General features: G+C 45.6%; 1 protein-coding gene across 1 annotated transcript; it reads right to left on the minus strand.

Moving 5' to 3' along the window:
• Positions 1–27,487: 27,487 nt before the first annotated feature.
• Positions 27,488–99,058, minus strand: LOC144493130 (glycine receptor subunit alpha-4-like). Its single transcript, XM_078212033.1, has 9 exons — positions 98,985–99,058; positions 61,767–61,900; positions 50,698–50,765; positions 42,304–42,527; positions 39,043–39,125; positions 36,828–36,965; positions 35,216–35,430; positions 30,005–30,154; positions 27,488–27,772 (listed from the first exon to the last, which is right to left on the minus strand). Exons 1-9 carry the CDS (start codon positions 99,056–99,058, stop codon positions 27,488–27,490), a joined length of 1,371 nt encoding a protein of 456 aa, XP_078068159.1.
• Between the last annotated feature and the right edge of the window lie 25,929 nt (positions 99,059–124,987).

Below are 124,987 nucleotides of genomic sequence, written 5' to 3' on the forward strand. Positions count from 1 at the left end.
TGCATTAGTGGATGGACCGGTCTTTCCAGCTGCCCTGTTAGCACCAAGTGCTTTACTTTCACCAATACAGGGTCTTTCTGCGTCCACTGGCATATATTGTGTGCATCAACCAGGAGGGTATCCAAAATGTTGGGACGATGTGGTGCTAAAAAGATGCATTTCTCCCTTTTCAAACGCACTCCCGCTGCAGCAAATCTCCTGAGAACTTCCTCCAGACTCTACAGGTGTTCCGCCCTCATTTTACCCATAATGAGGACATCATCTAGGTAAATTGCAACCTGTGGTAACTCCTGTAGGATGCTCTCCATGGTCCTTTGGAATATGGCACAAGCTGATGAAACCCCGAAAGGCATTATTGCTGGCGACATATCAGTATCGATTGGAGCACCGACCAGGGACTAGAGTGGCAAATACCAATGCCTTAAGCCGGCTACCATTACCGGACACCCCACAATTGGTACCCAGAATGTAGGAGATCATGATGACAGTAAACATTTTGGATACCCTCCTGGTTGATGCACACAATATATGCCAGTGGACGCAGAAAGACCCTGTATTGGTGAAAGTAAAGCACTTGGTGCTAACAGGGCAGCTGGAAAGACCGGTCCATCCACTAATGCAGTTCCACCCATACTGGAGCAGACGATCACGGTGGAAGACGGGATCCTGTTGTGGGTCATCGTCCCAAGGCCGAGTTACACCATGGGCACCCTGGAGTCTCAAAAATGAAGATGCTGGTCAGGAGCTATGTCTGGTAGCCAGGTCTGGATGCAGACATAGTGAAACTAGTAGGACAATGCCAGAAGTGCCAACAGGGGCAGAAGGCACCACCGACAGCCCCGCTGCACCCGTGGGAATGGCAGGTAGACCATGGTCGTGACTCCATGTCAATTTTGCAGGCCCGTTTATGGGGTCCATGTTTCTGGTGATAATAGATGCCCATTCCAAGGGGTTAGACGTCTATAAACTAAACTCGGCAACACAACAGCAACCGTTGAGAAACTGCACACCTCAGTCGCAACACACGGGATCCCAGAGGTATTAGTTTTCGATAATGGTTCAGTGTTCACCAGCCTAGAGTTCACTAAATTTATGAAATCAAATGGGATCTGGCACATTAAGGTGGCACCTAATCAACTGGTGTCAAACGGACTAGCGGAGAGAGCAGTCCAAACATTAAAGGCCGGGTTGAAAAAACAGCCAGCGGCCTCATTAGAGACAAAACTCTCAAAGTGCTTATTTGACTATAGGAGCACTCCACATGCCACCACGGGAATGGCGCCAGCAGAGTTACTGATGGGCAGACGGCCCCGCACCAGACTGAACCAGTTCTTGCCAAACCTGGGAGGAAAGATGGGAAGACATCAGGAAGCTCAATGCAGGGGCCATAACAACACTCGCCTAGAGAGGCATTTTGAAGCGGGGGAGAGAGTTTGGGTCAGAAATTATGCAAATGGACCTGCCTGTGTAACCGGAACAGTCGAGTCCAGGACAGGACCAGTATCCTACCGAGTATGCGTAGGCGAGGCAGTGGTAAGGAAACACCTGACCAGGTCTGGGCCTCAAGCTCTCCACCCATTTCGGAGCCGTGTTCGCCCTGCAGCCCTAGGGACGATCAGAGTCCCCCTCGACAAGCCAGTACCGACTCTCCTGTACCCTTGATGGGGACCTCAGGGTCCGAAATGGACACAGGGGATGAAGCTGCAGCGATTTCCCCTACCACCTGAAGTGGACGAGGGACCAAACCTCCGGCAGTCGCTGCGGAAGAGACGGGCGCCCAACCGTTACACACCGCTGACATCAGAGGCCAAGTTGGAGGATCCTGACCCGGCGCTCAAGCAGAGGGAAAGACCCCTGAGGGAAGCAAACTGAGGGAATTCCTCGGACTTTTGGGGGGAAGAGTGTGATGACTTCAGTCAGGCTAATGATGTTGGCTTGCTCGAGTATGAACTACTTGATGAGTCCTAATTGATGGTTAAATCAGGGAGCCTTATGCTCCGTATTTAAAGCAGGTTTGTTAGTCCTTCAGTATGCATTCAGCAGGGAGCAACTGGAGAGCTGGCTGCGTACAGATGTATAGTGTAAATAAAGTAACTTGGTGATGGGACTTTCACCTCTGTGGAGTTTTTACAGCAGGAAAGTGGGTTAAGGTGACAATGAGGTCAACCATGACCTTATCAAATGGCAGATCAGGGTTAAAGGGCCGAATGGCCTCCTCCTGCTCCTGGCACCCATGTAGCAACAAACCGTGTACTGCTCACAATATCAGTTACATGGAATCTTCTGTAACAACAGCATCACTGCTCCCTCCTGTGCAGTTTGATTACAGGGTTGGCTTATCTTGGGGGTTGGTTTGTTATGAGTGCATGGAATAGGTGGGAGAGGTTCTATTGAATTTGAATAGTTATAATTTGGGATGGAATTTGTATTCTTATTGCGCGCAGGGATTTGGGATGACATGATGGTTCTGGATGAGATCTGTGAGGGTTTGGATAATATTGGAAATTTGCTTGATATGGGCTGGCAGTTTGATAAGCAGGTGTGAGATTGTGGGATTGAAACCTTGGCTCAGAGTGCAGGGTCTAATCCAGCACAGGTTTGCCTCTGAGCTACAGGTTGCTATTCTAATTGGCAAGAAAAAGCATTAGACCTGAGGATTGGGAGCAGTTTAAAATTCAGCAAAGGAGACCAGGACAGGACCGGATTGATTAAGAAGGGAAAATAAAGTTTTTTTTGAAGTGTATTTATCAATCTCAAGTTGGCTTACATTAACACTGCAATGAAGTTTCTGTGAAAATCCCCTAGTCGCCACAGTCCAGCGCCTGTTTGGGTAACCTGAGGGAGAATTTAGCACGACCAATGCACCTAGCCAGCACGTCTTTTGGAACGTGGGAGAAAACCGGAGCATCTGGAGGAAATCCACCTACACACGGGAAGAACATGCAGGCTCCACACAGACAGTGACCCAAGCCGGGAATCAAACCTGGATCTTAGGTGCTGTGAGGCAGCAGTGATAACCACTGTGCCACCATGCCGCTCCATAGAGTATGAAAGTAAGCTAGAGGGGAACATAAAAACTGACTGTAAAAGTTCCTATCGGCATGTAAATAGGAAAAGATTGACAAAAATGAATGTAGGCCCTGTACAGTCAGAAATGGGAGAATTCATAACGGAGAACAAAGAAATGACTGTGGAACTATATTCATACTTTGCTTCAGTCTTCACTCAGGAAGACATGAAAAATGCACCAGAAGTTCTGAGGGAAACAAGTTTTAGTGAGGAATTGAGGAAAATCATAGAAATCATAGAAACCCTACAGTGCAGAAGGAGGCCATTCGGCCCATCGAGTCTGCACCGACCACAATCCCACCCAGGCCCTACCCCCACACAGGCCCTACCCCCACATATTTTACCCACTAATCCCTCTAACCTACACATCCCAGGACTCTAAGGGGCAATTTTTTAACCTGGCCAATCAACCTAACCCGCACATCTTTGGACTGTGGGAGGAAACCGGAGCACCCGGAGGAAACCCACGCAGACACGAGGAGAATGTGCAAACTCCACACAGACAGTGACCCGAGCTGGGAATCGAACCCGGGACCCTGGAGCTGTGAAGCAGCAGTGCTAACCACTGTGCTACCGTGCTGCCCTTAGTATTAGTATCAGTAGAGAAGAGGTTTTGGGGAAATGATGGGATTGAAGGTGGATAAATATCCAGGTCCTGATAATCTTCATCCCAGAGTACTTAAGGAAGTGGCCCTGGAAATAGTAGATCAATTGGTGGCCATTTTCCTAAATTCTTTGGACTCTGGGCTGGTTCATATACATTGGCGGGTAGCTAATGTAAGCCAGCTGCTTAAAAAGCGATGTAGAGAGAAAACAAGTAACGATAGCCCAACGTCAATACTGGGGAAGTTGCTTGAGTCCATCATCAAGGATTTGGAAAGCAGTGGTATAATCAAAGTGAGCACGGATGTACAAAGATGAAATCATGCTTGATGAATCTATTGGAATTATTTGAGGATGTAACTTGTAGAGTTGATCAAAAAGAACTGGTGGGTTGTGGTCTATTTAGATTTTCAGAAGACTTTTGACAAGCAGACTAGTATGTAAAGTTAAAGCACATGACATTGCAGGTAACGTCTTGAGATGGATAGAAAGCTGGTTAGCAGACAGGAAGCAAAGATTTGGCATAATTGGATCTTTTTCCGATTGGAGGCAGTGACTAGTGGTGTACTGCAGGATCTGTGCTAGGATCCCAACTGTTCACATTATACATGAATTATTTGGGAGAGGGAACTAAATGTATTACCTCCAAATTTGCAGATGATACAAAGTTGGGTGGGAGGGTGAGCTGTGAGAAGGATGCAGAGATGCTTCAGAGTGATTTGGACAGACTGAGTGAATGGCCATATGTATGGCAGATGCGGTATAATGTGGATAAATGTGAGGTCATCCACTTCAGTAGCAATAATAGGATGATAGAATATTACTTGAATGGTTGTAAATTGAGAAAGATGGATACTCAGCGAAAGCTTGGTGTCCTTGCGCATCAGTCACTGAAAGTAAGCGCGCAGGTACAGCAGGCAGCAAAGAAAGCAAATAGTATGTTGGCATTCATAGTGAGAGGATTTGAATATAGGAATAGGAATGTTATATATAGGACATTGGTAAGGCCACACCTGAAGTAGTGTGTGCAGTTTTGGTGTCCTTATCTGAGGAAGAATGTCTTTGCCAAAGAGGGAGTGGAGCAAAGGTTTACCAGGCTGATTCCAGGGATGATAGGTCTGTCATATGAGGAGAGTGTGGGCGGCATGGTGGCACCATGGTTAGCGCTGTTGACTCAGCGCCAGAGACCCGTGTTCGATTCCTGGCTTGGGTCACTGCGGAACCTGCATGTTCTCCTTGTGTCTGCGTGGGTTTCCTCCAGGTGCTCCGGGTTCCTCCCACAGACAAAAGACGTGCTGGTTATGTCCATTGTCCATGCTAAATTCTCCCTCAGTGTGCCTGAACAGGTGCCGGAGTGTGTCGACTAGGGGTTTTCCACAGTAGCTTCACTGCAGTGTAGGCCTACTTGTGACACGAATAAATAAACTTTAAAGATTAAGTCAGTTAGGATTATATTCATTGGAGTTTAGAAGAGTGAGAGGGGACCTCGTAGAAAATTCTAACAATTACGGTGGATTCAGAAAGTATGTTCTCGATGGTGTGGGAGTCCAGAACTAGAGGTTATAATTTGAGGATGAGGATTAAACCTTTTAAAATTGAGGTAAGGAGAATTTTTTTCTCCCAGTGAGTACTGAATGTGTGGAATTCACTACCACGGAAAGTAGTTGAGGCCAAAACATTGTGTGATTTCAAGAAGAAATTAGATATAGCTCTTGGGGCTAAAGGGATCAAGGATATGGGGGTAGGCAGTATTGGGATATTGAATTTGATGATCAGCCATGATCAAATTGAATGGTAGAGCAGGCTCGAAGGGCCGAATGGCCTGTGCCTGTTTGTAGTTCGAGGTGGGAGGTGAATACTGGGCCAGTTGAAGATGCACACACTTGTTGAATGGGTGCTAAATGCAGGCATTGAACTCCTACCAGTGTTATGCTCTGCCCTGTGGCAGTGAATAGATGGCCCTGTTTACAATATTTACGGCTTGTAATTGTTCAAAGGGCTGGTGTACTGTGTAAGAAGGTTTATTGCTTGTACATGCCAGGTAGACAGCTCATGTCAGGAGGGATTGCAGTCACATCTGGCAGTATGACTGACAGATAATAAAAGGCTGGAAGAGAGAAACTTCAGTAATTCAAATCGCCTAGGCATTAAACTATGGCCCAACACTGGAGAAATTTAACAAGCAGTAAGAGTCTGCAGAAATACAATTTGAAGAACATCAGATGGTATAAATACTGCAATCCATCAGAGACTAGCTCCTCCTGACCCCATTCATTAAGATTTTTGCACATTTCATTCCAATGTTTGACATTTCCCCAACATTATATCCATATCAATTAGACATCGCTCAATGAACTGACTGGAGAATGCAAGGAAGCTTGTTTGCTTGCTTTCTGTTAGCCATCAAGTTAATCTATTCACTGCTCTCTTTTAATCAGGCAGAGGAAGATTAATAATCTCATAATTACAAATGCTTTAATTTGGCTTTCTTTTAAAGATGAGACATGCTCCCTGTAGACTCTGTGTAACAGTTGGAATATTAACTTGGTTAAATAATAGACATTGATCGCAGTGTAATTGGAGAGCAGCTGGTGAAATTTAGTGAATACAGATGATTCTTGTTGTCCTCAGCAACCTGACCCTCAGGGAGAAAGTGAAAGCTGCTATACTCTTCCCAGAACTCAATGTTCCACCCACTTTGTGAAGATCAGAAATCATCCAGTGTTATGTTCCAATCCCAGGCCTTGTCTCTCTCAGAATCACAACCCCCTGCCTCGCCACCTTCTTGTTCATCTTCAAACAAAAGCTAAATACTACCAATGCTGGAAATCTGAAATAGAAACAGAAAATGCTGGAAATATTCAGCAAGTGTGGCAGCACCTATAATATTTCAGGTTAATGATATTTCTGTCTCCATGGATGCTGCTTGCCTCCTATTTTCAGCATTTTCTGTTTTTATTTCAGATTTCCAGCATTGGCTATCTCTCTCTCTCAGACTATTTTTTCTATGTCACACATACACCCTCTGTCTTTGTGTTTCTTTCGCTCACTCTCTCTCTCCCAATCTCTATGTATTTCTCACATGCTCTTTGTCCATCAGTTCGTTTTTCCCTATTTCTGTCTCACCCTGTCTCACTCTGTCTCTCTCTTTCTGTCTCTCTCTCTCTCTCTCTCAAATTCTCTCTTTCACACTCCTTCTGTCTCTCTCTCTCTCTCTCTCTCTCACTCACTCTCTCTCTGAGTCTGTAAATGGCATGGGACCAAAATATTTGTGACATTAAATAGCGACATTACAGCGTTTAATCATATTATTAGTATAAATTAGTATTAAAAACTAACTAAGCCAAATTGATAGAATGCATAAATGTTAATATCATATTTAATACATTTTAATTTTGTGATAAGTTATACAATGTACAATGTTTATACAATCATGTTTAATTACTCAAATGTATGTGGGTAAAATTAAAATTACATAAAGATTGATATTAACACTAAAATGTTTGCATTTTTTCAATAAATTAGAATTCAGGATATATAGAAAATAGGAGGGTCTTGTGGCACAGTGGGAGCCACAGATGTAGAGAGACCCTATCTGTGAGCCAGAAGCTCCAGGTTCGAGTCCCACCCCAGGACATGATGGTTAGTGGCACGGTGGTGCAGTGGTTAACATTGCTGCATCACAGCTCCAGGGATCCGCATTCGATTCCTGGTTTGGGTCTCTGTCTGTGTGGAGTCTGCACGTTCTCCCCGTGTCTATATGGATTTCCTCCAGGTGCTCCGGTTTCCTCCCACAGTCCGAAAGATGTGCTGGTTAGGTGCATTGGCCATGCTAAATTCTCCCCCAGTGTACCTGAACAGACACCGGAGACTATGGGATTTTCACAGTAACTTCATTGCAATGTTAATGTAAGCCTACTTATGACACTAATAAATAAACTTCAAAAAAGGAAGGTGCATTTATAACTCAGCCAAACAAGTTGAGTAAATCCTTCCAACACATACCATAGGCAGGTGGTACCAGTGGGAGAGATTTCTGGTCAGTCATGTGTTGGAAGAAATGTTTGAAGCCTTAACCATCACTATGCATAGCTCCGGACTGCAACATGCATGTAGAAGTGTGTGTTCAGAAAGCAACTCCACCTCCTTGGGGTCCGGTTGGATGGCAGGTATAAATCAGGTTGGTGGCAACAATATGGATCATCCCTGTCCTGGCTGAGTTGGATTTGGGTCCTCCTTCACAACCCACCTGTGATAGAGATTGCAACACTGTGGATCAGATCTGTCTTTGGGCAGAGAACTGAAGTCAGATATTAAGGGTAAAGTAAAACATTTAAAGTTAAACTAATAAATAAAGTGGCATCGGCAAAAAGGAATCAGCTGTTGACTAAGTAGCTGTCTTAAATAATAACTTAAGTCTTAAATTTATTTCTCTTAATTTAGTTAATAGTATATTAATTGGAGGTATGGTAGGGCACTTCAGGTTCATGGGGTGAACATCCTGTTCCATGTGGGAACTTCAGGACTAATCAGAATAACAAAATGTGCAGGTCTATCTTCAGCTGGAGCAGATTCAGCTCCAGAAATAGGAATTTGAGCAGCAGGTGTCACAGTGGTGTGCCTTCACAGGCTGAGAGCTACATGGTTATCGCGCAGTTTAAGAGTGCGCAGGCAGAGAGGAAATAAGTGACCATTGGACAGACAAGCAGGACCAGGCAAGTAATGCAGAGTTCCCAGAGTGCATCTCACCCTCCAACCATTTTTCAGTTCTGAAAAGTGGTGAGTGATGTTTCTTCTGGGAAGTGGAGATAGAACTAAGCCCCAGCATCACAGCTGTCTCAAGGAGGCTTGGATGTGTGTGTGTGTGTGAGTGTGCGTGTGTAAGAGTGGGGGTTGGTGGGGAAAGGAGGTTTTAGAGGAAGAATGGGAAAGTAATAATGATAGGTGTTTCAACAGTTAGGAGAAGACCAGGCATTTCTGATCCATAGCCATAATTCCAAGATTGTTTATTTTCCAGGATCAAACTTGTCACCAACAGGCTGCAGCCCATCCCAGCATACAAGGAGTTTAGCTAAAAATGGGAAGGAAAGGAGGATGAGTAGCAGTATAGATGAAAGGGAATATTACAATCCTGGAGAGAGGGAAGATCCTGGATGGGTAAAGGACAAAATATATTTGGTTGGAGTCAAGAAACACGAGGGGAAAGGAGTTCCCCTAAATCAGAAGATTTAGATGTGATCTCATTGAAATATGCAAGATTATGAAGGAGCTTGACAATGTAATACTGAAAGGACTTTTCCACTGGCTGGGGAATCTAAAACATAAGGACACAGTCTCAGGATAAGGGGCTTGATCATTTAGAACTAAGGGTGTCCTAGGAATTTGGATCTAAGATGAATATACATTGAATATATTTAAGGCTGACTTTGACAAATTTTTACTCTCTAAAGGAATGAAGAGATATGGGAAGTGGTTGTATGGCCTTCTCTGTTTCTATTTCGTTTTTCTTATGTACCTTTTTTTCATTCATGGAATGTGGGCATTGTTGGCTGGGTCAGAATTTATTGCCCATCCCTGATTGCACTTGAACTGAGTGACTTGCTGGATCATTTTAGAGGGTAGTTAAGGGACAACCACGTTGCTGTGGGTCTGGAGTCACATGTAGGACTCCAACCCTTTTCCATCACAGTTTCATCAAACATTTGCTGTTTCCCTTCCCATTGTTTTTATAAAACTGTACAGCACAGACACGAAGGAGGCATGAATGGCCTCCTTCGTTGCTGTCTAACCATTTTATAACCCTATCTTCTTCCCATTTCTTCCTGGCTGAACATACTTCACATACACACCCATATGAATGTATACATATATCAACCCTAGTCTTAATGCTGTGGAGATTGTTTCTGCAGCGAGGAAGAAACATCTATTCATTTTTTTTCAAATCCAATGAAAATCAGCCAGACGGACACAACACTGAAGCACCATTTTAAGGTATATAACATCAGTTTGGACAAGTTTACTGGGAGCCATTACTTCCCAGTTTTACTGCTTTTTCCTTTAGTGCTGGATCTATCTCACCCACTTGTTCCATATCAAGTTTGACAGACTCTAGTTTAATCTATGCAAACAGAACATGGGAGTTAAAAATAGTCCCTGGCTTTGAAGTCCTTGGCCCCACTTACAATCGGGCTTTGGTGGTACAGGGTCACACATCTCTGTTTGTCACTGGTGTGATGCTGAACCTGATTTAAATTCCTTGTGTCCACCCTTCTCAATTCAAGAAGGGTATGGATGGCGCTCTGAGAAGAATGTGGCCCCTTGATCCTGAGCGAGATCCAGCTTCATGGACCAAGGTAATTATGAGCCAAAAACTTAACAAATATACTATCAAAATAAATGAACCAAATGTCTTTCTGCAGGACATTGTGGAAGTGATCCGTTGTGACTGGATCATGTTCATCAGAGGCACAAATATATTCATGGCAGAGATATGTTTATCTGAAAATTTATTATACAAGAAATTTTAGCACAGAAAAGTTGGACATATGTTCATGTACAGAAAGGCTTGAAGCCAGTGTGAGTTTTGGGGACACAGGCAGTTGGTGCTGGGAGGGGCACAGGTTCTGTTTTTGAGTGAGCTTCTACAACTGTGTGGTAAACAGTACAAATATCAAAAATAGAATTTGGCTGGGCGGCTATGGCACAGGCCTCCAGCGATGCTGGGGGTTTAGCTTCTCGTCCATGGACTGGGATGGTGTTCTCTGCATTAATAGTCCACACAAACATGCACATGTACACATACACACACCTGTGTAAATGCAGACACACATACACACACACATACATAGGTTCATATACACTGATGTATACATATGCACACATACACATGCATGCACCTACACATGTGCAATTGCTTGCAGATGAATGCATGTGCACACAGTTGCATGCATATGTACCCATGCACACATACACATGCACACACAAACACACACATACATGCAGTGTCCTCTCCCCAAAAACAGGATTTCATGATGAATTTTCCATTCAGCTGGTATAGCTCCAGCTTGAGATTTACTTTGCGTCTAACCCCTATTCTCACTCAAAATGCAGTGTTTCTCTGTTTTGTAAAATGGCAATATTCCGAATCAGTTTCTTATGTGGTTGGGAGGTTTTGCGAGACAAGAATCTCGATTTGTGATTAAGTTGTCAATTCTAAACATTGTGTTCTTGCTTTATCATTCCAGACTCTCAAAAAAAGCGACAGTGTAATCTCTTCCAATCACCAATGAATTGGAAGAGAACATTGAAGATATGACAAAGGGATGGTTTTTCAGGTGGTTGACACAGAGATAGTAAGGTGCAGAAGTATAGGTAAAATCATTAGATATAGAAACCAGCCAGATTACTGTGCCGCTCCTACAGTATTGAAAACCATGTGTAAGACTAAATTTGGGACATGCCGAGCTGTCCAAGTCTTCCATTGTATTCATAGCACATTTCACAATCTTAAAATTACATTGAGGGAGGAGATCAGAAAGTAGTTTCTCTTCAAGAAGTAGAAATCTGGAACTCTATCCCCAAAGGGCTGTGGATACCGGGAGGGTCAATTGGAACTTGCAAGACCAAGATTGATAGATTTTTATTGGGCGTTGGTATCAAGGGATATGATGCGAAAGAAGATCCATGCAGTTGAGGTCCAGATCAGCCATGATGTGACAGAATGCAGCAACAGGTCTGAAGGGTTGGACGGCCTCCTCCAGTTCCTCCAAAATGTGCTCTATTTCTGCCATTGGTACTTCATGCAGGTCCCATTTCATTAAAGTAGCAGATGCAGGGTCAAAGGGCAAATTTTTGCATTAAATAAGAGATATATTCTATCTCTTTCTATCCACGTCTACAGATTTAATTTCAAGAACCTTACACCAGGGCACACTTACCAGCTACCTTTTCAATTAAGAGATTTTCTGTCTACATTTAAAATGGAAAGTTCCCTTGTAAACATATCGCAGTGTAATTACATCTACCTGCCAGTGCAGCCACTGACAGCGAGGGTGTTTCTGGAGTTAGAAGTGGTCCCACTGGGGATGCCAGTATTTATTGCCCATTCCTTGTTGCCCTTGGTGATGAGTTGCCAACTTGAATGGCTGAAGTCCATGAAGTGTAGATACATACCCACAGTGCTGTTAGATAGGGAGTTCCAAGATTTGACCCAGTGACAATGAAGGAATGGTGATATTTTCCAAGTAAGAAGTTTAACAACACCAGGTTAAAGTCCAACAGGTTTATTTGGTAGCAAAAGCCACACAAGCTTTCGAAGCTCTAAGCCCCTTCTTCAGGTGAGTGGGAATTCTGTTCACAAACAGAGCTTATAAAGACACAGACTCAATTTACATGAATAATGGTTGGAATGCGAATACTTACAACTAATCAAGTCTTTAAGAAACAAAACAATGGGAGTGGAGAGAGCATCAAGACAGGCTAAAATGATGTGTATTGTCTCCAGACAAGACAGCCAGTGAAACTCTGCAGGTCCACGCAACTGTGGGAGTTACAAATAGTGTGACATGAACCCAATATCCCGGTTGAGGCCGTCCTCGTGTGTGCGGAACTTGGCTATCAGTTTCTGCTCAGCGACTCTGCGCTGTCGTGTGTCGCGAAGGCCGCCTTGGAGAACGCTTACCCGAATATCAGAGGCCGAATGCCCGTGACCGCTGAAGTGCACACGACAGCGCAGAGTCGCTGAGCAGAAACTGATAGCCAAGTTCCGCACACACGAGGACGGCCTCAACCGGGATATTGGATTCATGTCACACTATTTGTAACTCCCACAGTTGCGTGGACCTGCAGAGTTTCACTGGCTGTCTTGTCTGGAGACAATACACATCTTTTTAGCCTGTCTTGATGCTCTCTCCATTCCCATTGTTTTGTTTCTTAAAGACTTGATTAGTTGTAAGTATTCGCATTCCAACCATTATTCATGTAAATTGAGTCTGTGTCTTTATAAGCTCTGTTTGTGAACAGAATTCCCACTCACCTGAAGAAGGGGCTTAGAGCTTCGAAAGCTTGTGTGGCTTTTGCTACCAAATAAACCTGTTGGACTTTAACCTGGTGTTGTTAAACTTCTTACTGTGTTTACCCCAGTCCAACGCCGGCATCTCCACATCATGACTACCATCGATATTTTCCAAGTCAGGATGGTGAGTGACTTAGACAGGTACCTCCAGCGGTGGCCTTCCCAGGTATCTGCTGCCCTTGTCCTTCTAGATGGTAGAGGTTGCAGGTTTGGAAGGTGCTGTCTAAGGAGCCTTGGTGAGTTTCTGTAGTGCATCTTGTAGATGATATACACGGCTGCCACTGTTTGTTGGTGATAGAGAGAGTGAATGTTTGTGGAAGGTATAGCAATCAAGCCAGCTGCTTTGTCCTGAAGTGTGTTGAGCTTCTCGAATGGTGGAGCAGGCACAAGACATCGAATGGCCTACCCCTATTCCTGCTCCTAACTTATCTATTCATATATTTGTATGCTTCTGGTTAATTGTGACACCCAGGATGCTGATGGTGGGGGATTCAGTGACTGTAATACCATTGACTATCAAGGAAAAGTGGTTAGATTCTTTCATTTGAAGATGGTCATTGCCTGACACTTGTGTGGCCCGAATGTTACTTGTCACTTATCAGCCCAAGTCTGGATGTTGTCTAGGTCTTGCTGCATATGGACACAGACTGCTTCAGCATCTGAACACAACAAACATTCCTTTCTCCTGACCTTATGATGGAGGGAAGGTCAGTGATGAAGCAGCTGAAGATGGTTGGCCCTAGGACACTATCCTGTAAAACTCCTGCTGTGCTGTCCTGGAGCTGAGATGATTGACCTATAACCATTTTCCTTTGTGCCAGATATGATTCCAACCAGTTGTGAAATTTCCCCATGATTCCCACTGCCTTAAATTTTGTAGGGGTTCCTTATTGCACTCGGTCAAATACTGCCTTGATGTGAGGAGCAGTCACTCTCACCTCACTGCTTATCATTATATTGTCACAAGTTTACAAAAAAATTCTTATTATGAATTTGGATATGGGAAATATAAAAGGAGTGAAACATGACTGAATAGTTGGACTGAATTCTATCTCTTAATTTAGTCTTGATTTCCTGTGTGAACAACCAATATCTGGAAACGGCTGGTGATCGATCAGTTCCATATTAGCTGTCACATTTTAAGTAGTTATTTGTGAAAAGAAACACAGTCAGGCCTTGCTAGTTTCTGGAAACATCCACAATGATAGAAATTAAACTCTGGGTTGGATTTTCCAATACAGGTAGGCAGCATGGCGGGCAGGATGGGAAAATTTGGAGAGCTATTGCACTTTTAACAGCTCTCCAAGATTTCCCATTTCATCCGTGACAGTTCCAGGGTGCTGCCCAGCCATGTCCCTCTTCCCATGGGGGCTATAGTTATCTATGTGCTCCTGGTGAGTTCCTTTCATCTGGTTCCCGGTTTTCAAAACCAGTTGTAAACCTTTCTGTCATGACGTCACTAGGATCCTGAACTTGAGGAAAGCTAACTTTGATTGTATGAGACACACATTGGCTAGGATAAGTTGGCAAAGGATACTTAAGGGATTGACAGTGGATAGGCAATGGCAGATACTTAAAGAACACATGGATGAACTTCAACAACTGTACATCCCTGTCTGGCATAAGAATAAAATGGGGAATGTTGCTCATTCATGGCTAACAAGGGAAATCAGGGATAGTGTTAAAGCCAAAGAGGAGGCTTATAAATTGGCCCAAAAAAGCAGCAACCTGAGGACTGGGAGAAAATTGAAATCGAGCAGAGGAGGACAAAGGGTTTAATTCAGAAGGGAAAATAGAATGTGGGAGTAGGCTTGCAGAAAACATAAAAACTGAGGTTGATTGGCCAGGTTAAAAATTGCCCCTTAGAGTCCTGAGATGCGTAGGTTAGAGGGATTAGCGGGTAAATATGTGGGGGTAGGGCCTGGGTGGGATTGTGGTCGGTGCAGACTCGATGAGCCGAATGGCCTCCTTCTGCACTGTAGGGATTCTATGACTGCAAAAGCTTCTATTGAGATGTGAAGAGAAAAAGACTGATGAAGACAAATGTAGATCCCTTACAGTTAGAATCAGGTGAATTCATTATGGACAAAAAAAAAGATGGCAGACCAGTTGAATAAATATTTTGGATCTGTCTTCACGAAGGAGGACACAAATAACCTTCCAGAAATACTAGGGGATAAGAGGTCTAGCATGAAGGAGGAACTGAAGGAAATCCTTTTTAGTCAGGAAATTGTATTGGGGAAATTGCTGGGATTAAAACCCGATAAGTCCCCAGGGTCTGATGCTCTGCATCCCAGAGTACTCGAGGAAGTGGCCCTCGAAGTAGTGGATGCATTGGTGATCATTTTCCAGCATTCTATGGACTCTGGAAGAGTTTCAGTGGATAGGAGGGCAGCTAATGTAACCCATCTTTTAAAAAAACAGGGACAGAGAAAATGGGGAATTATAGACTGGTTAGCCTGACATCGGTGATGGGGGAAATACTTGAGTCAATTATTAAGGATGTCATAACTGGGCATTTGGAAAGTGGTGATAGGGCCGGTCCAAGTTCACTAAAGGGAAATCATGCTTGACAAATCTTCTGGAATTTTTTGAGGATGTGACCAGTAGAGTGGACAAGGGTGAACCAGTAGATGTTGTGTATCTGTCCTTTTAAAAAGCTTTTGACAAGATCCCACACAAGAGATTAGTGAGCAAAATTAAAGCTCATGGTATTGGGGGTAATGTATTGACGGAGATAAAGAACTGGTTGGCAGACAGGGAGCAGAGAGTGGGAATAATCGGGTCCTTTTCAGATTGGCAGGCAGTGATTAGTGGGGGACCACAGGGTTCAGTGCTAAAACCCCAGCAATTCACAATATACATTAATGATTTGGACAAAGGAATTGAGTGCAATATCTCCAAATTTGCAGACAACACTAAGCTAGGTGGCAGTGTGTGCTGTGAGGAGGATGCTAAGAGGCTTCAGGGTGACTTGGACAGATTGGCTGAGTGGGCAAATACTTGGCAAATGCATTATAGCGTGGATAAATGTGAGGTTATCCACTTTGGTGGAAAAACAGGAAGAAAGATTATTATCTGAATGGTGGCAGTTTAGGAAAAGGGGAAGTGCAACGTGACCTGGGTGTCATGGTTGAACAGTCGCTGAAGGTTGGCATGCAGGTACAGTAGGTGGTGAGGAAAGCTAATGGCATGCTGGTCTTCATAGCAAGAGGATTTGAGTATAGGGGTAAGGATGTTTTGCTGCAGTTATACAGGGCCTTGGTGAGGCCACATCTTGAGTACTGTGTACAGTTATGGTCTCCTAGTCTGAGGAAGGACATTCTTACGATTGACGGAGTCCAGCGAAGGTTCACCAGACTGATTCCTGGAATTGCAGGACTGACATGTGAAGACAGATTGGGTCGACTGTGCTTATACTCACTGGAATTTAGAAGAATGAGAGGGGATCTCACAGAAACATATAAAATCCTGAGGAGACTGGGCAGGCTAGATGTGGGAAGAATGTTTCTGATGTTGGGGAAGTGCAGAACTAGTGGTCGAAGTCTAAGAATAAGGGATAAGCCATTCAGGACAGAGATGAGGAAGAACTTCTTCACTTAAAAAGTTGTGAACCTGTGGAATTCTCTAGCACACAAAGCTGTTGGGGTCAGTTCGTTAAATATGTTCAAGAGGGAGATGGACGTGGCCCTTGTGGCTAAAGGGATCAAGGGGTATGGAGAGAAAGCGGGAGTGGGATACTGAAAGTGTATGATCAACCATGATCATATTGAATGGTGGTGTAGGCTCGAAGGGCTGAATGGCCTACTCCTGTACCTATTTTCGATATTTCTATGTTTCTAATGTATTGAAATGAGGTTCCTGACCTTCCAGGGTGAGAACCTCATTCTGTCACGGGTGGGGAAAATCAGAAATTGAGATCGCGTCAGCAAGATTCTCGTTTTCCAGTTCTCGCGGGATTTGCATCTACATCGCTATTAGTGCTTGCAGCAAACATGAGTGCAAAATCCACCCCCTCCCCCCCATAGCTAGTTTTTCTTGGAATAGGTCACCAGCAGCTATTGCTTGAGGGGCACCACTCCACATCAAACATGGCTGACCAGGAGATTCTCCTACTCTTACTGTCCGCCCTAGGCTTGATAGGAGGATTTGATAATCAACCTGTTTGGGAATATTATGAACACCCAAGTGGATCAACTGTGAGTCAGGGATGTTTCGGTAACAGTGTTTATATATAATGAGGGATAGATCATAGAATCCCTACTGTGCAGAAGGAGGCCATTCAGTCCATCAAGCCGGCACCAACAACAATCCCACCCAGGGCCTATCCCCGTAACCCCACTTATTTACCGTGCTATTTCCCCCTGACACTAAGGGGCAATTTAGCATGGCCAGTCAACATAACTCACACCTCTTGGGACTGTGGGAGGAAACTGGAGCACCTGGAGGAAACCCACACAGATACAGAGAGAATGTGCAAACTCCAAACAGACAGTCACCCAAGGCCAGAATTGAACCCAGGTCCCTGGTTCTGTGAGGCAGCAGTGCTAACCACTATGTCACCGTGCTGCCCAATTAGATTAAATATGGAAAGGGACAAGAAGAATTCTAGAGTGAAGATACTTCACAGAATGTGGAGCAATATAAGCATTTTGGAAATGGACCTGTCCCAGGAAAATTGGAATTAAAGATTGGCGGGCAAGTGTGTAACAGAACAATGGGTTTCCTTTAAAGAGGAGATAGTTTAGGTATAGCGAATATACATTCCCAAGGTGGGGAACCAACTCCAGAGCCCCCTGCATGGTGAAAGAGATAGGAAATAAGACCAAGCAGATAAGAAAGTGTACATGGCAGCTTCTAGGTTGATAATACAAATGGAAATATGGCTGAATATAGAATATGTAGAGGGTAAGTAGAAAAGTAAATAAGAAAGGTAAAGAAATATTAAAGGGAATCTCAAGTCATCGCTAGGCATATAAATGGTAATAGGGTAGCAATAGGTTGGGTGGGCCAATCAGAGACTAAAAAGGGGATCATAGCTTGGAGACTGAGGGCATGGTTGAGGTATCTGCCTTTACTAAGGAAGAAGACGCTGTAAAAGGAGGAGGTAATTTAGATTCATGATGGGCATTAGAAAGTTACTAAGTCATCAGGACCTAGAGGAAATGTTGAGAGAAGTAAAGGTGGAAATTGTGGAGTGCTGGTCATAATTCTCCTAAGATACGGGGGTGGTGCCAGAGAACTGGAGCATTGTACATTTAACACCATTGTTCAGAAAAAGTGCAAGGATAAACCCAACAACTGCAGGCCAGGCAGTTTAAACTCAGTGCTAGGAAACTTATAGAAACAAGAATCCAGGATTAAATTAATAGTCACTTCGATAAGGGTGGATTGAGTAAGGAAAGCCAGCATGGATTTGTTAAGCGCAAACTACGTTTAACAAAATAAAAACTGGACGAACTAAACGGCTCTTGGACAGCATCTGTGGAGAGAGAAACATAGTTGACATTTCAAGAGTTAATTCTTCTGAACCTTCTCAACAAAACTAGCAGAGTGACAAGAAGCAGAGTCATTGTGGATTTTTGGACTGAGGGAAGATATACAATGGGGTTCTCCAGGGATCACTTTTTTTATGTCTACCATGGAAAATGGGTGGAGTAAAGGTTTCACTGATTTGTTCATCTGTTTGTCTGTAAACATAATGGGTTGTAACTTCCAAGCTCCAGGACATTGTATTGGTGGAGGTGGGTGGAGATCGGTACCTTAAGGATGCACTGGGGAACAGTCATTCCCCCCCCCCCCCCCCCACCCCTCCAGAGGTACCAGGTAAGGTTAGCATGTCTGTTACCCTCTGGTCAATTGCCCTGCACTGGGAACGATTCAAAAATATTATTTAAATTGCAAACTTCAGAGTTCTGACTGGATAACATCTATGGGGCGGCACGGTAGCACAGTGGTTAGCACTGCTGCTTCACAGCTCCAGGGTCCCGGGTTCGATTCCCGGCTCGGGTCACTGTCTGTGTGGAGTTTGCACATTCTCCTCGTGTCTGCGTGGGTTTCCTCCGGGTGCTCCGGTTTCCTCCCACAGTCCAAAGATGTGCGGGTTAGGTTGATTGGCCAGGTTAAAAAAATTGCCCCTTAGAGTCCTGGGATGCGTAGGTTAGAGGGATTAGTGGGTAAAATATGTGGGGTAGGGCCTGGGTGGGATTGTGGTCGGTGCAGACTCGATGGGCCGAATGGCCTCCTTCTGCACTGTAGGGTTTCTATGATTTCTATGATTTCTATAGTTACTCAGGTAAAGTTAGAAGAATGAAAACCAATTCAAGCCTCCAGGAAATTACTACACAGACCCACACTGACCAGCCGAATGGGATGCCTGCTAATCCCTCTACCCCACAGGAGACTCCCCACAGCCCCTATGACCAACCGGCCCAACCACAGGACTTCCTTCACATCCCAAACTGCCAGGAAACTCCCCCTCCACCCGCCCTCACTCCCCCGCCCCCGTTCCCGCCAGTCCACCCGACTAACCCCTCCACACCATGGGACTCTCCCACCTAACAAGTACCCAAGGGGTCTTCCCTCATTCCCACACATCTGACTACCCCACAACCCCCAAGGTGGGACTACATATCCCTTGATGGGATTCTCCCCACCCCCACAGACACTTTTCCTCCTCCCCCACATCAACCCAACTCACCAACAACCCATGCACATCCAACCCAATCCGATCTGATCAGCTCCCAGCTCAATCCTGCCTCCATACCCCCACTCCTCCATCTCCCACCCCCTCCCAGGACCCAACTGCCCAAATAGATCCGACACATTCCACCACCCCCCCCCCACGTTCCCCCCCAAGACCCAACCTGAAGTCTGACACAACATCCCTGCCCCGAGAACTGACCTGATACCCCCAGGCTCAACTTGACAACACCATCACCTGCTTTCCCCCCTTCTCCCATCCCATTATCGGTTCCTGAGACACAATCTGACACATTCCCAAGGCCCAATCTGACTCATACTGCCCCCCTGTCACTGAGGCCCAACTCAACTCACCCATCCTTAGACTTGACCTGGCACCACCCATCCCCCAACACCCCCCCTCCCCCCCCCAACACCCCCCTCCCCCCACCGAGGGATGCTCCCCTCCCCTTATCCCAGGCACAACTGAGCCTCCCCACCCCTACAATCATTCACCTGCCACCAAATCCTTCCCACTTACCAGCCCCCTGATTTGTCAAAGACCTCTAAACTTACCAGCTTTATTGCAGCAGGTGTGGCCTCCTTGTATATCAGCTGTACTGGAGGCTTGTCCCTGTGGTCACCCTGCACAGTGTCGAACTCACCAGGCCTGAGTCAGAGGTCAGGCAAGATAGGATTAAAAAAACTGTGAGGAGGATGGTGATTCTGATTGTGGACGGTGAAGGGAGTGGTGAACAGTGAGGGGGATGGTGAACAGTGAGGGGGATGGTGAACAGTGAGGGGGAGTGGTGAACAGTGAGGGGGAGTGGTGAACAGTGAGGGGATGGTGAACAGTGAGGGGGAGTGGTGAACAGTGAGGGGGAGTGGTGAACAGTGAGGGGGAGTGGTGAACAGTGAGGGGGAGTGGTGAACAGTGAGGGGGAGTGGTGAACAGTGAGGGGGAGTGGTGAACAGTGAGGGGGAGTGGTGAACAGTGAGGGGGAGTGGTGAACAGTGAGGGGGAGTGGTGAACAGTGAGGGGTGAATGGTGAACAGTGAGGGGGGAATGGTGAACAGTGAGGGGGGAATGGTGAACAGTGAGGGGGGAATGGTGAACAGTGAGGGGGGAATGGTGAACAGTGAGGGGGAGTGGTGAACAGTGAGGGGGGAGCGGTGAACAGTGAGGGGGGAGCGGTGAACAGTGAGGGGGGAGCGGTGAACAGTGAGGGGGGAGTGGTGAACAGTGAGGGGGGAGTGGTGAACAGTGAGGGGGGAGTGGTGAACAGTGAGGGGGAAATGGTGAACAGTGAGGGGGGCGGTGAACAGTGAGGGGGCGGTGAACAGTGAGGGGGCGGTGAACAGTGAGAACGGTGGTGAACAGTGAGGGGGAGTGGTGAACAGTGAGGGGGAGTGGTGAACAGTGAGGGGGAGTGGTGAACAGTGAGGGGGGAGTGGTGAACAGTGAGGGGGGAGTGGTGAACAGTGAGGGGGGAGTGGTGAACAGTGAGGGGGGAGTGGTGAACAGTGAGGGGGGAGTGGTGAACAGTGAGGGGGGAGTGGTGAACAGTGAGGGGGGAGTGGTGAACAGTGAGGGGGAAATGGTGAACAGTGAGGGGGGCGGTGAACAGTGAGGGGGCGGTGAACAGTGAGAACGGTGGTGAACAGTGAGGGGGAGTGGTGAACAGTGAGGGGGAGTGGTGAACAGTGAGGGGGAGTGGTGAACAGTGAGGGGGAGTGGTGAACAGTGAGGGGGAGTGGTGAACAGTGAGGGGGAGTGGTGAACAGTGAGGGGGAGTGGTGAACAGTGAGGGGGAGTGGTGAACAGTGAGGGGGAGTGGTGAACAGTGAGGGGGAGTGGTGAACAGTGAGGGGGAGTGGTGAACAGTGAGGGGGAGTGGTGAACAGTGAGGGGGAGTCGTGAACAGTGAGGGGGAGTGGTGAACAGTGAGGGGGAGTGGTGAACAGTGAGGGGGGAATGGTGAACAGTGAGGGGGAGTGGGAAACAGTGAGGGGGGAGTGGTGAACAGTGAGGAGTTTGGTGATGGTGAACAGTGAGGAGTTTGGTGATGGTGAACAGTGAGGAGTTTGGTGATGGTGAACAGTGAGGAGTTTGGTGATGGTGAACAGTGAGGAGTTTGGTGATGGTGAACAGTGAGGAGTTTGGGGAATGGTGAACAGTGAGGAGTTTGGCGATGGTGAACAGTGAGGAGTTTGGCGATGGTGAACAGTGAGGAGTTCGAGGAATGGTGAACAGTAAGGGGGCTGGGGAATGGTGAACAGTGAGGGGGCTGGTGATGGTGAACAGTGAGGGGGCAGGTGATGGTGAACAGTGAGGGGGCTGGGGAATGGTGAACAGTGAGGGGGCTGGTGATGGTGAACGGTGAGAGGGCGCGGTGAACGGTGAGGGGGCACGGTGAACAGTGAGGGGGCACGGTGAACAGTGAGGGGGCGCGGTGAACAGTGAGGGGGCGCGGTGAACAGTGAGGGGGGGCGGTGAACAGTGAGGGGGGGCGGTGAACAGTGAGGGGGGAATGGTGAACAGTGAGGGGGGAATGGTGAACAGTGAGGGGGGAATGGTGAACAGTGAGGGGGGAATGGTGAACAGTGAGGGGGGAATGGTGAACAGTGAGGGGGGAATGGTGAACAGTGAGGGGGGAATGGTGAACAGTGAGGGGGGAATGGTGAACAGTGAGGGGGGAATGGCGAACAGTGAGGGGGGAATGGCGAACAGTGAGGGGGGAATGGTGAACAGTGAGGGGGGAATGGTGAACAGTGAGGGGGGAATGGTGAACAGTGAGGGGGTAATGGTGAACAGTGAGGGGGGCGGTGAACAGTGAGGGGGGGCGGTGAACAGTGAGGGGGGCGGTGAACAGTGAGGGGGAGTGGTGAACAGTGAGGGGGAGTTGTGAACAGTGAGGGGGGAATGGTGAACAGGGAGGGGGAGTGGTGAACAGTGAGGGGGGAGTGGTGAACAGTGAGGGGGGAGTGGTGAACAGTGAGGGGGAGTGGTGAACAGTGAGGAGTTTGGTGATGGTGAACAGTGAGGAGTTTGGTGATGGTGAACAGTGAGGAGTTTGGGGAGTGGTGAACAGTGAGGAGTTTGGTGATGGTGAACAGTGAGGAGTTTGGTGATGGTGAACAGTGAGGAGTTTGGTGATGGTGAACAGTGAGGAGTTTGGGGAATGGTGAACAGTGAGGAGTTTGGGGAATGGTGAACAGTGAGGGGGCTGGGGAATGGTGAACAGTGAGGGGGCTGGTGATGGTGAACAGTGAGGGGGCTGGTGAACAGTGAGGGGGCTGGTGATGGTGAACAGTGAGGGGGCTGGTGATGGTGAACAGTGAGGGGCTGGGGAATGGTGAACAGTGAGGGGGCTGGTGATGGTGAACAGTGAGGGGGCTGGTGATGGTGAACAGTGAGGGGGGGCGGTGAACAGTGAGGGGGGTTGGTGAACAGTGAGGGGGCGGTGAACAGTGAGGGGGGGGCGAACAGTGAGGGGGGGCGGTGAACAGTGACGGGGGGGGTGAACAGTGAGGGGGGCGGTGAACAGTGAGGGGACGGTGAACAGTGAGGGGGGGTGGTGAACAGTGAGGGGGGGCGGTGAACAGTGAGGGGGGGTGGTGAACAGTGAGGGGGCGGTGAACAACGAAGGGGCGGTGAACAGTGAGGGGGGCGGTGAACAGTGATGGGGCTGGTGAACAGTGAGGGGGGGTGGTGAACAGTGAGGGGGAGTGGGGAACAGTGAGGGGGGAGTGGTGAACAGTGAGGAGTTTGGTGATGGTGAACAGTGAGGAGTTTGGTGATGGTGAACAGTGAGGAGTTTGGTGATGGTGAACAGTGAGGAGTTTGGGGAATGGTGAACAGTGAGGAGTTTGGTGATGGTGAACTGTGAGGAGTTTGGGGAATGGTGAACAGTGAGGGGGCTGGGGAATGGTGAACAGTGAGGGGGCTGGTGATGGTGAACAGTGAGGGGGCTGGTGATGGTGAACAGTGAGGGGGCTGGGGAATGGTGAACAGTGAGGGGGCTGGTGATGGTGAACAGTGAGGGGGCGCGGTGAATGGTGAGGGGGCACGGTGAACAGTGAGGGGGCGCGGTGAACAGTGAGGGGGGCGGTGAACAGTGAGGGGGGGCGGTGAACAGTGAGGGGGGGGCGGTGAACAGTGAGGGGGAGTGGTGAACAGTGAGGGGGAGTGGTGAACGGTGAGGGGGGAATGGTGAACAGTGAGGGGGGCGGTGAACAGTGAGGGGGAGTGGTGAACAGTGAGGGGGAGTGGTGAACAGTGAGGGGGAGTGGTGAACAGTGAGGGGGGAATGGTGAACAGGGAGGGGGAGTGGTGAACAGTGAGGAGTTTGGTGATGGTGAACAGTGAGGAGTTTGGTGATGGTGAACTGTGAGGAGTTTGGTGATGGTGAACAGTGAGGAGTTTGGTGATGGTGAACAGTGAGGAGTTTGGGGAATGGTGAACAGTGAGGGGGCTGGGGAATGGTGAACAGTGAGGGGGCTGGTGATGGTGAACAGTGAGGGGGCTGGTGATGGTGAACAGTGAGGGGGCTGGTGATGGTGAACAGTGAGGGGGCTGGTGATGGTGAACAGTGGGGGGGGGGCGGTGAACAGTGAGGGAGCGGTGAACAGTGAGGGGGGTTGGTGAACAGTGAGGGGGCGGTGAACAGTGAGGGGGCGGTGAACAGTGATGGGGGGCGGTGAACAGTGAGGGGGGGTGAACAGTGAGGGGGGGGCGGTGAACAGTGAGGGGGCGGTGAACAGTGAGGGGGGGTGGTGAACAGTGAGGGGGGGCGGTGAACAGTGAGGGGGGTGGTGAACAGTGAGGGGGCGGTGAACAGTGATGGGGAGGTGAACAGTGATGGGGGGCGGTGAACAGTGAGGGGGGGGTGAACAGTGAGGGGGGCGGTGAACAGTGAGGGGGCGGTGAACAGTGAGGGGGGGTGGTGAACAGTGAGGGGGCGGTGAACAGTGAGGGGGGGGTGGTGAACAGTGATGGGGGGCGGTGAACAGTGAGGGGGGGGTGAACAGTGAGGGGGGCGGTGAACAGTGAGGGGGCGGTGAACAGTGAGGGGGGGCGGTGAACAGTGAGGGGGCTGGTGAACAGTGAGGGGGCGGTGAACAGTGAGGGGGGGTGGTGAACAGTGAGGGGGGTGGTGAACAGTGAGGGGGGGTGGTGAACAGTGAGGGGGGGCGGTGAACAGTGAGGGGGCGGTGAACAGTGAGGGGGGGTGGTGAACAGTGAGGGGGGTGGTGAACAGTGAGGGGGGGTGGTGAACAGTGAGGGGGGGCGGTGAACAGTGAGGGGGCGGTGAACAGTGAGGGGGCTGGTGAACAGTGAGGGGGCGGTGAACAGTGAGGGGGGGGCGGTGAACAGTGAGGGGGCTGGTGAACAGTGAGGGGGCGGTGAACAGTGAGGGGGGGCGGTGAACAGTGAGGGGGCTGGTGAACAGTGAGGGGGCGGTGAACAGTGAGGGGGGGTGGTGAACAGTGAGGGGGGCGGTGAACAGTGAGGGGGGGGCGGTGAACAGTGAGGGGGGCGGTGAACAGTGAGGGGGCGGTGAACAGTGAGGGGGGGGCGGTGAACAGTGAGGGGGCGGTGAACAGTGAGGGGGAGTGGTGAACAGTGAGGGGGGGCGGTGAACAGTGAGGGGGGGGCGGTGAACAGTGAGGGGGGGGCGGTGAACAGTGAGGGGGGGGCGGTGAACAGTGAGGGGGGGGCGGTGAACAGTGAGGGGGGGGCGGTGAACAGTGAGGGGGGGGCGGTGAACAGTGAGGGGGGGGCGGTGAACAGTGAGGGGGCGGTGAACAGTGAGGGGGAGTGGTGAACAGTGAGGGGGGGCGGTGAACAGTGAGGGGGGGGCGGTGAACAGTGAGGGGGGGGCGGTGAACAGTGAGGGGGGGGCGGTGAACAGTGAGGGGGCGGTGAACAGTGAGGGGGGGGCGGTGAACAGTGAGGGGGGGGCGATGAACAGTGAGGGGGGGCGGTGAACAGTGAGGGGGGGCGGTGAACAGTGAGGGGGGGCGGTGAACAGTGAGGGGGACGGTGAACAGTGAGGGGGACGGTGAACAGTGACGGGGGTGGTGAACAGTGAGGGGGGGCGGTGAACAGTGACGGGGGGGGTGAACAGTGAGGGGGGGCGGTGAACAGTGAGGGGGGGCGGTGAACAGTGAGGGGGGGGCGGTGAACAGTGAGGGGGGGCGGTGAACAGTGAGGGGGGGGCGGTGAACAGTGAGGGGGGGGGGTGGTGAAAAATTCCAAGGGTCTAAGATGTCAGGTGAAATGGTTGGATAAGAGATGGATGAAATTTAATGTAGAGAAATGTGAAGTGATACATTTTGGTAGAAAGAATGAAAAACAAAATATTTTAATAAGGTTATAATTAGAAATGTTAGGGTCCAATAACAGAAGGTCTAGGGTGTATATGAAGGTGGTGAAGCAAACTGAGAAAGCGGCTGAAAAAGCATATATGATCCTGAACTTTATAAATAGAGGCATAGAGTACAAAAGTGAGCAAATTATCTAATGGTACAATACACTGGTTTGATCTCAACTCGATATTTTGTCCAATTTTGGGCAGTTCATTTTAAGGAGGGCTTGAAGGCTTTAGAGGAGATGCAGAGAAGATTCAAGGGAATGGTTGGAGGCATGAGGAACATTAGTTATATGTTGGATTGGAGAGGCTGGGTTTGCTCTCCTGAGAGAAGCCAGGGTTTAGAAGAGGGTTTATAAAAGTATTGAGGGGTCTGGACAGAATTGATTGGGAGGTCAGCCATGGTTGTATTGAATGGTGGAGCAGGCTTGAGGGACTGAATTGTCTACTCCTGTACCCAGTTCTTATGATTCCTATGATTCTTGTGAATAGAGGACTGCGATTAAAGGGCGATTGTCAAGTGAGCCAAAGGTAAAATATGAAGAACTGTTTTATGCACTGGGTAATTAGACGCTGCCTGAGAGTGTGATGGAGGCAGATTCAATCATGGCTTTCAGGGAATTGGATAAGCTCCCAAAGAGAAAACAATGGCAGGGCTATGTGAAAGGGCAGGGAGTGGAACTAGCTAAACTTGCTCTTGCTGAAAGCCAGAACAGACTAGACCAGCTGAATGACCTCCTTCTGTGCTATAATCATTCTATGATTCGGAGAACAATGTACTGATATAAGATGACAGACTATAATGATAATAATGGGTACATATACACTGTCGATCAGAAACCACACCTTGCCCAATATATCTGAGTTCCATTTTAGACACGATTCAGGTGAACTGAATAATCATTGGATGGATTCAGTATAATGGACCAATGGGACACATCGCAATCATTTGATCCAATACCTTGCATGGTCTGAGTTTGTGTATCTCTGTACCTGTGTGTTTGCATATTTGTGTGTAAGTGTGTGTTTGCGTATCTGTGTGCCTGGGTGTATGTGTGTGTTTGCGTATTTCTGTACCTATGTGTGTGTGCATTTGTTTGCATATCTCTGTACTTGTGTGTGTTTTTGCATATCATTGTGTCTGTGTGTATGTGTGTGTGCATCTGTGTATGTGTGTTTGCATATCTCTGTACCAGTCTGTGTATTTATGTATCTCTGTGCCTGTGTATGTATGTATGTGTTTGCGTGTCTCTGTGCCTGTATATGTGTGCGTGTATATCTCTGTGCCTGTGTGTGTGTGCATCTCTGACCTGTGTGTTTGTGTGTGCATCTCTGTCCTGTGTGTGTTTGCATACTTGTGTGTATGTGTGTATTTGCGTATCTCTGTGCCTGTGTGCATGTGTGTTTGTGTATCTCTGTATCTGTTGTGTATGTGCGTGTTTGCTTATTTCTATACCTGTGTGTGTGTATCTGTGTGTGTGTTTGCGTATCACTGTGTCTTTGTGTATGCATGTATGTCTGTATGTGTTTGCGTACCTCTGTGCCTGTGTGTGTATGTGTGTGTGTGCGCATTTGTGTATCTCTGTGCATCTGTGTATGTCTGTGTGGCTGTTTGTCCCTATGGGCCTCTATACCCGTGTAACAGTGTAAAACACATTATTTCAGTAGTAAATGCAATGGCGCTGATTTAAACGTCGTGAATACCCCGATGCCGGATAATTTTATATGTGAGCCAATAAAAAATATTAAATATAAGAAATGTGAACGGAAAGACTGCACGGGATATTCTGTCAATCTGTTTCGCTCTGTCCAAAAATCTCTGCCGGATGGACCCTGTGTCTGTGGCTGGGGGAGGTGGAGAGTGAAACGGACTGGGTCCCTCCAGCTCAGTGCTGTCCTTCACTTGAACACAATGCCCCAGGCCATAGCCACGGAAATAGAAGCGACTGTCCCTCTGGTGCACCTCTTCTTGCTGTTTACAAACACAGAAAGAATATTCCATTAGGAGACTGACCCCTATTCACTCATCATTATCCTGTACCAAGGGCTTGTATAGGATGGACACTAAATACAGATCATATCCTCCCCTACAAAGTGTACTAGACCTGAACTCACTCTCTAAGATGGTCAGTCAGCTTTGGCCCTGTCCATTCTCCCTCTAAGACAGTCACTAGCTCTGGCCTTGTCCACTCTCTAAGGTAGTCACCGCACTCTGGCTTTGTCCATTCTCTCTCTCTCAGATGGTCACTAGCGTTGGCCTTGTTCTCTCTCTAAGATGGTCAGTCAGCTCTGGCCTTGTCCATTCTCTCAGATGGTCATTAGCTCTGGCCTTGACCTCTCCCTCAGATGGTCACTCAGCTCTGGCCTTGTCCTTTCTCTCTCTCAGATGGTCACTCAGCCCATGCCTTATCCACTCTGACATATCCCCTTTTCAAAGCTTTCCCAACCCTGGTAATTACAGTGAGTTGTTTTATTTGAGAAGTGTGCTATGGTTCTAGGGCATTGCCAATCCCGTAACATGCACATCATGCAAAGATGATCCAGCAAGTTCTGTCTACTGTCATGATACATCCACCTTCCTTTTCATATGGACATGGAATGGAGAATATCGGTTTCACAGTGACAGGCACACATCACAGACAACGTCACAAGTTTACCCTGAAGCCTAGGTTGCAGAACTGAGTTAGTGTCCCAAATGTTGGCTCCCTGTTCCTCAGGCCATACTCGGGCCCCAGCGAGTCGCCACTTTCGGTTCGGTTGACCAGTCCCTGTCATAGACATGGCCCAGTGGAAACAAAAGCAGAGAAAGTGGGAATTAAAGGAACCAAATCAAACAGCCCAGATTATAAAAAACACAGCTCCTCCCAAACCATAATTAGAGCTGAAGGAAACACTTATCCTACCAAACTGCCTCTTAATCAAAGGCATTGACAGAGAGACATTAGCATTGATGCATCTCATTTGACCCTTTCATATGTTTAACCTGCTACTTTGTGGCAATATGGGAGCAGACAGTTTGTGTCTTCACTTCTTTGTGAACTGCAATTGGGGCTGAGTCCATTGAGGAACCTTGTGACCTGACATTATGAAGAACTGGATTTTGCTGAATAAAATAATGGCGTTTGAATGACACAATCCGTTAATAATGCACAGCTTGTACAACAAATTGTAGCAAGGTTGACATTTGTCAGAAGTTGAAGCTGCTTGGCTCTGTTTTGCAATTAGCTCCATAAAAAACCCCTCAATGTTTCACCTCCCTGTGATATTCATGAAGTTACTGCATTTGTACGTTACTTGCCCAGTGCATTCACCACAGAAAGGTATATCTGCTCATTAACAGTCTTAACTGCATGAAAATTATTAATGACTGACAATCACCCTCTCTGGCCCAGGAAGTGAACAAATTTAACTGTGGAATTTAAGTTCGCCAGTTTTAAGTTTCTTTATGAAACTGAAAATCTTAGAAACATAGAAACATAAAAACTAGGAGCAGGAGTAGATTATATGGCTCATGGATCCTGCTCTGCCATTCAACATAATCATGGCTGATCTTCTATCTTAACACCAAACTCCTGCTCTCCCCATACTCCTTGACATGTTTAGAGTCCAGAAGTCTACCTATTTCCGTCTTCAATATCTTCAGTAACTTGACCTCCACGGGTTTCTGTGGTAGAAAATTCCGTAGATTCATTACCCTCTGAGTGAAGAAATTTCCCCTTATCTCATTCTTAAATGGTCTACCCCGTATCCTGAGACTGTGACTCCTTGTTCTAGAAGAAACCCCAGCCCGAAGAAACAATGTTTCTGCATCCAGTCTGTTCAGCCCTGTCAGACTTTTATATGTTTCAATCAGATCACCTCTCATTCTCCCAAATTCTTGTGGATACAGGCCTTATCGAACCAATCTCTCCTCATACTCCAATCTTGCCATCCCTAAAATCAGTCTGGTGAACCGTTGCTGCACTCCCTCTGTGGTAAGTATATCCTTTCTTAGTTATAGAGACCAAAAAACTGCAGTATTCAGTATTCTTTGTACCAAAGGCACTGCTTCACCTAATTGCCAATGATGCACTAATTTTACAAGTTTATTAATATTTTAAACAAATTACAGAGGATTAAACAGGGCTGTAAAGGCCAAACAGTTAAATTGAGAACCAACAGGACATATTCTAGCAATGTCTCAGACCGTCCATTTCCGACTTACAATCTTTTGCTGTTTCTGTTTCTTTCGAAGCCGCATGAATTCTTTGTGCTGCCGAGACACAAAGTTGACTGCTGCATATTCAAGTAGAGCAGCAAAGACATACAGAAGGCAGACAGCCATCCAAATATCGATAGCTTTAACATAGGAGACCTGTCAGAACAAAGGCTACCATTACATGAAGCTCACAATGGTTTACACAGTACATGCCCAGCACAGGCATGTAGATATTACATATAATCAACGCTATTTATAAAAACCACATCTTTAAAAATTGCAAAAAATGGCTTCAAGGGATCACTAGCCTTCTCTTACGGATTGAAACTACTCCTTAGAGGGAATTTTCCGGCTGCGCTCGCCCCAAGGCCGGAAGTTCCTGCCCGAGATCAATGGACATTTGCATGGTCCGCCGAATTTTCTGTCCTGCCCGCTACGATTCCCGTGGTGGGCGAGACAGAAAAATTCCGCCCCTTGTTTCTCAAGAGAACTAAAGAGAACGTTATTGACTGATGTGACCCCCTGGTAGGTCAGAAAGTAAATGATACCCATCGACACCTCACTGTAATATGATGGTCTGTCCTCTAAACACAGAGACTGTCTGAAAACATAGGTGTGAAAAGCCAGTCCAGAATGCTTATCGAAATGTCACACCACCTTTTTTGGACAATGATTCAGCACGTGATAGGAAGTCACATGGCTAAGGTAGCCACCTTCTCTCTCTGCTTTTAAAACATAACAGCTGACTTCTCGCAGAATTTCTCGCAGAATTTCATCAGATAGTCCACAAAACACCAAAAGCTGTCGCACCGCTGTCGGCAACTAAGCAGCTAAGGAACTCAAAAGCAATACCCTGAAAGGGAAAGAAGGATTCTCCTATATTCTGTTGCAACTTCAAGTTCATACATTTCAAAAGTGGCAAAACACACACATAATTCGTGAAATATATAAGGAAATTAAATTCGCTTCAATTAACTTTCTCCTAACCAGACTAAACACAATTCCAAATTGGAGCAGAGCATGTAGTCTCATGTCGCAGAGAGAGATATGGGGAGCATGAAACACCCAATCCCCTTTTGATTCACATGATCCTGAGACTTTTCAAGTATTCCTGAAATGAGGCATCAAAATGTAATTACCTGTCCTGAAACAATAACTGCAGTAGGGATAAACTATTGGATTTCTCTGGAGTACACAACCAGCGAGGTGCGTTAAGGACACCTTACCAAGCAAGAGAGAAGGCAAAGGACAATTCTGTACTGAACAAAGACTGTGTGCCTGAAGTGGGAAATTTCGAATCAGTTAATAAGGTTTTTAGAGAGATTACATACAACACTGACAGGACTAACAGTAAAGAGTTAAATGATTCTTGAAACAAGTTAATAAGCCAATGAGAGAATAGTTTACACATTTGTGAATGCAGTAAGAGAATTAAACAAGTAATTATGATTTTAAAACATATATATTGATATTTTAAAGTATTTTAAGTATTGTAGGAATCATTGTTTGCTTCAGCTGAAAGCAGGTTACTGCAAGGGTTGATGGTAAAGGCAAATAGTTCAGAACGAAAGGTCTGGGGATCCTGTAATTAGCAAAATTCATATCAGAAAGTTTCTTATGCAGGAACAAATACTGCATCATTAATTAATAGGTTTATTCATTGTTTAGACTTAGGATAGGAATGTGCCCGGATGTGGGATCACGTGTCTATCCCATAGCGGCTAGGGTAACCAGGCAACAAGGATGTGACTTTAAGCCAAGATGGGAGTTGGGGTTCAGATTTAATGGACGAATGAGAAATCATTATGCTGGATGGTAGAATACAATTGGCTGAAGTGAATGTCAGGGATTATTATTGGCATGTGTATACTAAATGTAATTGATTTTAAGCCAATGTGAGGCGGGAATGATTGATAAGAAAAACTATAATTGATTTATTTTTGATTGTATACAGCAGATTTATTGGAGAGGTTCTGTCGCTCTATCTCAGAGCTACTTAACCCTTTTGGTGATCTCCTTGCAGCTGCTTGTTTTTCTTTTAAATAATTATTACGTCTTTATGACAGAGATATAGTTAAGACAGTGCTGGTCATCTCGATTTACCCTACAACAGTGCCTCTCCGTGTTTCCCTCTCAGAAGTGCTGTGCCAGTTTGCAAAGTAAACCTGAGAAGAGAAAGCAGCAAAGAGTGGCACAGCGGTCAGCACTGCTACCTCACAGCACCAGGAACCTGGTTCAGTTCCAGCCTCGGGTCACAGTCTGTGTGGATTTTGCACATTCTCCCCATGTCTGCGTGGGTTTCCTCCGGGTGCTCTGGTTTCCTCCTACAGTCTGAAGATGTGCAGGTTAGATTGATTGAACATGCTATATTCACCCTTACTGTCAGGGGGATTAGCAGGATAAATATGTGGGGTGACGGGGATAGGGCCTGGGTGGGATTGTTGTTGGTGCAGGCTCGATGGGCTGAATGACCTCCTTCTGCCTTGTAGGATTTCAATGATGATTTCTATGAACTGTGAACCATGATCTTTTCAGAACAAAACATGGAAATCTGCTCTATATATCCCACCATCAAAATCATAGAATCCCTACAGTGCAGAAGGAGGCCATTCAGCCCATCGCATTGGTGCCGGCTCTCTGATAGAGAATCTTACCCAGGCCCTATCCCCGCAATCCTACATATTTACCCCAATAATTCCCCTAAACCACACATCTTGGAAAAATAAGGGGCAATTTAGCATGGCTAATCCACCTAACATCTTTGGACGGTGAGTGGAAATCAGAGCACCCAGAGGAAACTCACGCAGATACAGGGAGAACATGCAAACTCCACACAGACCCAAGGCTGGAATTTAAATCGCGTCCCTGGTGCTGTGAGGCAGCAATGCTAACCACTGTGCTACCATCCTGCGGATAACCACTGTGCTACCATCCTGCGGATAACCACTGTGCTACCATCCTGCGGATAACCACTGTGCTACCATCCTGCGGATAACCACTGTGCTACCATCCTGGGGGTCACCACTGTGCAGAAACTGATCTCGTCCAGACACATAACTAATATAGCTACAAAGAAAGACTGGTATTTCCATGGTGATTAGCCCACCTCCTGACTACCCAAAGCTTGTGCAACATCTACAAGTTGCAAGTCAGGAGCGTGATGGAACACTCACTCTTCACTTGCCTAGATCCAACAACACTCCAGAAACTTAACACCATCAAGGACAAAGTAGCCCACTTGATTGGCACTCCGTCCTTGCTACAGACAAGAAACAAACAGGCTAATTTTACTTATTTCCTCTCATCAATTGTCCAAAGAAGATGTCTTGAATTATTTTTAAACTATGCAGTGGCATGTTTTCCCAACTCGGCTTGTGTGATTGAAATTACTAATAACCTGCAGCAAATTTATATCATGATTAACTCAGAAAGTTAGGTTATGACACACACACACACATACACCAAGTTACTTTATTTACCCGGGTTCAATTCCCGGGGGCGCGGTGGCACAGTGGTTAGTGCTGCTGCCTCACAGCGCCAGGGACCCAGGTTCGATTCCCGGCATGGGTCGCTGTCTGTGTGGAGTTTGCGCGTTCTCTCCATGTCTGCGTGGGTTTCCTCCGGGTGCTCCGGTTTCCTCCCACACTCCAAAGTGTGTGGATTGGGTTGATTGGCCATGCTAAATTGCCCTTTAGTGTCAGGGGAACTAGCAGGGTAAATACATGGAGTTACAGCGGCTGGGTAGGATTGTGGTCGGTGCACTCTCGATGGGCCGAATGGCCTCCTTCTACACTGTAGGATTCTATGATTCTATGCTCCCTGCTGAATGCAGGCTGAGAGTCTGGCATGCCTGCTTTAAATAGGGAGCATGAGGCCCCCTGATTTAACCATCAATTAAGACTCATCGGTAGATCATACTCTAGCAAGCCAATCTCATTAGCATGGCTGAAGTCATCACAACTATATACGAGATACACTGAAACAACGCACCAAATTTCCTTTACAGCTCCTTCCAAATCCATGATCTCTACCACCTATATGAATAAGGGAAATAGACACATGGAATACCTTCAAGTTCTCCAAGCCATTCACTATCCCGACTTGGAAATATATCACCAGTCCTTCACTGTCGCTGGAATTCTCTTCCTAACAGCACTGTGGAATGTACTTACACCATGTGGACAAGGTGGCATGGTGGCACAGTGGTTAGCACTGTTGCCTCACAGCACCAGGGACACGGGTTCGATTTCCGGCTTGGGTCACTATCTGTGCAGAGTTTGCACATTCTCCCTTTGTCTCCGTGGGTTTCCTCCAGGTGCTCCGGTTTCCTCCCACAGTCCAAAGTAGTGTGGGTTAGGTGGATTGGCCATGCTAAATTAGTGTCGGGGGACTAGCTAAGGTAAATGCATGGGGTTACGGGGATAGGGCCTGGGTGGGAGTATGGTTAGTGCAGACTCGGTGGGCCGAATGACCTCCTTCTGCACTGTAAGATTCTATGGTTCAAGAAATAGCTCACCACCACCTTCTCAAGGTCAGTCAGCAATGGGCAATGAGTCCAAAAGAGAAAATGCTGGAAAATCTCAGTAGGTCTGGTAGCATCTGTAAGGAAAGAAAAGAGCTGACGTTTCAAGTTCAGATGACCCTTTGTCAAAGCTTCCTCCCCTTACAAATGCTGCCAGACCTGCTGAGATTTTGCAGCATTTTCTCTTTTGGTTTCAGATTCCAGCATCTGCAGTAATTTGCTTTTAATGGGCAATGAGTATTGGCCTTGCCAGCGATGGCCACATGATTGATTCCCATGAAAGAATAATAAGCGCCTAAACCCAGAATGAAAGAAAATAATTTTTGGTGGTGATTCCCAGTGAAGTCTTTTCACAGTTATTCTTCAAAATTCCTTCTCCTTTCCCTTTATAAAAACAGAAATAAACAAAACTATCTGAATGATTGATTTCACAGCCATTTTGTCTCTTGCTCTGCTGATAACACCCTGTGAACAGTCAAAATGAAGCACTTAATAGGCAGGCCTCCTGCAGCTCATTTCATTATCTCAGGTACCCTATAACCAATGTCGTGTTTTTGAAGTGTACTCACTGTTGTACTTTGGAAACGTTGCAACCAATTTGTACACTGCAAGATCTCAGAGCAGCAATGTGCTAAATGATAAAACAAGCTGGTTGTTTTCACCAGTGTGACATTATTGCTTGATCCTGCACTGACCTTTGGGAGTGAGGCCCTGGAGCCTGAGCTCTGTGTTGTCATGGTGAGAACCGTGGTAATCCCAAGGCCAACCCGTGCTGGTGCAGCATCCATGTTGATCCAGAAGGAGACCCAGGACAGGATGACGATGAGGAGACTGGGGATGTACATCTGGATGAGGTAATAGCCCATCTGCCTCTCCAAGTGGAATTTGACCTGAATGCAGGTGAATGTGCCTACATTGCACAAAGAAACACCATTCAACAATACTGCAATATAGCTCAAATCAACACACCTCATAGTCATCCAGGTTACATACTAAACTATCTATTGCTCGGTCCATACATTCACTATTTAACCACTAACTGAATTGTAAGGAACCCTCGGTTTCTGCTGATGTTTCTTCTTGTGGGTCTGTCCAGAACCAGGAGGCACTGTTTAAAAATTAAGCATTGCCCTGATAAGAGCGAGGTGAGGCGAAATTTTTTTCTCAGAGTGTTGTGCGACTTTGGAACTCTCTGCCTCAGAAGACAATGGAGATGACATCACTGAATATTTTCAAGGTGTAATATTTTTAAATACCCTTTCCACTTCCATCTTGTCAAGGCCTTTCAGGATCTTACCTACTTCAATCAAGTCACCCCTCATTCTTCTAAACTTAGAACATAGAACATAGAAAAACTACAGCACAAACAGGCCCTTCGGCCCACAAGTTGTGCCAAACACATCCCTACCTTCTAGACCTACCTATAACCCTCCATCCTATTAAGCTCCATGTACTCATTCAGGAGTCTCTTAAAAGACCCTATTGAGTTCGCCTCCACCACCACTTCAATGGAAACAAGCCCAGCCTGTCCAACCTATCCTCATAAGACAACCCGCTCATTCTCAGTAGATAGTTTCTTGTAGGCTAGGGAGTCAAAAGTTATTGGCGTAGATGAGAATGTGGAATTAGAGACAGACAGATCAGCCATGATCTTATCAAATGGTGGAGCAGGCTCGAGGGGCTGAATGGTTTACTCCTGCTCCTATTTCATATGTTCACATCCTTACCTGGTCTGACCAACAAGTGACTCCAGATTGATAGTGATGTGTTTAACCCTAAACTGCCCTCTGAAATGGCCGGCAAACCACTCAGTTCAGGGGCAATAAGTGTGGGCAATAAATGATTACCTTGTCAGTGATGCACACTTACCATGAAAGAATAAAGAAAAACAATTAACTGAAAAACGCCTGAGGTCAGCTCAGAGACTGAAACTCCTTGTACCTGCTAACAGTTGGAGGGCTGATTTCATAGCATCAAGTTGTTCCTCAGCATTTTTTATTGCTATTCAATAAATGGGTTGGATGTTGAAGGGATGTCCCTGATCTTTAAGCCAATAATTGGTCATGAATTTTTATCTGGTTTCTTGTCTCAGCTAGGAGATCACATTGTATTGGTGTGATGGAATATGTTTATATTGTGATTCATACGACATTGCACTTGTGTGGGACAGGTTGAGTGGCTAAGAGGGTCTTTGTTCCTGTCCATCATTGGCCCAGTGTAAGATAGGGACCATTTTTTCACAGTGTGTTCTGGCCTCTGCCTAACTCTGGAAATGGGAACACTCTACTAGTGCCATGATCCTCTCACCTGTGTTGTAGTATTTGGTGCAGTATCCTAGGTCTTTTTCTTCATTCAGAATGAATTGTGGAAGTGTTAATCCCTCTGCTACCTGGACCGACTCTTTCTCCAGCCATTCAAATATCAAATCATTCATCGTGTATCCAACTAGAGAGAGGGGGAGATCATTTAAAAATGTTAGGTGAAACTATCCTGTAGAAGTATGATCCAGTGAGTGGCAGAGATGCTTAAAGGGAGATGTTGTATATTTTATATCTTGGATCTATGCAGAGATGATACCAGTTTATAAATATGCAGGAAATTTATTTACAGTGTTTTAGAACAAAGAACAAAGAACAGTACAGCACAAGAACAAGCCCTTTGGCTCTCCAAGCCTGCGCCGATCACGTTTACCTATCTAACCAATCACTTATATCCCTCTAGTCCCCGTTTATTCATATGCCTATCAAGATAAGTCTTAAATGTGACGAACATAACTGCCTCAACTACCTCACATGGCAGTGTATTCCAGGCCACCCCCACCATCCTCTGTGTAAAATACTTCCCCCGCACATCTCCACTGAATCTTTCCCCCTTACCTTGAACTTGTGCCCCCTTGTAATTGTCATTTCTGCCCTGGGAAAAAGCTTCCAACTGTTCACCCTACCTATACCTCTCATAATTTTATAAACTTCTATCAGGTCACCCCTCAGCCTCCGTCTTTCCAGGGAGAACAATCCCAGTTTATTCAATCTCTCCTCATAGCTAATACCCTCCATACCAGGCAACATCCATGTAAATCTTTTCTGCACTCTCTCCAAAGCCTCCACATCCTTCTGGTAGTGTGGTGACATAATATTCCAAATGTGGTCTAACCAATGTTTTATACAACTGTAACATTTGCCAACTTTTACACTCAATGCCCCATTCGATGAAGGTAAGCATGCCATATGCTTTCTTCACCACCTTTTCCACCTGTGCTGCCACTTTTAAGGATCTGTGGACCTGTACTCCCAGATCTCTCTGTGTGTCTGTGCTCTTGATGGTTCTGCCATTTATTTTATAGCTCCTACCTGAATTGGATCTACCAAAATGCATCACCTTGCATTTGTCCGGATTAAATTCCATCTGCCATTTCTCCGCCCAATTTTCCAGTCTATCCTGCTGTATTCTCTGACAATCTTCATCACTATCTGCAACTCCGCCAATCTTAGTATCATCTGCAAACTTGCTAATCAGACCAGCTACGTTTTCTTCCAAGTCATTTATGTATATTATAAACAGCAGAGGTCCTCGCACTAATCCCTGTGGAACACCACTAGTTTCCATTCAGAAAAACACCCTTCCACCACTACCCTCTGTCTTCTATGGCCAAGCCAGTTCTGAATCCATCTAGCTAGTTCACCCCTGATCCCATGAGGTTTAATCTTTTGCACCAGCCTGCCATGAGGGATCTTGTCGAATGCTTTACTAAAGTCCATGTAAACAACATCCACAGCCCTTCCCTCGTCAATCATTTTTGTCACCTCCTCAAAAAACTCAATTAAATTAGTGAGACATGACCTCCCATGTACAAAACCACGCTGTTTGTCGCTAACAAGACTATTCAGTTCCAAATGTGTATAGATCCTATTCCTAAGAATCTTCTCCAACAGTTTCCCTATCACTGATGTCAAGCTCACTGGCTTGTAATTACCCAAGTTATCCTTGCTACCATTCTTAAATAATGGGACAACATTGACTATCCTCCAATCCTCCGGTACCTCACCAGTGGCCAACGAAGAAACAAAGATTTCTGTTCGAGGCCCAGCAATTTCATTTCTTGTCTCCCTCAGAAATCTAGGATAGATGCCATCTGGCCCTGAGGATTTGTCTATCTTAATCCTTTTCAATTCACCTAACACTTCCTCCCTCGTAATGATGACTTGTTCTAAAGGGTTTACATACCCCTCCCAGACACCATCAATCGACGTGTCCTCCCTTTAATATAATGCTTTAAAATATCTCCACCGTCCTACCAGCTCAGCTTCGAGTAGCTTTTGTGGTGTCTGTTTACTTTGCTCTGAGTTGGTACCCAATGCTCAACCGATCAAGGACAGTGAGTATAGATAAGTTACAAGACTCACATATTAAAACACAGAAAAAGTGAACCATTGAACTACTGTACGGCCTTAATGGCCAGAATAATGAGGATTGACATTCATGCAAAGGTCAATACAGGGTTTACAGGAACCCTAATACTCACAACTTTCTAGTTGCATAGCACATGTCTGAACATCCATGGGGAAATTCTTCAGGTCCATGGGACATGAGAGGATTAACGTGAGCCTGCAGGCAACAGGAAATATGTGATATCATCTGATGCTTTGGGTTGTTCTTAATTTAATATCATAGGTGATTGGACAGGAGGTGGGAGTTCCACAAATAAGAGACTGAGCCACACTAGTGTCATGGGTCAAGGGTCAGGTAGTAGAATGTCAAGTTGTTTCAGATAAAACAGCTTGTAAGGATACAGGAATATGTTTAAAAATAAATAACTTATGTTCATTGCAAAAGAAAGGGCTCCTCTGTTCTTACTAGAAATAATGCCACAGGATCTTCAATACCCATTGAGAGGCAGGTGGACCTTGGTTTAACGTCCCATCAAAAGCCAGCAGTTCTGACAGTGCAGCACTACCTCAGTACTGACCCTCTGACAGTGCATTACTCCCTCAGTACTGACCCACTGATAGTGCAGCACCACCTTAGTACTGACCCTCTGACAGTGCAGCACACCCTCAGTACTGCCCCTCTGACAGTGCAGCACTCCCTCAGTACTGACCCTCTGACAGTGCATTACTCCCACAGTACTGACCCTCTGACAGCGCAGCACCACCTTAGTACTGACCCTCTGACAGTGCAGCACACCCTCAGTACTGACCCTCTGACAGTGCAGCACTCCCCCAGTACTGACCCTCTGACAGTGCATTACTCTCTCAGTACTGACCCACTGATAGTGCAGCACACCCACAGTACTGACCCTCTGACAGTGCATTACTCTCTCAGTACTGACCCACTGATAGTGCAGCACACCCTCAGTACTGACCCTCTGACAGTGCAGCACTCCCTCAGTACTGATCCTCTGACAGTGCAGCACTGCCTCAGTGCTGACCTTCTGACAGTGCAGCACACCCTCAGTACTGACCCTCTGACAGTGCAGCACACCTTCAGTACTGACCCGCTGAGAGTGCAGCACTCCCTCAGTACTGACTTTCTGACAGTACAGCACTCCCTCAGTACTGACTTTCTGACAGTACAGCACTCCCTCAGTATTGACCTTCTGACAATGCAGCGCTCCCACAGTACTAGCCCTATGACAGTGCAACACTCCCTCAGTACTGACCCTCTGACAATACTGACCCTCTAACAGTGCAGCACTCCCTCAGTACTGGCCCTATGACAGTGCAGCACACCCTCACTACTGACCCTCTAACAATGCAGCACACTCTTAGTACTGACCCGCTGAGAGTACAACGCTCCCTCAGTACTGACCTTCTGACAGTGCAATACTGCCTCAGTACTGACCCTTTGACAGTGCAGCACTCCCTCAGTACTGCCCTCTGACAGTGCAGCACTGCCTCAGTACTGACCCTCTGACAGTGCAGCACTCCCTCAGTTCTGACCCTTTGACAATACTGACCCTCTGACAGTGCAGCACTCCCTCAGTACTGACCTTCTGACAGTGCAGCGCTCCCTCAGTACTGACCCTCTGAAGTGCAACGCTCCCTCAGTACTGACCCTCTGACAGTGCAGCACTCCCTCAATACTGACCCTTTGACAGTGCAGCACTCCCTTCGTGTTGCTGTGGGAGCGTCAGTGATGCTTATCGTTTTATTCTCTGTAGGGAAACTTAAATCCGCGACACGCTGACTCAAGTGAGAGTGTTACAACCTATGAGATGGGAGACAAACCCTTTATGTAGACCTCGCAAACCGTTGATCAGCAACAAGTCACACTGAGTGCAAACTGGCACCTGTTGAGAGGGTTACATCTGAACATGTTAACTGGAAGATGAGCAGATTGTGCACACTGACACTTAACTGGTGAGTACAGAAAGTGTCTTGCATTGATAAACTACAGCTAACAATCGATAAACAAAATGTTTTGCTGATTGATGTCAGAGTCTGCATTCAAAGTGTTCGTGATGGGTTGCAACTTGTAGTTACTTCCAGTTTAAGCTGAACATTAATATCTCTGCCCTGTGCACACTGTTAGATATTAATCTCCCACTGCAGGGAAAACATTCAAGGTGCTTTAAAAAATGTAGCTTTAATCATTAAAAAGATAATGTCTGTCCTCACACAGATCTTTATGGAATCAATGTTCCTACAGCTTTATGGGGCAGGATGTTTGATTTTAAACAAATGGGACTTGCATTTATACTTTAGAATCTCCCAGTAATATTGCAGCATGTTTCACACTGATTAGAAAAAGCATTACAACAGAAATTACTAACACAGTAACTGGCCAGTGCCTGAATGAAAAATTGACTCCATTGCCATAGACTGCAAGTAACAACAAGGGATTTCTAAGGACCATTTTGGAGATAGTGCATTGTTTGATATCACATCTGAAGGACAGCACCTCTGGTAGTCCTGCATCCACTTGATATGGCAAGGGTTAGATACAGAGTAAAGCTCCCTCGACACGTTCCCGATAAAAAATGCCCAGGACAGATACAGCACAGGATTAGATACAAAATAAAGTTCCCTCTATACTTTCCCCATCAAACACACCGAGGACAGATGCAGCATAGGGTTAGATAGAGTATAAAGCTCCCTCTACACTGTTAGGATTTCTCTGTAATGTTTCAGCATCTTGTTTCTCTGCTTGAAGGCAGCTCCGACCATAGCACCCGCCATCCACCATGGGTAGGACAGGGAGGCATGTCCCTTCTCCGTACTGGCTATCAGAGAATCAAACCCTGTGATCCAAACTGATCGTCCAGCCACCTGAACCAACTGGGCCCCCAAGGAGTCCGAGTTGCCGTAGCAACATACACGTTTGCAGCATAATATAGATTGAAGCCATGGATGTTATGGTAGTGCTCCAAAATGTTTCATCACATGACTGACCAGGAATTTCTCCCACTTACTGCCTGCCATTGGTGTCTGTTGGAAAATATGCAAGTCGCTTCTCTGTCTGTTTGGCCGCATTATGAATGTGCCTTCCTTGGACATCAAGTCCTTGATTGGGACCTGTACCTAGAGCTTCTGGCTCTGAAGCAGAGACGCTATCCACTGCGCCATAAAACCTCCTCTTTACCCTACTCATCTGTAAAAGCATCCTTGATTCTGACAAACTCTATTAAATCGCCCCAGCTTTCTCTGCTGTAAAATCATTCCCAGTTGTTCTGAGTCTCTCCACTCACCCTCTATTTAGTTATTATTATTGATATCAGCTCATTATTCAGCGAAGGCGTGCACTGCTCTGAGACCTGCTGATATTTCCAGATGTCACCCCTCACCTGATGCTGTACAACACATTCCCATTTTTAAAGATCCGCAGCAGTTTGTTGTCTGTTGTCACCTCATGGAAATTGGCTCCTTTCTCATTGGCAAAGAACAGGTCTGGTTTCCAGATGGAATTCAACATGGAGGGATCGAGGTCGAGGGAGTCATCAGGGTACTCGCTGTACGCTAGTCGAGGGTCATTCCACTGTTGCCGTAAGAACACGTTGAGTCTGTAATCCTTTGGGAAACAACAGGCCATTTGTTATACCAGCTGATTTGAATGGATGGATGAGCTGCCAAAAAATCTCTATTCCATAATGTTCAGTTTAAAAAGCAAGCCATTCCGTCCAACATCCTGTGCTAGTTTTGCTCCACATGATTCTCCACCTAGCTTACTTCAACTGACCTTATCAGCAAAGTCTTCTATTGCTTTTTCCCTCATGTGTTTATCCAGCTTTCCCATGAATGAAATAAAAGCAGAAAATGCTGGAAAAACTCAGCAGGTTTGACTGAAGCAGTGGAGAGAATAACAGAGTTAATGTTTCATGTCAAATCGGACTCTTCTTCAGAACTAAACAAGGCCTGTTAACTCACACCACATGAACAAAAACAGAAATTGACAGTTACCTTCCTCTGGATCACTGCTGCCCAATGCCCAGCACCCACACCCACCCCCTCCACCATGCACCTCCTTCAGACAGCACTGGCCTGGTTCCTTTGCCATATCGAGGCCTGTGTCACCCCTCCAGCTCACCTGGCCAAAGTTAATGAGACATGAGCCTCACAAAGGCTGGCACTTGGTTCCCTCCTCTATTGCTGGACTGCCCATAGTTAATACAGACCTCAAGGCTGGGGTGTGAGGAGAGAGAGAGTGAGCAAAGGGAAGTGGAATTGAAGCCAAGAAATGGGGTGGAGAGCTTGCAGCAAAGGAGCAGTTTGCTCACCCATCACCCGATGCTGGGGTTGTCTGCTCTGATCTCCTTTCCCTATGCCCAGGAAGAGAGGACTGTGACAAAGGGAAAGAGAGGGTAGCAGATATAGAAAGGGGGTTCAGTTTCATGTTTCAGCATCAGGCAAGAGGTCAGAAGCAGGATGATGACAGAAATATGCTGTGATATTGTTCAAAGACATTAAAACCCAGGGAGCGGACGACAGTCTGATTTAATACTGACAACAATTCTTTGTGTGATGTGATTTTGACAGCAGTTTTATGGAGACCCCACACCCACCTTGCCATGTATCTTCCCAACTTGCAGTGTTCAAACAAAACCCAGCCCCTCCAAGCAGAAATTCCACCTCTAACTCTAATCTGGAATTATAAAGCTAGTCTCAGTAATGGTGACCAGAAAACTTGCATCGATTTTCGTAAAACCCATTTGGTTCACTAATGTTCTTTAGGGAAGGAAATCTTCCGTCCTTACCTGCTCTGGCCTACACGTGACTCCAGAGCCACAACAAAGTGGTTGACTCTTAACTGCCCTTTAAAATGGCCTAGCAAACCATTCAATTCAAGGGCAATTCATAAGACCATAAGACCATAAGACATAGGAGCGGAAGTAAGGCCATTCGGCCCATCGAGTCCACTCCACCATTCAATCATGGTTGATTTTAACTCCATTTACCCGCTCTCTCCCCATAGCCCTTAATTCCTCGAGAAATCAAGAATTTATCAATTTCTGTCTTGAAGACGCTCAACGTCTCGGCCTCCACAGCCCTCTGTGGCAATGAATTCCACAGACCTACCACTCTCTGGCTGAAGAAATTTCTCCTCATCTCTGTTCTAAAGTGACTCCCTTTTATTCTAAGGCTGTGCCCCTGCGTCCTAGTCTCCCCTGCTAATGGAAACAACTTCCCTACGTCCATCCTATCTAAGCCGTTCATTATCTTGTAAGTTTCTATTAGATCTCCCCTCAACCTCCTAAACTCCAATGAATATAATCCCACGATCCTCAGACGTTCATCGTATGTCAGGCCTACCATTCCTGGGATCATCCGTGTGAATCTCCGCTGGACCCGCTCCAGTGCCAGTATGTCCTTCCTGAGGTGTGGGGCCCAAAATTGCTCACAGTACTCCAAATGGGGCCTAACCAGTGCTTTATAAAGCCTCAGAAGTACATCCCTGCTTTTGTATTCCAAGCCTCTTGAGATAAATGACAACATTACATTTGCTTTCTTAATTACGGACTCAACCTGCAAGTTTACCTTTAGAGAATCCTGGACTAGGACTCCCAAGTCCCTTTGCACTTTAGCATTATGAATTTTGTCACCGTTTAGAAAATAGTCCATGCCTCTATTCTTTTTTCCAAAGTGCAAGACCTCGCACTTGCCCACGTTGAATTTCATCAGCCACTTCTTGGACCACTCTCCTAAACTGTCTAAATCTTTCTGCAGCCTCCCCACCTCCTCAATACTACCTGCCCCATTCAGGATGGGAACAAATGCTGACCCAGCCAGTAATGTCCACATTCCCATAAACAAATAAAAAAGTAAAAACCCAATCCTCAACCCTCCCAACTATCTGACCATTCATCAGAGAAAAGGAACATTGAGAGGGTCATGAGCCAAGCGACTGTTCTTGACAGTCCCATTCCCAATCCCTCCTGTAGCTGCAGCATTTACTCATAAATTCTACCCCAAAAATTGTGCCTTTGCATTTTGCAAGTCCTTGTGAACATTTTACTTTGAACAGGGTGTGTCATCTAGTGCTCACAACATTTTCTACTGCTGCCTCACACAACACAGCCAGCTATTACTGACAAGTATTATCAGCGTTGGCTGCTGATTACCCAGTGTGGCCAGAGTCAGTCGTGCATCAATAGCAGCTCTGAGTCACATGGTCAGGTCTCAAGATCTGTGATCAAATCCATACTGGCTCTCTGGTGAATTAGTGAGGGAGTGCTGCACTGTTACAGATGCCACTTTTCAGATGAGACATTAAACCAAGGACTAGTTAGCACTCTCAGGTGGGTGTAAAAGATCCAATGGCACTGCTCAAAGAAGAGCACACAAGAATATAAGAAGTAGGAGCAGGAGGAGCCATTCTGCCCCTAAGGCCTGCTCCATCACTTGATAAGGGCATGGTTGATCTGATTGTGGTCTTAAACCCATATACTTGTCTGCCCCCATAATGCACTTGACTCCCTAGTCGCTAAACATCTATCTAACTCAGACTTAAATGCAGTCAATGGCCCAGCCTCCACTGTTCTCTACAGAAGTCCACACACTAACTCATCATTTCTGGCTTAAATGGGAGATTCCTTATTTTTAAACTGTGGTCTCCTAGTTCTAGTCTCTCCCACAAGGGAAATATCCTTTCAACATTCGGCCTGTCAAATCTCCTCAGGGTCTTGTATGTTTCAATAAGATCACCTCATATTCTTCTAGACTCCACTGGATACAGATCCAACTTGTCCAACTTTTACTCATAAGATAATCCTCCAATCCCAGGAATCTCCTCTGAACTGCTTCCAATCCAATTCTATCCTTTCTGAAGTAAGGAGACCAAAACTTACACAGTACTCTAGATGCGATGTCACTAATGCCCTGTAGAACTGTAACAACAAATTGCAACTTCGATATTTCATTCCCTTGCAAAAAACCAAGATTGCATTTGCCTTCCTGATCAGTTGCTGTATCTACAAACTAACATTTTGTGATTCATGTACCAGGACATTGAAATATCTCTGTATCACTGAGTTCTGCAATCTCTCTCCATTTAAATAACATATTACTTTTCTATTCTGCCTGCCAAAATGGACAAGTCCACATTTACCCACATTATACTCATTCTGTCATTCTTTTATTCTTTCACGGGATGTGGGTGTCGCTGATTAGTCCTGCATTAATTGCCCATCCTTAATTGCCCTTGAGAAGTTGGTGGTGGGCTGCCCTCTTGAACTGCTGCAGTCTATAACATGTAGGTACACCCACAGTGCTGTTAGGAAGGGAGTTCCATGATTTTGACCCAATGATAGTGAAAGAACAGTGATGTATTTTCAAGTCAGGATAGTGAGTGACTTGGAAGGGAACCTTAAGTGGTTCTGTTCCCAAGTGTCTGCTGCCCTTGTCTTTCCAGATGGTGGAGGTCATGGATTTGGAAGGTGCAGTTGAAGGACCCTTGGTGAGTTGCTGCAGTGCATCTTTTAGATGGTGCACACTGCTACCATTGTATGAATAGAGTGAGTGGATGTTGAAGGTGCTGGATGACGTGCCAATCAGGTGACTGTTTTGTCCTGGATAGTGTCGAGCTTCTTAAGTATTATTAGAGCCGCACTCATCCAGGCAAGTGGAGAGTTCCATCACACTCCTGATTTGTGCTTTGTAGATGGTGGACAAGTTTTGGAGATGTGCATTACTCCCCAAAGAATTCCTAGCCTCTGACCTGCTGTTGTCACCACAATATTTACATGGCTAGTCCAGTTCAGTTTTTGGTCAATGGTAACCCCCCAGTGGGGGATTCAGTGATGATAATGCCATTGAATGTCAAGGGGCAATGATTAGATTCTCTCTTGTTGGAGATGGTCATTGCCCGGCACTTGTGTGGCACAAATGTAACTTGACAGTTGTCAACCCAAGCTTGGATATTGTCCAGGTCTTGCTGCATTTGGACATGGACTGCTTCAGTATCTGAAGAGTCATAAATGATGCTGAACATTATGCAATCATCGGTGAACATCCCCACTTCTGACCTGATGATAGAAGAAAAGTCACTGAGGAAGCAACTGAAGGTGGTTGGGCCTAGGACACTACCTTGAGGAACTCCTGCAATGAAATCCTGGAGCTGAAATGATTGACCTCTAACCACCATAACCATCTTCCTTTGTGCCAGGTATGACTCAATGGATAGTTTTCCCCTTGATTTCCCATTAACTTCAGTGTTCAAACAGACTTCATGTGGTCCAGAGTCAATGTTGAGGAGTCCTAGGACAACTAATATATGCCACGGTGTCACCATCTGTGGTGAGTCTGTCCTGTTGGTGGCACAGGACATACCCAGGGATGTTGATGGTGCTATCTGGAACATTTTTGTCCTCTCGCTTAACCTATCTAAATCCCTTTTGTTCTCTTGAGAACTTACTCTCCTATCTAGCTTTGTGTCATCAGCAAAATTAACTAGGACACATTCAGTTTCTTCATCCAAGTGATTGATATAAATTTTAAATAATTGAGGCCTCAGCATTGATTGAATGGCCCTACCTTACATTAAGTTAATCTTTCTCTACACCCTAGCTATGACTGTAACACTACATTCTGCACCTTCTCCTTTCCTTTTATACGTGTGGGATGCTTTGTCTATATAGCACACAAGAAATAATATTTTTCACTGTCTACCCATACATGTGACAATAATAATTCAAATCGAATCAAATCAAGAAGATTCCTATGACTCTTCACTAGTTACAGTTTGCCAACCTAAAAATTACCATTTATACCTACTCTACTTCTTGTTAACCAATTCTCTATCCTTGCTAATATGTTACCCCCACAACATGAGCTCCTATTTTGTGGCACCTTTCATGTGGCACTTTATTAAATCTCTTTTGGAAATCTAAGTGCACCTTATTCACAGATTTCTCCTTTCTCCACTTTGCTAGTTATTTCCCTTTCACAAAAGCACGTTGATTCTGCCTGATTTTATTCTGATTTTCTAAATCTCCTGCCACCATCTTCTTAATAATAGATTCTAGTAATTTCCCAATGATAGATGTTCGGCTAACTGGCCTATAGTTTCCTGCTTTCTGTCTCCCTCCTTTCTCAATGGGGTGTTCTCCCCAAAGTCTCTCAACCTACTTTCCTCAAAGCTTTGGGATATTGTGAGGTTGTGAAAGGTACAAGATAAATGCAAGTCTCAGTTACTGTCTGTGTGATGGAAACGCCAGTGATTAATTGTCACATCCTCTGGTTCACTGACTCATCATTGATTAGTCACCTATCCTTTCCTTTGGTCTGATATGCTGGTTGTGGGATTACTTAGCTCTGTCTTTTACTTGCCACTTATGCTGTTTGATATGCAAGTATGCAATTATGCTGTGTTGTAGCATCATCAGTTTGACACCTCATTTTTAGGTATGTCTGGTATTGTTCCTGACCTGTTCTCCTGCACTCTTCAGTGAACCAGCATCGATCCCCTGGCTTGATGGTAATGGTAGAATGGGGGATATGCTGGGACATGAGGCTACGGATCATGGTTGAGTACAATTCTCTTGTTGCTGGTAGCCTACAGTGTCTCACGGATGCCCAGTTTTGAGTTTCTACATCTGCTCTGAATGCATCCCATTTAGTACAGTGGTAGTGCCACACAACACAATGGATGGTATCCTCAATGTGAAGACAGGACTTTGTTTCCACACCGACTGTGTGGTGGTCAGTCTACTTATACTGTCAATGTATCTGCGGCAGGTAGATTGATGGGGATGAGATCAAGTAGGGTTTTCCCTCTCATTGTTTCTCTTACCACCTGAGACATCACCTCAGGTGAGTCTGCCCTGTTGGAGACACAGGACATACCAAGAGATGGTGATGGTGGGGTCTGGGACATTATCTATAAGGTATGATTCTGGGAGTATGACTATAGGGCTATTGTCTGACTAGTCTGTGAGACATCTCTCCCAATACTGGCACAAACTCCCATGTGTCAATAAGGAGAACTTTGCAGAGTCGAATAGGCATGTTGGGCTTTTGACATTTTGGTGCTGAGTTATATGTAAGGTGGTCCGTTCGATTTTATTTGTGGTTGACTTTTCTATAGAACATTACTGGGCCATTTTAGAGGTCAGTTATAGGTTAACCACATTGCTGTGGGTCTGGAGTCACATAATGGCTACTGGCATGTTTCAGCACTTCTGAAAACTGAACAAAAGGCTGCAAAAGGTGGCTGCCAAGGTTCAGCTCACTTATTTTGTGGATTGAAATCATGGCCCTATCGAGAGGAAACAAAAGGAATCTTCCAGACTGATGTGAATCAATGCCTTTTCTGAAATTAATTGAAAAAGATAATTCCAAAAGTGAGTGGGTCATTCGAACACAAAGTGGCTGTTTCAAACTGTCAAGGCATCAAACAACAACACAAGATCATCGGAATCAATAGATTGTTTCCTTGGTTTGGAAAAAAGAACTTTGAACTTGTGGAAGTCACATGGAGAGAAACTATTTTGGTGGTTTGCTTTCAAAACCCAGCAGAAGCTGTTGACAGGCAGAGACAGAATTCAATCAACAGTGCAACAGAACTAAGTGCAAGTCTCCAAGCAGCCAAAGTAATAAACAGCAATACCATGAAAGTGAAAGAAGAACTTCCTCCAACCTGTCCCAACTTTGAATTTGCCTGAGAAACAACTCCCTTGAAATTAGTCTACAAGAAAGCAGCTTACAGAGAACATTTGCTTTACCAGACTTCAACTTTAAAGCACCTTCATCTAAGAAACTACAGACCTGCAACAAAAAAGACTGAAATAGTTATACATTGCAACCATGAAGTTTTACCTTCACCCATATCTTTTTGTACAAGTGAGAGTATGTATGAGTTGAGTGAGTGAGATATTCTGTTTTAAAATCCAGACAAATGATAATAAATAACCTTTATTTTTAAACTCACAAAAATCTTGCTGCTGGAATTAATTTATTGGGACACTCACTCAGAGGGTAATAAAACACACACCTTTTACATATTAACATTCTAATCACAGCCAAAATAAAAAAATACAAATTCTGTCCCTGACAAGCCACACTGTATAAGGGTGGCATATTCCCTTTCCTAAAGGACATTGGTGAACTGGATGGTTTTTATGACAATCTGTAGTTTCATAATCATCTAAAATAATTTAGATTCCCCTAGCTATATCCAGAACATCAGCTCAGTGACATTAATTGTATGCTATCTATTTTCAGAGAAGTTTGAGGAAGAAATGTTGGCTAACAGTGGGCTGAACGTTTCTGCTTTTCTTCAGAATAGTGAAGTACTTTATATCCACCAGAGAGGGCAGATGAGTCTCCAGTTTAATTTCTCATCTAAGAGACACTGGGGGAAATTCTCTGGCCTCCCAGCTGTGCGTTTCTCAGTGCTGGGAGATGGAGCACTGTTCACTGGCAGTGGGTTCTCTGGTCCCATTGCTGCCAATGGAATTTCCCATTGATGTCATCCTGTGCTACTACAAAACCTATTGGAGGGGGAATGCTCCCAGTAGGACTGGAAAATCCCACCGGTGTGAACGGTTGAAAAACTCCCCCCAGCATCTCCGAAGTGCAGCCGCCAACAACCCACAAACTGCAAGATCAGCCTCAATCAAAACTCCTCACTGCAAACCTGTTGTGTTCTAAGAAAGTGATGGAAACAACGTAGTGAGTGAGGGTCGATGAAGTGACCAGTACCACTATCTGCCAATCTCACATAGTCATCCAGTCTCAATGCTCACCATGGTCGTTTCAGTCACCGAGCCAAAACTGTTGATGAAAATATTGCAAGTGACATTCACTGGAGGACCTGGAAAACAAGCAAAATAAAAATTAGAAAGAGAGAGTGTGAGAAAGAGCACGAGAGAGAGCGCGCGAGAGAGAGCGCGAGGCCAAGATAAAGGGGAAAAATGAGAGAGCTAGCATGAGGGCAAAAGAGAAATAGGGTGAAAGAGGGAAAGTCAGGGAGGCTAGAGGGCAAGCCGGAAAAGAGAGAATGCGGGAGGCTGAGAAAAAGTGAATTAAGGGTGAGCAAGAGGGCAAAAGCAAGAGCATAAGATCGAAAAGATAAGCATGTGGGTGAGAGTGAGAGAGAAAAGGAAAGTGAGAGAGTGGGTCAGAGAGAAGAAAAGGGGAAGAACAAGAGAGGAGGTGAGAAGGAGAGAGGGCATTAGACAGAAAAACAAAGTAGAAATCGTCAAAGAAAGACAATGAAATTTAGGGAGGGAAAAGTGAAAGGGAGAAAACAGAGAAAAGTAGAGAGAAATAAAAAGAAAGACAGGCAGAGAAACAGATACAAAAGTTAACAAGTGAGCAAGGGAGGTGAAGGGATTGGAACATTGGTACAGAGAAACAGAAAAGGAAAGAGTGAGAGATAGAGTGAGACAGAGAGAGAGAGAGAGAGAGTTTCCACCCTCTGCATCTGTAGTGAAGACAGTGCACATTGCTCACTCAGAAATTGGTCATTTCATGACAGATATAGATTGCATGATAAATTCGACCTGCTGTAGATTAGACCCCATTTGATCTATCCAGACATTGGAAATGCTATGTCAACATGTCAATTGTATGTTCCACCAGTTTAAATGAGAACATCGGCCTCATTAAATTTTCACACCACTTGGTTGAAGATTACAAAGTGATGTTAATAGTCTGGGCAGACATAAAGCTCTGGAGCTCTACTTATCCAGAGGGCCAGAAGCATAAGAGGGGATCATGGAGCAGGATGTTGTCAATTTGCTGCTGAGAGGGTGGCAGAAGTCACTATTCAATGAAAATGTCCCAGCTCACTGTGGGTCTACTATAGGATAGAGCGGAGGCTGTGACTGTGGTCCAAGGAATGGGGAATCATAGAAATCTACAGTACAGAGGGGCTGAACTGCCCATTTCTGCTCCTAATTCATATCTATGCTAGTTTACACTCCCCCATTGATGGGTTTGTAAGTGGTGGAGGGGGGTGGTGAAAATTCTTTGGATACGTTTCCCACTGGGTTCCTGCCCAGCCCAACTTCACTGCAATTTCGCACAGTTTCATACTGCTACCCCCCACAAGGCCCAGTAACTGCAAGTCTTCCCTTCAGCTCCGGCCTCTCTGCTGACACCCAAAACCTCCACTGCCCACTGCCTCCTCAGGCCTCCACCAATCCAGAGACCCTCAAAACTACCTGCTCATGGAATCCTGGGACTTTCCTCAGTTTATTCATAAGTGTCACAAGCAGGCTTACATTAACACTGCAATGAAGTTACAGTGAAAATCCCCTAGTTGCCACACTCTGGCACCTGTTCGGGTACACGGACAGAGAATTTAGCATGGCCAATACACCTAACCAGCACGTCTTTCAAACTGTGGGAGGAAACCGGAGGACCCGGAGGAAACCTACGCAGACACAGGGAGAACATGCAGACTCCGCACAGACAGTGACCCAAGCCGGGAATCAAACCCGGGTTGAGGCAGCTAACCACTAGCTAACCACTGTGCTACCTGCCACCCACTTGGACTCTGGGGACTGCTTGCAGTCTCTGTTCTGTCTATTACCGCGACTATAGAGACTTTAGCGTTGTCAACTAATCAAGATTGACCAGCCACTTACTAAAACGAGACTTCCTTCCAAGTGAAGCTCATTGGAGCATTAAGTTGTTGGGCATGCAGGTCAGTGAGGATATGTTCTTATTAGCTGTAGGTTAGCTTTTATTTAAGGTATGCAGCTTACATCATCTACTGTGAAAACAGACACAAAACATTTAATGCTGCTGTCATTTCCTCATTTCCCATGATAATTTCTCCTGTCTCTGCCTCGAGGGACTAATGCTTACTTCAGTTACTCTCTTCTTTTTATACACAAAAGCTCTTACAATGTGTTGGGACAGCATGGTGGCACAGTGGTTAGCACTGCTGCCTCCTAGTGCCAGGGACCCGGGTTCAATTCCTGGCTTGGGTCACTGTCTATGTGGAGTTTGCACGTTCTCCCCGTGTCTGCGTGGGTTTCCTCCGGGTGCTCCGGTTTCCTCCCACAGTCCAAAGATGTGCTTGTTAGGTGGATTGGTCATGCAAAATTCTCACTCAGTGTATCTGAACAAGTGCCGGAGTGTGGCGACTAGGGGATTTTCACAGTAACTTCATTGCAGTGTTAATGTAAGCCTACTTGTGACTAATGAATAAATTTAAAAAAAACTTTTTTCTTTTATATTCTTGATAGTTTATTCACATATTCTATTTTTTCAATTTTTGCTCACCCTTTGCTGGTTTCTAACACTCCCAATCCTAGGGCTTACTATACTTTGCAACACTATTAAGCTTCTTCTTTTAATCTAATTCGATCCTTAACTTCCGTAGTGTGCCAGTGATTGGCCTTTCTTGCTGTTTTTGTCTTTTAATAGAATATTTTGAATTTTTGTTTAGATGTTTATGTATTGCCATCCCTTTTAATCTATTTACCCAAACCACCTTAATTATTTCTCCCCTCATACAAAGAACAAAGAACAATACAGCACAGGAACAGGCCTTTCGGCCCACCAAGCCTGCACTGATACGTAATTTCTATCCCTCTGTTCACCTCCTGTTCATGTATCTATCAAGATACACCTTGAACCTTAAATGTTGCTAACAAGACTGCTTCACCACCTCCACTGGCAGTGCGTTCCAAGAATCCATCATCCTCTGTGTGAAAAACTTTCCCTGCACATCTCCCCTAAACTTACCATCTCTCACCTTAAACTTGTGTCCTCTTGTAGTCAGCTCTTCCACCCTGAGAAAAAGCCTGACTATCCACCCTTTCTGTGCCCCTGATAATTTTGTAGATTTCTATCAGGTCACCCCTCAGCCTCCGTCTTTCCAGTGAAAACAATCTGAGTTTATCCAACCTCCTCTCATGCCTAAGCCCTCAAGACTAGGCAACATCCTGGTAAACCTTCTTTGCACCCTCTCTAAAGCATCCACATTTTTCTGGTAATGTGGCAACCAGAGCTGCACACAATGTTCCAAATTATCTCGGTAATTGGCTTTGTTAAGTTTAAGGTTCATTTTTGGGACTGGAGTGCATCAGTTTCAAGCTTAATATCGATTTCAATTCATTATGATCACTTTTTCCATGTGGATCTTTGACTGTGGGATTACTAATTAACTCTGCCTCATTGAGCAATGCTAGATCTAAAGGTTCCGGGAAACTCATGAAAGCATTCGACAAACCCATCTTCCAGACACTCTTTTGCCAATTTGATTAGTTCAGTCTTCATGAAGATTAAACTCCCCCAAAACTATTACATTGCCTTTGTTGCCAACTCTAATTATTTCTGTCTAATGCTCTGTCTGGCCAATGTTGTAGCTATTGACTGTTACCAAATGAGGAAATTAATCCCACCAGCATTTTCTGACCCTTAATTGTTATTCCTAATCCATTTCTCATCGACCATTTGACAATGGAAGTGGAGTGGTTTGGGCAAAACTTTTAAAGATCTTGATTAAATTCCCTCAAATGTTTCTCGGCTCTCAAGAGAAAAATGCCAGTTTCTCCAATCTCAATGCTTCATTGAACTCCCTCGTCCCTGGTATCATTCCAGTAAATCTCCTCTCCACCCTCTCTATGGCCTTGACATCCATTCTGAAGTACTAAGCCCAGATTTGAATATAATACTCCAGCTGAGACTTAACTTCCAAGTTTGCTAACTCTATTGTTCCAAAGACTCTGTGTACAGAGAACACAAGCCTTTACAACATGTCCCAGCGCTTTCAAAGATTTGTGTGTGTACAGCCCCAGGTGCCTCTCTTCTTGGACCCTCTTTAAAATTGTAATATTTAGTTTATATCACTGCTCCTCATCCCTTTCTTAAAGCAAAATATAATTTCATAATTAGAGTAGAATAGGTGCTAAATAGAATAGATACAGTGGTTAGTGCTGCTTCACAGCTCCAGGGACCTGGGTTCGATTCCCGGCTTGGGTCACTGTCTGTGTGGAGTTTGCACATTCTTCTCGTGTCTGCGTGGGTTTCATCCGGGTGCTCCGGTTTCCTCCCACAGTCCAAAGATGTGCGGGTTAGGTTGATTGGCCATGCTAAAAATTGCCCCTTAGTGTCCTGAGATGCGTAGGTTAGAGGGATTAGTGGGTAAATGTGTAGGGATATGGGGGTAGGGCCTGGGTGGGATTGTGGTCGGTGCAGACTCGATGGGCCAGATGGCCTCTTTCTGCACTGTAGGGTTTCTATGATTCTATGATTCAGGTGCTGGATGGCCATCGGAGACATGATGGGCTGAAGTGCCTCTTCCTATGCTGTAAAGCTTTATAATTCAACTACCTAGTTCACCGCACATCTATATTCTCCGGTAGTCAGTTACCTTTCTACTCATTATTTACATTTCCAACTTCTGTCATTGCAATCTTTGAAGTCATGCCCAAGTTCTGATCCCAATTTGAACCCCTGGGGAACACCACTATATAGCTCTCTGCAATCTAAAGAACAACAGTTCACCACTCTCTGTTTCTGTTCCTTAATGCACCTTATATCCATGCTGCCCCTGTCTGTTTTATCTCTGGGCTTCAGTTTTGCTAACAAGCCGATTATCAATCTTTTCAAATTCCTTTTGAAAGTAGATATCAACAATATTAACTCTACAATCCTCATTAAACCACCATTAATGTTGTTTGGCAATACCATCATGCTGAATGGGACAAATCAGAACAGATCTAAACTGGGCATCCGTGAGGCATTGTGCAGCATCAACAGAATTGTATTTCACCAATATCCTTAACCTCATGGCCTGGCATATCCCATTACCATCAAGCCAGGGGATCAAGCCAGGTTCAATGGGTTGTGTATGCTGAGAACAATATCAGGCATACCTGAAAATGAAGCTACCGGAGGACGACCCTCACGCTAAACACAGAAGTAGCATATAGTTGCCAGAGCCAAGTAATCCTACAACCAACGGACCAGATCAAAGCTCAGAGTTCTGCCCTATTTAGCCATGAGTGGTGGTGGACAATTAAACAACTAACTGGAGGGGGAGGTTTTACAAATCACCCGATCCTCAGTGATGGGGGAGCCCAGTAAGGCAGTGAAAAAGACAAGACTGAAGCATTCGTAAAAATCTTCAGCCAGAAGTACCAAATGGATGATCCATCTTGTTCCAGATGCTCCCAGCACCATAAATGGCAGTTTTCAGCCAATTTGATTCATTCCGTATGATATCAAGAAATGCTAGAATGCGCTCGATGTAGGTTAAGCTATGGAACATGACAACATCCTGGCTCTAGTGCTGTAAACTTGTGCTGCAGAGCAGGATTGGTACCCCTTCAATCACTGAAACATTCACACTCTACAGCAGTGGTACACAGCAGTAGCTGTGTGTACCATCTACAGGAATCACTGCTACAACTCACCAAAGTTTCCCAGCATCTTCCAAACTTGTGACCTCTAACACCTAGAATGACTTGGAAGAACAATATCATTGTTCCTTCCCCGTCACTGGGTCAAAATCTTGGAGCTTGAATCTAACAGCACTCTGGATGCACCTGCACCAGAATGTTCAATAAGTTGCTTCACCATCACCCTCTCTCAATGGTAAATAGGGTGGGAAGTAAGTATCGACCTTGGCAGTGACACCCACAACCCATGAATGGAGAACTAAAGACCTTTTCCATTAATTCAAAGAGTTCAACCAGATTAGTAACACATGATTTGCCTATAATAAAACCAGCTGATTGCCACACATTGACAGTGGCCCTGCTGCCTCCATGGTGTTCCGTCATTGTGGACAGAGTAATGTGTAGTCAGCTATTATTCTGTTGTAGCTGACTACAGGTCTATTGATTGACCTCCTGATCCTGGGTTCCATGAGATTGTTCACAATAAACAAACATCCTTCATGGTGTCACTTGATAGAATCATTATGCTCTCTTCAGATGTTCCCCTCCATTCAGCTGGGAAAATGCTGCAAGTAAGTCGTGCATAAAGACCATGGGTGGGGATTTTCCAGACCATTTGCAGGAGATTTGGCGGAACAATCAAAGATCCATTGACATTCAGTGGGAGCGGACAATCTCGGCAGATTTTATTAATCTCTTCTGGTCATGTAACTAGGTCACAATCCCAACACCACCACCACCCCATCCCCACCCTTTGTCCATTCTGCCTTTCTCTTCTGAATCAGACCCCCCACAACAATGTCCTTCTCACTTGTTCATTAGAGTCACAATATTTTGTGTGTATGCATAAATACATCTCAGACCACCCCCACTTTGCTTTGTTATTAAATTTCCTGAGGCTTACTTTTACTTCTTCTTCAACAGAGGCACAGTGATGCAATGTTAGCACTGCTGCCTCACAGCGCCAGGGACCCAGGTTTGATTCTGGCCTCAGGTGACTGTGTGGAGTTTGCACTTTCTCCCCGTGACTGCATGGGTTTCCTCTGCGTGCTCCGGTTTCCTCCCGCAGTCCAAAGATGTGCAGGTTCGGTGGATTGGGCACATTAATGTGCGGGGTTGTGGGGATGGGGTGGAGGTAAGACACTGAGGTGGGATACTCGTTCACAGGGTTGGTGCAGACTCAATGGGCCGAATGGTCTCCTTCTGCACCACATGGAGTCTATGGTTCATTAATTGCCCCTTTTGCTTATCCTGCTATATCATTCCCTTGCCTGTCTCTGCCACATTAGCTTAGCCCCACCTTCCCCTAATGCAGCCTTCTCTAGTTGATCAGCAAGACTACTCTAGATTCCACAGCGAGCTACTTCGTTCACGCCATGCTGGAGATGTTGAGATGCTCCATTGCAGGTTTCACTGTACTCTGTTTTCAAAGCACCAAAAACGCAGCCTATCTTCATACACTGCTGATTCTGTGGGGGGAAATCTCAACAGTTAATCAGGGTAATGATTCATTTTTAATTTAATTCAGGGCAGGTTTGCAGTTAAATCTTGTGTAATTGACCCAGGGCACTATGGGATCAAATTTCTCATTAGTGAAGCTATTGGTTACTGCTTGGTATATTTCTGCAATAGAAGAACAGAACAAATCTCAGAAAATGTATCACCTGTGAAAGCTTCAGACTTTACAGGGCTGATTATTAAATTAAACGTGAATCATTTTATGAAAAAAATCTTTCTTTAATTTCTTTACCTTGTTTCTCCTGAAGTTAACGGCCAATATTTATCCCTTAAAATACATCACTAAACTGATTATCTGCTCACTGCCTGATTGTTGTTCGTGGAATCTCTGTGGGAAAATTATTTGCAATTCCTAAATTACTTCATTGGTTGTAAAGCTCTTGAGGTGGTGAAACGTGCTATAGAAATGCAAGTTGTGGGAGATAGGAACAGCACTAGGCCATTAAGCCTATGAGGCCTGCTCTGCCATTCAGTACAGTTCAACACCTTTTTCCCCCACACCATCCCCATTTTGAGGGGCTGAATGGCCTTTTTCAGCTCTTCTTTCATATGTTCTTATATCCCTTTAAGTCATTGGCATTTAGAATTCTGTCAGTTTTGGTTTTAAACATACCCAATGACTGAGCTTCCATATGACATTGACATGTGGGACAATTTTATTATTAATTTATTCTCAGGTTTATGTAAAGCATTAATGCAGTGGTGTATTAGTGTATTTAGTGGCCAGCTACAGTAATAAAAGGAGTCATCTCCTGCCCTTGATACTCTCAGGAAATTTGACGGACACAACGCTGAACATCTGGGATTGATATACAATCTTGTCGGAATTCAAATCCAACAATCCAAGTGGTTAGCACTGCTGTCTCACAACACCAGGGACCCGAGTTCAATTCCAGCCTCGGTCACTGTCTGTGTGGAGTTTGCACATTCTCCCTGTGTCTGCGTAGGTGCTCCAGTTTCCTCCCACAGTCAAAAGACGTGCGGGTTAGGTTGATTGGCCATGCTAAATTGCCCCTTAGTGTCAGGGGGACTACCTAATGTAAGTGCATGTGGTTATGGGGATAGGGCCTGGGTGGGATCGTGTTCGGAGCAGACTCGATGGGCTGAATGGCCTCCTTCTGCACTGTAGGATTCCATTATTCTATGAATCAAAATTGGTGTTCTCTAGTCAGTAGACAGGAGGAGATCTTTCAGCATCTCTAGCCTGCACCATAGAAACAGGAGGAGGCTATTCAGCCCCTTGAACCTGATTCATCAATCAATTAGACCATGATTGAACTTTACTGAAACTCCATTAACCCACCTTTGCTTCATGTACCTCAATATCCTTCCCCAACTAATGTCCATTGATATCAATCTTGAAAGCTCCAAATGACTGCCAGCATCCACAACCCGACAGTACCTTATTTCCATTCCCCTGTGTGAGAAAATGTGCTCCTGGATTTCATTCCTGAATGGCCTAACTCTAACACATTGGTCGGAAAAATGAGAAAAGGCAATAAAGAATATAATTCAATAAGGAAGCACAAAAGCAGAGGGACCTGTGAGTGTATGCACACAAACCATTGAAGGTGGTGAGACAGGACAAAGTGGATAAACTGCATGTGGGAGCCTGGGCTTTATGAATAGATGGCATTCAATGCAAAACCAAGGAAGTGATGAAGAACCTTTTCTTAAAGACTGGATTGTAGTATCTAACTCTGAGGAACCAAACTTTAGGAAAGATGTGATGGAATTAAGAGAGGGTGCAGAAAAGATTTACAAGAATGGTTCCAGGGGTGAGGGGCTTCAGTTACATCAACAGATTGGAGAAACAGAAGCTGTTCTCTTTAGAAATCTGAAGGTTGAGAGGAGATTTGATTGAGCTGTTCAAAATCATGAAGGGTCTGAACAGAGTAGAGAGGGAGAAACTGTTCCCATAGTGGGCGTAAAAGGCATTGAAGTGTCTGATCATCCATGATTGTATTAAGTGGTGGGGTAGGCTCAATGGGCTGAATGGCCCACCCCTGTTCCAAAGGTGGAAGGATCAATAATTGGAGGGCACAGATTTAAGGTGAGGAAGTGACAAAAACGGTTGATGAAGGAAGGGCCGTGGATGTCGTCTATATGGATTTCAGTAAGGCATTTGACAAAGTCCCACATGGCAGGTTGGTTAAGAAGGTTAAGGCTCATGGGATACAAGGAGAAGTGGCTAAATGGGTGGAGAACTGGCTTGGCCATAGGAAACAGAGGGTAGTGGTCGAAGGGTCTTTTACCGGCTGGAGGTCTGTGACCAGTGGTGTTCCGCAGGGCTCTGTACTGGGACCTCTGCTATTTGTGATATATATAAATGATTTGGAAGAAGGTGTAACTGGTGTAATCAGCAAGTTTGCAGATGACACGAAGATGGCTGGACTTGCGGATAGCGAAGAGCATTGTCGGGCAATACAGCAGGATATAGATAGGCTGGAAAATTGGGCGGAGAGGTGGCAGATGGAGTTTAATCCAGATAAATGCGAAGTGATGCATTTTGGAAGAAATAATGTAGGGAGGAGTTATACAATAAATGGCAGAGTCATCAGGAGTATAGAAACACAGAGGGACCTAGGTGTGCAAGTCCACAAATCCTTGAAGGTGGCAACACAGGTGGAGAAGGTGGTGAAGAAGGCATATGGTATGCTTGCCTTTATAGGACGGGGTATAGAGTATAAAAGCTGGAGTCTGATGATGCAGCTGTATAGAACGCTGGTTAGGCCACATTTGGAGTACTGCATCCAGTTCTGGTCGCTGCACTACCAGAAGGACGTGGAGGCGTTAGAGAGAGTGCAGAGAAGGTTTACCAGGATGTTGCCTGGTATGGAGGGTCTTAGCTATGAGGAGAGATTGGGCAAACTGGGGTTGTTCTCCCTGGAAAGATGGAGAATGAGGGGAGATCTAATAGAGGTGTACAAGATTATGAAGGGGATAGATAGGGTGAACGGTGGAAAGCTTTTTCCCAGATCAGAAGTGACGTTCACGAGGGGTCACGGGCTCAAGGTGAGAGGGGCAAAGTATAACTCAGATATTAGAGGGATGTTTTTTACACAGAGGGTGGTGGGGGCCTGGAATGCGCTGCCAAGTAGGGTGGTGGAGGCAGGCACGCTGACATCATTTAAGACTTACCTGGATAGTCACATGAGCAGCCTGGGAATGGAGGGATACAAACGATTGGTCTAGTTGGACCAAGGAGCGGCACAGGCTTGGAGGGCCGAAGGGCCTGTTTCCTGTGCTGTACTGTTCTTTGTTCTTTGTTCTTTGTGATCAGCAATTGAACCAATGGTGACATGAGGAAAAACTCTCACACAGTGAGTGGTTAGGATCTGAGATACACTGTCTGAGAGTGTGGTGGAGGCTGATTTAATCGTGGCTTTCAAAAGGGAATTGAATCATAGAATCATAGATTCTATTTGGAATTGGATAAGAAATTATGAGAAAAAGAAATACAGGGAAAAGGGCAGGGAACAAGTCAAGGTGAGTGCTCTTTTTGGGAGCTAGCAAAAACAAAATAGGCTTAATGGCCTCCTTTTGCACTGTAGCCATTCTATAATTCTACAGTTTGTCATAGGGAGAGATTTGGTGCATCTTCAATCACAGAGTGACTAGAATTTTAAGATTATGTCCCATTTTCTGGATCCCAACACCAGTGGATAGTTTTTCTCTATTTATCCTGCCAAATATTTTCAAGGTTTTAATTGATCGTCCCACAATCTACATTCTGAAGAAGAAATCCTAACCTTCAGTTACTACATTCTATGCAAGGACACACTGGGATTCTATCATTTCACAAAACAGTCTCATCTTCTGGCTACTCACATTTTCCAAAGGGGTAAAGACTAGGCCTGTTTGGGGTAAGATGGTTCAACCTGAGCTCTTAGAAAAATCACAAGTTGGAGAGGATGGACGTGGGGCAGCTGTACCTTTAAAATTTGGCCGGATTCGAGCGTCATAGCCTGAGGTTTTCCCCATTAGTTTGTCGAGGAAATCAGATGGTGATGATGGCAATGATGTTCTCCCGGTGGACTTTGTCTCCGTCTCCTTGGATGACACTGGTCTGTGAGATAGAACAATACAAACTGACTGAGTACTTGGTACTAAAGCTTTATCCTCCTGAGGCTGATTACTCTCCACTGCTTCAAAATTGGGATAATGTTATGTTTACAGTGCTATCTTTATAACATGTCCATTTTTCCACAGGGTGAGGAAAAGGAGCTGAACCAGACTCCTGTGGGATACATTATAACCAAGAGCGAACCCAGAGCCTCTCTCCAGTCACCAACATGAAGTAAGGGATTGCTTGGAGAGGAGACTATGCTGGAGTGAGACATATACAAAGTGAATTGTTGTGAATTTGGTTCAAGTGGGAATCCAGTGCAGACAGGAAATGAGGTGTGGCTTTGCCGACTTTTCTTTTCAGCCTCCAGTAGTTGGTAAGCTTTCTTCCTTGTATCTAAGCTGAGTGACTACGACTATCATCACTTTATCTGTGTAAATTATTAACACATTGCCACCAATGAGTCAAAGTGATTAGAACTGCTGCCTCACAGCGCCAGGAACCCGGGTTCAATTCCAGCCTTGGGTGACTGTCTATGTGGAGTTTCTATGCTCTCCCCGTGTCTGCGTGGATTTCCTCTGGGTGCTCCGGTTTCCTCCCACAGTCCAAAGATGTGCAAGTTAGGTTGATTGGTCATGCTAAATTAACCCTTAATGCCAGGGGGATTAGCAGGGTAAATACATGGGGTTATAGGGTTAGGGCCTTGGTGGGCAACTTTGGCTCAGTTTCTGAGCTGGAGTCTGAGTTTTGGACATTGCAAGGCATCAAAGAGGGGCAGGATTACCTGTACAATTTGTTCCATTTGGGGCAGTCACATCTTTAGGTTAGGCAGAAGTTGGTCAATGGTCAGGAGCAGGAAGTTGTGATTCCAGTTCAGGCAAGTATAGGGAATCAGCATGTAGTAAGGGAGGAACATCAGCCCCTGACTTTGATGAACAGGTCCGAGATGCTTGCTGCGTACATGAATGAGGAGAAGGACTGAAAGGTGGATGAGCAGGCTGCACAATGGACCATGGTGAAGGATGCTATTCAAGTGGGAAGGAGGGTGGTGTGCTGGGGGGAAGGGGGGAGCGGGTTGGGGTGTGTGGGTGGAGTAGGCAGAAACAAAGAGGGAAAAGGTAGTGACTGGAGACAGTAGAGCCAGGGAGATAGATACTTCTGCTGCAGTAGTGACCTGAAGCTCCAGTCATTGCATTATCTGTCTAGTGCCATGGTTAAGGAAATCACCTCTTGGCTTGAGAGGAAAGTGGAAAGGGAGGGGGAGGATTCCGTTTGACCCCATATGTAGCACCACGAGTGGCTCTGCTAAGAGAATTCGAGGAGTTAGGTACCAAATTAAAAAGCTGAACATCAAAGGCAATCAATCATCTTTGGATTGTTACCTGAGCCACGTGCCAGTTGACATAGCATCAAACAGATTAGAGAACCAAGCACATGGTTCAAAGAGTGGTGTGGGAAGAAGAGGTTTACTAAAGAGAGAAAGAATACCAAAAGAGGTGGGGTAGCTCTGGTAGTAAAGAAGGACTTTTGTGAGAAGGGATCGAGCATTAGAACATCAGGAAGTAGTATGGATCAAAATTAGAAATAGTAAGAGTCAGAAAACACTGGTGGGAGTTTTAGGCACAGTATTGAAAATGGAAGAAATTATTGGGGCTGTAAAAAAGGCAATGTAATAATTGTGGAGTGGCTTTAATCTTCATATATTGGGACAATCAAATTGACAAGAGTGGTCTAAAAGAGAAGTTTGTAGAATGTTTCCATGACAGTTTCTTGGATCAATGTGTTTTAGAACCAATTAGATTTAGTGTTGTGTAATGAAGCAAGGATAATTAGTAATGTCATCATAAAAGGTCACTGGGAAATTCATAGAAACCCTACAGTACTGAAAGAGGCCATTTGGCCCATTGAGTCTGCACCGACCACAATCCCACCCAGGCCCTATCCCTATATATTTTACCCACTAATCCCTCTACCCTACGTATCTCAGGACACTAAGGGGCAATTTTTTTTTAGCATGGCCAATCAACCTAACCCGCACAACTTTGGACTGTGGGAGGAAACCGGAGCACCCGGAGGAAACCCACGCAGACACGAGGAGAATGTGCAAACTCCACACAGACAGTGACCCAAGCCAGGAATCGAACCCAGGTCCCTGGAGCTGTGAAGCAGCAGTGTTAACCACTGTGCTACCGTGCCGCCCAAAATAGTGATCATAATATAACTGAATTCTTTGTTAAATTGAAAGTGACAGACTCCAATCAGAACCAAGAATTTTAAACTTAAACAAAGGCAATTACATAAGTATGACAGGAGAACTAGCTAAGGTTAACTGGGTAAATAGATTAAAAGATATGGAGGTAAGTGAAAAGTGGAAAACACTGACAGAAACAATTCAAAACGTTCAACAGAAATTAATTTCATTGAAATCAAAAACTCAGCAAGAAAAACCTAGCTGTGGCTCACTCAGGAAGTTAAGTATAGTATTAGATTAAAAGAGGCTTACAATGTTGCAAAAAACCAAAATGTTGATGAAAAAGAGAAAAAAATAGAACTTGAGAATAAACTAGCCAAGAATATAAAAAACAGATTGGGCGAGCAAAAAGGAAGAGAATAGTTAATGTTTGGTTTCACCAACACAGAACAGAAACTACATGCTGTATATATTGTAAAACATTATCATTATTGCTATTTATAATTTTTTAATGGGATTTTTCTGCTGAACATCGACAATTAAGATGTTTGCCCCTCTGACCGGGAGTTATCCGAATGTCACACCTTGTTCTGCCCAAGGTGATGCAAACAACCTGGAACTGGTGAGACAAATTTCAAAAGGAATTAATGTTTGCATTTTATAAGCTAATCTTGCTGGCAGAGTCTGTGGGGTTATGGAGAGAATGGCTTCCCAAATGCCAAACCCTTGACAGAAATTCATCTCTTTCAATCCATAATGGCTGAGACATTATCAGTCCTGAAAACAAGGCAAATTTCAGACATTGGATAATCATCCTTTTTTGAAGTCATTGTGGAGAAGGAAGGTTACGTGATTGAAGACTCCAGCCTTTTGAACTGTTTAACATTACCTTTTGAGGTGAACAGGCAGTTTGCTGTTTTAACATCCAAGTGGCGAGTTGTAAACAAACTGATTTTATCTAGACAGGACAATCGGCCCAAAATATGACTGCTGGAAGATTTTGTACCATCACTTACAGAATTGACTCAATCTCTGCATGTCTCCTCCACCTTGCGACATCAACACCACCTGAAAAGTAAATCTCACAACCCCGGTCTCCAGCCAGCCAACCAAAGTTAAAATGCCCATGTGAAAGAATTCTTCATTGGACTCTGATTTTGGGTCTCAAACTCATGTGAACCAATATTCAGTTTTTCTGTGGTCTGTGTGATGTAAGCCTCCTTTCCTTCCCCCCAACCCCACCCCCTTCACCATGTCAATGTGGAGTGGGGCATTGCAGATACACCTTTCACAGGTTTTGAAAGTGTGAAATAAACTAACTTTCTGAGTTAATCCTAACTCAAATTTTCTGTGGATTGTTAATGAAATTTGATCACAAAAAAATTATTGGGAAAATACGCTACCACTTAGTCGATAAAACAAACTAATTCAAAACACCTTCTGTTTTCAGATAGGTTGTAAAAGGAAAATAGTGCAGTTTGAACTGACCCCATTCTATCTGTAACATTAAAGCAAATGTTGGTGCTTTAGAAGCAGAGACAGGGGAAATTATCATGGGGAATGAGGAAATGGCAAAGGCATTGAACACATATTTTGTGTCTGCCTTCATAGTAGAAGACAAGTTTCACACCAGAAATAGATAGTAACATCGGAGCTTTTTAAAAGGTACTTACCTTAGAGGTATCGACCTCATTGTTCGACCGGAGCAAGCAGAAAGGGAGCAATTCGTGTGAGGAGAGCTGAGGGTAAGAGAGTTTGATTTTTTACCTTACTTTTTCTCTTCTTTTTTCCAGTGCAGCAGGAAACAGGAAACCGGAAGTAGGCCGCGGAGAGGCCTGGGAAGGTTTTTTTTAAAAAAGGTACTTACCTTTGAGGTATCGACCTCATTGTTCGACCAGAGCAAGCAGAGAGGGAGTGATTCATGTGAGGAGAGCTGAGGGTAAGAGAGTTTGATTTTTTACCTTACTTTTTCTTGTTTTTTTTCCAGTGCAGCAGGAAACAGGAAACCGGAAGTAGGCAGCGGAGAGGCCTGGGAAGGTTTTTTGCCCAATAAATTTGAACAGGGAGGAAACCCGAGACACTTCACGTGTAGAGTCTCCCACCCTCCCCCCTCCCCTAATCTTAAAAAAAAGACTCGGATTGAGAGCAGGTAAGCTTTTTTTTCTCTCTCTTTCGTTTCTTAGTAAGGGAAGTAGTAGGGATGTCAGTGCAGGCAGTGCAATGTTCCTCCTGTGGGATGTTTGAGGTGAGGGACACCATTAGTGTCCCGGCTGAGCACGCCTGCAGGAAGTGCATCCAATTCCAGCTCCTTGAAGACCGTGTTAGGGATCTGGAGCTGGAACTGGATGAACTCAGGATCATTCGGGAGGCAGAGGCAGCTATAGATAGAAGTTACAGGGAGGTAGCTACTTCTAGAAATTATGATACGTGGGTGATGGCTAGAAGGGGTAAGAAGCAGTCAGAGCAGCGATCCCCTGGATCCCCTGTTCCTCTGTATAACAAGTATTCCATTTTGGATACTGTTGGGGGGGGGGACTTAACAGGGGTAAGCCATGGGGTACAGGTCTCTGGCACAGACTCTGTCCTTGTTGCTCAGAAGGGAAGGGGGAGAGAAGTAGAGCATTAGTTATTGGGGACTCCATAGTTAGGGGGACAGATAGGAGATTCTGTGGGAACGAGAGAGACTCGCAGTTGGTGTGTTGCCTCCCAGGTGGCAGGGTCTGTGCTGTCTCGGATCATGTTTTTGGGATCCTTAAGAGGGAGGGGGACCAGCCCCAAGTCGTGGGTCACATAGGCACCCAAGACATAGGTAGGAAAAGGGATGGGGATGTAAGGCAGAAATTCAGGGAGTTAGGGTGGAAGCTTAGGGCTAGAACAAACAGAGTTGTTATCTCTGGTTTGTTACCGGTGCCACGTGCTAGTGAGCAGAGGAATAGGGAGAGAGAGCAATTGAACACGTGGCTACAGGGATGGTGCAGGAGGGCGGGATTAAGATACCTGGACAATTGGGGCTCATTCTGGGGTAGGTGGGACCTCTACAAACGGGATGGTCTACACCTGTACCAGAGGGGTACCAATATCCTGGAGGGGGAAATTTGCTAATGCTCTTCGGGAGGGTTTAAACTAATTCAGCAGAGGGATGGGAACCTGAATTGTTGCTCCAGTGTACAGGAGGTTGAGAGTAGTGAGGTCATGGATGAGGTTTCAAGGTCGCAGGAGTGTACCGGCAGGCAGGAAGGTGGTTTGAAGTGTGTATACTTCAACGCCAGGAGCATTCGGAATAAGGTGGGTGAACTTGCAGCATGGGTTGGTACCTGGGACTTAGATGTTGTGGCCGTCTTGGAGACATGGATAGAGCAGGGACAGGAATGGTTGTTGCAGGTTCCGGGGTTTAGATGTTTCAGTAAGAGCAGGGAAAAGAGGGGGAGGTGTGGCATTCTTAGTCAAGGACAGGATTACGGTGGCAGAAAAGACGTTTGATGAGGATTCGTCCACTGAGGTAGTATGGGCTGAGGTTAGAAACAGGAAAGGAGAGGTCACCCTGTTGGGAGTTTTCTATAGTCTCCGAAAAGTTCCAGAGATGTAGAGGAAAGGATTGCAAAGATGATTCTGGATAGGAGCGAACGTAACAGGGTAGTTGTTATGGGGGATGTTAACTTTACAAATATTGACTGGAAAAGCTATAGTTCGAGTACTTTAGATGGGTCAGTTTTTGTCCAATGTGTGCAGGAGGGTTTCCTGACACAGTATGTGAATAGGCCAACAAGAGGCGAGGCCACATTGGATTTGGTACTGGGTAATGAACCAGACCAGGTGTTAGATTTGGAGGTGGGTGAGCACTTTGGTGATAGTGACCACAATTCGGTTACGTTTACTTTAGCGATGGAAAGGGATAGGTATATACCGAAGGGCAAGAGTTATAGCTGGGGGAAAGGAAATTATGTTGCGATTAGGTGAGATTTAGGATGCATAGGTCGGGGAAGGAAACTGCAGGGGATGGGCACAATTGAAATGTGGTGCTTGTTCAAGGAACAGTTACTGCGTGTCCTTGATAAGTATGTACCTGGCAGGCAGGGAGGAAGTGGTCGAGTGAGGGAACCGTGGTTTACTAAAGAAGTTGAATCTCTTGTGAAGAGGAAGAAGGAGACTTATGTAAAGATGAGACGTGAAGGCTCAGTTAGGATGCTTGAGAGTTACAAGTTAGCCAGGAAGGACCTAAAGAGAGAGTTAAGAAGAGCCAGGAGGGGACATGAGAAGTCTTTGGCAAGTAGGATCAAGGAAAACCCTAAAGCTTTCTACAGATATGTCAGGAATAAAAGATTCATAGAAAGAAAGAAAGAAATCATAGAAGCCCTACAGTGCAGAAGGAGGCCACTCGGCCCATCGAGTCTGCACCGACCACAATCCCACCCAGGCCCTACCCCCACATATTTACCCGCTAATCCCTCTAACCTACGCATCTCAGGACTCTAAGGGGCAATTTTTAACCTGGCCAATCAACCTAACCCACACATCTTTGGACTGTGGGAGGAAACCGGAGCACCCGGAGGAAACCCACGCAGACACGAGGAGAATGTGCAAACTCCACACAGACAGTGACCCGAGCCGGGAATCGAACCCAGGACCCTGGGGCTGTGAAGCAGCAGTGCTAACTACTGTGCTACTGTGCCGCCCTAACCACTGTGCTACCGTGCCGCCCTAACCACTGTGCTACCGTGCCGCCCTAACCACTGTGCTACCGTGCCGCCCTGGTAATGATTAGGATAAGATTAGGGCCAGTCAAGGACAGTAGTGGGAAGTTGTGTGTGGAGTCTGAAGAGATAGGAGAGGCGCTAAATGAATATTTTTCGTCAGTATTCACGCAGGAAAAAGACAGTGTTGTCGAGGAGAATACTGAGATACAGGCTATTGGACTAGATGGGATTAAGGTTAATAAGGAGGAGGTGTTAGCAATTCTGGAAAGTGTGAAAATAGATAAGTCCCCTGGGCCGGATGGGATTTATCCTAGGATTCTCTGGGAGGCTAGGGAGGAGATTGCAGAGCCTTTGGCTTTGATCTTTATGTCGTCATTGTCTACAGGAACAGTGCCAGAAGACTGGAGAATAGCAAATGTTGTCCCCTTGTTCAAGAAGGGGAGTAGAGACAACCCTGGTAATTATAGACCAGTGAGCCTTACATCTGTTGTGGGCAAAGTTTTGGAAAGGATTATAAGGGATAGGATTTATCATCATCTAGAAAGGAATAATTTGATTAGGGATAGTCAACACTGTTTTGTGAAGGGTAGGTCGTGCCTCACCAACCTTATTGAGTTCTTTGAGCAGGTGACCACAGAGATGGATGAGGGTAAAGCAGTTGATGTGGTGTATGTGGATTTCAGTAAAGCGTTTGATAAGGTTCCCCTCGGTAGGCTATTGCAGAAAATACGGACGCATGGGATTGAGCGTGATTTAGCAGTTTGGATCAGGAATTGGCTAGCTGTAAGAAGACAGAGGGTGGTGGTTGATGGGAAATGTTCATCCTGGAGTTCAGTTACTAGTGATGTACCGCAAGGATCTGTTTTGGGGCCACTGCTGTTTGTCATTTTTATAAATGACCTGAATGAGAGCGTTAGAAGGATGGGTTAGTAAATTTGCGGATGACACTAAAGTCGGTGGAGTTGTGGACAGTGCGGAAGGATGTTGCAGGTTACAGAGGGACATAGATAAGCTGCAGAGCTGGGCTGAGAGGTGGCAAATGGAGTTTAATGTGGAAAAGTGTGAGGTGATTCACTTTGGAAGGAATAACAGGAATACAGAGTACTGGGCTAATGGTAAGATACTTGGTAGTGTGGATGAGCAGAGAGATCTCGGTGTCCATGTGCATAGATCCCTGGAAGTTGGCACCCAGGTTGATAGGGTTGTTAAGAAAGCATACGGAGTGTTAGCTTTTATTGGTAGAGGGATTGAGTTTCGGAGCCAGGAGGTCATAAGAACATAAGAAATAGGAGCAGGAGTAGGCCATCTAGCCCCTCGAGCCTGCCCCGCCATTCAATAAGATCATGGCTGATCTGACGTGGATCAGTACCACTTACCCGCCTGATCCCCATAACCCTTAATTCCCTTACCGATCAGGAATCCATCCATCCGCGCTTTAAACATATTCAGCGAGGTAGCCTCCACCACCTCAGTGGGCAGAGAATTCCAGAGATTCACCACCCTCTGGGAGAAGAAGTTCCTCCTCAACTCTGTCTTAAACCGACCCCCCTTTATTTTGAGGCTGTGTCCTCTAGTTTTAACTTCCTTACTAAGTGGAAAGAATCTCTCCGCCTCCACCCTATCCAGCCCCCGCATTATCTTATAAGTCTCCATAAGATCCCCCCTCATCCTTCTAAACTCCAACGAGTACAAACCCAATCTCCTCAACCTCTCCTCATAATCCAAACCCCTCATTTCCGGTATCAACCTGGTGAACCTTCTCTGCACTCCCTCCAATGCCAATATATCCTTCCTCATATAAGGGGACCAATACTGCACACAGTATTCCAGCTGCGGCCTCACCAATGCCCTGTACAGGTGCATCAAGACATCCCTGCTTTTATATTCTATCCCCCTCGCAATATAGGCCAACATCCCCTTTGCCTTCTTGATCACCTGTTGTACCTGCAGACTGGGCTTTTGCGTCTCATGCACAAGGACCCCCAGGTCCCTTTGCACGGTAGCATGTTTTAATTTGTTTCCATTGAGATAGTAATCCCATTTGTTATTATTTCCTCCAAAGTGTATAACCTCGCATTTATCAACGTTATACTCCATTTGCCATATCCTCACCCACTCACTCAGCCTGTCCAAATCTCTCTGCAGATCTTCTCCGTCCTTCACACGATTCACTTTTCCACTTATCTTTGTGTCGTCTGCAAACTTCGTTACCCTACACTCCGTCTCCTCCTCCAGATCATCTATATAAATGGTAAATAGTTGCGGCCCGAGTACCGATCCCTGCGGCACGCCACTAGTTACCTTCCTCCAACCGGAAAAACACCCATTTATTCCGACTCTTTGCTTCCTGTCAGATAGCCAGTCCCCAATCTACTTTAACACACTACCCCCAACTCCGTGTGCCCTAATCTTCTTCAGCAGCCTTTTATGGGGCACCTTATCAAACGCCTTTTGGAAATCCAAAAACACCGCATCCACCGGTTCTCCTCCATCAACCGCCCTAGTCACATCTTCATAAAAATCCAACATGTTCGTCAAGCACGACTTTCCCCTCATGAATCCATGCTGCATCTGATTGATCGAACCATTTCTATCCAGATGCCCTGCTATCTCCTCTTTAATAATGGATTCCAGCATTTTCCCTACTACAGACGTTAAGCTGACCGGCCTATAGTTACCCGCCTTTTGTCTCCTTCCTTTTTTAAACAGCGGCGTAACATTAGTCGTTTTCCAATCAACCGGCACTACCCCAGAATGCAACGAGTTTTGATAAATAATCACTAACGCATCCACTATTACCTCTGACATTTCTTTCAATACCCTGGGATGCATTCCATCCGGACCCGGGGACTTGTCCACCTTCAGTCCCATTAGTCTACCCAGCACTGCCTCTCTGGTAACATTAATTGTATTAAGTATTTCTCCTGCTGCCAACCCTCTATCGTTAATATTTGGCAAACTATTTGTGTCCTCCACCGTGAAGACCGACACAAAAAACTTATTTAAAGACTCAGCCATATCCTCATTTCCCACTATTAACTCCCCCCTCTCGTCCTCCAAGGGTCCAACATTCACTCTAGCCACTCTATTCCTTTTTATATATTTATAAAAACTTTTACTATCATTTTTTATATTAATTACTAGCCTAGCTTCATAGTGTATCCTTCCTTTCTTTATCGCTTTCTTAGTCTCTCTTTGTTGTTTCTTAAATTTTTCCCAATCACTTGTTTCTCCACTATTTTTGGCCACTCTGTACGCAGCTGTTTTTATTTTAATACTCTCCTTTATTTCCTTCGTTATCCACGGCTGGTTCTCCCTTTTCTTACAATCCTTGTTTTTTGCTGGAATATATTTTTGCTGAGAACTGAAAAGGATCTCCTTAAAAATCCTCCACTGTTCCTCAGCTATCCTACCTGCCAGCCTGCTCTCCCAGTCTACCTTAGCCAATTCATCCCTCATCCTATCATATTTCCCTCTGTTCAAACAGAGGACACTGGTTTGGGACCAAACCTTCTCCTCTTCCATCTGAATCAGAAATTCGACCATATTGTGGTCACTAGACCCAAGAGGGTCCTTCACAATAAGATCCTTAATTCTACCTACCTTGTTACACAATACCAGATCCAAAATAGCTCGTTCCCTCGTCGGTTCCGTAACATGCTGTTCAAGGAAACTATCCCGACAGCATTCTAAGAACTCTTCCTCCATTCCACCCTTACCGACTTGAGTCTGCCAGTCAATGTGCATGTTGAAGTCCCCCATGATTATTGCCGTTCCGTTTTTATCTGCTTGTTTATAGCCCTCCCTACCTCAACATTATTATTTGGGGGCCTATATACCACACCTACTAGTGTCTTTCTCCCTCTACTATTCCTCATCTCTACCCATAATGATTCCACGTTTTGTTCCTCAGAGCCTATGTCATCCCTCAGTACTACCCTGATATTATCTCTTATTAATAGCGCGACCCCACCACCTTTTCCTTCCTGTCTATTCTTCCTAAACGCCTGATACCCCTGGATATTCATCTCCCAGTCCTGGTCACCTTTCAGCCACGTTTCTGTAATGGCCACTAGATCGTACCCACTCGTGCTGATTTGCACCATCAACTCATTTACCTTGTTCCGAATGCTTCGTGCATTCGGGCAAAGTGTCCTTATTCCAGCTTTTATCTGGACCCGCTTTGATGAGTCGCGAACACCCTCTCCCTCTACTCCCTTATCTAAATTACCGCCTTCATTCACTTGCACCCTCTCCTCTACCATTAATTTTGTAATTCCCCTTACCCCTGCATCCTCCCCCCCATCAATTAGTTCCTTGATCCTAGTCAACTCTTCTAGCTCCCCTCCCCCCAACCTATCTAGTTTAAATTCTCCCCAGTAGCCTTAGCCTTAGCATGTTGCAGCTGTACAAAACTCTGGTGCTGCCGCATTTGGAGTATTGCGTACAGTTCTGGTCGCCGCATTATAGGAAGGATGCGGAAACATTGGAAAGGGTGCAGAGGAGATTTACCAGGATGTTGCCTGGTATGGTGGGAAAGTCTTATGAGGAAAGGCTGAGGGACTTGAGGTTGTTTTCATTGGAGAGATGAAGGTTAAGAGGTGACTTAATAGAGGTATACAAGATGATCAGAGGATTAGATAGGGTGGATAATGAGAGCCTCTTTCATCGGATGGTGATAGCTGGCACAAGGGGACATAGCTTTAAATTGAGGGGTGAGAGATATAGGACAGATGTTAGAGGTAGGTTCTTCACTCAGAGAGTAGTAAGGGCGTGGAATGCCCTGCCTGCAGCAGTAGTGGACTCGCCAACATTAAGAGCAGTTAAATGGTTATTGGATAAACATATGGATGATATTGGAATAGTGTAGGTTATTTGGGCTTTAGATTGGTTTCACTGGTCGGCGCAACAGCGAGGGCTGAAGGGCCTGTACTGCGCTGTAATGTTCTATGTTCTATGTTCTAAAAAAATGTGGAAGAGATGAAGAGATAACTCATGTGCTAGCTATGATTTTCCAAAATTCCTTAGATTAGGGAATGGTTCCATTAGATTGGAAGTTGGTAAGTGTTACTCTGCTTTTCAAGAAAGGAGGGAGAGAGAGAGAGAAACAAGGAACTACAGGTCAGTTAGCCAAACAACATTTTTGGGAAAATGGTGGAATCTATTATTAAAGAAGTGTTAACAATGTAATTAGAAAATGATGATACAATTAGAACAAGTCAGCATGGTTTTACAAAAGAGAAATCCCATTTGAGAAATTTATCGGAATTGTTTTGAAGATGTAACTGGTAGGGTTGATAAAATATTCTTGCATTTCCAAAATTCCATTACGTATCAGGCAAGCAATTCATAGGTAAGATATGGGCTTTTGAAAATGGCGGTAATATTTTACCATGGATAGAGTGTTGGTTGGAATGGATTATAACCCTTTCTGGGGGCTACCCCAGGATGAGAGCACTCCCCCAATGATCACCCTCATTTGAGTTCAAAATAGCTACTTCCCACTTGTTTTTGGGTCTGAGTAAGTGAGCACACCACCCCCACCCCCTCCCCCTCCCCCTCCCCCAGCCCCACAAGGAAGATATCTATCAAGGAATATTTCCTTCTTCCGCATAGCCTTTTAAATAATTGTCAGCCAGGTTATAATTACCCAGATATCATAAGGGTCTGGGGTCTCTCTTCAAAATAAAATTGTATTTTCCCACTTTAAAAAAGAGAGGCTCTTAAAGTTGTATACCATGCGAGATATTATGCTTTACGAGCAAATTTATTAAAGAACCATTTAACATGCAATACATTTTAAGTGGATCAGTACATCATAATGTTAAAGACCATAAAAAGTTGGAAAATATAATCTTAGTTCTAATAAAGAATCCAATAAAAGAGACTTTAAAATACAATGCTACAGATTAAAGGTCTGTTGTATATCCATTAAATATTTAAAGTAAAGTATTAACTTAGTGTTTTAGCTATCTGATGAACTGGAGACTCTGGGGCTGTTGTTAGAGCTCACATTAAAAGTGTTCCACTCTTCAATAGCCTGAGATTTAGGTTTACGTGGTCCATTCTGAGCATTGGCTTTGTAACTTTAAAAATGAAGAAACATTGATCTAAAGGTTTCTGTTCAACACCTCTACCTTACCTGACAAGAGGTTTTTATCTGATAGTCTATTGAATTGAATTACATCATTCATTACCACTGTGATGTGACATCTTTGTGTAAACCCCTCCCCTTTCTCTTTAATTTTCTTAAGATCAACAAAAGTTACATCTCGTAAGAGTGATATGCAATATTCCAATTAAGTTGATTAATGATTTTAAACTAATTGATATGGATGGAAAGATGTTTTGTACTATCTGGAGCCAATGTGTGGTAAATCCTTCACATCAGCATGCCTTTCAGCAGATTAAGATGACTCCAGTTTGTTACGATATCTTTCCAATTTTTCTTTTCAAAAAATACATCATTTAGAATACAGAATAGTCAGGATATTGTGTTTTTGTGGAATAGCCCCCGTGCTGGGATAGTATGGCCCTTTGTGACCATTTGTAACAGCTCGAACCAATGTGTTTATATCGGGGGGTTTGGAGAAGTTCCTCCTGGTATAAAGGTTCAAAGGATGTCTCCATGTGTGTATATAAAGGCTTTTGGGGAAGATAACTTTTTGGAAGTGCTACTTTTATCTATGTTTCACCATCTAATCTATGGTCTGAATTTTTCAGATGGCAGGGGTTCTCCTGCTATCTGGAGTGACGGCGGGGAACACATCACTGCTGAATCCGACAAGCCCGCTGCCACTTTATGCTCAGTTGAGTGTTGATTGGCAGCAGATGGAATTTATGCCCACATTTGGACAATCAGATTGGCCAACAGCTCTCTGACCAATCCAGGCACTGCACTGCAGTGGCTGGAAGAGGTACTGCAATGCTGTGGCTGGGACTGATAGCCAGGTTCCGCACACATGAGGACAGCCTCAACCGGGATACTGGGTTCATGTCATGATGCGCTATCAATAAGGCGAAAGACTACCGGTGTGCCAATACAAGTGTAGGCTTTTATTCACAACAGAATCAGGAGCAGATCCCAACAAATAACCGACCTGGACTGAACAAGGGGGAGGAGACAGCCACCTTTATACTAGGTGCCGAGGGGAGGAACCAAACTGGAAGGGGATGTGTCCAGGTATGACAAACACACACAATGGTGGTCCATATAGGACAAAGGCACAATTGAGGTCCACCACATTCACCCCTTCCTTTAAAAAAACAACACGGGGGTGAAGCGGAAACAATATTACAAGTCCAGACGAACTGGTGGCTTGATCCGCCGTCGCGATCGTCGTAGTGCAGGTCGCAGAGTCGTCCGAGCAGGGAGCGATGTCGGCCCAGGCTCCGTACAGTGAGCGTCGAGAGAAGGCGCCAGATGGTGTGAAGCGGACCGATCCGTCGTCCCGTCCAGTCGTCGGGTACTGCGTGGCGACAGCTCCGGCGACTCAAGCGAGCTGTACACAGGGGCGAGAGGAGTGAGCAGTGGCCCTGGTGGCGTATGGGGAACAGTGGGAACCGGAGCTAGGGGGTGGGGGGCCGCAACAGGCTCTGGGCGCACTACATTGTAGACAGGGACTGAGGGAGGAAGAGGCGCAGCAATCTCCGAGTGGACAACACCAGGGACCGTGGGGCGGAAGGACGTGGTGACCTCAGGGGCACCCGCGGGTGCTAAGTCACAGACAGAAACCGTGTCCTCCCGCCCGTCAGGGTACACTACATATGCGTATTGAGGATTAGCGTGGAGCAATTGGACCTCCCCGACCAAGGGATCTGCCTTATGGGTCCGGACATGCTTCTGAAGCAGGACGGGCCCCGGGGACATCAGCCAATCCGGGAGCGAAGTACCTGAGGAGGACTTCCTGGGAAACTAAAACATCTGCTCGTGAGGGGTCGAATTGGTTGCTGTGCACAAGAGTGACCTAATGGAATGTTATGCGTCTGGAAGGACATCTTGCCAACAGCTGACTGGAAGGCCCCTAGACCGTAGCGCTAATAGAACGGCCTTCCAGACGGTTGCGTTCTCCCGCTCTACTTGACCATTTCCCCTGGGGTTATAGCTAGTGGTGCGGCTGGAGGCAACGCCTTTGGCAAGTAGGTACTGCCTCAGCTCGTCACTCATGAAAGAGGACCCACGATCGCTATGGACATAGGCTGGGAAGCCGAACAGGGTGAAGAGCTTGTTCAGGGTCCGAATCACTGTAGCCGTGGTCATGTCCGAGCAGGGGAAGGCAAAAGGGAAACGCGAGTATTCATCAATGATATTCAGGAAATAAACATTGCGGTTAGAGGAGGGGAGGGGGCCTTTAAAGTCAATGCTAAGGCGCTCAAACGCACGAGTGGCCTTTACAAGGTGCGCCCGACCTGACCGGTAGAACTGCGGTTTGCACTCAGCGCAGACCCTGCATTGCCCTGGTAATCGTCTGAACTTCCTCGAGGGAGTAGGGCAGGTTACGGGACTTGACAAAGTGGAAAACTCTGGTGACACCCGGATGACAGAGGTCGTTATGGAGGGACTGTAGCTGGTCTAGTTGGGCGCTGGCACATGATCCACGGGACAGGGCATCTGGGGGCTCATTGAGCTTCCCGGGCCGGTACATGATGTCATATCTGTAGGTGGAGAGCTCAATCCTCCACTGCAAGATCTTGTCATTCTTAATCTTGCCCTTTTGCCTGGTGTTAAACAGGAAGGCAACTGACCGCTGGTCCGTAATTAAGGTGAATTATTGGCCCGCAAGATAATGGCGCCAGTGCCGGACGGCTTCCACGATGGCCTGGGCCTCCTTCTCGACCGAGGAGTGTTGAATCTCAGGGCCTTGTAAGGTCCGGGAAAAGAAGGCCACCGGACGGCCCCTCTGGTTAAGGGTGGCGGCTAGGGCAAAGTCAGACGCATCACTTTCCACTTGGAATGGGATGGATTCGTCCACAGCATGCATCGCGGCCTTCGCGATGTCCGCTTTGATGTCGTCGAAGGCCCGACGGGCCTCCTCCGCACTGTGTGAGGGTGTATAAAACTTTCCGTGCTCCCACAGTCGGACAGGCAGTTTTCTGCATGACCATTTACCTTGATCTCCATTATTGACTTGGAGAGTTGATGAGGCTGCGACTGGTCCAGGCAAATCGATGCCACCGTCGAATCCAAGAAGAATCCGTCTTCGTCCCCGTCTGATGACGTCGCGGATAAAGCTTCCTGCTCAGTGCGTCTTGATGCCAGTCTCAAAGATGGCGATTCCCGCGCTTCCGGTGACCGCATCAAAGATGGCGATACCCGCACTTTCGGTGACCGCATTAAAGATGGCGATTCGTGCGCAGCCACCGCCTGCCTTAAAGATGGCTGTGCCCGCGGAACACACGTGGCGCCACGAGGCTTCGGAAGCGGCTTTGCCCGGCAGACTTTAGCGAAGTGGCCTAGCTTACCGCATCTGGAGCAAATCACGTCCTTCGCCGGGCAGCGACGCCGAGGGTGCTTGGGTAGGCCGCAAAAGTAACATTTGGGCCCCGCCGGAACAGCCGTAGCGGTGGAACTGTCGATAGAACGGGATGCAGGGTAAGACCCGAGATTGTGAGAGGCCGCTTCTAGCGTTTCAGCCATCGTGACTGTTCTTCGGAGATCTAGGTCCTCTTGTTCCAGCAGGCGCTGCCGGATGTATGTAGACTCAATGCCCGCAACGTAGGCGTCGCGGATCAGGTCCTCCGTGTTCTGAGCTGCTGTAACAGCCTTACAGTCACAAGCTCGAGCTAGGACCCGCAGGGTGCGCAGAAATTGGGCGCACGATTCTCCTGGCTGCTGCTTGCGGGTAGTTAGGAGATGTCTGGCGTAAACCACGTTAGGGCTCTTTCGGAACTGCCCTTTTAGGAGTTCGATAGCGTCCGTGTATGTAGCAGCGTCCCAGAAGATTCCATAGACAGCTTCGCTTACCCGGGCGCGGAGCACGTGGAGTTTAGCGTCGTCGGTGTCGATGGCCGTAGCGGAGTCGATGAATGCTTCGAAGCAGTCCAGCCAATGGTCGAATTTATCAGAGGCTCCAACCTCTTGAGGGTCTAATGCTAACTTGTCGGGTTTTAGAAACTGCTCCATGCTGGTCAACTGTTGTGAATAAAATTGATGCGCTATCAATAAGGCGAAAGACTACCTGTGTGCCAATACAAGTGTAGGCTTTTATTCACAACAGAATCAGGAGCAGATCCCAACAAATAACCGACCTGGACAGAACAAGGGGGAGGAGACAGCCACCTTTATACTAGGTGCCGAGGGGAGGAACCAAACTGGAAGGGGATGTGTCCAGGTATGACAAACACACACAACGGTGGTCCATATAGGACAAAGGCACAACTGAGGTCCACCACATGTCACACTATCTGTAACCCCCACAACCTGCCTGGATGTGCAAAATCTCACTAGCTGTCCTGTCTGGAGACAATACACATCTCTTTAACCTGTGCTTCATGTTCCCTTCACTCACATTGTCTGTACCTTTAAGACTTGATTACCTGCAAAGGCAATCATTATTCAGGTAAATTGAGTTTGTGTCTTTGTTCCCTGTTTGTTCCCTGAGAGGACAGCCTGTTCCGAAAGCTAGTGGCTTTTGCTACCAAATAAACCTGTTGGACTTTAACCTGGTGTTGTTAGACATCTTGCTGGAACTAAGAACAGGGAGGCAGTGCGAAGGTAAGTGGCAGTGTGAAGGTAAGTGGCAGGAGTCTTGGGGAGCAGATGCACTGGAAGGCTGCAAGGAGACCGACTGGGAAATCAGGGGTATAGACCAGGGAGAGGAAACAGGTCTGGAGGTATCCAGTCTGTGAGGGGAGAGCGTCCTCAGTCAAAAGGGGGCTTTCAGAGGAGGCCTCTGCATCCACCAAACCCCTCCACTACCGCGCACCCGCCACCGCCCCCCCCCCCCCCCCCCCCCCACCTGCTCCCGACACCCCCACTCCCCCGAAATACACCTAAATGCTTCTTAAATATTGTGAGGTCTGTGGTGAACCATCGTTGGTTCCCACTGTGGGATTGTTCTAATGTTGTTGTTGGGCTCGGGTGTTCCCACTGTGGGATTGTTCTAACGTTGTTGTTGGGCTAGGGTGGGTTTGATACACCTGTGGTTGTTACTGTTTTGGCACATCCCAGTCGGGCTCCGCCTCCTGGGAGAGGTATAAGACCCCCTGCTCGGGCGGGACCTCGTCAGTCTGGGATAGTGTGTTAACGTTCTATTAAGTTCCATTGTTAGACAATAAAAGCCTTCTGTTACCGAAGCTTCGTGCCTCGTGTTCAATTGACGCGCATCAATTTTATTGTCTAACATTAAGCTCTCGACGGAAGGGAAAAAGAAAGGAGAGTATGGAGCAAATCCTAAAGCCAGAACGTCTGACGCTAGATCCACGTGCGGTGGGCGCTTCTAACACCTTCGACCACTGGCTGAAGTGTTTTGAAGACTACCTGGCAGCCTCCGCAGCAGTCACCACAGATGATGACAGACTCCGGGTCCTCCATGCGAGGGTAAGCGACACAGTCTACCTCGCGATCCGTGCGGCCACCACTTACCCGAGGGCACTCGAGCTTTTAAAAAAGCGCGACACGAAACCTCCCAACGAGATCCACGCTCGTTACCTCCTCGCTACACGACGTCGGCAGTCGGGCGAAACCATGGAGTATTACGCCAATGAGCTCTTGCAGCTTGCCAGGGGCTGTGACTGCAAAGCGGTGTCGGCTGAGCAGTACATGTATGACCTCGCCCGAGATGCGTTTGTGGCAGGGGTAGGGTCTTCATACATCCGTCTCAAGAAAAGGGTTCCATTTGGTGTCACCAATGGGGTCTCGGTCTTCCAGCGTGCTATGGACCGAATGGTGGACCAGAACAGGCTGCGGGCTACCTTCCCGTACCTGGATAATGTCACCATCTGCGGCCATGATCAGCAGGACCATGACACAAATCTCCAAAACTTTTTACGCACTGCATCTCGCCTGAATTTGACCTACAACAGGGAGAAGTGTGTATTCCGTACGCGCCGGTTAGCCATCCTGGGATACGTGGTGGAAAACGGGGTAATTGGCCCTGATCCAGACCGTATGCGCCCCCTTGCTGAACTTCCCTTGCCCGCTAGCGCAAAAGCACTGAGAAGATGCCTAGGCTTTTTCTCCTATTATGCGCAGTGGGTCCCCAACTACGCGGACAAAGCCCGTCCGCTTATTAAGTCCACGACTTTTCCACTCATGCCAGGGGCCCAATTGGCCTTCAAGGAATTGAAACACGACATCGCGAAAGCCACGATGCACGCGGTAGACGAATCCATCCCATTTCAGGTGGAAAGCGATGCATCTGATTTCGCCCTGGCCGCCACACTAAACCAGGCGGGCAGGCCCGTCGCGTTTTTTTCCCGCACCCTCCAAGGCCCCGAAATTCGGCATTCAGCGGTGGAAAAGGAGGCCCAGGCCATTGTGGAGGCCGTCAGACACTGGCGCCATTACCTGGCGGGGAAGCGGTTCACCCTGATCACGGACCAGCGGTCCGTGGCGTTCATGTTCAACAACACGCAGAGGGGCAAGATCAAGAATGATAAGATCTTGCGGTGGAGAATTGAACTCTCCACCTATAACTACGATATCATGTATCGTCCAGGGAAACTCAATGAGCCCTCGGATGCCCTCTTGCGCGGAACATGTGCTACTATGCAGGAGGATCGCTTGAACGCCCTCCATAATGACCTGTGCCATCCTGGGGTCACTCGGCTCTACCACTTTGTCAAAGCCCGCAACCTGCCTTACTCGGTGGAGGACGTCAGGTCGGTGACAAGGAGCTGTCGGATTTGCGCGGAATGCAAACCGCACTTTTACCGACCTGACCGGGCACATTTGGTCAAGGCCACTCGCCCCTTCGAGAGGCTGAGTGTGGATTTTAAGGGCCCCCTTCCCTCAACAGATCGGAACGTGTACTTTCTGAACATAATAGATGAGTACTCCCGGTTCCCGTTTGTTGTCCCCTGCGCGGACACGTCGACTGCCACGGTGATCAAGGCATTCCGTGATCTTTTCACCCTGTTCGGGTACCCCAGCTATATCCATAGCGACAGGGGCTCGTCGTTCATGAGTAATGACTTGAGGCAATTCCTGCTCTCATACGGGATTGCCTCTAGTAGGACCACGAGTTACAACCCTAGGGGCAATGGACAGGTGGAAAGAGAGAATGCTACAGTCTGGAAGGCTGTCCTATTGGCGCTGAAGTCCAAAGGCCTTCCAGTCTCCCATTGGCAGGAAGTCCTCCCTAATGCGCTTCACTCCATTCGCTCCCTCCTGTGTACGGCAACCAATGCTACTCCCCACGAGAGGATGTTCTCATTCCCTCGGAAGTCGTCCTCGGAGATATCTTTACCAGCCTAGTTGACGTACCCAGGACCCGCCCTTCTGCGGCGACATGTAAGGGCCCGCAAGTCTGACCCCTTGGTCGAACAGGTCAACCTCCTCCACGCCAACCCTCAGTATGCCTATGTGGCATATCCTGACGGGCGAGAGGACACAGTCTCGATCCGAGACCTGGCGCCCGCAGGGGACGTAGCAACTCCTGTCGCTCCCATACCCCCAGTGACAAATCCCTTATCCCTTATTTCTCCCCCGGACGTGGCACGGACAGCACCGGGACCAGTGCTTAACAGTTTTACTCCAATGCACAGCTTGCCTGAGCCCCGGAGATCGGCGCCATCGCAGAATGTACCGGGATCCCCTGCACTACCGCTTCATCAGGGTCAACTGGCCTGTGAGTCCGTGGGAGAACAGCTGGATGCTGTTTTGGGGAGAACGCCACCGCAAGCACCTACTCCGGTGTCACCGCCGGTATTGAGGAGGTCACAACGACGGTGCGGTCCTCCAGACCGTCTGAACTTATAATCTGTTGACATTTTAGTCTGTTTTCGTACCCCGCCGGCCTTTGTTCTCAAAGGAGGGGTGAATGTGGTGAACCATCGTTGGTTCCCACTGTGGGATTGTTCTAATGTTGTTGTTGGGCTCGGGTGTTCCCACTGTGGGATTGTTCTAATGTTGTTGTTGGGCTAGGGTGGGTTTGATATACCTGTGGTTGTTACTGTTTTGGCACATCCCAGTCGGGCTCCGCCTCCTGGGAGAGGTATAAGACCCCCTGCTCGGGCGGGACCTCGTCAGTCTGGGATAGTGTGTTAACGTTCTATTAAGTTCCATTGTTAGACAATAAAAGCCTTCTGTTACCGAAGCTTCGTGCCTCGTGTTCAATTGACGCGCATCAAGGTCCCACCTCAACCACCCTTTCAGGCAGTGAGTTCCAGATGCCCACCACCCTCTGGGTGAAAAGTTTTTTCCTCAAATCCCCTCTAAATCTCCTGCTCCTTACATTAAATCTATGTCCCCTGCTTATTGACTGCTCTACTATGAGAAAAGGTTTCTTCCTATCCACTCTATCCATGCCCCTCATAATCTTGTACACCTCGATCAGATCGCCCCTGTCTTCCCTGTTCCAACAAAAACAACCTTCTTCATAATTTAAGTGTTCCATCCCAGTCAGCATCCTGATGAATCTCCTCTGCACCCCCTGCAATCACATCCTTCTGATAATGTGATGACCAGAACTGCACACAGTACTCTAGCTGTGGCCTAATCAGCATTTTATGCAGCTCCATCATAACTTCTCTGCTCTTGTATTCTCTGTCATGACAAATAAAAACAAGTATCATTATCTACCAGGCCTGCTGCCTTCAGGGATGTTTGGACACACACCTCAAGGTCCCTCTGACCTTATGTATTTTCGAGCATCCTACTGTTCATATTCTCACGAGAGTTGTAGAGGGGTTTGGTGAGACAATATCTGGAATGTGGTGAGCAGTTTTAGACTCCACATGTAAAGAAACATAAACTCGCATTGCAGGCAAGTCACTCCCCACTTGCTCACCCGGGGCCACTCACCCACCCATCCACCTGGGGCCACACCCCACTCGCTGACCCGGAGTCACTCTCAACCCAGAATCACTCTCGATTCTCTCTTGATTCATTAAGCCAATATTCTTACACCATACCATTCCCATCTTGTGCTACAATGCACCAGTGTTGCATCTGTTGCATGGTTATTGTTGTGGGGGGAGGGGGGAATGATGCTAGAGATCGGAGCGGGCCTGGAAGGGGGAGGTAGGGGCAGCTGGACCCAGGCATGCTTGGGGAACAAGCAATCGGGCTTTGGGGGAGTGAGAGAGCTGGTGATGCAGAGGTTGCGGGGCTGGCCAGCAATCAGTAGGCCAGCAGACAGGGGCCATTGCACATGCACTGATCTCGGCGCTGACAGATCAGCTCATGCGCAGTGGCCAGCTCAGCACTATGCTGCCGGCTTCTCTAGTGGGAATAGGCTCCCACTACTTCAGCAATTGTGAAGTTGTACAAACTAAGGAATAGCATGATGGGAAAATTGGTCAACTATTTGGTACAATATAAGAACGGCTGACCAAAGCTATTTCAAAATGCCAGACCCCTGTAAGACTTAATAAGGCTGACTCCGCATAACTTAAGACATGAATAAGACCAGAGAAGGTCAAGCTATGCCTGACCTCGGGAAGGCCTGATAAGATTGACTCCTCATAAACGTAGGGCTGTATGATTGAGACAAGATAAGGTCAGGGATGAAGGAGTCACAGACCTTCTTCTGTTACATCAAAGGACAAGATAAGGGTATGAATGATGAGACAAAGAGTTCGCGGAGGTCAGAAGGTTGTGACATGATTAATGACATAGAACATAGAACAGTACAGCACAGAACAGGCCTTTCGGCCCACGATGTTGTGCCGAGCTTATGATTCTATTACTGATCAAATTCCTGAATATGCTCTGGTCACGCAAACTGATAATGATTATGTATAAATACTGAACTGATTCTTTGTGTAATTGCGGACTTGAGGAGGAATTAGCAAGTTGTACCAACTGCTCTCTGAACTCAAGTTTTCAGCCAAAACTGTATGCAGTCTTTCGTAAATAAATACTAGCTGTTTTGTCGGAATGAACTTTGTTGAGTTTTTCTATCACAGTCAAGAAGCAGGAAAGTTTCCACTTCAACAGCATGATCCACACTAGTGCGCTCAGCAGTGCGCAGAGTGTGTGAGATTCTTCTTTGAACTCCCACTGAAAAAACCAGCATGGTTTATTCCTGTTTTCACGTGAATTCAACACTTCGAATTCTTTTGGTAGAATCTCGGCCATTAAATGCACATGGGAGACAGGGTAATTTGATACAGTGGATTCAAAATTGGCTCAGTTGTAAGAGACAGAGAATTATGACAAAAGGCTGCTTTAGTGACTGGAAGCCAATGTCTAGTGGCGTACCACAGGGTCCCCTATTATTTGTCATTTATATAAATGACTATGTGGGGGAAATGATTAGTGAGTTGCAGATGACACAAAGATTGGCCAGGTCATTAACAGTGAGGCTGAGTGTCTTGGGCTACAAGAAGATATAGATGGAATAGTCAAATAGGCAGATACATGGCAGATGGAATTTAACCTTGAAAAGTATGAGATGACACACTTTGGAAGGAGTAATTTGACATGGAAGTATTCAATGAACCCATGACACTTCTGTGGAACAAAGGGATCTTGGTGTGTTTGTCCATGGATCTCTTAAGACAGAAGGGCATGTTAGTAGGGTGGTGAGAAAGGAATATGGAGCACTTGCCTTTATCAATCAAGGCATTGATTACAAAAGCAGGGAAGTCCTGTTGGAGTTGTATAGAAATTTGGTGAGGCTACAGCTCTGCACTGACACTAGTTCTGGTCGCCACATTATTGGAAGGATGTGATGGCACTGGAATGAGTGAAGAGGAGGTTCACCAGGATCCTGCTTTGGGTGGAACATTTAAGTTTTGAAGAGAGGTTGGATAGGTTTGGGTTGTTTTCGTTGGAGCAGAGAAGACTGAGGGGTGACCTGGTCAAGATGTACAAGATTATGAGGGACATGGACAGAGTGGATAAGGAGCAGCTGTTCCCCTTGGTTGAAGGGTCAGCCACGAGGAGACACATGTTCAAGGTGAGGTGCAGGAGGTTTAGGAGGGGATGTGAGGGAAATCCTTTTTACCCAGAGGGTGGTGACGGTCTGGAATGCGCTGCCTGGGAGGAAGGTAGAGGTGACTTCCCCCATATCATTTAAAAAGTACCTGGATGTGCACTTGGCACGTCATAACATTCAAGGCTATGGGCCAAATGCTGCTAAATGGGATTGCATGGGAGTTCAGGTATTTCTCGCATGTTGGTGCAGACTTGATGGGCCAAAGGGCCTCTTCTGCACAGTATGATTCTAAGAATTCCCTTTTTTAATATTCCATTCTCTTTGAAATAAAGGCCAACATTTCATTTGCCTTCCTTATTACCTGCTAAACTTGGACAGAAAGCATTAGGTCAATCACTGGAAATTATTAAGAATTCCTCAACTTGACAGACAAGGAAAGGCACAGATGGGTCCAAGGCAAACAGGACTCTTAAGATGCTGATCATGAGAAAAATATCTGCAGCAAAGTTTTCAAAAACATAATGTCCTCTTCCCCCCTCTTTTCCTTCCTCTCCCTATGATGCTGAGTAAATATTGTCAGTAAGTGTGGCTTCATGGGTAACTGCCATATTCTTCAGAAGATCTCTCTGTCTTCTCTCTCTAGTGAGGCAGCAGTTATGGAACTGCCACAACTCCTGCAGATTCACTGCTGTTACATTTTCTAACAAATCACAGCTATTGTTTAAAGAGGTACATTGTGACAACTGTATGACTGATTGTTCAAACAACTTTCACTACTTTGGTGGATGTTTTAGAAGCTGGCGTTGTTTTCTAAAATCAAATGAAAACGAAAGCCTGTGCAAGAGGTCCTGAGTTGGGTGGTGTGTCCATACCATCGCCAGCTCTCAACATCCACAACACAAAAGCTGCAGAAAAAATGAAGCCTAATCGAGTGAGCCTGTGAAACCTGGCTCTGGTGAAGGTACCTGACCAGCTGATGTCTATTCAACATGGGTGGACTGGGCTGAAGATGGAGGTAGAGACAAGATGCTGCCTAGTGCTAATAAACTTTTCAGAGTGCTGCCAACCATGCAAGAACACTCCTTTTGAGAGAGCGAGATATGTTCAACAGGAGAACGCAGGAAAATGGTCCAAGCTGAAACATTGATACCTAACAGAAGTTAACTAATTGATACGATGTACAACTCATCAATCGATAGTTCCGAAGTGCTACAGTGAAAGACCGCAACGCTCTCCTCAGGAGACAAACATGGGACATGACCAACAGAGTACCCTTCGTCGTCCAGTACTTCCCCGGAACGGAGAAACTACTTCAGGTCCTTTGCAGCCTTCAGCATGTCATCAATGATGATGAACATCTCGCCAAGGCCATTCCCTGCACTTCCATTACTCGACTCCCAAACAGTCGGTTAACCTCAAACAGACCATTGTTCACAGCAAGCTACCCAGCCCTCAGGGGAACAGCAACCACGACACCACATAGCCCTGCTATGGTAACCTCTGCAGGACATGCCTGATCATCGACACAGATGCCACCATCACATGGAGGAACACCACCCACCAGGTGCACGGTACATACTCATGCGACTCGGCTAACGTAGTCTACGTCATACATTGCAGGAAAGGATGCCCTGGAGCATGGTACATCGGCAAAACCATGCAGGCACTACAATGACGGATGAATGGACATCGTGTAACAATCACCAGGCAGGAGTGTTCCCTTCCAGTCAGAGAATACTTCAGTGGTCTAGGACATTCAGCCTCCAATCTTTGAGTAAGCGTTCTCCAAGATAACTTTGGAGACACACAACAATGCAGAATCGCTGAGCAGAAACTGATAGCCAAATTCCACACTCATGAGGATGGCCTTAATCGTGATCTGGGGTTCATATCGCACTACATGTAACCCCACTATTTTGTTCTGTGGGGGAAAATTCTCCTTGACACCATTTTGACACCGTGCATACCTTGATTAGGGGTAATGATCTCTCTACCTGAATTAGTTTGCATGTTTAACACCATCTCACTCTTTGATTGTTTGTAATTATCTCTCTGCCTTAGAGTATCGGTTCATAGGTCATCCCTTCACTTGTTATACAGCCTGTCTACATTTCACACACACTGATTATACTTAACCGCTTGGATTTGTCTATTAGCACCAGTGATTACTTGTAAAGGTTTGTTATTCAGCCGGCCTACACTGTCTGCACTTATTCTTGACACCCTTGATTAACTGTTAATATCGGGCTATAGTCACTCCACCCATATATTCTGTGCCTGCGCACCTCGCTCCATTTCACCTGATGAAGGAGCAGCGCTTTGAAACATAGAAACATAGAAACCCTACAGTGCAGAAGGAGGCCATTCGGCCCATCGAGTCTGCACCGACCACAATCCCACCCAGGCCCTACCCCCACATATTTACCTGCTAATCCCGCTAATTTACGCATCTCAGGACTCTAAGGGGCAATTTTTAACCTGGCCAATCAACCTAACCCGCACATCTTTGGACTGTGGGAGGAAACCGGAGCACCCGGAGGAAACCCACGCAGACACAAGGAGAATGTGCAAACTCCACACAGACAGTGACCCGAGCCGGGAATCGAACCCAGGACCCGTGAAAGCGTGTGATTTCAAATAAATCTGTGGGACTGTAACCTGGTGTCGTGTGACCTCCCATCTTGTCCACCCCAGTCCAACACCGGTATTTCCACATCAAGTTAACACCTGTGATTGGAGACACAGTCTGGAAGAAATTGATCATCGTGAATCACTTCAGCCAATAGACTCGCACGGCTTCCAACAGGCTACAGCAGATGATCAGGTTCAGAAAAAAACTGTGTAATCATTCAGTAAGGCTGGATTGGGATTGCGTTGGAGTTACCTGAACACCTCTAATTTGATTTAGAGTACTGAGATGAAGTAATGATCCAAAGTGAATTGATATTAAAAGCACAGAAACACATGGCGCCAGTTGCATTGTGTAAGAAGTTAACTAATGTCAGTTGTACATTCAAAGTCCTTTGGTATGGAAGCTTGTGTCTACATGGTTCACAATGGCCTTTATTGGCCTAGGATATCTACAGAGCTTAAATAATACGTCACAAAACATGATATCTGTATGATACATCAGCTTTCCAGTTGGGAGGTTATGGATCAGCGTTCAAATTGCACTACCTGTCAGTACCAGGTAAAACCCAGGAAAGCCAATGAACTGACCCCAACCTGGCAGTGACCCTGAGGACCCCAACATTTGGACCCAGCCATCGGCACATCCGTGACCACGACTCCAGATATATCATCGACTTCACTGACCTTGACCCATCCATGCGGCACATGGTCTGGACATCCTCCGATCTCCGAAGCTAAACCGCAGTCGGAAAATGACTCGGAACGCCCGATCGCGCAGACCCAGCTACCGACGCAGGAACCACAAGCAAGGCAAATCCTCCATCCACACACCAACCAAAGCGACGAACCTCATTGGACGCACCTTAATACCGCATACTACTCTCACCATCTCCCAGGCTTGAAAAGAAGCAGTCACTCCCAGGAAGTGTGGAAAACGTGAAGGCTTGCAGGTGAAGTGGGGAAAAATATACAGATGAGTACACTTTAAAAAATGACTGCCTGGCACATAAACAGTCACCTGGGAAAGAGACATTAAACAGGCACTGATGTTTAGTACAGACAGCCACTTAAGATTAAAACATAAAGGACAGACAGCTATTTAAAGTTAAACATGCAGGAATCAGATCCTGCAGGAAGCCAGGCAGGGCTTGAGGCACTCTTTAGGATAAGGACACTAAGGTTGGGTAAAGAGATTAGCTACAGGTGGGATCAGGAATACATAAATGCAGGAAAACCAATTACTGTAAATTACTGTATGAATAGACCGAAACTAAAGTCATTGATAGGGGAAATGTATCCATCCTATGAAACAATGCGATGTTAACATGCTTATGTCTGTATCTGTCTTTATTTGTCTATAACGATGTGTTAACGATCGATCACCTACTTGATTACAACGATGTGGTAATGGCTAGATGTCCGGTCCATCTATTGTGTAAAGGGTATAAAGATGGACTGCTCCTATTGTCTCATTGAGAGAAGGTTTGCTGCTTGTTAGTGCCTTGTATCCATGAAGCTTTGTTAAAATAAAACTGTGTTCTTGAAACCTTCAAGCCTGATTCAGTGGTACATTTCCCACAACACAGGTGAGAGTGAAACAACACAGTCCCAAGGCTCCCCTCCCCAGCTTACTCCTTGCAAATATCCAATCTCTGGAGAACAAGCCAGATGAACTTAAAGCCAGACTCACTTTTCAAAGAAAACTGAGGGACTGCTGTATGCTCTGTTTCATGAGACATGGCTCACTCCTGCTTCACCGGACTATGCCCTCCAACCAGAGGGCTTCTCAATCCATTGAATGGACCACACAGTGGCCTCAGGCAAGGCTAGGTCTGCTTCCTAATCAACACCTCATGGTGCCTAGATGTAGCAATACTGGCAAATTTCTGCATCCCAGACCTAGAATACTTGATGCTAAAATGCCACCCCTACTACCTTCCGCGGGAGTTCACCTCTGTTATCCTGTTTACATCCCACCCCATATAGATGTGAAGACCAAGCTGGACGAAATGTACAGCACTACAAGAAGCCTTGAGATGAAACATTCTGAGGCCTTGTTCATTCTGTGGCCAGGGAATCAATCAGGCCAAGCTCAAGAGCGTTCTAGTAAGATACAACCAACACATTTCCTGTTCCACCAGAGGCCCAAACATCCTAGACCACTGCTACACAAATATCAAAAATACCTACCACTCTATTGCCTGCTCACACTTTGGTAAATCAGACCTCAAGTCTGAGCTCCTGCTCCAGGCTTACAAGCAAAAACTGAAGCGGGAGAATCCGTCAAAGAAAGTCATGCAATGTTGGTCTGAGGAATCGGATGATCTCCTACAGGACTGCTTAGAGTCAGTAGACTGGTCAGTATTTAAAAACTCTGTGACCAGCCTGAACAAGTACGCCACCACAGTAACTGACTTCATTAGTAAGTGTGAAGACTGTGTGCCAAAGAAGCAAATCCGTGTGTTCCCCAACTGGAAACCATGGATGAACCGGGATATCCACTACCTGCTGAAGTCCAGATCTGAGGCATTCAAGTCAGGTAACCCTAATCTATACAAAGAAAGCCAGATATGATCTATGGAGATCCATCAAAGATGTCAAAAGACAGTACCAGACCAAGCTAGAATCCCAGACTAGCCACATAGACTCCTGCCGACTATGGCAAGGTCTGCAAGACATAACAGGCTACAAGATTAAGGCAGGTAAAATTGCCGGCACCAATGCGCCCCTCCCCGATGAGCTCAACGCATTCTATGCTTCTTTTGAGCAAGAGGTCAGCGAGAGCACGCCCTCCATCTCGGAAGCCTCGGATGAACCTGTATCCGAGGTCACCATTGCTGACGTCAGAGCAGCCTTCTCAAACGTTAACCCATGGAAAGCAACTGGCCCAGATAGGGCACCTGGATGAGCACTCAGAATCTGGTGGACTGGTGCAATGACCATAATCTCTTCCTCAATGTCAGTAAAATAAAGGAAACGGTCATAGACTTCAGGAAGCGAAGTGGGGGACATGCCCCTGTCTACATCGATATGGACGAATTAGAAACGGTCAAGAGCTTCAAATTTTTAGGTGTCCAGATCACCAACAACCTATTCTGGTACCTCCATGCAGACACTATAGTTAAGAAAACCCACCAATTACCTGCTTCACAATGTCCACCATTACCTCAGTACCAAAGGAAAGCCAAACAGAGTGCCTTAATGACTAATGTCTGATGGCTCTGACATCCATCATTATAAAGTGCTTCGAAAAGTTAGTCATGGCACAAATCGATTCCTGCCTCCCAAACTGCCTGGGTCCACTTCAGTTCATCTATCGCCGCAACAGGTCCACAGCAGACGCCATCTCCCTGGCCCTACACTCAACCTTGGAACACCTGGATAACAAAAACACCTATGTCAGACTCCTATTCATAGATTACAGCTCAACCTTCATCACCATTATTCCTACAAGACTCATCTCCAAACTTTGTGGCCTGGGACTCGGCTCCTCCCTCTGCAACTGAATCCGAGACTTCTTAATCCCCAGACTGCAGTCAGGCAACAACACCTCCTCCATGATCATCCTCAACACCGGTGCTCCACAAGGCTGTGTCCTCAGCCCCTTACTATACTCCTTATACACCTCTGACTGTATGCCAAATTTCCCTTCAACTTGACTTTCAAGTTTGCTGATGACACCACAGTTGTGAATCGGATCTCAAACAATGATGAGATGGAGAACAGGAAAGAGATAGAGAATCAGGTGAACTGGTGCAATGGCAATAATTTCTCCCTCAATGTCAACAAACCAAAGGAGATAGTCACTGACTTCAGGAAGCGTAGTGGAGGGCATGTCCCTGTCTACATAAATGGGGACGAAGTAGAAATGGTCGAGAGCTTCAAATTTTTAGATGCCCAGATCACCAACAAGCTGTCCTGGTCCCTCCATGCAGAAGCTATAGTTAAGAAAGCCCACCAACGCCTCTAACTTCTCAGGAGACTAAGGAAATTTGGCATGTCTGCTATGATTCTCACCAACTTTTACAGATGCACCAGAGAAAACATTCTTTCTGGTCGTACTACAGCTTGGTAAGGCTCCTACTCTGTCCAAGACCGCAAGAAACAACAATGGTTCATAAATGAAGCCCAGTTCATCACTCAAACCAGCCTCCCATCCATTGACACTGTCTACACTTCCTGCTGCCTCCGAAAAGCAGCCAGCATAATCAAGGGCTCCACGCACCCCGGACATACTTCCACCTTTTTCCATCAGGACAAAGATACAAAAGTCTGAGGTCACGTACCAACCGACTCAAAAACTGCTTCTTCCCTGCTGCCATTCTGAATGGACCTACCTCGCATTAAGTTGATCTTTTCCTACACCCTAGCTATGACTGTAATACTACATTCTGCACTCTCTCCTTTCCCTGTCTATGAATGGTATGCTTTGTCTGTATAGCGTGCAAGAAACAATACTTTTCACTGTATACTAATACATGTGACAATAAATCAAATCAAATGATCTGACAAGCAAACCAAATTCATCAAGATGTGGAGTTGCCAGCATTGGGCTAGGGTAGGCACAGTAAGTAGTCTCACAACACCAGGTTCAAGTCCAACAGTTTATTTGGTAGCATGAGCTTTCAGAGCATTGCCCCTTCATCAAGCTCAGGCTTCAAGAATCCCGGTATCACCACATCCAGAACTGTCAGAAATATGAATTCCTGTCGTTCTCTGGGGGCGGCACGGTAGCACAGTGGTTAGCAGGGCGGCACGGTAGCACAGTGGTTAGCACTGCTGCTTCACAGCTCCAGGGTCCCGGGTTCGATTCCCGGCTTGGGTCACTGTCTGTGTGGAGTTTGCACATTCTCCTCGTGTCTGCATGGGTTTCCTCCGGGTGCTCCGGTTTCCTCCCACACTCCAAAGATGTGTGGGTTAGGTTGATTGGCTATGCTAAATTGCCCCTTAATGTCATGGGGACAAGCAGGGTAAATATGTGGGGCTACGGGAATAGGGGCTGGGAGGGATTGTGGTTGGTGCAGACACAATGGGCCGAATGGCCTGCTTCTGCACTGTAGGGATTCGATGATTCTATGTTAACTTCCTGCTGTATCCCATAGAGGGATCCAGCCACTTCTGCAAAGTCATCCACAAAGTGACTACCAAATCCATCCCGTGGGGATATCCCTACCTCAAGGAGGAATGTGCTTCTCTCCTTCAACATAGAATCATAGAATCCCTACAGTGCAGAAAGAGGCCATTCGGCCCATTGAGTCTGCACCGACCACAATCCTACCCAGGCCCTATCCCCAAATCCCCACATATTTACCCGCTAATCCCTCTAACCTACGCATCCCGGGACACTAAGGGGCAATTTAGCATGACCAATTAACCTAACCCACACATCTTTGGACTGTGGGAGGAAACCGGAGCACCCGGAGGAAACCCACGCAGACACGAGGAGAATGTGCAAACTCCACACAGGCAGTGACCCAAGCCGGGAATTGAACCCAGGTCCCTGGAGCTGTGAAGCAACAGTGCTAACCACTGTGCTACCGTGCCACCCCATTGAGGAAACTGGTGACCCAGATGTAGCAGATCACCTGATGGAGTTCTTTGACTCTGCCCTTGAACTCTGAGCTAGATGGGAAGAGACCACCAGAAACTTGAACTTCACCCGTCCCAGCCAGAAATACTGGCAGCTTCTTACCTTGGTGCAGGCCAGCAACCACTAACAACAAGCTGACTGTCTGTAAATGCCAACAAAGTAGCAACTCATCTCCATATTTGAAAGGCAGGCCTGGAGAGAAGTGAAAAACGAATAAAGGCTGAGTGGAGAGCCTTTCAAAAGCATAGCAATTTTAGATCATGTTCTGAACCTTTCACTGCAGTGGAGTCGGACAACATACTACAAAACATCAAGCCCGGTACTGCTGCCGGCTATGACATTCTTCTCAAATGATGGTTGGCTCAATTCTTCACCAGGGTTATCTGTGATACAGGACTGCCTAAATCCTGGGCCATATCCAAAGTTACTGGCCCCTGTTAGGGTCCCAGACCAGAACCCCAGGGTATATTATGAAGTCAAATTAGACCCCAACATCTTTTCTATTTTGGCACAAATATGAGGAAATGATACTTCCTTCCAGGAATGATTCCACTGACAAAGTAGGGATCTTTTATGTCAAAACAAATTTTATTTAATAACACAATTTAAGTATAACTGTATCAAATGAAGCATTTTAACTCTTAACAGTTGAACATTATTTGAAAATGAAAAGGAAACAACTTTAATTTCTAACATCACTTTTTAGTCCAAATTCCTCTTCAGACTTAAAGGCCACTTTAAATACAGTTAGCAACCATAAATATACTTGCTAAAATGAGTGTAAATAGTCTTGGAGTTTTCAGGGAGATAAAGAGCTTCCAGAAACATGCAAAACCCTCCTAACATCAACCAGAACAGCCAAGATCCAACTCATTTCTGCAAAATAACTGTCAATTTATCTGTATGTAAACCACATCATCACATGACCCTGTCAATTTCTCTAATCTGAAATCCCAGGGGAACTTAAACAAACAAAAGCCCATTAATTCTATTTAACATAACCACTAGCCAGGTTAAAATAAGTAATTATTCTGCTCTTCCAGCTGTATTCCCTCCAGAAATATCAACTGCCTGTAGCATAAAGCTGAATGTTTTAAATTCCCCTCAAACACAAAAAAACAATATTTCCATATGAAATTCACTACTATTATCACACTCCCAAAACCAGGCAAAAACCCAAACTTAATTTCAAGCTACCAATGGAATCTCTGCTCTGTGTGCTGCAGGTTTTTAGAGTGTCTCATCTTACAACGGATAGAGCCAGAGGAGCCGAAAATCTGGAAATCTGAACAAGCTGGCTCTCAACGAGAGCGAAGCACATGTGACCAGTTTCTTGCCCTAACCACCTTAATTGAAAATGGCTTTGAAAATAACCTCAAAACAGGCACCTCCTTTCTCAATCCCGCTGCAGCATACGACACAGTCTGTTACACCGGTCTCCTTGTCAAAATCCCAAGAGTCCTCCCTCCGTGGGTTACTGATGCCAACGAACTATGACTCTGAGATAGACTGTTCAGGGGCACATGGGTAAAGAAACTGGAGGAAACAGTCCAATGGGCTTCCCCAGGGATCTGATCTTACCCCAACTCTTTTCAAACTCTATATCAACAATCTGCCTCCAACACTGCCTCTAAAGTTAATTTATGCTCTCAGGCTTGGACATTTTCTAAACTAGAAGACAACACTAAACAACAATGTTGCAAAGCTAGTCAACTACTGGAAAGACATGGTGCCTTCAGCCCAGCAACAACAGAACAGTCTCAGGTATATTCCGCTTCCATAATTCCAGCAGTAAGAGGGAACATAACATCTTCTTGAATGGCAAGAGACTGGATGAGAAACAATATCCCATTTATCTTGGTGTTACTCTTGACCGAACACTGATATAAAAATAATCTGAGCAAGACAGCAGCAAAGACCAGAATGCAAAATCTCCTCAGCAAAGTTGCTGGCTCTTCACGGGTGTAGATGCTCAAACCTTAGGGATCTCAACTCTTGTCATTATCTACTCGACTGCAGAGCATTGTGCACCAGTGTGATACAACTCATCCCATATCAGGCTTGTAGATACCCAGCTCAACAAAACAATGTGAATCATTGAATACTGCACATGCTAAAAAAACCCTCAGTTTTCCAAATAATAAACCATTGCTATAATGCGAGATTGTGGTTGGACCTGAAGTTAATGCATGGCAGTGCCCATCCCAACTGGTCCTGTGTGACTACTACAGTAATTTTATTGAAGCACTCAGCCTCTCTTCAATTACTGCATGCAATATTCTTAGAGAACTTCAAGAAATGTTTGGGACAAACACACATCCGAATGTTACATAACGGTCTACAATTTACATCAACAGGACGCTCAATACTTGCCAGGTTTAAACACACATCATCACCTCAGCACCCAAAGTCGAGAATATCATCAAATAGTTCTTCACGAGATATGAAGAATCTAATCAGTCAGATTTCTTAGCTCATTTGAATGGTTCAACACACCAAGTAAAGGTGTGGGAAAAGTGATTTACCAGTTGCAGGTGCAAGAGGCTACTTCTGGTAACAGAAGCACTGCTGCAGCCTCAATATTTGACTAATGGAGCTGTTTGTACTCTTGTTGACTTGAAGCAATGTAGCAGTGCTACCATAACATGCAAATCAAACCACTTCAAATAATACACTTCAAATAATACACAAATAATACACTTCAAATGATACAGTGAGGATGAAACTCCCTGGTCAGAGAATGTGCAATGCTTGGATGTGCACACATCGGGTCCTGGGTACTATGGTGTGTACATCAGATATACAACATACCACTAGAATTAACATGATTTATGCTGATGGACCACCTGTAAACAACAGATTGAGGTTGAGGTCCCCAGTGACCCTCTGTACTCCCCGTGGTCTCCAAAGTCAATGACAACTCCAACACTCCAGGCTCCTGTTGGCCAGATACCAATCACAGGTCGAAAAGACAGCCTCCAATGTCAGACTGCCTGTTACGGATTGTGTTTTGTTTTAGATGAAGGAGTTGAGTGAGTTCCAGTGAAACAGCAGATCTGGAGTTACTTATTTTATATGCTTAATAAAACATTGCTAATCTTTGTAGCAATTGATGGCTATTATTTAAAGAGGGGAGAATACATTCCCTTCCCCTTTCCACCACTCCATTCCTTGCTCCACTCTTCTGCCTGATCGGGTCAGACCATGTCGAGTTTCATTGACAATTTACTCAATGGGTGAGGTATCTCACTGGAGTCAATATTAGAATTTATGAAATGGCTTACGCAAGACATTTTACATAGAATTGTGACTTTATTTATCGCCCTGAATGTATTGTAATCACTAAACCTAAAGCAAGTTGTACTTTTATATTCCTTACATTGCATTGACCCTTGCTACTTAGTAAATCATGCTAACATTTTAACCAATCGGTTCCACATACAGTTGAAGTACAAGCACTATTTCGGACTGCACAATTAAACAAATTGTATTAATGACCTGAATGTGTTGTAATCACTAAACCTAAGTAAGTTGTATTTTTATATTTTCTAACCTTGGATAGATCTCACTATTTGTGATTATGGATAACATTTTGTTCCACAAACTTTTAAAGTACAAACACTATCTAGTACTGCACTGTTAAACCAGTCTGTGCCTAGTACATTCACCACAGAACAACAAAGTCGTTGCGACTGCATAATTTGTTTGGATTTCTCATTCTCATTATTGTCTTCCCCAGAATACTCTTCTTCATATGTCATTTTCTGTCTCCTGCCACTTTGCTTTTGGAAATTTGCTGCATAATGATTCTTTAAGGCATACCTGCAGCACCTGCCTTTAATCCTTCCATTTTATCAACACCTGCATCTATTAGCTGGACCAGTTCAAAATCTGCCAACTGTCAAGTGCTCTATTCCACGTGTCACCACAGAATGTCCTATTTGTTCCATGCTGGTTGACAGAGATTATAGTTTCCCCTCGGAGTTGTTCAAGATAGCAGACATCTGATCCAACAGGATTTCCCTCTCCAAGAACCAAACCCCAGTTAGAACAAGAAGTCTGCTCATTTGAGACATGCTAGCACTAGCCAGCATTTTAAAATATGCTACTGGTTCAAGGATCCCTAAATTGAAGTTTGCCCATCTTTCATACAATCTGTTAAGTACATGATCCATGTGCCTTCTGAAATCAATCAACATCTGACCACACCGTAGAGATCATCTTTCTTGCAAATTTCATCAAATAACTTTATCAGAAAAAGCAAACTTTCACCAATATCTACCTGATGAGCCTTCATCCCGCAAAATATTTCATATCTGATTTTACTTCTTGTAGGAAGCAACATCACCAAGGCTAGACTCTGGAGCCCCATTGCGTGTAATCCGGAAACTGGAGCCGGATTGTGTGTACTTTCACTGTATATGGGACCGTCAGTGTGTACTCTGTAATATCCCTGGAATGTTGTGTATAGGAATGTTTGTATTTAGACTGGATTCCCATATATGAGACTGGGTGAATCAAGTTCTCCATGTGAACTGGGTTAGTTGGGAGCCGAATTGTGTGTGAGATCTGGATTCCGGAATCCGGTTTTGTGCATGTCGCTTTCTGCGCTGGAAATTGCTCTGAGATTAGGGATCTTTCTCTCTTGGCCGTTCACAGCTCAGGGAATGTAAGAGACACCCTCACACATCAACTGTATCCAGAGCCACAATATACAATGAACAAATATGTAACAATACTGCAACAGGCTAAACCATAACTCGCTGTGTTTTTAGAACAAGCATACAATATTTGGGGAAGCATTGCTTAATATCACAATCCTCCTCGCTGTGACATTCAATCGGTGGTTTAATGATATAGTAAATAAATATTAAACTCTGAACTTTATACATTCAGATCAATATCCCTCCTTTAAATAGATCCGTTCACTTACCTGATGCCACCGTTTGCTTCCAAAAGACAAATGAATAATATGGTGCTCAGGACACTGAAATGCAGTCGCTGCATTCCTCCCCACCTCGGCAGACCCTTCAGTCCTAGAGATGCGATGGTTTTCCCCCTACGGTCAGTCCCAGTGATCGGGAGCTGCCCTCAGAGCAAGCTTCCAGCCATCAGATCGGGCAGAGAGTGGGTGGGCGGGGGGTAAAAAGCAAAGGGCGTAGGGAGAACAGCAGCCAGATTTTTGTCCAAAACCCTCTTTAGTTTGTTCAAGCAGTTGATGGATCAAAGAGACACCATCGCATCGCCGGGACAAGCCTCCGAGTCAGATTGGGAAAATATAATCAGCACCGACCCACACACACCAAAAGTGCGGTGGGTGGGGGAGAAGGAGGGACTGAGAGAAAGAGAGAGGGAGATAAGGTGATAACCCTATCATTGCCAGCCAATTGCACTCTCAGGATCATTAGTTCTCCCCTTCGGCTGATTTCAAAATAAAATTAACAGCACGCAACAAAAATAAACTACCAATTCATCAACAGGAGGAGGCCATTCAGCCCCTCAAGTATCCTCCATCAGTCGAAGGGATCAGGGCTGGACAGTCCTTCGATTTCATTTTCCCACTTTTGCTACGTTTCCTTTGATGCCCTCACCCTGGGTGTGAGCAAGCAGCTTAAATCCCTTTTGATATTCCTACGGCAGGTGATAAGAGCAGGAGACTTTCCTGGTCAGTTAGAACAACGGCTTCCCCATGTTCCAAGATTCCATGCACCACCTCTGGCCATGGGCTCAGTGACAAATTTTCACCTGGCTCTGAGGGACTGCCAGAAAGGAGGGGCAGAGAGATAAAAGTGGGGCGGTAGGGGGGAGGGGGGGGGGGGGGCAGGGTGATGGAAGGAAGAGTGGGAGAAAGAGAGAGAGAGAGATACCCTTATCTGAGAAAAATCTATGGATCTTGATCTTGAAAGCTCTAGCTGATGATTTAAATACCTCAGTCAGCTCACTCCCTTTAATCTCAACTCAAGAATTAAAGTCAAGATAATGCAGGCCACATTCATAATTTCAGCCCCTTGCCCCAATTCACTGATGTTGCTCAATGCACCATTAACTAAGCAGCTTTAATATATTTATGAACATATGAGTTAGGAGCAGGGTAAGTCACTCGGTCCCTTGAGCCTGCTCTGCCATTTAATAAGATCATGGTTGATATGACTGTAACCTCAACCCCACATTCCCACCTACCTTTCGCCCCCTTGCTCATCAAGAATTTATCTGGCTCTGCCTTAAAAATATTCAAGGATTCTGCTTCCACTGCCTTTTCAGGAAAAAGTTCCAAAGACTCACGAATCTCTGAGAGAAAGAATTTCTCCTAATCTCTGTTTTAAATAAGCGACCCCTTACTTTCAAACCGTGACTGTTAGTTCTAGATTCTGCCATAAGAGGAATCATCCTAACTTACTGTTAAAATTCACCCTACCCAATCCAAAGCACCTTCAGTTACCTGTGTCCCGAACTCTGGAATTTTTCCTGTAACCTCTACGTCTCTCTCCATCACTTTCCTCCTTTAAGACCAGGGTGAGCAATGGTTCCAGATTTTAAGGGCAACACGGTGACACAGTGATTAGCACTGCTACCTCACAGCGCCAGGGACCTGGGTTCGATTCTGGCCTTTGGTGACTGTGTGGAATTTGTATGCTCTCCCTGTGTCTGCGTGGGGTTTGTCTGGGTGCTCTGGTTTCCTCCCACAGTCCAAAGATGTGTAGGATATGTGGATTGGCCATGTTAAATTTCCTCTGTGTCCCAAGATTTGTAGATTTGATGGATTAGCCACGGTAAATGCGTGAGGTTACGGGATAGGGAATGGTGGTGGACCTGGATAAGATTACCTTTCCGAGAGTCGGTGCAGATCTGATGGGCCGAATGACCTCCTTCTGCAGTGTAGGGATTCTATACTTCCATGGTTCCCAGGACTGTTGCAGAAAGTGAAGTCGCATGGGATCAGAGGTGAGCTGGCAAGGTGGATAGAAAACTGACTCGGTCAAAGAAGACAGAGGGCAGTGGAAGGGTGCATTTCTGAATGGAGAGCTGTGACAAGTGGCGTTCCTCAGGGATCAGTGCTGGGACGTTTGCTGTTTGTAATATATATAAATGATTTGGAGGAAAATGTAACTGGTTTGATCAGCAAGTTTGCAGATGACACAAAGGTTGGTGGATTTGCGGATAGCGATGAGGACCATCAGAGGATACAGCAGGATATAGATCGGTTGGAGACTTGGGCGGAGAGATGGCAGATGTCGTTTAATCTGGACAAATGTGAGGTAATGCATTTTGGAAGATCTAATACAGATAGGAAATATACAGTAAATGGCAGAACCCTTAAGAATATTGATAGGCAAAGGGATCTGGGTGTACAGGTACACAGATCACTGAAAGTGGTAATGCAGGTGGAGAAGGTAGTCAAGAAGGCATACGGCATGCTTGCCTTCATCGGCCGGGGCAGTGAGTTTAAAAATTGGCAAGTCATGTTGCAGCTTTATAGAACCTTAGTTAGGCCGCACTTGGAATATAGTGTTCAATTCTGGTCGCCACACTACCAGAAGGATGTGGAGACTTTGGAGAGGGTATAGAAAAGACTTACCAGGATGTTGCCTGATATGGAGGGCATTAGCTATGAGGAGAGGTTAGAGAAACCTGGTTTGTTCTCACTGGAGTGACGGAGGTTGAGGGGCGACCTGATAGAAGTCTACAAGATTATGAGAGGCAGTGACAGAGTGGATAGTCAGAAGCTTTTTGCCAGGGTGGAAGAGACAATTTCTAGAGGGCACAGGTTTAAGGTACGAGGGGTAAGGTTTAAAGAGATGTACAAGGCAGATTTTTTACACAGAGAATAGTGGGTGCCTGGAAGTCGTTGACGGGGGAAGTAGTGGAAGCGGATATGGCAGTGACTTTTAAGGGGCGTCTTGACAAATACATGAATAGGATGGGAATAGAGGGATATGGTCCCCAGAAGGGTAGGGGGTTTTAGTTCAGTCGGGCAGCATTGTCAGTGCAGGCTTGGAGGGCCGAATGGCCTGTTCCTATGCTGTAAGTTTCTTTGTTCTTTGTTCTTTGACAGTTCCGAAGTCAACTTTTGTCCTCCACCATAAGTCTAACTTTCCAGGCCCTCAAGTGTCCCAGACTTCTTCCCTCTGTCTTTTTAAAATCTAAGCATGCACCATCACTGAGTTATCCAGTTTTGGCAGGTGGATTAGAAAAGTTGTGGTGGATGTCGAAAGGGAGGGATGGGGTAGGGTGGGGGGAGGGACGATTATTCTTTGTATAGTGCTATTGGATCTTTTACTTCAATTTGAAAGGGTAAAATGGGGCCACAGTTTATCACATTGTACAAAACCATAGAACCATAGAATCCCTACAGTGCAGAAGGAGGCCATTCAGCCCATCGAGTCTGCACTGACTCTTAGAAAGATCATCCTGTCCAGGTCCACACCCTGCGCTATCCCCATAACTTCACACATTTACCATGGCTAATCTATCTAATCTACAAATCTTGGGACATTAAAGGGCAATTTAGCATGACCAATCCACCTAACCTGCACACCTTTGGACTGTGAGAGCACCCAGAGAAAACCCACGCAGACACGGGAAGAATTTACAAACTTCACACAGTCACCGAAGGCAAGGATTGAACCCAGGGGTTGTCCAACAGATATCTGTCAGGGAGGGGACCCAGACTACCAGCTGTGGCAGTGGTGGTGGCGACAGTCTCTGACCACTCAAGTGGGTCATTGGTGATATTACGGCTTTTAAATTTGAGCCTGGCTCCTGTGGAGCACTTTGGAACATTCATAAGGATTATCCAAATCAAAGTTGTTGTTGTTTATGTACAAGCTAGTCAATGAGCCAGTTCAGTGGATTAATGAATGGACCCCTGTTTACGAATAAAGGACCTTGTTTCTATTCTTTCAGCAGTTGAATTTTATTTTAAAAATGTTCTTTTACTTTCCCCAAGAGGGAGCATGCTGTTGTTCTGCTGTCACTGGGATTTAGATGTGTTTTGGATGTACTAGATATTTTTAGTCCCACAAAGATGTTCTCCTGCTTTTACACTGGAGTAAATTGTTCAACATCAGAAAGTAAATCAGACCAAAAAAAACCCCAAAATCAGAATATACCAGTCTTTGCTGCTGTAAAATGCCGGGAAGTGACTCAGTCCAAAGATTTGCAGGTTAGGTGGATTGGCCATGGTAAAAGAAAAAGTTCCTTAGTATCAAAAGATGTGTAGGTTAGATGAATAATAGAGTCATAGAGTCATAAAGGTTTACAGCATGGAAACAGGCCTTTCGGCCCATCTTGTCCATGCCGCCCCTTTTTTAAAATCACAAAGCGAGTCCTAATTGCCCGTGTTTGGCCCATATCCCTCTATAACCATCTTGCCGATGTAACTGTCTAAATAGAGTCATAGAGTCATCGAGTCAGAGAGGTTTACAGCATGGAAACAGGCCCTTCGGCCCAACATGTCCATGCCACCCTTTTTTTTAAAACCCCTAAACTAATCCCAATTGCCCACGTTTGGCCCATATCCCTCTATACCCATCGTACCCATGTAACTATCTAAATGCTTTTTAAAAGATAAAATTGTACCCGCCTCTATTACTACCTCTGGCAGCTTGTTCCAGACACTCACCATCCTCTGTGTGAAAAAATTGCCACTCTGGACTCTTTTGTATCTCTCCACTCTCACCTCAAACCTATGCCCTCTAGTTTTAGCCTCCCCTACCTTTGGGAAAAGATATTGACTATCTACCTTGTCTATGCCCCTCATTATTTTATAGACCTCGATAAGGTCTCTATAACCTCTCCTTATAACTCAATCCATCAAGTCCCGGTAGCATCCTAGTAAATCTTTTCTGCACTCTTTCTAGTTTAATAATATCCTTTCTATAATAGGGTGACCAGAATTGCACACAGTATTCCAAGTGTGGCCTTACCAATGTCTTGTATAACTTTAACAAGACATCCCAACTCCTGTATTCAATGTTCTGACCAATGAAACCAAGCATGCCGAATGCCCTCTTCACCACTCTGTCCACCTGTGACTCCACTTTCAAGAAGCTATGAACATGTACCCCTAGATCTCTTTGTTATGTAACTCTCCCCAACGCCCTACCATTAATTGAGTAAGTCCTGCCCTGGTTCAATCTACCAAAATGCATCACCTCGCCTTTGTCTAAATTAAACTCCATCTGCCATTCGTCAGCCCACTGGCCCAATTGATCAAGATCCCGTTGCAATTGGAGATAACTTTCTTCACTGTCCACTATGCCACCAATCTTGGTGTCATCTGCAAACTTCCTAACCATGCCCCCTATATTCTCATCCAAATCATTAATATAAATTACAAATAACAGTGGGCCCAGCACTGGTCCCTGAGGCACACCACTGGTCACAGGCCTCCAGTTTGAAAAACAACTCTCTACAACCACCCTCTGGCTTCTGTCAAGAAGCCAGTTTTGTATCCATTTAGATACCTCACCCTGGATCCCGTGAGATTTAACTTTATGCAACAACCTACCATGCGGTACCTTGTCAAAAGCCTTGCTAAAGTCCATGTAGACAACATCAACTGCACTGCCCTCATCTACCTTCTTGGTTATCCCTTCAAAAAACTCTATTAAATTTGTGAGACATGATTTTCCACTCACAAAGCCATGCTGACTGTCCCTAATCAGTCCTTCCATCTCTAAATTTCTGCTGATCCTGTCTCTCAAAATACTTTCCAACAATTTACCCACCACAGATGTGAGGCTCACTGGCCTGTAGTTCCCAGGCTTTTCCCTGCAGCCCTTTTTAAAAGACAAAATTGTACCCCCCTCTACTACTACCTCTGGCAGCTTGTTCCAGACACTCACCACCCTCTGTGTGAACAAACTGTCCCTCTGGACCCTTTTTTATTTCTCCCCTCTCACCTTAAACCTATGCCCTCTAGTTTTAGAGTCCCCTACCTTTGGAAAAATATATTGACTATCTAGCTGATCTGTGCCCCTCATTATTTTATAGGCCTCTATAAGATCACCCCTAAGCCTCCTACGCTCCAGAGAAAAAAGTCCCAGTCTATCCAGACTCTAAAAGAACAAAGAAAATTACAGCACAGGAACAGGCCCATCGGCCCTCCAAGCCTGCACCGACCATGCTGACCGACTTAACTAAAACCCCCTACCCCTCCGTGGACCATATCCCTCTATTCCCATCCTATTCATATACTTGTCAAGACACCCCTTAAAAGTCACTACCATATCCGCTTCCACTACCTCCCCCGGCAACGCGTTCCAGGCACCCATTACTCTCTGTGCAAAAAATCTGCCTTGTACATCTCCTTTAAACCTTGCCCCTCACACCTTAACCTATGCCCCCTAGTAATTGACTCTTCTACCCTGGGAAAAAGCTTCTGACTATCCACTCTGTCCATGCCTCTCATAATCTTGTAGACTTCTATCACGTCTCCCCTCAACCTCCGTCGCTCCAGTGAGAACAAACCAAGTTTCTCCAACCTCTCCTCATAGCTAATCCCCTTCATACGAGGCAACATCCTGGTAAATCTTTTCTGTACCCTCTCCAAAGCCTCCACATCCTTCTGGTAGTGTGGGAACCAGAATTGAACACTATATTCCAAGTGCGGCCTAACTAAGGTTCTATAAAGCTGCACATGACTTGCCAATTTTTAAACTCAATGCCCTGGCTGATGAAGGCATGATGTGGAGATGCCGGCGTTAGACTGGGGTAAACCCAGTAAGAAGTTTAACAACACCAGGTTAAAGTCCAACAGGTTTATTTGGTAGCAAAAGCCACACAAGCTTTCGGAGCTCTAAGCCCCTTCTTCAGGTGTCTTTATAAGCTCTGTTTGTGAACAGAATTCCCACTCACCTGAAGAAGGGGCTTAGAGCTCCGAAAGCTTGTGTGGCTTTTGCCAACAAATAAACCTGTTGGACTTTAACCTGGTGTTGTTAAACTTCTTACTGATGAAGGCAAGCATGCCGTATGCCTTCTTGACTACCTTCTCCACCTGCATTGCCACTGTCAGTGATCTGTGTACCTGTACACCCAGATCCCTTTGCCTATCAATATTCTTAAGGGTTCTGCCATTTACTGTATATTTCCTATCTGTATTAGACTTTCCAAAATGCATTACCTCACATTTGTCCAGATTAAACTCCATCTGCCATCTCTCTGCCCAAGTCTCCAACTGATTTTATCCTGCTGTATCCTCTGATGGTCCTCATCGTTATCTGCAAATCCACCAACCTATGTGTCGTCCGCAAACTTATTAATCAATCCAGTTACATTTTCCTTCAAATCATTTATATATATTACAAACAGCAAACGTCCCAGCACTGATCCCTGAGGAACGCCACTTGTCACAGCTCTCCATTCAGAAATGCACCCTTCCACTGCTACCCTCTGTCTTCTTTGATTGAGCCAGTTTTCTATCCACCTTGCCAGCTCACCTCTGATCCCATGCGATTTTACCTTCTGCATCTGTCTGCCATGAGGGACCTTGCCAAAGGTCCCTCATGGCATACAACCCACTCCTTATAATTCAAACCATCAAGTCCCAGTCGCATCCTAGTAAATCTTGTCTGCACTCTTTCTAGTTTAATAATATCCTTTCTATAATAGGATATAATAGGAACTGTACACAGTATTCCAAGTGTGGCCTTCCCAACGTCTTGTACAATTTCAACAAGACATCCCAACTCCTGTATTCAATGTTCTGACCATTGAAACCAAGAATGCCGAATGCCTTCTTCACCACCCTATCCACTAGTGACTCCGCTTTCAAGGAGCTATGAACCTGTGACCCTAGATCTCTTTGTTCTGTAACTCTCCCCAATGCCCTACCATTAACTGAGTAAGTCCTGCCCTGGTTCAATCTACCAAAATGCATCACCTCGCATTTATCTAAATTAAACTCCATCTGCCATTCGTCAGCCCACTGGCCCAATTGATCAAGATCCAGCTGCAATCCTAGATAACTTTTTTCACTGTCCACTATGTCACCAATCTTGGTGTCATCTGCAAACTTACTAATCATGCCTCCTAAATTCTCATCCAAATCATTAATATAAATGACAAACAACAGTGGCCTCAGCACCGATCCCTGAGGCACACCGCTGGTCACAGGTTTCCAGTTTGAAAAACAACCCTCTTCAACCAAAACAACCCTCCACAACCATTAGCTATTGGGGTTAGCTATGGGAAATGTATGGGGTTACGGGGATAGGGCAGGGGAGAGGGCCTCGATAAAATACTCTGTTAGAGAGTCAGTGCACACTCAACGGACCGAAAGGCCTCCTTCTGCACTGTCGGGATTCTGTGAAACATTGCTTCATCTACCTGTAGCATACTTAAACAGGGACATCAACCTGTGAGCATTGCATGCCAGACACGGTTGCAAAATAATCTAAATGGGATAGCCAGTTATGTAGTGCTGCGAGCTTCTAATTTGGACCCCAAAGCTGATAACCACTTTAAGTTCCCTAATGTCCCCAAACACACAAAAAAACTCAATTAAAATCTGTGTGACCCATATTTATTTCTATTCAACAACAATCAGATGTTGTTATCCTAAAGGGACCATCCATGACAGAATAATGCATTGAATATAAATGCTATAAACTTCAGTCCTTAATAACATAGATGAAATAGTTACAATGAGTATTGCTATGGGAACTAACTCTCGCATGTGCTATGACACTGAATAACAAGAAAACCAATGATTTCCTGCAGGATTCCACATCTTGATAAAATAATTTGTCCCACAGACAAAGAGTTAGGTCTTGGTAAGGACTTGCAACAACTTTTGCAAACTCAGGTTGTCCAAAAAGTGCTTTATGGCCAATTAACTGCTCTCCAAATGCAGCCTCTTTTGTGATGTCGGAAACATAGCAGCCAATTTGTACACATGGTTCCCAGAAGCAGCAAAGTGATAATGCCCAGATAATCCATATTAGAGATGCTGATTGAAGGATAATTAATGACCAGGATACAACAAACAATTCTTTGAATAATGTTATTGGATCTTTTTACATCAAACAGAGGGCAAAATGGGGCCACAGTTTAACACATTGTACAAACTATAGAATCCCTACAGTGCAAAAGGAGACCTTTCAGCCCATTGATTCTGCACCTACTTTCCAAAAAAGCATCTCACCCAAGCCCAAACACCCCCTGCTCTATCCCGAGACATTTGCTGTGGCAATCCACCTAACCTGCACATCGTTGGACTGTGGAAGGAAACCCATGCAGACACGGGGAGAACATGCAAACTACACATAGACAGTCACCCGAGGCTGGAATTGCACCCCAGTCCCTGACTGACAACGTGAGGTCGCAGTGCTAACTTCTAAGTTACATCTCCAAACATTCAGACCAAGAAGTAGAAATATGCCAATTCAACAATATGCTTAAGCTGCCTGGAATTTATAATAATATATTTTATGCTTGAACACCAGTCTGCTCATCTTAAAAACATGGAAAGCAGTCAGAGATAAGTGATCAGAATGGTAGGAAACTGCTGAGATGGGTTGTGAAAGCTGGTGCTAAAGTTTATCAAATTCATGTGAAATAACGCACCATGAATGGTGGTGGACAATTAAAGAAAACAGTGGAAGAGGAGACTCTGCAAATATCCCCATCCTCAATGAAGGAGGAGCCCAGCACGTCAGTGCAAAAGATAAGGCTGAAGCATTCACAGCAATCTTCAGCCAGAAGTGCCGAGTGGATGATCCATTTGAACCTCCCCCTGAGGTCCCAGCAGCACAGATGTCAGTCTTCAGATATTTCAATTCACTCCACATGATATTTAGACATGACTGAAGGCACAAGATACTGCGAAGACTATGGACACTGATAATATTCCAGCAATAGTACTGAAGACTTGTGCTCCAGAACTTGCCACACCCCTAGTCAAGCTGTTCCAGTACAGTTACAACACTGGCATCTACCCAGCAACGTAGAAAATTACCCAGGTATGTCCTATACACAAGAAACAGGAAACATCCAACCTGGCCAATTATTGCCCCATTAGTCTACTCTCGATCATCAGTACAGTGTTGGAATGGATCATCAACAGTGCACTCAAACGGCACTTACTCAGCAATAACCTGCTCACTGATGCTCAGTTTGGGTTCCACCAGGGCCACTCAGCTCCTGACCTCAATACAGCCTTGGTTTAAATCATGATGGTCTGAGTGCTCCGGTTTCTTCCCACAGTCCAAGGATGTGTAGGTAAGGTGGATTGACCATGCTGAATTGCCCCTTAGTGTCCAATGTTATGGCTCAGTTTAGAAATTTTGAAGTGTTTTGTGAAGCCCGCCTGAATCATAAATTTTGCATCTTGAATTTGGCTAGGATAAGCATGAAATGTTTCACTTCAGGCATGGTTCAAGTGACCAGGCCATACCCCTGTACCTGCCAAAATGGACCACTACGCATTTATCTGGGTTGAAGTCCATCTGCCACTTCTCTGCCCAGTCTTACACCTTATCTATGTCCCTCTGTAACTTCTGACATTCCTTCAGACTATCCACAACCCTACCAACCTTCGTGTCGTCGGCAAACTTACCAACCTATCCCTCCACTTCCTCATCCAGGTCATTTATGAAATTGACAAACAGCAAGGGTCCCAGAACAGATCCCTGGGGCACACCACTGGTGACCGACCTCCATTTAGAAAAAGACCCATCTATACACACTCTCTGCCTCCTTTGGGCAAGCCAGTTCTGGGTCCACAGGGCAGCAGCCCCTTGGATCCCATGCCCTCTCACTTTTTCTAGAAGCCTTGCATGGGGAACCTTATCGAACGCCTTGCTAAAATCCATATAAACCACATCTACCACTTTCCCTTTGTCAATGTGTTTAGTCACATTTTCAAAGAACTCCACCAGGCTCATAAGGCACGATCTGCCTTTGACAAAGCCATGCTGAGTATTCTTGAGCATCTAAACCTCTCTAAATGCTCATAAATCTTGTCCCTCAGGATCTTCTCCATCAGCTTACCAACCACTGAGGTTAGACTCACCGGTCGGTAATTTCCTGGGCTATCCCTGTTCCCCTTCTTGAAAATAGGAACCACATCCGCAATCCTCCAATCTTCCGACACCTCTCCCGTCTTCATCAACAACGCAAAGATCATCGCCAGAGGCTCTGCAATCTCTTCCCTCGCCTCCCACAGTAACCTGGGGTACATCCCATCCGGACCCGGCGACTTATCTATCTTGATTCCATTCAAAGATTCCAGCACAACCTCTTTGTTAAAATCCACATACTCAATCTTTTCAGTCCACCGCAAGCACGCAGTACATCCACCCAGGTCCTTCTCCTCTGTGAAAACCAAGGCAAAATACTCATTAAGCACCTCTGCCATTTCTACTGGTTCCGTACAGACTTTCCCGCCTTCACCTTTTATAGGCCCTATTCCTTCACGTCTCATCCTTTTACTCTTCACATATTTATAGAACGCCTTAGGGTTTTCCTTAATCCTACCTGCCAAGGCCTTCTCGTGACCCCTTCTGGCTTTCCTAATTTCCTTCTTTAGTCCCTTCCTACAAGCCGTATACTCATCTAGATCCCTATCTTCGCCAAGCTCTCTGAACCTTTTGGATGCACAGCTTTCGTGCACCATGGTTCCTTTAACCTACCAACTCCTCCCTGTCTGCTCAGAACGTTGTCCTGTAGAACTCTAGACAGACGTTCCTTGAAAAATTGCCACCTCTCTTCAGTACATTTGCCCGAGAATACCTCCTTCCAATTTACTCCTCTAATTTGCTGCCTTATGTCTTCATATTTCCCCTTACTCCATATAAACACTTTCCCAGCTTGCCTGATCCTCTCTTTTTCCAATGCAAGCATAAAGGAGATAGAGTTATGATCGCCATCCCCAAGATGCACTCCCACTGAGAGATCTGACACCTGTCCAGGTTCATTGGTCAGTATCAGATCAAGTACAGCCTCTCCTCTTGTAGGCTTGTCCACATGCTGTGTCAGGAAACCCTCCTGAACACACCTAACGAACTCCTCCTCATCCAATCCCCTTACCCTAGGGATATTCCAATCTATGTTTGGGAAATTAAAGTCTCCCATCACAACAGCTCTGCTATTACTGCATCTCTCCAGGATCTGTTTCCTTATCTGCTCCTCCACCTCCCTGTTACTATTGGGTGGCCTATAGAAAACTCCCAGCAAAGTGATCGACCCCTTCCCACTCCAAACTTCCACCCACAGAGACCCTGTAGACAATCCCTCCACAGCATACAGCTTCTCTACAGCTGTGACACTATCCCTGATCAACAGTGCCATCCACCCAGGTCCTTCTCCTCTGTGAAAACCAAGGCAAAATACTCATTAAGCACCTCTGCCATTTCTACTGGTTCCGTACAGACTTTCCCGCCTTCCTTCCTGTCCTTCCTGAAACATCTGAATCCCGGCACCTGGAGTATCCAGTCCTGTCCCTGAGACATCCAAGTCTCTGTAATGGCCACCACACCACACTTCCAGGCATTGATCCACACTCTGAACTCATCCCCTTTATTCACTATACTCCTGGCATTAAAGTAAACACATCTCAATCCTTTGGTCTGAGCTCTCCCCTTCTCTATCCCCCGTCCATCCTCCCTCTTGCACTGTCTATAACCCTTCTCTGTTTGCGAGCTAACTTCCTCGCTCCCAGTCACCTCGTCTCGATCCCCTCCCCCCAACCTATCTAGTTTAAATTCTTCCCCAGTAGCCTTAGCCAACCTTCCCGCCAGGATATTGGTCCCCCTGGGATTCAAGTGCCACCCGTTTTTTGTGTACAGGTCACACCTGCCCCTAAAGAGGTCCCAATGGTCCAGGAACCTGAATCCCTGCCCCCTGCACCAGTCCCTCAGCCACTCATTCATCCTCCACCTCACTCCATTCCTGCCCTCACCTTCCCGTGGCACAGGCAGCAATCCTGAGATTACTACCTTTGCTTTCCTCCTTCTCAGCTGTCTCCCTAATTCCCTATGCTCTCTTTTCATGACCCCTTCCCCCTTCCTTTCCACATCAGCGGTACCAATATGTACAGCTACCTCTAGCTCCTCTCCCTCCCCCCTCAGGATTTCTGAGACTCGACCAGCGACATCCTGGATCCCGGCCCCAGGGAGGCAGGCCACCATCCGAGACTCCCGCCTGCCTCCGTAAAAATGCCTGTCCGACCCCCTTACTGTCGAGTCCCTGATTAACACTGCCTTCCTCCTCTTTTCCTCAGCCCTCTGAGTTACAGGGCCGGACTCTACTCCAGAGACACGGCCACTGCCTTTCCCCCAGGCGGGCTGCCCCCCCCAGCATTACTCAGCAGGACTACTTGTTGTGTAGGGGCACATCCACCAGGGTGCTCTCAATCACCCGAGCAAAAGCATTTAGACAGTTACACGGCTAAGATGGGTATAGAGGGATATGGGCCAAATGTGGGCAATTGGGACTAGCTTATAGGTTAGAAACTAGGCGGCATGGACAAGTTGGGCCTAAGGGCCTATTTCCATGCTGTAAACCTCTATGACTCTATAACTGCAAGAGTTCCTCAGGGTAGTGTCCTCGGCCCAAACATCGCAAGCTGCTTCATCCAAAGATGTGCGGGTTAGGTTGATTGGCCAGGTTAAAAATTGCCCCTTAGAGTCCTGGGATGTGTAGATTAGAGGGATTAGTGGGTAAATATGTGGGGGTAGGGCCTGGGTGGGATTGTGGTCGGTGCAGACTCATGGGCCGAATGGCCTCCTTCTGCACTGTAGGGTTTCTATGATTTCTATGATTTCTATGATCAATGACCTTTATAATATTTTATATTAATAATAAGCAATATAATAATTTATAATAAGCAATATTGAATGATAGAATCATTGTGCACTATATCACACTGGGAGGACAGTGTTAATATTACTGGACTGGTAATCCAGCTACCTGAACTAATGCAAATGAATTCAAATCCTATCATTGGTGCGAGGTAAATTTAAATCCAGTTAATAGGTAGGTCTGTGGAATTCATTGCCACAGAGGGCTGTGGAGGCCGAGATGTTAAGTGTCTTCAAGACAGAAATTGATAAATTCTTGATTTCTCGAGGAATTAAGGGCTATGGGGAGAGAGCGGGTAAATGGAGTTGAAATCAACCATGATTGAATGGTGGAGTGGACTCGATGGGCCGAATGGCCTTACTTCCGCTCCTATGTCTTATGGTCTTATGGTCTTATAAATTAAATCTGGAATAAAATGCTAGTCTCATGTGTAATGATCATAAAATTATTGGACTGTTATTGAAATCCATTTGGTCCTTGAATGTGCTTCAGGAAGGTAATTTATACATGTGAATCTAGATCCACAGCATCTTGGCTGACTATTAACTGCCCTCTGAAATAACCAAGCAAGCCTCTCAGTTTGTCATAATATTCAGATAAAACACTGAATTATGTCCATAAATATTGAACTTTATAAACAAAACCTGTAAGTTTAAAAAAAAAGATACAGAAGTCAAAGATGATTGAGGATGTAAAGTTTGTCACTTCCTGAATTGCTGGTGTGTGACACTCTGAGAGACAATGGAACCCACTCTGTTTCCAGACAAAGATAAAAGCGTACATAAAATAATTGCCATCTCCAATGGAGACAATGGGAGATGAGTATCATCCCAACAAGAGACATCATGTGTAAAACGTCCCAGATAGATTTATAGATTTTGCTTTCAGGGCATAAACAAAGACTGAGATAAAAGCCAGCTGAAAATTGTTCCAAATGTGTGTGTTTGTGTGTGCAAACCAGTGCTGAGTGTCGGGACATGTGTGACACAGCAGAAGGAGGCAGCCAGCAGCAGAACCCCTGTAAAAGATTTTGCAGGTATATTTGCATCTCCCTCTCTCTAAGTGTTACGGTTAACTAAGCCAGCAAAGACCACAGCTGAAATGGAAACAGCCAAACTGCAGATCACTGGAATTTTGAAGCTGACTATTCACCTGCTGAAGTCAGTGCAATTGGAATCTCAAATCACAATTGCCACAACACTGAATCATCTACTCCTCATGAGTAAATTATTGTTTTGTATACTTTTTTTTAGCTTACTTACTTTTGACTTAATTCTCACTTCTAATCTGTATGAATATATATACATGCACACAAATTTTATCATTTTTTGCCTTTAGTAGTTCATGAATTCACTCTCTTTAACTCAAGAAAGCAGGGTTAAATGACCTCTTTTTAGTACATAAATATTGGGACTGGGAAAAGGTAGCTGTGAAGGAAATAATTATTTTCCGATTAATCTTGTTGCGACCAGCAGAGGGTGTTGAATAAAGAAGGGGAACTGGTTCATTCCTCCTCACCTGAGCATAATAATTTGGGTGGGGGAGCAGGAGTGGGTATCGCAGCCAGACAGCTACAAATTGAGGGATCTTGCCCAGGGTAACAAACTTGGAGAAACTCACTTGAGGATCGGCTGTTACAAGTTGTATGAAACTGCTACAGAATTGAAGTACTGTGGGTGTACTTAGATCACAGAGAGTAGAGAGGCTCAAGAAAACAGCTCACATTTACATTGCTATCTTTTTCGTGAAGGCGTAATTATGAGACTGTACATCCAGGGTGTCACATTATATTGCTACACTGCAATTGTGTGCCAAGCAACAGTATATCAGTCCACTAGTCACTTGAGAGCTGTAAGAAATAAATCTGATGAAGATTCAGCATTTTGGCATCCAAAGAGTGTTTATTTTGCACTTGTGGGAACCAGAAGACACAATACTCACCATCAGTTTTGCAAGGACTGTTAGGAATGGTCAATATATGTGCTGGTCTTGTCAGCAAAGCTTATGTTTGAAGAATAAATACAATAAACAGGAGGGGGTGATTCAGCCCAATCCTGTGTCCCAGTTTTTTGTTCATAGCACTGCAATGTTACTGCCCTTCAAGTGCTTATCCCAATTTCCATTTGAAAGTTACTATTGAAAGTGCTCCCACTGATCTTTCAAGCAATGCATTCCACGTCACAACAACTCGCTGAGTTAAAAAAAATTATGTTCTTTTGCCAATCATCTTAACTCTGTATCCACATTTCTACCATGGAGAACTGTCGATCTTTATTTACTCCATCAAAATCCTTCGTGATTTTGGATACCTCTATTCAACGTCCTCTTGAACATCTCTACTCTAAGGAGATCAACACCAATACCTCCAGTTTCTCTACATAACTGAACTCCTTCATCCCAATACCATTCTAATCAATCCCTTCTGCACCCTCTATTAGACCTATTCTTCGTCCCTAAAGTATAATGCCCAGAATTAAACACAATGCCTGATTGAGGTCTAACTATTGTTTTAGTGTAATTTCATTGCTTTTTCAATGTTTACTCCTCTATGAATGAAGCCAAGAAACCTATATATTGCTTCGAACAACCTTCTCAATGTGTCTTGCTGCCTTTACAAAATGTGTTACATAGATTTGGAAGGAATCATAGAATCATAGAATCATAGAAACCCTACAGTGCAGAAGGAGGCCATTCGGCCCATCGAGTCTGCACCGACCGCAATCCCACCCAGGCCCTACCCCCACATATTTACCCGCTAATCCCTCTAACCTACGCATTTAAGGAGAAATCTTTTTATTCAGAGGGAGGTGGAATCTGGAACTCTCTGCCTGTAACGGTGGTGGAGATGGGAACCCTCACAACATTTAAGAAGCATTTAGATGAACACTTGAAATTCCATAACATCCAAGGCTAATGACCAAGTGCTGGGAAATGGGATTAGAATAAATAGGTGCTTGATGGCTAGCACAGTCACAATGGGCTGAAGGGCCTCTTTCTGGGCTGTAAAACTCTATGGGCGGAATTTTCCCGTCCAATCAGCCATGGGGATTGTAGCAAGTGGGGGCAGATCATGCAAAGGTCCGTTGAGCTCGGGTGGGAATTTCTGGCCTTGGGGCGAGCGCAGCTGGAAAATACCGCCCTGTGACTCTATATAAATAAGTACCCTGTCTCTCTGTTCCTGTACCTTCCTTTGAATTTGTAATATTTATTTAATTGTCTCACTTCATTGTTCCTACCAAAATGTATTGTGTCATACTGCTCTTGTATAAAATTTCATTTATCATAAGTGACGATAGTAGTGCATTTGATATGGATATATATATATATATATATATACACACATATACATATTGTTTTTTATGTTTAAGGGGAATGTTAAGCTTTGTGCTACAGGTAGTCTGCCTGTCTGTTGGGAATGCTGCACAGATGCTGGGAGAGCAGGAAAATTACTAATTTCAACCTTGCAAGTGGTGATGTTAAGTAGAGTTAATGGACTTTTGTTTACTTAAGTCCCCCTGGGATTCTGATTAGAATGATTGACAGGGTTATGTGATGATGTGGTTTATGTGTAGTCCTGGGTCTGTAGAAGAAAAAAAAGCTTTTGCAGTAGGCAGTTTGGTTTTGCAGCTGAAGCCTGGTTGAAGTTAGAAGGATTTTGCAGCTTTATGGGAACTTAATTTTTACTCTGAAAGCTGTCTACATTCATTATCGTAGTTATATTTATGGTTGCTAACGATTGTTTTTTATTCATTCATGGGACATGGATTTCGCTGGCTGGCCAGCATTTATTGCCCATCCCTAGTTGCCCTTGGAAGGCAGTTGAGAGTCAACCATGCTGCTGTGGCTCTGGAGTCATATATAGGCCAGACCAGGTAAGGACAGCAAATTTCCTTTTCTGAAGGACATTAGTGAACCAGATGTGTTTTTCCGACAATCGACAATGGTTTCATGGTCATCAGTAGATTCTTAATTCCAGATTTTTATTATTGCGTTCAATTTCCACCATCTCCTGTGGCAGTATTTGGACCCAGGTCCCCAGAACATCCGTTGAGTTACTGGATTAATTGCCTAGCAATAATACCACTAAACCATCACCTCCCTGATAGTAGCATTTATGTCTGTAAGTGGAAGGTTGTTATTTGGAATGTGAAAAGTCATAAGTTAGAAAGTAAAGTTGCTGATGCGCGATTAAATCACTCGGGAGGCTAGATCGTACCCGAGAAATAAAGGCTTTTATTACTGACAAGAATGGAGCACACTATATACAATACAATCCCAGACTAAAGGGTCACCAGGCAGTGCAGTGACCTTTATACTTCCCCTGGTAGGCGGAGCCAACCGGAGTGTACCACAGAACAATATCAACAGGTAGAACAGCCCAACCCTAACCCCAACAGTAACTACAGTAACATATCTACAAACACCCATAGTGCTGACCATCCATGGCTCAGCACTCATAGTGGTAACCAACTATGGTTCACCACAGTTGCTTCCTTTCATTTTTAAATTTTGTTCAACTGTTAATAGTTAAGTTGCTTCATTTATTAAAGTTATATATAAACTGTGTTATTAAATAAAATTTATTTCACGATAAAAGATCCCTAATTTGTCAGTGGAATCATTCCTGGACGGAAGTATCCTTTCCTCACATTTATGTCAAAATAGAAAAGTTGGTGGGGTCTAGTCTGTAATTTGGGATTCTGGTTCAAGCCCCTAATACACGTGTCTGCCCATTTTCACCAGTCAGCCCATGTCTTTCTGAAGTTTGCTCCTATCCTCTTCACTGTTTACTCACCACCTGCAAACTTTAAGATTTTGCCCCATATTTAAAAGTTCAGACAATTACCATACATCAAAAGGAGCAATGATCCTAATATCCAATACCTGGAGAATATCGCTGTATATTTTCCTGAATATTGTATGAAATATATTCGGTTTTCTGTCCATGAGTTAATTACTTTTCTATGCTGCTATTGTTTCTTTAAACCCTTAGGCTTTAATTTTCTTAACAAGTCTATTATGTGATACTTTGTAAAATACTTTTACAAAGTCCATTTCCAATGTTAATTGTACTGCCCATATGCAACCTATTTAATACTTTATCAAAATACTCGATCAGGGTTAGTCAAACATGATTTGCCTTTAAAAATTCCACAGTGATTTTCATTTATAAGCCTAGATCTTTCTAAATATGAATTCATTTTGTCCTAGATTACTGTCTCTAAAAGTTTTACTGAGCACCGACGCTAGGCAAACTGGCCAGTTGTTGGGTTTCTTTCCTCCAATTTTTTAACAGGGATGTAATATTTACAATTTTACAGTATAAAATCCTTCACATTGCTCCTTCTCTTTAACTCTGAAGAAGAGTTATCCAGACTTGAAATGTTGACTTGATTTCTCTCCCCACAGATGCTGCCAGACCTGCTGAGGTTATACAGCATTGCACTACTACCTCTTATCCCCACACCACCAGCATTTTCTTCTCCAGTGAAGACAAATGTTGTGTATGCATTTAGAACCATACTCTCTGCCTCAAAAAGGAGATATTTTGGTCCCTAATTGGCCTCACTCTTCCTTTGACGATGTTTTACTATTAATACATTGATTAAAAAAAACGTCATTCCCCAGAAATGGATTATGAACTGCTTCCTTTCCCTTTTCTTCAAAAAACTCATTTATTTATTTATTTTTACTCCATTCTTAAAGTTACAAAGCCAATGTGCAGAGTGGACCAGGCAAATCCAAATCCACCTCCTTGCTTGCTCCTAAAACCAAATACACATTGAATCCAATTCAAGGTCCCAACTAGAGAGGCAAACAAGATCCAAGCTGACAAGATAAGGCACTGCACCCCATCTTGGCCTTGATCTGACGCTTGATCGTAGCCAAAGGGCCAATTAATTGAGAAAATTCTGATAAGTTTGGCCCTTTACACAAACTGGGTGTAACATATACATTTCAGAAATCCTTTCATAGAATCATAGAATCCCTACAGTGCAGGAGGAGGCAGTTTGGCCCATTGAGCCTGCACCAACAACAATCCCACCCAGGCCCGATCCCTATTACTCTGACACTTAAGAACAATTTAGCATGGCCAATCAACCTAACCCACACATCTCTGGACTGTGGGATGAAACTGGAGCACCTGGAAGAAACCCACATAGACACGGGGAGAATGTACAAACTCCGCACAGTCATCCAAGGCCGGAATTGAACCCGGGCCCCTGGTGCTGTGAAGCAGCAGTGCTAACCACTGTGTTACCCGTTGTTTGCCCTTCACACTGTCACCATCCCATTCTATATTGGGAGAATTGAGGTTGCCGACTATAACTGCTGTTTGGCTCTTCTGTATTTTCCCTGCAGATTTACTCTCAATTTCCTTCCCATTATTTGGTGATCTATAGTCAGCATTCAATTTTGTCTGCTAGCTCCCCTATTGTTCCTTCTTGCAAATCAATTAAGAGCTTTTATTTGACCTTTCTATTACATCATCCCTTCCCAGTGTTATATTAGAACTGTGTCTACCCACCCATTTCCCTCTCCTACTTTTATGAATACCTTGAAAACAGGAATATCAGTTCACAGTCTTCTCCTTCTTTGAGCCAGGTCTCTGTTATTGACATGATATCATGATCCATATGGTGACTTATACCTATAACTCATTAACCTCACTACTCATGCCCTGAGAGTTTATACACACACACACACACGTTATTATACTCTGCCTTTCATTTCCCTCCATTCTGATATTAAAAAAAGAGTCCCATATGGACTCGAAATGCTAACTCAATTTCTATCTCCAAAGATGGTGTCAGACCTACTGAGTTTTTCCAGGATAATTCCCCTATTCTTCTTCAAAATAGCAGCGTGGGAGGGCAGGTGGGGCCTAGTTTTAACGTTTCATCCAATATTGCGACGCTCCCTCACTATTGCGCCTGAACCTTTTTCTTTCTGAACTATTTTTTGTTATGGTGCCCTTTGTGTTCCGCAATTCTGTGTGTCTAGTTTCTCCTCTTCAATGCTATATCCCAATACCCTTCTCCCTGCCAATTGTCTCCAACACACCAGTTCATGTCTCCATGCAGCGGCATGGTGGCACAGTGGTTAGCACTACAGTCTCACAGCGACAGGGACCCAAGTTCGATTCCCACTTTGGGTCACTGTCTGCGTGGAGTTTGTACATTCTCGCCGTGTCTGCCTGGGTTTCTTCTGGGTGCTCCGGTTTCCTCCCACAGTTCAAAGATGTGCGGGTTAGGTTGATTGGCCATGCTAAATTGCCCCTTAGTGTCAGGAGGACTAGCTAGGATAAATGCATGGGGTTATGGGGATAGGACCTGATGGTGGTTGGTGCAGACTTGATGGGCTGAATGCTGAATGGCCTCCTTCTGCACTGTAGGATTCTATGATTCTATGAATGATGGTGAATAATTAAACAACTATCCAGAGGAGGATGCCCCATAAACGTCCTCCGCACCCCATTCTCACTGATGGCAGAACCCATAGAATAGATTAGAATAGAATAGAATAGAGTAGAGGCATACAGTGCAGAAAAGGCCCTTTAGCCCATCAAGCCTGCACTGAAAATAACTACCACTAAAAGCCTGCTAATCCCATTTTCCTGCACTTGTTCCATATCCTTGAATGTTATGATATTTCAAGTGCTCATCCAAATATTTTTTAAAGGCTTTAAGGTTTCTGGCCTCCAGTACCTTCCCAGGTACTGCATTCCAGATTCCCACCATCCTCTGAGTGAAAAAGCTTTTTCTCAAATCCCCTCTGAACCTTCTGCCCTGAATCGTCCCAGAGCAGTGAAAAAGATGAGGTTGAAACATTTGCAACAATCTTCAGACAGAAATGCCAAGTCAATAATCTTTCTCTACCTCCTCCTGAGGTCCCCGTGATCATAAATGCCTGATTTTACTCCTTTCAATTCACTCCACATGATATAGAGTCATAGAGTCATAGAGGTTTACAGCATGGAAACAGGCCCTTTGGCCCAACTTGCCCATGCTGCCCTTTTTTTTAAAAACCCCTAAACTAATCCCATTGGCCGCATTTGGCCCATATCCCTCTTTACCCATCGTACCCATGTAACTGTCTAAATGCTTTTTAAAAGATAAAATTGTACCCGCCTCTACTACGACCTCTGGCAGCTTGTTCCAGACACTCACCACTCTCTGTGTGAAAAAATTGCCCCTCTGGACACTTTTGTATTTCTCCCCACTCACCTTAAACCTATGCCCTCTAGTTTTAGACTCCCCTACCTTTGGGAAAAGATATTGACTATCTACCTTGTCTATGCCCCTCATTATTTTATAGACCTCTATAAGATCACCCCTCAGCCTCCTACGCTCCAGAGAAAAAAGTCCCAGTCTATTCAGCCTCTCCTTATAACTCAATCCATCAAGTCCCGGTAGCATCCTAGTAAATCTTTTCTGCACTCTTTCTAGTTTAATAATATCCTTTCTATAATAGGGTGACCAGAATTGCACACAGTATTCCAAGTGTGGCCTTACCAATGTCTTGTACAACTTCAACAAGACGTCCCAACTCCTGTATTCAATGTTCTGACCGATGAAACCAAGCATGCCGAATGCCTTCTTCACCACTCTGTCCACCTGTGACTCCATTTTCAGATACCAGGGGCGTCATGGTAGCACAGTGGTTAGCACTGCTGCTTCACAGCTCCAGGGACCTGGGTTCTGTTAGCGCGAGTGGGCGAATACGACCACTATGGACCCAGAGTCAGGTTCAACAATGGCACAGCTTTATTGCTTTACGTCGACGGAGGTACAATCAGGACATACATATAATAACAGTCCCGAAGGTACTCTGAAGGCCCGCCAAAATGGGTTATAGTTATAGTCATATTCTGTAGTTGATGTGTAAATGGTCTGTTTATGGTTTTCTGCTATGGTCATCCTGTTTAATGGGTTTTTGGGTGTGGAGTTGATGTGTTAAGTCTGGTGATTGCCCATTCTAGGGAGGTGAGAATTGTCTGAGATCTCCGGAGTTTCTTATACAATAGGTGTTTAATTGGATATCAGGAAGTCTTCCAGGTCTAGGAGACCTTCTGAAGTGTTTGATAAGGGCTTCCTGATACCCTTGGAGCCAATTTAATTAAATGGAAGGGTATGCTAATGTGAGTTCCTGAGTCCTTTTGTCAGCCTTGTTTCTGCATTTTAAAAGACCTGCTTGTCTGTTCACACTTTGTGTCTGCTGCTTTGTCCTGTTTCATTTATTTGATTTTATTCTAAGAAATATTTAATCTAAGGAATCACAGAAATTTGTGTCTGCTTACAGTTCGATTCCCAGCTTGGGTCGCTGTCTGTGTGGAGTTTGCACATTCCCCTCGTGTCTGCGTGGGTTTCCTCATGTTGCTCCGGTTTCCTCCCACAGTCCAAAGATGTGCAGTTTAGGTTGGTTGGCCATGCTAAAATTGACCTCCGTGTCCTGGGATGCGTAGATTAGAGGGATTAGTGGGTAAATACTTGGGCTATGGGGGTAGAGCCTGAATGGGATTGTGGTCGGTGCAGACGTGATGGGCCGAATGGCTTCTTTCTGTGCTATAGGGTTTCTAAGATTCTAAGATCTCTTTGTTCTGTAACTCTCCCCAATGCCCTACCATCAACTGAGTAAGTCCTGCCCTGGTTCAATCGACCAAAATACATTACCTCGCATTTGTCTAAATTAAACTCCATCTGCCATTCGTCAGCCCACTGGCCCAATTGATCAAGATCCCGCTGCAATTGGAGATAACTTTCTTCACTGTCCACCATGCCACCAATCTTGGTGTCATCTGCAAACTTACTAACCATGCCCCCTATATCAAGATACAGCTGAAGGTACTGGATACAGCAAAGGCTATTGGCCCTGATAATGCCGCAACGATAGTATTGAAGACCGATGCTCTAGAATATGATTCATTCAGAGCTAAGCTGTTTCAGCACAGACACAATACTGGCATCTACCTGGAAAAGTGAAAAATTGTCCAGATGTGTCCTGTCCACAAAAAGCAGTATAGTTCCAACCTGCACAATTACTACCCTGTCAGACTACTCTCTATCATCGGCAAAGTGATGGAAGGCAACATTGAAGGTGCTATCAAACAGCACTTATACAGCAATAACCTGTTCACTAATGTTCAGTTTCGGATCTGCCAGAGCCACTCAACTCCTGACCTCATTACATTTGTCCAAATATGGTCAATAACATTGAATTCAAGAGGGGAAGTAAGATTGACTGCCCTTGATATTAAGCACCGACAGAGTACATTCACCACAAGGACTACAGCAATTTAGTAAGACACATCAACACAAGGACAATTCAGAATGGGTAATAAATACTGGCCTTGCCAGCAACACTCACAGCCTGTGAACCAACAAAGGGGTTGTGGGATACATAACAGATCAGGGTAACAATTTGGAATCAAAGTGAATGTTCAGATGTCAGGGTTTTAACATTAATCTCCTGTTTAGTGTAGTGTAAGTGGAGATAGCAGCATTTATTGCCTACCATTCTAATGTAGGCTAAAATGTCACAAGTGTCACATGCAGGTTCTAACTTTCCTAGGCATGTATGGTTTTCGAGGGGATTGAGTTGCAGCTAGATGACAAACAGCTGAGAAAACTTTGCCAACAGTCACGTCACTGCCTGTAGTTGGACAGCCCCCTAATCCCCTGTGGTAAACCACTGTTAGCTTATTGCCTGTGTGTGTGTGAGATGCCTGGACATGCCCCTGCCGGCCCTGCCTGGGACTCCTCCCCCCTGGTCCAGGTATAAAGGTGACTGCTCCCCACCCCCTGCCTCAGTCTCTGGACCAGTTCATCAGCATGGGAGTGCTCCAAGTCTTTTGCGAGTAAAATTGATGCACTATCAATCAAGCAAAGACTAGTTTGTATGCAAGAACAAATAGGCTTTTATTAGCAAAAGACTTGGAGCACACCCATGCCGATGAACTGGTCCAGAGACTGAGGCAGGGGGTGGGGAGCAGTCACCTTTATACCTGGACCATGGGGGGGAGGAGTCCCAGGCAGGGTCGGCAGGGGCATGTCCAGGCATGTCACACACACACAGGCAATAAGCTAACAGACGGTACAATGCTGGAGACAGGGCTTTTATCAGGTCCGAAGTACAACGGCTCCTAGGGGAGGGGATCATTGAGGCCCATACCAGCCCCTGGAGAGCCCAAGTAGTAGTTGTTAAGACTGGGGAGAAACATTGCATGGTCATTGACTACAGTCAGACCATTAACCGATACACGCAGCTGGACGCATATCCCCTTCCCCGCATATTTGACATGGTTAATCAGATTGCGCAATATCGGGTGTTCTCCACCATCGACTTAAAATCTGCATACCACCAGCTCCCTATCCGCCCGGAAGACCGCCAATATACTGCCTTCGAGGCGGATGGCCACCTCTATCACTTCCTTAGGGTCCCCTTCGGCGTCACCAACGGGGTCTCAGTTTTCCAGTGTGAGATGGCCCGAATGGTAGACCAGAATGGGCTGCGGGCCACCTTCCCGTACCTGGATAACGTCACCATCTGCGGCCATGATCAGCAGGACCACGACGCCAACCTCCACAAATTCCTCCACACCGCCACACTCCTAAATTTGACCTATAATAAGGAGAAGTGTGTATTCCGCACACACCGCCTCGCCATCCTTGGTTGTGTTGTGGAAAACGGGGTCATCGGTCCCGATCCCGACCGCATGTGTCCCCTCCTGGAACTCCCCCTCCCCACCAGCCTCAAAGCACTGAGGAGATGCCTGGGCTTCTTCTCGTATTACGCACAGTGGGTTCCCAATTATGCGGATAAAGCCCGTCCGCTCATCAAATCCACCTCTTTTCCCCTGATGGCAGAGGCCCACCTGGCCTTCGACCGCATCAAAGCAGACATCGCGAAGGCCACGATGCACGCTGTAGACGAATCCATCCCGTTCCAGGTAGAGAGCGATGCGTCTGACTTCGCCCTAGCCGCCACCCTTAACCAGGCAGGTAGACCCGTGGCCTTCTTCCCAGGAACCCTCCAAGGCCCGAAATCTGACACTCCTCTGTCAAAAAGGAGGCCCAAGCCATAGTGGAAGCTGTACGGCATTGGCGCCACTACTTAGCTGGTAAACGATTC

The sequence above is a fragment of the Mustelus asterias genome, chromosome 4 (assembly GCF_964213995.1).
Source record: "Mustelus asterias chromosome 4, sMusAst1.hap1.1, whole genome shotgun sequence".
NCBI lineage: Eukaryota > Metazoa > Chordata > Chondrichthyes > Carcharhiniformes > Triakidae > Mustelus > Mustelus asterias.

What these genes read in the sequence shown, in the direction of transcription:
- LOC144493130 (XM_078212033.1), bottom strand. Translation starts at nt 99,058, where the DNA reads ATGCAGCGACTGCATTTCAGTGTCCTGAGCACCATATTATTCATTTGT. An exon ending in GAAGCAAACGGTGGCATCAG is followed by an intron (nt 61,901 to 98,984) that starts GTAAGTGAACGG and finishes TCTATCTCACAG; the next exon opens with ACCAGTGTCATCCAAGGAGA. An exon ending in CACCAAATACTACAACACAG is followed by an intron (nt 35,431 to 36,827) that starts GTGAGAGGATCA and finishes TGTGCAATGTAG; the next exon opens with GCACATTCACCTGCATTCAG.